At 38.0% G+C, this 144,179-nt stretch overlaps 7 protein-coding genes, 2 long non-coding RNA genes and 2 pseudogenes across 9 annotated transcripts; 3 read left to right on the top strand and 8 right to left on the bottom strand.

Moving 5' to 3' along the window:
• Positions 1-3,241: 3,241 nt before the first annotated feature.
• Positions 3,242-4,174, bottom strand: OR8B1L (olfactory receptor family 8 subfamily B member 1L). The gene is given in 1 exon segment (NM_001388787.1): positions 3,242-4,174. A coding segment is annotated over 1 exon segment (933 nt).
• Positions 4,175-18,914: 14,740 nt separating this feature from the next.
• On the bottom strand, positions 18,915-20,666 carry OR8B3FP (annotated as a pseudogene).
• LOC111095800 lies at positions 19,859-20,375 on the top strand (annotated as a pseudogene).
• Positions 20,667-34,483: 13,817 nt separating the features above from the next.
• Positions 34,484-35,416, bottom strand: OR8B100 (olfactory receptor family 8 subfamily B member 100). Its single transcript, NM_001388878.1, has one exon. It carries the CDS (start codon positions 35,414-35,416, stop codon positions 34,484-34,486), a length of 933 nt encoding a protein of 310 aa, NP_001375807.1.
• Positions 35,417-44,727: 9,311 nt separating this feature from the next.
• OR8B3 (olfactory receptor family 8 subfamily B member 3) lies at positions 44,728-52,963 on the bottom strand. The gene is made up of 2 exons (XM_038535566.1): positions 52,938-52,963; positions 44,728-45,664 (listed from the first exon to the last, which is right to left on the bottom strand). The coding sequence occupies exons 1-2, from the start codon at positions 52,961-52,963 to the stop codon at positions 44,728-44,730; spliced, it is 963 nt and encodes a 320-aa protein (XP_038391494.1).
• Positions 52,964-57,643: 4,680 nt separating this feature from the next.
• Positions 57,644-112,783, bottom strand: LOC119871789. The gene is made up of 3 exons (XR_005359115.1): positions 112,599-112,783; positions 64,237-65,297; positions 57,644-57,837 (listed from the first exon to the last, which is right to left on the bottom strand). It is a non-coding gene; the product is annotated as an uncharacterized LOC119871789 (long non-coding RNA).
• On the top strand, positions 65,483-66,391 carry OR8C7 (olfactory receptor family 8 subfamily C member 7). The gene has a single exon (XM_038535820.1). It carries the CDS (start codon positions 65,486-65,488, stop codon positions 66,389-66,391), a length of 906 nt encoding a protein of 301 aa, XP_038391748.1. The 5' UTR covers positions 65,483-65,485.
• OR8B4 (olfactory receptor family 8 subfamily B member 4) lies at positions 90,425-91,354 on the bottom strand. The gene has a single exon (NM_001388785.1). The coding sequence runs from the start codon at positions 91,352-91,354 to the stop codon at positions 90,425-90,427; it is 930 nt and encodes a 309-aa protein (NP_001375714.1).
• Positions 106,731-107,678, bottom strand: OR8B8 (olfactory receptor family 8 subfamily B member 8). Its single transcript, NM_001388784.1, has one exon. It carries the CDS (start codon positions 107,676-107,678, stop codon positions 106,731-106,733), a length of 948 nt encoding a protein of 315 aa, NP_001375713.1.
• On the top strand, positions 107,925-113,231 carry LOC111095799. Its single transcript, XR_005359114.1, has 3 exons — positions 107,925-107,973; positions 111,820-111,956; positions 112,557-113,231. It is a non-coding gene; the product is annotated as an uncharacterized LOC111095799 (long non-coding RNA).
• A 21,759-nt stretch (positions 113,232-134,990) lies between these two features.
• Positions 134,991-135,926, bottom strand: OR8B9 (olfactory receptor family 8 subfamily B member 9). Its single transcript, NM_001389062.1, has one exon. The coding sequence runs from the start codon at positions 135,924-135,926 to the stop codon at positions 134,991-134,993; it is 936 nt and encodes a 311-aa protein (NP_001375991.1).
• Positions 135,927-144,179: the final 8,253 nt, after the last annotated feature.

The following is a 144,179-nucleotide window of genomic DNA, read 5'->3' as shown; positions in this document are numbered from 1 at the left end:
CTGTGTGCACGTGTGTGTGTGTGTGTGTGTGTGTGTGTGTGTAGGGAGGCAATATAAATATGAGTTTAACAAAGCTGGGGTTCAGGAATTAAAAACACTAGAATTAAAACCCCTTTTATATCTGATTTTTGCCAATTCTTAACCACAGCACAATCTGGTCATGCCCATTCCAAACCTAATCCTGAGTAACAATAGTAGGTCACTTACAGAAAGTTCACATTAAACAACTTTACAGAATCAGGAAATTTTCTTTATGGTTTGTCTAAGAGGACCACTTTTTATTATAGCTGAGAAAATCCAAGCCTTCACACCAAATTACAAAAATCCCCTTCCAAATATACAGGCACAGGTGAATCCTATGGCTTACCTATTTGACTCTCAGCTGTGACAACTTCAGTAGCATTATACTTCCTCTCAAAACTCCTTTTATCACATTTCATATAACAAAAGAATACAAGACTACAAAGGATAATCCTATGCTGTGGATGTAAAACACCTGACTTGTTTCCTTAACATATTCTTCCCTTTGAAAGAAGTTACAAACAGCTTCTTAGTACTTAAATTTATTAACAATAAATAAATAAATAAATAGCCTCTACTAAAACTTTACCACCCTTAAATTTTACAATCTGTCTTTATGTCTGTTTTTCTTATTGTTTCCAAAGTAATCTGAAAGAATGGAACCTAATTTTAAAGAAAGAATTTTTTCTGAAATTGAAAGATTTTATTTGTATTTGAGTGTCATCAAAAAAAAAGATTAATGACTTTTAAATCCACTCTTTGGGCCACCTAAAATAGTAATAAAATACATAAAGAGCGAATGCACCTCTGCAATGTCTACAAACTATCTCAAATACCACAGCTATAAACTCTTTTCCAATATCTCAAACAATTTTATCAAAACATTTAGTAAAAGAAAAGCAAAATGAAAACTCCACCCAAGATCCGCTATTTCATATAAATAGTTAAGTGAAAATCAAGCATATTAATATTGAGGTAGAAGAAGGGGAACAGTAGTCATTTAAAAACCACAAAAGGCCAATAATCTAGCTATGCTAACTTTCAAAATACCTAAACATTTAGTGAAGATTAGAAAACATTAATATAGTAAATGTTATTAAAGTTATCTTAGAACTTGTTTAAATTATCACTTCACACATCATATTAAGGATTTTTGAATAATCATTGTTTTGCCCATTCTCTCAAAAGAAAAACAATCCACATCCCATTATAGAAAAGACATCATCACAATTTCATTTATTCATCAAATAGTTCTTTCAAATTGCCATTGTTCTTCCAGCTTTTGCACTTGAAAATCCATACGGGAGTAGCATATGGAAGCCACAAAAACAAGAGTGATGTTATTGTTTCTAGTTCCATCACTCCTATGAGTTTAACTTTTTAAAATCAAATAACTTCAGCTTTTACTCTATCCAGAGAAATTCTATCATCCACATAATATTCTAGAGCCTTCCCAAAAGTAAGTTACAGAAAGCTTTATTTTCCCATCATTTTACTTTCTTTTCTTTTCTTTTTTCTTTTTTTCATTTTTTTCTTTCTTTTTCATTTTTTTTCATTTTACTTTCTATTCCTTCTTCCCAAATTGAATTTTGATCACCATCCATTATTTTATCTCCTTAATATGCTGTCCTCACTTTACCTGGTTCCCCACAAATGTGGCCGTAGTATTGATATTCATTCCCAAGACCACTATTAATATATGGTCATTGTGTATTATAACTTTTAATGAAAACTTTAGGGACAGTGAAGGATAATGACACTATTCTATGGAACAGGTTACAAATTCAGAATGAAATACAGTTTCTAAAAATCCCATTGTCCATTCGTTACTGATGGAGCTTTTATTTATTGGCCATATATCTCTTTGGGTTATACACCAATGGCATGCTCCTGGGAAAATTTTTCTCCTGTATCTGGTTCTTTGAATTACAAGACCCTGAAAATATTTCACATTCCTTTTTTCTTACAAAAAAAGTCAGCATTCAAAATGGAAACATTTTCTCATATTTCATGTTTACTAAAATAGAAATAAAATTAATTAGAAAGTATACTAGAAATGGGGCACCTAGGTGGCTCTGTCAGTTAAACATCAGACTCTTGGTTTCAGCTCAGGTCATGATATCATGAGATGCAACTCAACATTGGGCTCTGGGCTCAGCAGAGAGTCTACTTGAAGATTCTCTCCCTCTGCCCCTCCTCCCACTCATGCACATGTGTGCTTTCTCTTTCTCTCTCTAAAATAAATAAATCCTTTTTTTAAAAAAAAAGAAAGTATGCTTAAAAAGAGTAGTTGGCTTGAAATCAGGTAGCTAGTAGCTTATTCTAGAATTCTTCATGAAAAGCTGTGTGACTTGAAGTTAACATTAATGTCAATATATAGATGTGTGAGGGTTCCCTTTTCTCCACATCCTCTCCAACATTTGTTGTTTCCTGCCTTGTTAATTTTCCCCATTCTCACTGGTGTGAGGGAAATATCAGAAAGGGAGACAGAACGTAAAGACTCCTAACTCTGGGAAACGAACTAGGGGTGTTGGAAGGGGAGGAGGGCGGGGGGTGGGAGTGAATGGGTGACGGGCACTGGGGGTTATTCTGTATGTTAGTAAATTGAACACCAATAAAAAAAATAAAAAAAATATATAGATGTGTGACTTTAAGTGAAAAGAGGTAAATATGAAATCTTTACTAAAGAATTTTAATGTATAGGGTTTACATCTGCAAAGTGGAGTAAAATTGATAGCTGTCATGGAATCTGTTAGAATTGTGAAACACTGACATTTGAAGAAGTCACATTCCACAGTAGAAAGGAAAAAAAAAAGAGTACAGACAGATTATCTGATTCATGTTTCCAACAGCACATTACAGATGACAGTTAAGAAACCCCACAAGGCACAAAGTCATACTGGTGTTATTTTATGATCTTTGCAGAATCATTCATCTTTTTCCAGGAGAAAAAAAAGTCCATTAATGACAATAAAAATAGAGATGAATTTCTTCTTTACTGTTATTCTTAAATTGGAAAATAAGGGAAAGGAACAAAAGTTGCAAAAATGATGATGAAAGGAAGCAGACCAACCCTAAAAAAATTGGAACCAATTTAAATCAAATTTCCTTTACCACAGTGAGAAAATAATAGGATAAGGCACTATCAGTAAAAGTATTGTAAGTAAACACATGGAATCTCCCTGCCCTGTAACTTCCTGCACAGAGACACTGATTCTGATCAAAACGTTCTTCTACTGAGGGTTTTTTGCAAAGCAATTTTAACATCTTTGTTCCTCAAGCTATAGATTAAAGGGTTCATCATGGGAACCACATTGGTATAAAAGACAGAAGAGATTTTCCCCTCATCCATAGACTCAGTGGATGATGGTTTAAGATACATAAATGCACCTGACCCAAAGAAGAGAGAAACAGCAATTATGTGGGAACTACAGGCACTGAATGCCTTGGACCTGCCCTCAGTGGAGCTTATGCGCAGGATGCTGGAGAGGATGAAACCATAAGACACAAAGACGGTGACACTGGGCACAATGATGTTGATGCCCACCACAATGAAAACCACCAGCTCATTCACATACGTGCTGGTGCAGGAGAGCTGGAGCAGAGGGAGAATGTCACACAAATAATGGTTGATGGTGTTTGCATCACAGAAGATCAGTCTCAGCATGCATCCTGTGTGGGCCATGGCACCTGAGAATGCCATCAAATATGAACCAAGCATAAGGAGGGAACACACATTAGGGGACATGGCAACATTATACAAAAGTGGGTTACAGATGGCCACATAGCGATCATAGGCCATGGATGTCAGCACATAGCATTCAGAAACAACAAAAAAACAGAAAAAGTAAAGCTGGGTCATGCACCCCATGTAGGAGATAATATTCTTCTTGGATGTGAAGTTAATCAACATTTTGGGTGTAAACACAGAAGAATAACAGAGGTCTATGAAGGACAAATTGAAGAGGAAAAAGTACATGGGGGTGTGGAGGTGAGAATTCAGCCTGATAAGAGTGACCAAGCATAAGTTTCCCAGCACAGTGACCACATACATGAGTAGAAACAGGCAGAACAGGGGGAGCTGGAGATATGGTAAGTCTGTGAGCCCCACCAGAATGAATTCAGTCACAAGAGAAGCATTTCCAGGAGGCATTCTTCTCTGAGGAGATCTGTGAACACAGGAGAAAATGGTTGCATTACAGAAAAACTTGCTCTTCTTGAAACAGCTTATCTTGCAGGAGAGTGTGTACACTGGGAATGTCTGAGACTAGCCCAACCAGGACCCATCGAATCTACCTTTTCCATTAGCATAAGACTAAGTGAGGGAACTTTCTCTTACTAGAGTCTTAATAAGGTAAATATAGCAAAGGACATCACAGACTTAACAGCAGAGGGAAAGCCAGGGCTGTCATATGTAAATGTCACTGCTGGAAGGCCAAGGGTCAGTAAGAAGAAGCATGACCCAGGATAGAATCATGCTTCCCTGATCACACTATTTCTTTATTCACTGGAACCATCTTACCAGAAAAATTGGAGGTAGAGACCCTAACAACCTAAAGCTGGTCTCTAATGAGCCAGATTAGACTTGGTGGATTGGAAACCATGAATATTGTTCCTAATCCAACACCAAGGGACCAGAGTCTAGGGGATATTGAGTTACTCTCCAATGTCACAGATAAAAAATCATAAATCCAGAAGACTGAGAGCTCCATCTATGGAAAGGGAACTTACTGAGATACTGCATCAACTGTACCCCCTGATCTCCAAACATTCTCTAATTTCCCTGAAGCATATCCTCCTCCCCATTTCACTTGAGTCTCAGGACTACACAAAATGGGAAAGAAAGGGGCTTATCTTAGATTTTTAGACTTCCATCTCAAAATAAGAAGGACATCGATATAAACAGAATTGAGACACTCACCCTCCTTAGACCAGAAAACATCAGTACTTCCTTATCTTTAGTATTTATCCCCGTGGTCCTCGAAGGGCAATTTCAGGCTCTGAGGCTTTGGTTTCTTTAATTCTAAAAAGATTTAGCCCAAACCTAATTTCAAATATTGCTGGACTTCAAATCATTATGATTTGAAAGATTATAACTTTGAGTTCTCTCAAGCACCAGAGAAAAATAGTCTTTATTATCACATTTGCTACTTGATAAAAGACACGGAAGATTGAATGTGAGTTGAATGATAAAGTGCACTTGGTTATAAAAACAGGGTAGAAGTTTGCTCAGTCTCTTCCCCGAGGAATAGATTCTATATGTAAAAGGGAAACAAGGGGATTGATTGCTTTTACACCCAGGACCACAATCTCTATTTAGTCCCTTAGGGACTCAGTATCTAATCAAGTTTACACTCCACTCTCAGGATTGTACATCCCTCAAGGCAAAAGCAAAAATAAATTCCTTTCTTTCTACCATCTTCATCTATTGCATAGGTTTGTTCTTTCTTTCCATATTCTAAATGAAAAATTTCCATAGGATCTGCCTACAGGCTTCTATATTTCTCTACATGAAATATTTCAAAGATTCCAATAATTCAATTCAGTTGTTGTCTCTCCTGGATTACTTCTATAAAGAAAGGTTAATGCCTTTCTCTCTAATAAAGATTTTTTAATTTCTTATTTCTTTATTCCAGTATAATTAAGGTACAGTTTTATTAGTTTCAAGAGTAGTGATTCAACAATTCTATACATTACAAAGTGTTCATCACAATAAGTGTGCTCTTAATCACCTTCATTTATTTCACCCATCCTTCCATCCACCTTCCCTCTGGCAACCATCAGCTTGTTCTCTATTTAAGCGTCTGATTTTTTTTTTTAATTTATGATAGTCACACAGAGAGAGAGAGAGGGAGAGAGAGGCAGAGACACAGGCAGAGGGAGAAGCAGGCTCCATGCACTGGGAGCCCGCGTGGGACTCGATCCCTGGTCTCCAGGATCGCGCCCTGGGCCAAAGGAAGGCGTTAAACCGCTGCGCCACCCAGGGTTCCCTGATTTTTTTTTTTAATGACTGATTTTTTTTCTTTGTTTTGTTCTGTTTCTTAAAATCCACATATGAGTGAATATGGTAATTTGTCTTTCTCTGGCTGATTTATTCCACTTAGCATTATACTCTCTAAATACATCACTGTTGTGGCAAATGGCAAGATTTCATTCTTTTTTTATGGCTACTATTCTATTGAATTTACATACCATCTCTTCATTCATCCATCAATGGACACTTAGGTTGCTTTCATATTTTAGCTTTTATAAATAATGTGGGTTCATGTAACTTTTAAATTAGTGTTTTCGATTCTTTGGGTAAATATCCAGTAGTGGAATTACTGTATCATAAGTAACTCGATTTTTAACTTCTTGAGGGACCTCAATACTGTATTCACCAGTGACTGCACTAGTTTGCATTCCCACAAACAGTGCATGAAAGTTCGGTGTCCTATGTTGTTGATTTTAGCCATTCTGACAGTTGTGAGATGATATTCCTCACCTCACAGTGAGTGATTTTTTTAAATATTTATTTATTTTTTTATGATAGTCACAGAGAGAGAGAGAGAGAGGCAGAGACACAGGCAGAGAGAGAAGCAGGCTCCATGCACCGGGAGCCCTGATGTGGGATTCGATCCCGGGTCTCCAGGATCACGCCCTGGACCAAAGGCAGGCGCCAAAAGGCTGTGCCACCCAGGGATCCCTAAGTGAGTGATGTTGAGCAAATGTTCATGTGTCTGTGGGCCATCTGTATGTCTTCTCCTGGAGAACTGTCTACTCATGTCTTCTGCCCATTTCTAAATTGAATTACTTTTTGTGTGTTGAATTATATACGTTCTTTATACATTTTGGAATACTTACCTCTTTTTTTTTTATATTTACCCCTTGTTGGATATATCATTTGTAAATGTCTTCTTCTGTTCAGTATTCAGTGGGTTGTCTTTTTGTTTGCTGTTTCCTTTGCTGTGCAGTTTTTTATTTTGATGTAATCCCAATAGTTTATTTTTCTTTTGTTTCCCTTGCTTCAAAGAGACATAACTAGAAAGATGTTGTTTTGGCCAATATCAGAGAAATTATTCCTTGTGCTCTTCTAGAATTTTTATTGTTTCAGGCCTCGCATTAAGGTCTTTAATCCATTTTATGTACATTTTTGTGTAGGCTGTTAAGAAAATTTCTTTTTTTTCTGTAGCTGTCCAGTTTTCCCAATACCACTTGTTGAAGAAACTGTATTTTTCTGTTGTATATTCTTGCATCCTTGGTCTAAGACTAATTGATCATATAATTATAGATCTATTTCTGGAGTCTCTACTCTCTTATACTGATCTATATTTCTATTCTTATGCTAGTATCATACTGTCTTGATTACTACAGATCTGTAGTATAACTTGAAATCTAGTATTGTGATACCTACGGCTTTGTTTTTCTTTTTTTTTAATTTATTTTTTATTGGTGTTCAATTTACTAACATACAGAATAACCCCCAGTGCCCGTCACCCATTCACTCCCACCCCCCGCCCTCTCCCCCCTTCTACCACCCCTAGTTCGTTTCCCAGAGTTAGCAGTCTTTACGTTCTGTCTCCCTTTCTTCAAGATTGTTTTAACTATTTGGGGTCTTTTTGGTCCCACACAAATTTTAGTATTAATTTTTCTAGTTTTGTGAAAAATGCTGTTGATATTTTGATAGAAATTACATTAAATCTGTAGACTTCTTTGGGTAGTATAGAAATTTTAACAGTATTTGTTCTCCCAATCCATGAGCATGAAATATGTTTGCAATTGTTTTTTGTCATCTTCAATTTCAGTCATGTTTTATAGTTCTCAGAGAACAAGTCTTTTATCTTCTTGGTGAAGTTTATTCCTAGGTATTTTATTATTTATGGTGCAATCATGTATGGGATTGTTTGTTTAATTTCTCTTTCTGCTACTTCATTATTAATGTATAGAAACTCAACGGATTATGCATATTGATTTTGTAGCTTGCAACCTTACATTTATCAGTCTAGTAGTTTTTTGGTGGAATCTTTAGGGTTTTCTATATATAGTATCATGTCATCTACAAATAGTAAAAGTTTTACTTCTGCTTTACCAATTTGGATGCTCTGTATTCCTTTTTCTTGTTTGATTGCAATTGCTAGGACTCCCAGTACTATGTGGAATGAAAGTGGCAAGAGTGGACATCTTTGTCTTATTCCTGATTTAGGAGGAAAAGCTCTCAGTTTTTCACTATTGTTTATAATATACTAGCTGATGTCAGCTGTTACTTTATTGAGGCTGTTTATTATGAATGGATGCTGTACTCTGTCAAATGCTTTTTCAGCATATTGAAATGAGGATATGGGTTTTTATCCTTTCTCTTATTGATGGGATATATCATGTTAGATGTTTTGTGAATATTGAACCACCTTGCATCCCAGTTATCCCAGGAATAAATCCCACTTGATTGTGGTGAATGATTTTTTAATGTATTGTTGGATTCAGTTGGCTAATATTTTGTTGAGGATTTCTGTTTCTATGTTCATCAGTGATATTGACCTATAGTTCTCTTTTTTTGTAATGTCTTTACCTGGCTTAGGGATGAGTGTAATGCTGGCCTTGTAGGATGAGTTTGGAAGTGTTTCTTCTATTTTTTGGAAGAGCTTGAGGAAGAATAGGTATTGATTCTTCTTTAAATATTTGGTAGAATCTGCCTGTGAAGCCATCTGGTCCTGGACTTTTGTTTTTTGGGAGTTTTTTGATTATTGATTCTATTTCATTGCTGGTAATCCATCTGTTCATATTTTCTATTCTTCCTGCTTCTGTTTTAAGAGGTTATACATTTCCCAGAATTTTTTCCATTTCTTCTAGTTTGTCCAATTTGTTGGCATATAACTTTTCATAATATTCACTTGTACTCTTTTGTATTTCTGTGGTGTTGGTTGTTATTTCTCCTCTTTTATTTCTGATTTTGAGTTCTCTCTCTCTCTTTCTCTTTCTTCTCTCTCTCTCTCTCTCTCTCTCTCTCTCTCCCTCCCTCCCTCCCTCTCTCCTAGGAGTCTGGCTAAAGGTTTATCAATTTTGTTGATCTTTTCAAAGAATCAGCCCATGGTTTCATTGATCTGTTCCATTATGATTTTTTAGTTTCTATTTCATCTATTTCAGCTTTAATCTTTATACCTCCTTCTTTACTGATTTGGGATTTTGTTTGTTCTTCTTTTTCTAGCTCCTTTAGGTATAAGATTAGGTAGACCTGTATTGCTATAAACTCCACTCGTAGAAAAGCTTTGCTGCATCCCAAAGGTTTTACACCATCGTGTATTTATTTTCATTTGTCGCTATGTATTTCCAATTTCCTCTTTGAGGTCTTGGTTGTCTCATCTTTAGTAGCATGTTATTTAACTTCCATGTATTTGTGGTCTTTCCAAATTTTTTCTTCAAGTTGATTTCTATTTTCATAGTGTTTTGGTCAGAAAAGATGCATGGTATGACTTCAATTCTTTTGAATTTGTTGACACTTGTTTTGTGTCCTAATGTATGATCGATTCTGGAGAATGTTCCATGTGCACTTGAGAAGAATATTTACTCCACTCTTTTCAGACACAATTTCTGAATATATCTGTTAGATCCATATGATACAATATATCACTCGAAGCCGCTGTTTCCTTACTGATTTTCTGTTTAGATTATTTATCCATTGATGTAAGTGGGGTATTAAAGTCCCTTATTATTATTGTATCACTATCAATTATTTCCTTTTTATTAGTAGCTACTTTGTTTATTTGGGTGCTCTCGTGTTGGTTGCATAAATATTTACAATTGTTATACCTTCTTTGTTGGATTATTCCCTTTATTATTATGTATTGTCTGTGTCTCTTATTACAGTTTTTGTTTTCAAGTCTATTTTGTTTGATATAAATATTGCTACCTTTGCTTTCTTTTCACTTGCACTTGCATAATAAATGCTTCTCCATCCCTTTACTTTCAATCTATATGCATCTTTAGGTCCAAAATGAGTCCTTTGTAGGCAGTATATAGACAAGCCTTGTTTTGTTTTTATCCATTCAGTCACCCTACATCTTTTGATTGAAGCGTTTAGTCCATTTATATTCAAGGTAATTATTGACAGGTATGAACTTACTGCCATTTTGTTACTTGTTTTATGGCTGTTTTTATAGTCTTTCTCTTCCTGTCTTTTCTCACAATTTGCTGGATTTCTTTAGTGGTATAATTAGATTCCTTTCTTTTTATTTTTTGCTCATCCATTACTGGGTTTTGATTTGTGGTTACTATCATGTTTGTATATAATACCTTATGCATATAGCAGTCTATATTGAATAAACAGATGTTTAAGTTTGAACCCATTCTAAAAGCACTAAATTTTTACTCCTCTCCCCCACCATGTTTTAGGTAGATGGTGTCGTGCTTGATCTCCTTTTACCTTGTGAACCCCTTGACTGATTTTTATAGATATGTTTATTTTACTATGTTTGTGCTTCCCACTTTTCTTACTCCTGCTTATGGTCTTTCCCATACACTCAATGAGTCCCCTTTTGTATTTCTTGGAGGGCTGGTTTAGTGGTCATGAATTCCTTTAACTGTTATTGTCTGGGAAACTCTTTATCTTTCTTTCTATTCTGAATAAAAGCCTTGTTGGATAGAGTATTCTTGATAGCAAGTTGTTTTCTTTCCATACTTTGAATATGTCATGCCATGCCCTTCTAGCCTTCAATGTTTCTACTGGAAAATCACCTAATCTCCTTATGGGATTTTCCTTGTATACAACTGGTTTTTCTTTTTTTTCTCTTGTTGCTTTTAACATACTCTTCATCATTGCTTTTTTTTTTTTTTTACCATTTTAATTACTATGTATCTTGGTGTGGACCATCTTGAGTTGGTTTTTGAGGGTTTTGTGTGGCACATGGATCTGGATTTGTTCCCTTCCTTAGATTCAGGAATTTTTCAGCTATTATTTATTTAAATAAATTTTCTGCCCCCTTTTCTCTCTCTTCTCCTCCTGGAATCCCTAAAATACAAATGCTATTATGATTAATAATGTCACTGAATTCCCTTAATCTATCCTCACTTTTTGTTATCTTTCTTTCCACTGTTCAGGTTGACTGCTTTTCATTATTCTGTCTTCTAGGTCACAGATCCATTCTTCTGCTTCCTCTAGTCTATTTTAAATTTCAGTTGAATTCTTCACCTCTGACTGGTTCCTTTTTTATTTTTCCTATTGTTTTGTTGAGGGACTCACTGAGACTCTCCATTCTTTCCTCAAGTCTAGTGAATACTTTTCTCAAGTCTAGTGAATACTTTTATTAACATTCTTTTAAATTCTGTATCGGGCTTATTATCTCCATTTCATTTAGCTCTTTTGCTGAAATTTTGTCCTGTTCTTTCATTTGGGACATATTTCTCTATCTATTTATTTTGTCTAACTCTGTCTGTTTCGATGTTTTAGGCAGCTATGTCTCCTGCTCTGGAAAGTAGTGACCTTATGAATAAGAGGTCCTGCAATGTCCCCTATTCACCAGAACTTGGCACTTCAAGAGTGTCTCCTCTTCATGTTACCTGTTATGTGTTACCTGTCTATTACCTGCTATGTGTTACCTCCTCTGTCTATTGCCCTACTGTTGTGGATCAGGCATGTTCGCCTTTGGTCCAGTTGTCTGCAATGGTTCTCCTTGCCTGTTGTGGGCAGGGTTTAGTCCTTCTATTGTTCATGGGCCAATCTGGAGCCACCCTGGGCTTGAATGGGGTAGACTTGGCCTTTGCCAGCAGTCTGATTGCATGGAACTGCAGGCACTCTCTTGGTTCCTTTAAGAAGCTTTCATTGGTGGATACGGCTACCATCATGTCAGATATCTGCCCCCAGCCTACTGCTGGAGCCATAATTGAACTGATGTGTTTATCTTGCCCTCTCTCCAAGGCAGGAGTCATTTGGAGTGGTATTGTTCCATGTCAGGATATTTGTCTCAGGTCAGTACCATACTTCCATGGTTGTGGCACTGATTTGGATGGGCTTCTATCAAGGGTGTGTTGAATAGGGTGGATCAACAAGAGAATGCAAGTGCAGGGCACATTGGCACATTTTTTTCTATCATATTTTGTGAATTACACAGTTACTGATCAGGAATTCTTAATAATTATAGCCATAATTTATTTTACAATCACCATAATTCAAAAATTATGAACATAAAGGTAACACAGAGTCTGAAATCATTTTTTAATTCAAAATTTACAATTGAAATCATTCAAATAATGAAAGCTTTTTTCTTTCATTGAGATTTAATGGTAAAGCAATTTAGAGCCAATTTCATGTTTTCATTTCAAATGCTTCAAAATAACAAAGAAGCCCTAATTTGAAGAAGGCTTGTACATTCTTAGAGCAACCGCACTAGTTTAAATGGTACTAACAGGATACATCAGCTGGAAATTGTCAGGAGTATCTGAAATGAGGAAACAGATGTTGGTCATCTTTCTGAAGCAACTTCAGGATTTCCTGCCTGGCTTCCCACTACCATAGACAGCAGTACCTATGGGTGCTCCTTGGGCACCTAAAACACAAACTTCTCCAGTAGCTCCATGAGTCTCATGTTCCTTGTCCTGGAGACCTCACTGCTGCTAGACCTTCTACTCTACAATCCTGAGGGGTCAAAGTTTCTGACTAGGAAGGAGGCAATATCCATCAGCAGAGCCCTCAGGCTTTGACATTGCTAAAAGAGGTATTCTGGAGAACAGGCCATGATCTCTATTTGAGAATTGCCCAGAAGTCCTCTTAACTTGCAAGGCCAAAAACAATCTTATATGAACTCCAAAACAACCAGTTGACTCAAATGGAAATCTATTCCATGACCTGTAGTTCTGAGAAAATTTATTAGAAGCACAGAAAATTATTCTCTCCCTCATTATTTCCTTCCAAGTTAAATGAGTTCCACTGAGGGTAGAAATTATTGAGCTCGTGTTCATATTCTGTGTCACAGGTTTAGGATTGGATCCTTTGAGACTCAATATTTTGCTCAGGTTATCATTTTACAATAGGAATTCCTAATCCCCAATGCAGAGGAATGAGTGCCTCCCTTTATCATTTCCTTTATCATCTTCTGGAGTCTACACAGTGCTAAGAGGAAAGTCTGGGGCATAGTCACTTGCCATTTCTAGCACTTTCTTAAACTCTTGGGGACTGCATGAGTAAAGTATTAAATCATACCTTTAGCACTATCCAAGCATGGGGATTTCACTTCTGTAAAAGGATGTTCTGCAAAGTGGTTAAGAGAGTAGGAGTGGACACCCAAGTCAGACTGAGTTTAAATCTGGACTTTAAAATCCTCAATTGTGAGGCTGAAGACCATAATATAAATTCTCTGGCCCTTGTATGTATATTTTTATATCTAGATACACCTATGTATATCTATAAAATGAATTTAAAGGATCAATCATCCCATATGGTTGTTGTGGGGATTAAATGAGTTAAATCATATAAAGTGTCAGAAAAAAGACTGACACACAAAAAAGAGCCTGATAAGTGTTGATACCCCTCCCCTGTTCCCAAACCATAGTTATTATATCAAGGTTCTTCATTCCTGGCACTACTGACATTTTGGACTAGATAATTCTTTATTGTGAAGCTGTCCTGTGTATCATAAGATGAAAGCATCCCTGGCCTCTACCCATTAGATTCCAGTAGTAACCCCCTCCACCAGGTGTGACAATCAAGATGTTCTCTAGACATTGGCATGTGTCCCTTTGGTGGCAAAATCACTTATATTGAGAAATGCAGATCCATATATAGATCTGTATCTACATGTATATGGACTTCCATAAATACCCCTCAGAAAGTTCTATATTATGTCTACTTACATGCCTTAAGCCCAAAGTGCCCAAAACTAAAGTCAGCATTTTCTGATGATTCCCACTGCTCCTCCTCCAGGTCATCATTTTCCACATTATTTTCACCATCATCCAGGCAACTAATCTACAAACTAAATTCAAGAAACTTCTTGCTTACCATCTTCATCCAGTCTCCAAATCCCAGAGAATCCAACTCCTTGAAAGATTTGGCCTTCCCTCTTACACAGCTTCTATATTCTCTCTTCATCTCCAATTCAGATTACTCTAATAGTTTTCTAACCTGAACTACTACCAAGATGAGAATTTGTAACTTTTCCAACCTGTACCATCATTGTACAGACATGCACATCCTCTTCTTGCTCTCTATTCCTAATTCCTACTATTGTATGATTATAATAATAAATCAGGTGAATGGGTGCCATTTTAATCCCTTTTCTGTCATGTTAGTGATTTCAAAAAGAAATAGAGACAACTTGCTTACATTAGTCTTTCATCCTTAACCAGAGTCCTCCACTGTACTTTTAGGATGAAACCTAGGAGAACACTAAGTCCACAGGAACCTGAAGCCTGGAATTTAATGTTCTAGGTCTTGAGAGTTCTATTCTACCCAAAGTAGATGGTACATGAGTGCTAAAACTCCATAAATAGACACTCTTTATTTTAGAGGTCTTCCTGGCTCATTTCATTTAATGAACAATTTTTGAGCATTTAGACTGCAAGACAGACTGAACACACACAGAATGAGGTATAGGCCTTGACCTTATGATTTCTCAGTATAATTAGAGAGAAATCTAAGGACATAGATTTATACCACTATTAGTTATTGTTAGCTATTCACAGTGCTAGACTCTTTATCCACCTTCCCTCATATCCTCCTTGATGCCCATCCTCTAAATTAGGCAGGAAGGATTAATTGACTGTTCCATGTTCAAAACAGCAACTGCCAGAACAAGATTCATATTTTAGTATCTATGGATCCAGAATTAATTTCTTTTACTACTACATTATGCAGAATTATGTGGTATATGTGGAATATTTTGTAGATTACATTAAGAATATATGTTCTCATTCATTTGGGGAATATAAATAATAGTGAAAGGGAATATAAGGGAAGGGAGAAGAAATGTGTGGGAAATATCAGAAAGGGAGACAGAACGTAAAGACTGCTAACTCTGGGAAACGAACTAGGGGTGGTGGAAGGGGAGGAGGGCGGGGGGTGGGAGTGAATGGGTGACGGGCACTGGGGGTTATTCTGTATGTTAGTAAATTGAACACCAATAAAAAATTAAAAAAAAAAAGAATCCTTCAAATTAAGTGACAGAAATTCAAAGTGAATCTAACTAAATAAGCCAGCCTATGCCACAAAACTGGTAAATGAAATCAGTAAATTGAGGATGTACATGGCTTCTTGTATGGATGTACAGGACCAAGTCATTCAAGTGTGTGTCTCTCTTCCCACTTTTTGTTCTGCTTAGTTCTACACAGTTTTAATCTCAGAAAGGTTCTCCCAAGGTAGCAAAAAGAACCAACAAAATTCCTAGACTTAATCTTAACAACTCAGTAACTCTAGGGAGAAAAGAAAGGTTAAAAAAATAGTTATGGTAGAAAAGACAAATCAAATGTCTACTATTGACTAATCACTGCCATTGAGGTTTGGAATGTGTTGATTGGACAAGATAATGTCTCCTAAAGTAAGTAAATCCACCTATAAAAATCACATAAAATGTACTACCTGTATCAGACACGGTATAATCAGAAAAACAAATGGCATGATATGTGCTTCCTATAGAGTGTATTTACTTAATATCTTTTTTTTTTTTTTTTTTTTGCTTCAACGTGGATGGAACTGGAGGGTATTATGCTGAGTGAAGTAAGTCAGTCGGAGAAGGACAAACATTATATGTTCTCATTCATTTGGGGAATATAAATAGTAGTGAAAGGGAATATAAGGGAAGGGAGAAGAAATGTGTGGGAAATATCAGAAAGGGAGACAGAACGTAAAGACTGCTAACTCTGGGAAACGAACTAGGGGTGGTAGAAGGGGAGGAGGGCGGGGGGTGGGAGTGAATGGGTGACGGGCACTGGGGGTTATTCTGTATGTTAGTAAATTGAACACCAATAGAGTGTATTTAAAACAAAGAATTGGTTTATACAGATATTGTAAGGGGGGGAGAGAAAAAAGTTGAAAAATATAGACTAACTACAGAAAATAGCTACTGCTCTCACAACTGGTAAAACACATGAAAAGAGGAAGTATAACCAGATTCTAGAATCTCCTCATCTAGAGGAGAAGCTCTATATGCCTGTGCTTGGATGAATGGAGGGTTTCAAGGTGCCCCACATATGGTGCTTGGACCTCTGAAGTAGAGGCTCAACCCAGGGTGGGGCCCAACATGGAAGAAGACCAATGAGCAGGCCTAACAAGTACTTAAACCTCTCAAGTGGCATAGCCCATGCAATGAAGCGAGGGACGACAGTATAGCTGCCAAGAGAGTGTTGTGCAGCTACTGACTACACATCTAAGGAGATGCAGAAGGTTAAACACATTTCCATTGGCTTATCGGCCATTTGCATGCCTTTTGGGGGGATATGTCTTTCAAATCATCTGTCCATTTATGAAATATTATTTTATTGTCAAGGCATCTTTCAGTTTTTAACTTATATATTATGGTTACAATACCTTTATCAGATAAATGTATTTGAAATATTCTTCAAATCTGTGGTTGCCTATGAATCTTTTTGGTAAACAGATGCTCTAATTTTAATGCAGTTTATTTTATATTTGTTTTTTTTCTTTTGAGACTAGTGCTTTCTAGAATATGTTTTAGAAATCTGTCTACACCAACATACTTTTTTATGTTTTCTTCTAGAAGATTTATGTTTAAACTTCATGTGTGCAGTGTGATCCATTTAAAACTAATCATTGTATATGGTGTGATATGGAGATGGTTTTTCTCAAGAACAGCATTTTCAGCATGATTGCTTTAAAAAGTTTCCTATCCCTATGAATTTACTTTGTTGCCTGGTCAAAAATCAATTGACTATATAAGTAAGGGTCTCTTTCTGAACCTTCTATACTGTACCATGACTTATCTATCTTTATAACAAAACCAATCTATCTGCATTATCAGAGGATATACTTAAGTGTTAAAATCAGTTAGTGTGAAGTGTAAATTTTCTGTGTCATGTAGAGTTCCACAAGAAGCAGATGCCAAGAAATAATTACACCTGCAAGACATTTATTGTGAAAGAGTTGTGAAGGATAAAATCAGAGAGAGAGGGAGCCAGTGATAAAGGCCTTCAGACTGAGTTGAAACTCTGACACCTAAGAAAGAAGAGAGAAAGGAAGGACACAGTAGGAAAATCTCGGACTATAGTGCAGTCCTAAAAACTCTCTATTTAGGATGACAAGAAGTCCCTATGAAAAGATTGCCTATCAGAAGACACCTGTGTTATATAGATAATGGCCAGCTCCTGTATGACTCATCATGCTAAGCTACTATCTGGGGACAAACATCTCAGAGTGAGCGTGGACTCTACCTGAACACGATGGTGAATCCAAAGGAGTATCAGCTTTGGACTATCAGTCAACAAAGAGCTGAGCAATACCTCTCTATGATTGCCACAATCCACTCCCAGAAGCAACTTATACCCCAAAGTTCTTTCTGATTTATTTATTACTTTATTATATTTTATTAATTATTATTTTAGCAATAAACATTGTTATTCAAGCAAGATAATCTAATTCTTGTCCTCCCAATATCTGACATTCTAAATATACAAATGAGAAACATTGAGAAATAGGAACATTATGGGAAACAGAATCTACTTTAAATGCTTATTATCTTATTCATGAGACAAAGTGCTATGGTCAAATATTGAAATCCTAACCCCCAAATATATTAGAATGTGGGACCTTTGGGAGATGCGTAGGTCACGACAATGGAATTCTCATGAGTGTGGTTTGTGCCTTATAAAAGAAGCTACATGGAGATCACTAGTCCTTTCACCATGTGAGGACATAATGAGAGGTCTGCAAACTACAAGAGTGCCCTTACCTATTCCACCAGGCACCTCGATCTTGGACTTAATGGCTTTCAGAACTGTGAGAAATAAATTTCTGTTTATAAGCCACCAAGTCTGTGATATTGCTATAACAGCCAAATGGACTAAGACACAGGTGTAAATAAGCTCAAAATGTTGTTAGAAATAAAGTTTATTATCATTAATATATACCCTTTTTTCATGGAAAACTTCATTAAATAAGTAAAACAATGTCTGTTTCTCCCAATATGTGGTATTTTCTTTTAAGTGATAAATAACAGACTACAGTGAGAATTTTATGCTCTTTTTCAAAATATTTGATGTTATTTTAGATAGTAATGAAGACAAGCCTTATAATACATCAGTCATCCCCCCATATTTGGATCCTGAGATATATATTATTCCCTTAATCATACTATGCTAATATGATTGTTGGCAATAAAAGGTGGAGTCATATGTATTCAATTCAATATTAAATGAACTGGACTGATTGAAATTCTCAAAAGCATGTGGTATGTAGTATAGATTTTACCATTTTCAAGGGGAACAAGAAAGAAGAGAATAACAAAAAGAAAAGTTGATAAGAAAATAGAAAAAAAGAAAATAGAACAAAATGCAAACATCAGAGGGATTTGATTACACTTTAAGCTATATACACAGTTTGTAACAATATGGAGAATAAGAATGTTTCTATAGTATTTGGCACTTTTGTGTTTAGGGGAGCAAGCTGTGATTTCAACTTCCTGTGACTTATGAAGCTTACCATATTTCTCCAGATTAGAAATAGCCTAGAGACAGAAACAGTAAGGGCAAAAAAAAAAAAAAAAAAGAGTCAATATATTTATTCTTTTCATACACATGTTATTAGTTACTTAGTTACTGGTATTAGTTAGTTAGTTAGTTAGTAAACTGGTATCAGGTACAGAAATATGGAAGCAAAAAATGAAACAAGGTAGCTATAAGGAAAATGATTAAGTCTATTAAACCACACATGACACAATCCACAGAAACAATATTGGTAATGCTCAAAACACCTTCTTGAAAAACAATAATAAAAATTTTTTAAACTTGAATTTCTTTACATTATAACTTCTAATGAAAACATGTTTCTACTCTGGATTTTAAGCAAGGTTTTCTGCAGTGTAACTTTGATATCCTTGTTCCACAAACTGTAGATCAGGGGATTGAGCATGGGTACCACATTAGTATAAAACACTGAAGAAATTTTTCCCAGGTCCATAGATCCAGAAGAAGAATATTTAAGATACATGAATGCTGCTGATCCAAGAAAAAAGGCAAAGAGCAATGATGTGAAAGCTACAGGTACTGAAGGCTTTTGACCTTCCTTGAGCAGTTTTGATGTGAAAAATGTTAGTGAGAATGAAGACATAAGAAATCAGAATGGTAAAACTGGGTACTGTGATATTAATTCCCACGACTATCAGAACTACTACCTCATTGACATAGGTGCTGGTGCAAGAGAGTTGGAGGAGAGGAAGGATGTCACACAGGTAATGGTTGATGATATTGACATTGCAGAACGTCAGTCTAAGCATGCACCCCGTGTGGGCAGAGGTTCTGGCAAATCCCATCATATATGCAGCAACAGTTAGCAAGGAACAGACCTGATGGGACATGGTGACCTTATACAGCAATGGATTACAGATGGCCACGTAGCGGTCATAGGCCATCGAGGTCAACATGTAGCATTCTGAGATGACAAAAAAGAGAAAGAAGAACAGTTGAGTCATGCACCCAACATAGGAGATGATATTGTCCTTTGATACAAAGTTCATCAGCATCTTGGGGGTGAAAACAGAAGAGTAACAGAGATCAATGAAGGATAGATTGAAGAGGAAATAGTACATGGGGATGTGGAGGTGAGAATTGAGACCGATGAGGATGATCAAGCCAAGGTTGCCCACCATGGTGACGATGTAGATCATCAGAAACAGGAAGAAGAGGGGTTGCTGGAGCACAGGGGATGGAAGAACACAAGGAGGGTGAGGCCCTTATCCAGAAAAAGAGGCCCAAGCCCTGGTTCTCCAAGCAGGATCCAAAATGATGCAAGAGGAGGTGGTGGTCACCATGTACCCAGAACACAAGCAGCAGCAGACTACGTAGCATCTCTTCTGAAACTCAGCCACTGCCATGGCCCAGCTCTACAAAGACCAAGTGTATCAGCAGCCTGAACTTTCTCTCTGGATTGCACTGCCATCACCAGCCTCTACAAAGAAGTATGGATACCCATCAGTGAAATTTTGACATTGACATCAGATTGGTGGTCAGCATAGCAATAAGGATGTATTCATTGGCCTAGGTTATAAAGCTCAAAACTGTTGATAGAGATTTCATCAGCTTCCTGTGTGGAAGAGCTCCCCCACCAAGAAACTCTAGAGACACCCCAAGACTGACTAGTGTCCCCCAACTTAGCTACTTCAACAAAAACTAGCTCATCAGTACAGACTGATTTACGACCCTTCTGGAAGCCCTGGCTCTAAGTGTTAAAACTGTTTAACATATTTCAGTGGAAAAGTGATGAAGAGTGGACCCACTTTCACATTTAGGTTTAGATCCGGGTAGACATTGTCTGGTTTTTGTCTATTATACTATGTGCTCTAGTAATGCTTAAGTAGAATGTAAGCTAAAAACTTATGTGGGTAATTTTTGAGTGTTAGCTAGCCTACCCTAAAAAGAGCAGAAAGTGGTTTAGTTTAAGCTTATTGCTGTCACAAAAACAATTTTGCAACACCGATTAGAATGTATTGCTTTAAAAGAAACAATCCAATCATGAAATGGGCAAAAGACATGAACAGAAATCTCACAGGGGAAGACATAGACATGGCCAACAAGCACATGAGAAAATGCTCCGCATCCCTTGCCATCAGGGAAATACAAATCAAAACCACAATGAGATACCACCTCACACCAGTGAGAATGGGGAAAATTAACAAGGCAGGAAACAACAAATTTTGGAGAGGATGTGGAGAAAGGGGAACCCTCTTGAACCGCTGGTGGGAATGTGAACTGGTGCAGCCACTCTGGAAAACTATGTGGAAGTTCCTCAAAGAGTGAAAAATAGATCTGCCCTATGACCCAGCAATTGCACTGCTGGGGATTTACTCCAAAGATACAGATGCAGTGAAATGCCGGGACACCTGCACCCCTATGTTTATAGCAGCAATGTCCACAGCAGCCAAACTATGGAACGAGCCTTGGTGTCCATTGAAAGATGAAGGGATAAAGAAGATGTGGTCTATGTATACAATGGAATATTACTCAGCCATTAGAAATGACAAATACCCACCATTTGCTTCGACGTGGATGGAACTGGAGGGTATTATGCTGAGTGAAATAAGTCAATCAGAGAAGGACAAACATTATATGGTCTCATTCATTTGAGGAATATAAAAAATAGTGAAAGGGAATAAAGGGGAAAGGAGAAAAAAATGAGTGGGAAATATCAGAAAGGAAGACAGAACATGAGAGACTCCTAACTCTGGGAAAAAAACAAGGGGTAGTGGAAAGGAAGGTGGGCGGGGGGTGGGGGTTACTGGGTGACGGGCACTGAGGGAGGCACTGGGTGTTATGCTATATATGAACTCCAATAAAAAAAATAAAAAATATTAATTCTGCCAATCCATGAGCATGGAATATTTTTCCATCTCTTTGTGTCTTCCTCAATTTCTTTCAGAAGTGTTCTATAGTTTTGAGGGTATAGATCCTTTACATCTTTGGTTAGGTTTATTCCTAGGTATCTTATGCTTTTGTTACCCAGGGCAATATACACGTTTAATGCAATCCCTATCAAAATACCATGGACTTTCTTCAGAGAGTTAGAACAAATTATTTTAAGATTTGTGTGGAATCAGAAAAGACCCCGAATAGCCAGGGGAATTTTAAAAAAGAAAACCATATCTGGGGGCATCACAATGCCAGATTTCAGGTTGTACTACAAAGCTGTGGTCATCAAGACAGTGTGGTACTGGCACAAAAACAGACACATAGATCAGTGGAACAGAATAGAGAACCCAGAAGTGGACCCTGAACTTTATGGTCAACTAATATTCAATAAAGGAGGAAAGACTATCCACTGGAAGAAAGACAGTCTCTTCAATAAATGGTGCTGGGAAAATTGGACATCTACATGCAGAAGAATGAAACTAGACCACTCTCTTTCACCATACACAAAGATAAACTCAAAATGGATGAAAGATCTAAATGTCAGACAAGATTCCATCAAAATCCTAGAGAAGAACACAGGCAACACCCTTTTTGAACTCGGCCATAGTAACTTCTTGCAAGATACATCCACGAAGGCAAAAGAAACAAAAGCAAAAATGAACTATTGGGACTTCATCAAGATAAGAAGCTTTTGCACAGCAAAGGATACAGTCAACAAAACTAAAAGACAACCTACAGAATGGGAGAAGATATTTGCAAATGACATATCAGATAAAGGGCTAGTTTCCAAGATCTATAAAGAACTTATTAAACTCAACACCAAAGAAACAAACAATCCAATCATGAAATGGGCAAAAGACATGAAGAGAAATCTCACAGAGGAAGACATAGACATGGCCAACATGCACATGAGAAAATGCTCTGCATCACTTGCCATCAGGGAAATACAAATCAAAACCACAATGAGATACCACCTCACACCGGTGAGAATGGGGAAAATTAACAAGGCAGGAAACAACAAATGTTGGAGAGGATGCAGAGAAAAGGGAACCCTCTTACACTGTTGGTGGGAATGTGAACTGTGCAGCCACTCTGGAAAACTGTGTGGAGGTTCCTCAAAGAGTTAAAAATATACCTGCCCTACGACCCAGCAATTGCACTGTTGGGGATTTACCCCAAAGATACAAATGCAATGAAACGCCGGGACACCTGCACCCCGATGTTTCTAGCAGCAATGGCCACGATAGCCAAACTGTGGAAGGAGCCTCGGTGTCCAACGAAAGATGAATGGATAAAGAAGATGTGGTTTATGTATACAATGGAATATTACTCAGCTATTAGAAATGACAAATACCCACCATTTGCTTCAACGTGGATGGAACTGGAGGGTATTATGCTGAGTGAAGTAAGTCAGTCGGAGAAGGACAAACATTATATGTTCTCATTCGTTTGGGGAATATAAATAATAGTGAAAGGGAATATAAGGGAAGGGAGAAGAAATGTGTGGGAAATATCAGAAAGGGAGACAGAACGTAAAGACTGCTAACTCCGGGAAACGAACTAGGGGTGGTAGAAGGGAAGAAGGGCGGGGGGTGGGAGTGAATGGGTGACCGGCACTGGGGGTTATTCTGTATGTTAGTAAATTGAACACCAATAAAAATAAATTTAAAAAAAAATAAAAATAAAAAATAAAAGAATTTATTGCTTTCTAATGTACATATTTTCTTACTAATCTGAGTCAATGGGAAGTTCCTACATCTTAGTAATTCTATTACATTTATAATTGCCTGTAGGGCCTGACCAATGACAGGCAAGTAAGGCAGATTAATTGTTGGGTTAATTCTCATGGGAACTCCCTTTGATACTCTACATTATTGAGTGTGCCTATAAAGGGTGAGAGTTGATGGCTCATCTTGGTATGGACAGATGTAAGCATAATTAACTTCCCTTATATCCACTGTCCCTTAGGCCCTTGATTTGATAACCAGGATGGTCAGAGGACAGTCCATCTCCATCTTTTTAGGCCAGATATACCATAAAAAGCCATTCTTCACTAAGAGGTTTAAGTATTACTGGAGAAACCTGGGGTAGGTAGTCAACAAGTCTCTTATTGTTTGTTCTTCTCTAATAAAGATTTCCAAATAGAGCTGGTACTTCTATTGGACAGCATTTAATATTTCTGTAAAAATAAAACAACAAAATAATAATACTTGGTTGAAACCACAATGACTACATTGATGACTAAGGCAGGTGACTAAGAAGATAGATAATTAGTGAGTTAGGTCACGAGTCCTGTTAAAAGTGAACAATTCTGGACTATAGTATAAGTCATCTAAAACTCAGTGTACAGGTTGAAAACACTGGGCTTCTATAACAATGAAGCTTTAATGCTTATGGAGATTCCTATCCTCTTTGGCAGACTTTGGTTCTTTACCTAAAACTCCCAATCATATATAGGATTGGAAAATAGTGTTCTTTTTTCCCTCCTGACAATACGTTTGTTTATGATAAGTTAAAAACACCAAAAAAAAAAAAAAACACTTATAGCAAGGAAGTCCCTGAAGTGTGGATGCAGTAATTAAGATTCTTTCTAATATAGTGCATAGTCATACCACCAGAACTTCCGAAAACTCAGACAAAAAAATATTGAATTGTACCTATTTAATTGTAGGGTCAATATCTTTTATCATTAAGTTTGGAACAAATGACTAGAAGTGTGCAGTATGCCAGGTGACTTTCTCTGCACAGTTGAGCTGGATATAATTGTCTCTCTTTAATCATTCTGATTTTCTTCCTTTATTATCAAGATTTATTCCATATTTCTCTTATTAAGCTATATTTTTTCTGTATTATACCATACTTTAAAAGATAGTTTTAAGACAAAGAAATGCCACTCCTGCTATAAAATCTTAGTTGCATACATTATAAAAGGCGCCAGCCATACCCTCCAATTGTCATTACATTTGCTTAAATTGACTGTTTAACCTGTGATTTATTATTTAACTTTTGGAATTTTAGTAACAATATAGATTTAGGAAGGAACTTTATAGGTTTGACTTATGTTTAGATTATGAGGGTTTGAAAATCTTTAATTATAAAGCTGTATAGACAATTAGTCTTTAACTTTAATAAATTTATTAGGTAGAGCCAACCCTGAAAGAGAAAGAGAGAGAAATGATATCTAACATACATATTAAATTTTGTTTTTAAATCATGAATCTCTCATCAGAAACCATGAAAGTTAGAAGGAAATGGAGTAGCATTTCTCAAGTGCTAAAAGAAAAGAACTGTCACCCATAATCTGATAGTCAGGGAAAATATTCTTTACAAATGAAGGGGAAATCACAACATTTTCAGATAAAGACAAGTGACGGAATCTGTTGTTAGCATCCTTCCCTTAAAGAATGGCTAGAATATAAATAATAGTGAAAGGGAATAGAAGGGAAGGGAGAAGAAATGGGTAGGAAATATCAAAAAGAGAGATAGAACATAAAGACTCCTAACTCTGGGAAACAAACTAGGGGTGGTGGAAGGGGAGGAGAATGGGGGGGTGGGGGTGAATGGGTGACGGGCACTGAGGGGGGCACTTCACCGGATGAGCACTGGGTGTTATTCTGTATGTTGGTAAATTGAACACCAATAAAAAATAAATTTATTATTTAAAAAAGAAATACTAAAAAAAAAGAATAGCTAGAAGAGGTTCCATAAACTAGAGGCAAATGATTTTTTAAAAATTGGAACACCAAGAAGTAAGAAAGTATATGCAAAGCAAAAATAAAGGTTTTCCTTATTGTAGTTGGTTTCATTCTCCTCTTGAATTTTCTAAATTACATTTAACAGTTAAAGCAAAAATTATATCATCATCTCATGTGATTCCAAGTAATACATAGGAGAAATGTTAAAGATAATTACGACCAAGAGAGGGCAAAAGAACATAAACAAGTGTATACTTCACTTAAATTGCTAAACTATGATATGCATACTTAACTCAATATCTAGAAAATTTATTTTTAAATGCTATCCAAAGAGATAAACATAAAAACACTACAGACAAGTCAAAATGGAATTCTAAAACTAGTTCCAGTAACCAACAGAAATGCAGGGGGAAAAAAAAAGAAACAAAACAAAAAGAAGAAAAAACAAACAAAAACCAAAAGATAAAATGGCAAGTGTAATCCCAAATATAACAATAATTATAGTAAATATAAAATGACCTAAACACACCAATTAAAAGTCAGAGATTAGAATCATGAATTTAAAATTTAAGCCGATTAAGAGGCACCTGGGTGGCTCAGTTGGTTGAGTGTGAGACTTAGTTTTGGATCAGGTCATGATCTCAGTCATGGGATGGAGCCCTGCAATGGGCTCTGTGCTCAGTGTAGAGTCGGCTGGAGATTGTTTCCCTTTCCCTTTCCCTCTGTCTCTGATCTTCCCCCTGCTTATGCTCTCTGTCTCTGTCTCTCTCTCTCTTTCCCTAAGGTAGATAAATAAAATCTTTTAAATATATATATTTATATATATATATGTATCCCAAATTAAGTGCTGTCTCCAACATATTAACATATTGACTAAAATAATGACATAAGGAAGTTAAAAATAAAAGAATGAAAATAAGTATATCTGTAAATATCATAAAAAGATGAAAGTAGGAGTGGCTATACTTATCAGATAAAATATACTTCAAAAAAAGAAAATTACCAGAGATAAAGATACACATATTATATAAGGATAAAAATGTTAATCTACCAAGAACACAAAGCAATCATAAATGTGCTTAAACAAGGAACAGAGCTTAAAATATATGTGAAATAAACTTGACACAACTGAAAGGAGAAATAGACATACACACAATTACAGAGATGTCCATTCTTCTCTCAACAACTGATGGACAAACTAGACCAGCAAACCAGTAGGATATAGAAAAACCCAACAAGACCATCAACCTACAGGATCTAAATGACATTTATAGAATATCTACTCAACAACAAAAGAATATATATTATTTTCAAGTGTCTGTGGAGCATATAGTAATATTTCTCATTTCCTAGGTCATAAAATTAACATCAACACATTCTCAAAACATGACATCATATAGGCTGTTCTAGAACTACAATGGAATCAAACAAGAAATCAATGACAGAAGGGCGCCTGGGTGGCTCATTCAGTTAAGCATCTGTCTTTGGCTCAGGTCATGATCCCGGGATCATGGGATGGAGCCCTAAGTCAGGCTCCCTGCTCAGAGGGGAGTCTGCTTCTCCTTCTCCTTCTGCCCTTCACCTCACTCCTCCACCCCCACTCAATGTTCTCTCTCCCTCTATCAAATAAATAAATAATATTTTTTAAAAAATCAATGATAGATAACAGGAAAATCTCCAAAGACCCGGAAACTAAATAACATACTTTTAAATGATCCATGGGTCAAAAAGGAAGTCCCAAGGGAATTTGATAAATATATTGTAAACTGGTTTCAGATTAGATATGTAAAGAGCTTAGAAGATGACATTCCTGTCATTACAACAAGAAAAAGTTAGATAAGCTGAGATCAATTACTTTTCTTGGATCCATCAGAGAACTGAGGTTGAGAGAATATTGTCACTGTGAAGTACGGAGAGATAGGCTCATCTGGAGACACACAGCCAAGATCAGTTTACCTGGAGCAACCACTGATACAATAAACTTGTAGACACATGTAAGTGGTGTTTTTGGTGAGTTTCTATGGGTTGAGTGTGGACTATGGTGACAATGAGGATTTTCTGAGAACCACAATTTTAGGGGCACCTCCACACTTTTTGGACTCATCTCCAGCAACACCACCTGGTTTTCATAATGAAGATCTGAGAAAGAACCATCATGGCTCTTGAAGGAGAGGAAAAGAGTAATAATAATTATGAAATATTCCCTGCACCTTTGCCTTAATGCTCCATGAGAAAAGAACATTATGTATAAGTACTAGGCCCACTTATACACTGAGATTTATTCAAATGATTATGAAATGTTCCCATATACCCTACTACCACACCACAAGGAATCTAGTATAATGATGGCTAATTATAGCTAAGAGACTTGCAAGATGCAGACACTCTCCAAAGAGGCCTACTTATCTAAAACACACAAAAAACAAAGACACTAGAGAAATTTGAAGACTCTGGCCCCTATACTTACTACAAAATTAAACATAGCCAAAATCCTAGCCAGAATGGTCTCACACTAATGGTCATTGACCTGTTGTTAGTACCTGATACAGCATGTCTGTCATGCAACAAAAAATTGTAAGACATGACAAAACACAAGATAAAAATGCAACAGTCTGAAGAGATAATGCAATCCCCAGAACCAGACTCAGATTAAGAAGCAGATGTAGGAATTATTAAATAGGAATTTAAAATATCTATATTGAGAATGTTAGGGCCTTAAGGAAAAATAGATAACATGCAAGAGTAGATGGATAATATGAGCAGAAAGATGGAAACTCTAAGAAAAAATATCAAAAGAAAATGCTAGAAATAAAAGGAACGGTAACATAAATAAAGCTCTTCTGTTGCTCATCAGAACTCAACACAATTTAGAAAGTGAGCTGATGGGCAGCCTGGATGGCTCAGTGGTTTAGCGCCGCCTTCAGCCCAAGGTATGATCCTGGAGACCTGGGATCAAGTCCTGCATTGGGCTCCCTGCATGGAGCCTGCTTTTTCTCCCTCTGTCTGTGTCTCTGCCTCTTTCTCTCTGTGTCTCCCATGAATAAATAAATAGAATAAAAAAAGAAAGAAAGTGAAATAAAAACAAAAGAAATATAACAAAATTTAACAAAATATAACAAATTTTAAATTTAATATAACAAAAAAAAATAAAACAAAAGAAATAAGAAACCCCCATAATATCCAGTAACTTGATGGAGGGAGACAGAATATCCAATAACTTTGGAAAAGTAATTTGGAAAACTAATTTCAAAAAGGAGAAATACACATAATTGGAATATCAGAAGGATAAGAAAGGGTGGAGCAGAAGAAATTTTTGAAATAACAATGGCCAAGAATTTTCCAAAATAAATATAAATTTTCCAAAATAAATAACAGATATGAAACCACAAATCTAGGAAGCTCAGAGAATGCCAAGCAAAATAAATTATACACACACACACACACACACACACACACAAACACACACCCCAAAACACACACAGGCTTATCATATTCCAACTGCAGAAAAATCAAATACAAAGAGAAAAATCTTGCAAGAAGCCAACAGAAAAAAAGTATTTTCCCTGTAGTGAACAGGGATAGGAATTACATAGTGGAACTCTCATCAGAAAGTATTCAATCAAGAAAAGAGTGGAATAAAAAGTTTTAAAATGTTGAAATTAAAAAAAAAACCCACTCCAGAGTTTTGTATCCAATGAAATTATACTTCCAAAGTGAAATAATGACTTTCTCAAACAAAGTATGAGAATGTATTGCCAGCAAATCTGTCTTGCAAGAACTATTAAAGTTCTACAAGCCAAAGGAAAATAATGTAGGTCAGAAGTTTGAATTAACAGAAAGAAAGAGCACTAGCAAAGGAATAAATGGAAGTAAAATAAAATATTTAATTTTCTTCTTCTTAACTTATCTAAAAGATAACTGTATTTTAAATAATAATAGTTAACAACACATTGGTGATTACAGTGAGGATCAGTGAAATGACTAACAGCAATCAATGGCAGGGAGGAAGAAGTAGAAATATTCTGAGGTAACTAATTGTACTATACATGAAGTGGTAGACTGTGTGAAGGTGAACTTAGAGTAATTTAAAATGTGTATTGTAAACTATAGGGAAACCAGTGTAAATATTTTAAAAGAAGTATTTGATAATGCTGAGAGGAAATAAGATGGAATAATATAAAATGTTCCGTTAAATCTGAAGAATAAAAAAAGCAGAAAAGAAGAGAAAAAGAAACGTGTGCACTAGTAGAAAGCAGGTTAGGAACAGATAATAATCCAACTACATTAATAATCACTTTAAATGTGAATGGTCTAGATATACCAATACAAAGACAGAGATTTTCAAAGTCAAAAAACCCCAACTACATGCTGTCTCTAAGAAAGTCATTTTAAACGTAAAGACTTAGGTTAAAAGAAGGAAGAAGAAATATATACCATGCTAACACTCAAAAGAAAGCTGGAGTAGCTATCTTAATTTCAGTAGGGTGATATAAGAACAAGGCAGCTTATCAGGGACACTTAATCTTTATTGAAGAGTTATGAATTCATAAAAATCACCCAGGCTGAAAAGTCAGTAAGGATAATATCACCTGAATGGCAAATCAACTTGATCTCATTTAAATTTACAAATTTAGGAGATGAAATGGCATCCACCACAGCAGTAAACACATTTTTCTCAAACTCATATAGAACAAGGAATGGGTTTCTCTCTTTCTTCCACCAAAGCGCTAATAAAACCAGCATAGTTTGGATGCCTGGGATCAGCTAAAAACAAAAGGAGAAAGCCAGCAGATTGCTTCAGCCCAGAACTGAGACTGGCTTCTATCCCAGAAGGGAGAGGAGTGGAGCATGCCTCCGGTGTCCTTGCCTATAACCTGGGTTCTAGTAAAATTTGCTCAAAAAGCTTTAATTCTGGAAAAACATAAAAATACTTTCTGACATCTCGATGAACACTATTTTTGATAGTCTTGAAATGCAAAGTGAATTAAAGAGATGATTCAATTAATCGACTGATTACTTTCAGTAAAAGTGAGATTGGTAGGTATGCCTTTTTGACCATTAAATTTGATAATAGCTATGTGTAGCAGGGCATTTTTTAAGATTTTTATTTATTTATTCATGAGAGACACAGAGAAAGGCAGAGACATAGGCAGAGGAAGAAGCAGGCTCCCTCCAGGGAGCCTGATGTGGGTCTCAATCCCAGGGCCCTAGGATCACGACCTGAGCCAAAGGCAGATGCTCAACCACTGAGCCACTCAGGCACCCCAGGTGGTATAATATTTATTTATTTGTTAAATAAATAAAATATGTTTAATATTAAATCAAACATTTATACCATGAATCCAACTCTTAAAAAGTATTTCATAGTGTTAAAAAGAAAAACATGGACTCCAAAAGGTGTCACTTAAACCAAACCAGGGCTTATACCAAGCCAGGCGCCCCAAAAACCCTTGCATTTTTAATAACTCTTGGGTACACTCCTCTATTTACTAGATGGGACACTGTCCATTAATTAGTCATTTAATAAAGACAATTAGACCTCTAAAATTTACTCAGTTGAGGGGTGCCTGGTTGGCTCAGTCGGTTAAGTGTCCAACTCTTGATTTCAGCTCAAGTCATGATCTCAGAGTTGTGAGACTGAGCCCAGCAACAGGCTCCCCACTGGGTGTGGAGCCAACTTGGGATTCTCTCTCTCTCTCTCTCTCCCTCTCTCTCTCTCTCTCTCCCTCTACCCCCCCCATGCTCACTCTCTCTCTCCCGGTCTATAAATAAATAAATAAATAATAAATAAATAAATAAATAAATAAATAAATAAAATTTACTCAGCTACATTTTTGCTACTTATACTGTATAGTGTATTTTTATTACTTATAGTACTTAGTAAATACATTCCTGTTTAATAAATTTCATGTTTAGTAAAAATCATATATATATTGTTTTGCTGGGGCTACCATAACAAAATATCACAGACTAGGTGTCTTACAGAGCAGAAATGTATTTTCTCACAGTTCTGGAAGCTTGAAGTCCAAGATCAAGGTGTTAGCAAGTTTGAGTTCTTCTGAGGCAACATCCCTTGGCTTACAGATGGCTATCCTTTGCCTATATCCTCACATGGTTTTTTCTCCATTTGCACACATTCATGCCTTTAATGTCTCTCTGTGTCCAAATTATCTCTTCTAAGACATTAGTCAAGTTGGATTAGGCCCCATCCTTCTGCCCTCATTTTAATCTCCTCTTTAAAGATTTTATTTCCAAATACAGTCACATTCTGAGGTACTGGAGGGTAAGGTATCCACATGAATTTGAGTGACCACAGTTCAGCCCACAACAACCATTATTAACTAAACAAGGTAAAGATAATTTGAGGTTTTACTGAAATTTTAATGTTGCTGTTTGTAAGACATGACATTGGGAGGGGGGGCTTGCATGCTAAGAAAAAAGACTGCCAACTATATAGTGGCATGATAATCACATGCCACTTAGAATTTCCTTTTTATACTTAATAAAAGTATTCTTCTAGCAGTTTCTAGACATTACAAAGAATTCAGCAATCCACCCTGTCTTCAGTTACATTGCTTTTCGTGTTATGATGTTCTTTTGCATGTGTCTCAGTAATGAAATATGATCCAGCTTCATTGACTTGTGGGTATCTTACTTTCTTAGGGCCTATAAAACTCTTTTGCTATTGTTTTACAATAAATAAATAGAAAAGACAGATGGATGAATGGATAAATGAAATTGTGGCCATTCCACCAATGAAGTCTAATTACTTCACTATTTTCTAATTTACACCCACTGCTCCTGTTTCCATATATTTCTGATCCTTCTGCATACATGATAACTTTATACTCAGTACTATATAATAATGATAATGTAACTTAAATTATAGTTATAAACACTATAGAATTAAATTTTTATATAAAATATATATTTAAAACTGAAGAATTTTAAATGGCAATTAACCCCATACATGTGTTACCAATTCTAACACAGTTGCAATGACAACAGCATGAATAGCTGTGATCAAATTTGCACATGCATGAGCAATGACTACTACATCACAACTGCCACAAGCCAACAACAAAGGTAAGACAGTACTGATAAGATGCATACTAATTTCAGGGAAGTTACATAAAAAGATGTGTACATCTTAGATTTATTGGATTATGATTTTTAAAACATGAAAACTATGTAGCATCTTTTAAACATTTCATTTAATCTGCAACAGAGCACTTTGAAATATTAGCCATGAAGAAACTAAGGCTGAGAGAGCTAGAATACAACAAATTACAAATAAGTGGAGCCAAACCTGATTACATGGTTCTAAATTCAACAGTCTTTCTATTTTGGGACGTTTGTATCTAGTCGGTGAAAAGACAAGATCAAGGGTATTTCCATCTAATTCATACTCCTGTTTTAGATGACATCCTGTAGGCTTTGGTTCATCTTCTTTAAGCAAGCAAAATTAGCAGGAGAAAAATCCCTCATGCAGGAAATGGCAATCTGGTGTTATTGAAGGTATACTGCTTCATGGGTTTCACTAGAAATCAGTTAGGGAAACCTGAACTTTTCTACAGGGTTATTTAGAAATAATGGACAGGGCCCCCCAAGAAGAGGAGAAAGCAGACATAAGGTCTTTTGTGTGATTAACATCACATGGATTTTTACAGTGCTTAAGATAATATCCACTTTTTTCAAGGCTTGCACAACCCTGATTCTCTATCCTTATTTCCTAATTCTTTCACTATGTACTACATATACTTCCTAATACTTATACTTCTACCCCTATGTCACAGTCACACTGGCTTGTTTTTCTGTCCCTCAAGCTCACCTGTATGATTACTTGCCAAAATTCCCTTGGCCTGGAATGCTCTACATATGGCTATTCTTCTTGTCAGTGAGATCTCAGCTGAAATGTCACCTCTTCAGAAAAGCCCTTCCACCCAATCTAAAGTAATCACACAGTTACTCTCTGTACCATTACCTTAACTTAAGACTCTGCAAAGCAGGGACGCCTGGCTCAGTTGGTTAGGCATCCAGCTCATCATTTCGGCTCAGGTTATGATCTCAGGGTCATGAGATCAAGCCCAACAGTGTGGAGCTTGCTTGGTATTCTCTCTTCTCCCTCTGCCTCTCTACACTCACACTCTCTCGCTCTTAAAAAAAAAAAAAAAAAAAAAAGACTCTGCAAAGCATTTTTCTGATCTTTTCACATGTGCTCATCTGTCTCCTCTTCCTGTCCATGTGCACCCCAGCTCCACCTTCCTGTAGACTATGAACCCTATGAGAGTGCATACATTGTCTCTCTTATTCACCACTGTATCTTTTAATGTTTAAAAACAGCATCTGGTACAGGATAGGTGTTTCTATTTGTTAATTAAGTAAACCGTATCTTTTGTAGCATAAGAACTTGAGACAAAAGGGATAATGAAAATAATAAAGGGAAGATGCTGAGTGCTAATGAATTAGAGCTGTGAAAGCCCATTTCAGTAAAGAACAAATATTCCTCTGTTAATAATTGGTAAATATTCCTAGTAAAATTCTTCCCACTGAAGACATAGCAAGTCCTATTTCCTGTCTTAAAGTCCCAAAAGGTAAAATCCAGTGTAGATTCCCTTCATTCTTGATGGCTCTAAAAGGTTATCTCAGTTTCCTGTCCTTAGGAACAGGAACCAGACGGAAATCTTGCTTTACCACATTCCCTTGAGACTAAAGTGAAAAGAGACCAGAGACCAGAGTGACAGGAGCATATACCCATTCTTACCTCCTTTGAGGAGATAAAGGAATCTCCTGAAACAAAATATTAACAACACTCAAAAAAACCTCCTTCAGTTCCTCAAACTCAATGGTCTTTCAGGGGAGGTTTATCGAATGAATAAATAAATGGCCAAATCTAAAGTCCACCAAAGTCCATGTAACCATAACAAAATTTCGTAGGAATTCCAGACATGCCTCAGTCAAAAAAATCTCACAATTTGCCATTTCTGGATTTACCTCCGTTCTACCTTTTATACTTAAAACTTTATAACTTCTGAAAATAAGCTGGAGAATGACAAATGAACTCCTTTACCTTCTATGAAAAGATAAAGCACTGATCCTTGATCCTCTTCTTCCTTATATTGTTTGTGTAAAGTGACTTATAAATAATTAATTTACCCTGTTATTTGAATCATTTGCATTTCTATTTTGGCTCCTTACACTATGTGCCCTTGCTAGGATTTGGAATCCATTTATGAGAACACCCTTTTCTTCAAAGTCTTACTCAGTGCAATTTTAACATCTTTGTTCCTTAAACTGTAGATAAAAGGATTCATCATTGGCCCCACGATGGTATAAAAAACTGTGGATACTTTATCTCGATCCAGGGACCCAGCAGGAGAGGGCTTAAGGTACATGAATGCCGATGCTCCAAAGAAGAGAGAAACAGTAACTACGTGAGAGCTGCAGGTACTGAAGGCTTTGGACCTGCCCTCTGTAGAACGGATATGGAATATGTTGGAGAGGATCAAGGTGTAAGAAATGGAGATAGTGAGACTGGGCACTATTACATTGATGCCCACCACAATGAAAACCACCACCTCATTGATGTAGGTGCTCGTGCAAGAGAGCTGGAGAAGAGGAGGTATGTCACACATGTAATGATTGATGATGTTGCCATCACAGAAGCTGAGTCTCAGCATACATCCGGTGTGGGCCATTGCACCCACAAACCCCATCCCATATGTTCCTGCCATGAACATGAGGCAGACCTGATGGGACATGATGGCTTTGTAGAGCAGGGGCTTACAGATGGCCACATACCGGTCATAGGCCATTGATGTCAAAATACAGCACTCACTGATAACAAAGAAAGCGAAGAAACAGAGCTGTGTCATGCACTCTGGATAAGAGATAATGTTTTGTTTTACAAAACTCATCAGCATTCTAGGGATTATGACAGACGAGTAGCAGAAATCAATGAATGAAAGGTTGAAGAGAAAGTAGTACATGGGAGTGTGCAGGTGAGAGTTCAGCCCAATCAGAAGAATCAAGCCCATGTTCCCCACCATGGTGACCACATAGAATCCTAAGAAAATGAAGAAGAGAGGCAGCTGGAGTTCTGGCTGTTGTGTTAAACCCAGCAGGATAAACTCGGTCACTGAAGAGTCATTTCCTATGGCCATTCTTCCCTAGGGCGTATCTGTGAGAACAGGACAAACGGTGACATTAAAATGAGTATCCGGCTGTCTCTCCCTAATTCCTCCATAATGAGACTGAGACCCAGAATGAAAGAATGAACTCACACCCACCCTGCTGTGTGCCTTTGTCACCTCCACTGTATAAAGGCTGCACATCTGTTTAAAGATGTATATCAAAAAGCCATAAAAGGCAATTTCCATAGGGATAAAATTCAGGAACTCTGTTGTAGCATGACTCTGCAGCATCCCTACTGCACTTATGCTTTGACAGTCCACTAGTCCCACCTCAGAGACAACTGCCATCTCAACGGAAGATGTACCATTTCAAGGAGTCTATGGCTCTCATAGAAAATATTTGGAAAAAGAATAGCAGGACAGAAAAAATCCAATACTCACCCTTCTGCATCTGAACTTCAATACTGGACTTTGGCTCTGATGAATTTCAGGGAGTGACAACCCAAAAGAGAGATTTTTTGTTTTCAGTGAGTTTTGGACTAAAGATGCCAGAGCACAGACCTCAGTACCACAGACTCTGAGGAGCCATGAGTTACAGATCATAATTACTGATGGTGATGGTTTGCCCAGTGTCCTCTCCAACTAGAGGGTAGTTGCTGGTGCAACTGCTGGTGCAATATCATCTGCTGGTGCCAGAAGATCCATCTGCTAATATGACCCAAGAGGTTTTCATGAGTGGGGAAATCCTAGGGACCTGATTAAAAGTTGGAAGGCCTATGTTTTCCCCAGAGATCAGGGTTTGCAGTGGAAAACAATTTTTACCTAGTCTGCATTTACAACTCAGTTCATGATAATAACATTGACCACTGGAAATGTATCATTTTATACACATTTTAATTTCCTACCAAGTGGAGTACATTCTCAAATAGAAAAATATGATGATCTTTCCTGCATCCACAATAGTTTCTTTCTAGCCCCTATCACTATATGAAATACTACACATTTATTCATTTATTGTATGTTCCCACCACATATAAACATACACTCATGTACCTGCTTACATTTAAATCTAAGCTCTAAATGTGCCTATTTTCTTCAGTGCTATCCCCATAGCATCTTAGAGCAATACTTGGCAAGGACAGTAATATTCAATAAATATTTGTATAAAGAAGAATAGATGAGGATCCTTTTCCCATCTTGCCTGGAACTTATATTGGATACTACAACAGAATTCCTTTGCCACACAGGCAAAGGCTTATGTAGTGCCAATGTTTTTTCTGTGTAGACCTGAATGTGGGCTGGAAAAAAAAACCTCAGTAACAAATGTAAAGGACACTGCTAAATTCTTAGATACCATCCAGATGAGAGCTACTGAGCTCAAAGAAAGAATGTAATTTTCCTTCTCCCTGAATGTCACATAGAGGACATAGCTTCACAGGCTCTCCAAGAGGTCCCAGTGCCCCCACAGCCCCGACCACCACCACCCCTCTCTGGATTGCAGCATGAAGTCAGATCAAAAGTCAGATTTGGATGAGTATAGGAAGCTTTCAAATGCCAAAATCAAGGTCAGCTTATTATAAGAGGTCATTAAGCCACTTAAGATTTTTATTCCTACTTTGGCTCAGGATAGAAATAATCAAAGTGCAGACTTAGAAGGATGAATATGGTGGAAACCAGCAGGATGCACTGGTATAAAAGAGACTGGAGGCAGGATGAACTATAAGAGGCAATTATAATGCAATGTTATTATAAACAAATATATAATAAATAAATGAATAATAAATATAATGCAAAAGATGTTGTAAGGAAAGATTCATCGGGACTTCTCACAAAGGGGATGAAAACAGACAAGAAATCCCCAAAGATACTAGCATTAGGTATTTGGATAAACTATGGTGTTACTATAAGTAGAGAATTCAGGAAGAGTAGAAATATTCATAAAACATATACATTCAGTGTATATGTGGTGGACTTGAGTTGCCAACTGGACCTTCAAGTAGAATTATACAGCCTACTTAAGGCTAAATAAAGTTTAAATCGAAGACCAGAATATGAAAAAAAAAGATTTGGAGATTATTTCTATAAAGGTTAAAGCCATGACTTTATGTGAACGCAATGAGAGAGAGAGTAAAGAGAAAAAAAGCAGAGGTCAAGAAAAATATTTGGGAAATCCCTCGTATGGGTGTTACACTTAGGATAATTTAAAACCCAACCATTACTAAAATGGGTTCTCATTATCATTCTCAGACTCCTCAAAATTACAAGGGTACTAAACATTCCTCAGAGCAAATTTGAAATATATCCCACAAGATAGACATTCTCTGGGCTGCAGCAGTGATGAGGACCTTGGAGATTCATTAAAACATGTGTTTCCTATGGAAATGTTAAGAACTCTTATTTAGGTGATGTAAGAACCAGAAACACTCCCTCTGAGTTCATATTATATCAAATCATATTGCAGAAAGAGTTTATGCCAAGATTCTAAGCAAGATTTAAAAGTCATTCTTTCACATTTAATACAACCAATATTAATGTCTGCAAATACAGAATGAGTGTAGAGAGACACTGAGCTTATTCTTACATAGCAAAACTATCCCATTCATTTCCTTTGTTCCATCTACATAACAGTCACCTTAGCCTAATTCAATTATATCAAAGTATATGAAATGGTCATCCTTTTCATGATATACCAAACCATCTCTTTTTTTTAATAATAAATTTATTTTTTATTGGTGTTCAATTTACCAACATACAGAATAACACCCAGTGCTCATCCCGTCAAGTGCCCCGCTCAGTGCCCGTCACCCATTCACTCCCACCCCCCGCCCTCCTCCCCTTCCACCACCCCTAGTTTGTTTCCCAGAGTTAGCAGTCTTTACGTTCTGTCTCCCTTTCTGATATTTCCCACACATTTCTTCTCCCTTCCCTTCTATTCCCTTTCACTATTATTTATATTCCCCAAATGAATGAGAACATACAATGTTTGTCCTTCTCCGATTGACTTACTTCACTCAGCATAATACCTTCCAGTTCCATCCACGTTGAAGCAAATGGTGGGTATTTGTCATTTCTAATGGCTGAGTAATATTCCATTGTATACATAAACCACATCTTCTTTATCCATTCATCTTTCGATGGACACCGAGGCTCCTTCCACAGACCAAACCATCTCTTAACTCCTTTGTAAGCAACTCAAGCCCAGCATGTTCTAATAGGTCAAAGTTAGTGATGATAATTTAAGCCGTGGAGTACATTATCATGAAGATGCAGAAAAGGAAAACTTATTTTTAACTAAATAGATTTTTAATTTGTAGGATTATGTCACACTGAGCTAACATGCTATAAACACCCAGAAACATTAGCTAATATCTCTTTAAATGTAAATATATACCTGAGGTAGTAAAAAGAAAATTAAATCTTCAAGTTCTAGGAGGGAAAAGGGAAACCAGAATCTAATTCAATAAATCTGAAGTGGGGTACTAGACTTTGTACTTCTAATAACTTCCCAGCTAATGCAGAAGCTGCTATTCAGATGACCATATCTTGAGGAGAAAAACTTTAGGTCACCCAGTGTTTAGACTGTGGCAGGTGTCTGCAGCTTATCACAGTTTTTTTCACAGGTGAATGCCTATTTCAGTACAGACAGAGCAACATGGTTCTGAGTCTCGATAAAGGTGCATGGGCTTCAAAAAAGGGAATAAAGCAAAAATCCAAGCCAACTTTAAGAAACAAAAGGGCAGTGGAAACAGAGAGAGATTTGGGGGAAAGGTAATCTGAGCAGGTAATCTGAGCAAATACCCCCTACACAGACCCTGACAGCCTGGAATGAAAGCAAATGAACAATTACTATATCTATGAACAAGAATAAATACCAAACATGATTCTGAATTAAAAATTCAAAAGGAAAAAAATCAAAAGGCCAGGCACAGTATGAAAACATAAATTTTTAAATATATAAAACTACTCTGATTGTAAATTATTGGTACATATATAGGTAGTAAAATTATAAAAACTGTATTCTGAAGTGAAAAGTTTTCTCTTCTACCTCGTAAGGTCCTCCAGCTGGGTCTAAGAATTAAACTGTCTTAAGACAGATTAATAGGGAAAAACATACACCTTTTAATTATTTTTTACATGTGCATGGGAGCCGTGATGAGAAAAGTGAAGAGTAAAAAAACTGCTTAGAGCCAAATGCTTATGATGCTAAGTTGGACAAAGAATAGCAAATTATGGAAACATGACAAGGCAAAAAGACTTAAGCAAGGATAGCAAATTGTGGAGAAGCAACTAGAAAAATAAGGTTTAATGAGGTTTATTTGTACAGATTTCTCAGTCTTGACTCTCCCATCACTGGTGATAATTTTTGCCTCATGATAGAGGGAGAACATCTTTTGGATAAAGTTTGTAGTATAATTTTTTTCTGAGGAGAAGCATTGCTGCACCCTCCAACATGTCATGTTTTTAATATTTTTTAGATCTTATTTTTAAAAAGTTTTCTATTTACAGAAAAATCGACACGATAGTACTAAGTTCTCATATATCCTTCTGCACACAGCCCTAATATTAACATTTTACAATCATACAGCACATTCATTATAATAAATGAACCATTTTTATTATTTTTTTATTTATTTCATTAGATTTGGCTTTTGCCTAACGTTTTTCTTTCCAGGATCTCATATTACACTCATTTGTCATGTCTCTTTAGGCTCCTGTTGACTGTGACCATTTCTCACACTTCCCTTGTTTTTGATGACCTTACAGTTTTGAAGAGTAGTTCTCAGGTATATTATAAGGTGTCCCTCTATTGGAATTTGATGACTTTGTAATGACTACAGTGAGGTTATGGGCTTGGGAGAAGCAGGTCACAGAGGTAATGCCATTTTCACCACATTATATCAAGAATCTGTACCATCTTTTTTTTTATATTCTAATTAATTTTTGTTTTTTTTAATTTATTTTTTATTGGTGTTCAATTTACTAACATACAGAATAACCCCCAGTGCCCGTCACCCATTCACTCCCACCCCCCGCCCTCCTCCCCTTCTACCACCCCTAGTTCGTTTCCCAGAGTTAGCAGTCTTTACGTTCTGTCTCCCTTTCTGATATTTCCCACACGTTTCTTCTCCCTTCCCTTATATTCCCTTTCACTATTATTTATATTCCCCAAATGAATGAGAACATATAATGTTTGTCCTTCTCCGACTGACTTACTTCACTCAGCATAACACCCTCCAGTTCCATCCACGTTGAAGCAAATGGTGGGTATTTGTCATTTCTAATAGCTGAGTAATATTCCATTGTATACATAAACCACATCTTCTTTATCCATTCATCTTTCGTTGGACACCGAGGCTCCTTCCACAGAATCTGTACTATCTTTATGATTTACAAATGTTCATTGTGACTTTGATCACTTGCCTGAAGTATTGTCAGGTTTCTCCACCATAAAGTCATGCTCTCCACACCCCAACTACCATACTGTTCCTTTTAGGAAGGAGTTACTATGAGCAGCCCACAGTTAAGGAAGAGGAAGTTATTAATTTACTGAATAATTTATTTACATCAATTTAATCATATGGATATTCACTTCATACACTGAGTTATAATCCAATGCTACTTTGTTTACTCAGATTTTCCAGCTCAAATTTTCCAGTGGAGCTCTTCCAGTTGGCTCCTTTGCCCCTTTGGAATACCCTCATCAAGCATGTGAGCATTTCCTTAATCTGTGGAATTATGAGATGCTCCAATCAGGCTCATCTTGATTATCTCTTGCCTTGGTCATAGAATCAGCCATTTCTCCAGGATATGGCATTAAATTCTTTTTATTAAGGAATGGTACTAGAAACCAAGATTTCAATGCTAGTGTGCTTGTTCTTAAAAGGGTGCCATTTTTTAAGGCCCTTTCAGTTGACAAGACAAAGAAATATGTTTGTATACTAACAAATGTATATACACAAATCTGTGACTATGTCTATATGTAACCATCTTTACCTCTATCAAGCTAAATGCGAGTTCTTACTAATGTCTTCAACTCAATCTATGACCATATCCATCGTTCTAGCCTCCTGTTAATTCTACTGACTTGTAAATTCCCATTCCAACAGCAAGAAATGTGGCTCCCGCCCTTCACCATGCATTTGATTGTTCAATTCCAGTAAACATGTACAGCAACGTCAGAATTCTTAATCCATACCCCCACAGAAACCAAATGCATCAACTAGAGGACAGTGCTTATGTGCAGTTCCTTTGCTTTTATCCTTACAAACTTCACTCATTTCTAGCACCTGTCTCCCTTAACCTCCTTGCTGAGGTTGTTTCATAAGTTAGTAATACACTAAGATTCTCTTTTCATTATCTGTGTTCCTTCCTGGGATTGTGCTGACTCCACAAATGATTTTCCAGACTTTCATACATTAAACTTTATTCTTTATAATATTCTTTTTTTTTTTTTTGGTATGACTTTTTTTTTATTTATTTTTTTATTTTTTAAATTTTTTATTGGTGTTCAATTTACTAACATACAGAATAACCCCCAGTGCCTGTCACCCATTCACTCCCACCCCCCGCCCTCCTCCCCTTCTACCACCCCTAGTTCGTTTCCCGGAGTTAGCAGTCTTTACGTTCTGTCTCCCTTTCTGATATTTCCCACACATTTCTTCTCCCTTCCCTTATATTCCCTTTCACTATTATTTATATTCCCCAAATGAATGAGAACATATAATGTTTGTCCTTCTCCGACTGACTTACTTCACTCAGCATAATACCCTCCAGTTCCATCCACGTTGAAGCAAATGGTGGGTATTTGTCATTTCTAATAGCTGAGTAATATTCCATTGTATACATAAACCACATCTTCTTTATCCATTCATCTTTCGTTGGACACCGAGGCTCCTTCCACAGTTTGGCTATCGTGGCCATTGCTGCTATAAACATCGGGGTGCAGGTGTCCCGGCGTTTCACTACATCTGTATCTTTGGGGTAAATCCCCAATAGTGCAATTGCTGGGTCGTAGGGCAGGTCTATTTTTAACTCTTTGAGGAACCTCCACACAGTTTTCCAGAGTGGCTGCACCAGTTCACATCCCCACCAACAGTGTAAGAGAGTTCCCTTTTCTCTGCATCCCCTCCAACATTTGTTGTTTCCTGCCTTGTTAATTTGCCCATTCTCACCGGTGTGAGGTGGTATCTCATTGTGGTTTTGATTTGTATTTCCCTGATGGCAAGTGATGCAGAGCATTTTCTCATATGCATGTTGGCCATGTCTATGTCTTCCTCTGTGAGATTTCTCTTCATGTCTTTTGCCCATTTCATGATTGGATTGTTTGTTTCTTTGGTGTTGAGTTTAAGAAGTTCTTTATAGATCTTGGAAACTAGCCCTTTATCTGATATGTCATTTGCAAATATCTTCTCCCATTCTGTAGGTTGTCTTTGAGTTTTGTTGACTGTATCCTTTGTTGTGCAAAAGCTTCTTATCTTGATGAAGTCCCAATAGTTCATTTTTGCTTTTGTTTCTTTTGCCTTCGTGGATGTATCTTGCAAGAAGTTACTGTGGCCGAGTTCAAAAAGGGTGTTGCCTGTGTTCTTCTCTAGGATTTTGATGGAATCTTGTCTCACATTTAGATCTTTCATCCATTTTGAGTTTATCTTTGTGTATGGTGAAAGAGAGTGGTCTAGTTTCATTCTTCTGCATGTGGATGTCCAATTTTCCCAGCACCATTTATTGAAGAGACTGTCTTTCTTCCAATGGATAGTCTTTCCTCCTTTATCGAATATTAGTTGACCATAAAGTTCAGGGTCCACTTCTGGGTTCTCTATTCTGTTCCATTGATCTATGTGTCTGTTTTTGTGCCAGTACCACACTGTCTTGATGACCACAGCTTTGTAGTACAACCTGAAATCTGGCATTGTGATGCCCCCAGATATGGTTTTCTTTTTTAAAATTCCCCTGGCTATTCGGGGTCTTTTCTGATTCCACACAGATCTTAAAATAATTTGTTCTAACTCTCTGAAGAAAATCCATGGTATTTTGATAGGGATTGCATTAAACGTGTATATTGCCCTGGGTAACATTGACATTTTCACAATATTAATTCTGCCAATCTTTATAATATTCTATGGGTTTTTGATAAATATACGATCTCACTTATCTATCATTATGGTATCATACAGAATAGTTTCACTGTCCTAAAAATCCCTGATATTTCTTTTATTCATCCCTCCCTGCTCCTTCCAAAAACCTGACAACTACTGATCTTTTTACTATCTCTATAGTTTTGCCTTTCCCATAATATCATACAGCTGTAAACATGCAGTATGTAGCCTTTTCAGACTGACTTTTTCACTTGGAAAAATATCTTCAACACTCCTACGTATTTTTTCATGGCATGATAGCTCATTTCTTTTTATCATTGAAAAATAATCCCCTATACCGGTATACCAGGTTTATCTCTTCACCTTTTTAAAATATTTTTTAAATATTTATTTTATTTGAGAGAGAAAGGGGAGGGGAGGGGCAGAGAGGGAGAGAATCCCAAGCAAAGTCTGTGCTGGGCATGGAGCCTGACGCAGGCATGCTCCCAAGACCCTGAGATTGTTGCCCGAGCAGAAACCAAAAGTCAGATGCTTAACCGACTGAGCCACCCAGGTACCCCTGTCTATTCACCTTTATAACATCTTGTTTGCCTCTTGTTTTTTGGCAATCATAAATAAAGCTGCTGTAAACATTCACATGAAGGTTTTTATGTGCATATGAATTTTCAAATCAATTTAGAAATATCTAGGGGCATGACTCCTAGATTGTATGTGAAGGCTATTTTTGCTTTTATAAGAAATAGTCAAACTGTTTTCCAGAGTAGTTGCACCACTTGGCATTACCTTGGGGAGACCTGATCTTACTTTAAAGTATACACAGTTTGAAATGGGTTTCTTTGAAAGCTGCTGCCTATAATAGCGACAATATTGTTAAAAATGAGAGTTCATGTACTGTTTGTCACTTCTGTGTCTAGATCAGTGACACTTTAATTTTAATTTTATGTAACTGATAAAATTAACCGTATTTGTCCAAGTTAAGAGTAGCCCAGAAACAAAAGTAGTATAAAAATTATTTTAAACAACAGTGCATAGTTCCTATTTATAAAATATATTAGTTATTTAGTAAACTTCCACAAGGCGATGGAGATACAAAAGGAAAAATAAGACATGATCAGCTATCAGGAAAATGATAAATCTATTAAACCACACACAACCTATAGAAGCAACATAGTTATGGACACAGTCACATCTTGAAAAATACCAATAATTATTAAACAAAAACTGAACTTCTTTATATTGTTGCTGCTTCTAGAATCTAATGTTTCTCTTCCATATTCTAATCAGAGCTTTCCGCAGTGCAATTTTGACATCCTTATTCCTCAAACTGTAGATCAGGGGATTGAGCATGGGTCCCACATTAGTATAGAACACTGAAGAAATTTTTCCCTGCTCCATAGATCCAGGAGAAGAATATTTAAGATACATGAATGCTGCTGATCCAAAAAAAAGACACAGAGCAATGACGTGAGAGCTACAAGTACTGAAGGCTTTTGATCTTCCTTGAGCAGATTTGATATGAAGAATGCTAGTGAGGATGAAGACGTAAGAAATCAGGATGGTAAAACTGGGTACTGTGATATTAATTCCCACGACTATCAGAACTACTACCTCATTGACATAGGTGCTGGTGCAAGAGAGTTGGAGGAGAGGAAGGATGTCACACAGGTAATGGTTGATGATATTGACATTGCAGAACGTTAGTCTAAGCATGCACCCCGTGTGGGCAGAGGCTCTGGCAAATCCCATCATATATGCAGCAACAGTTAGCAAGGAACAGACCTGATGGGACATGGTGACCTTATACAACAATGGATTACAGATGGCCACATAGCGGTCATAGGCCATTGAGGTCAACATGTAGCATTCTGAGATGACAAAAAAGAGAAAGAAGAACAGTTGAGTCATGCACCCAACATAGGAGATGATATTGTCCTTTGATACAAAGTTCATCAGCATCTTGGGGGTAAAAACAGAAGAGTAACAGAGATCAATGAAGGATAGATTGAAGAGGAAATAGTACATGGGGGTGTGGAGGTGAGAATTGAGACCGATGAGGATGATCAAGCCAAGGTTGCCCACCATGGTGACGATGTAGATCATCAGAAACAGGAAGAAGAGAGGTTGCTGGAGCTCAGGGCGGTCTGTTAATCCAGCAAGAAGGAATTCAGTCACTAAGGAGTCATTTCTAACCAATATTCTCCTCTTTGGAAATCTGTGAGAACAGAAGAAAATCCCATTAATAGAAAACCCAGCTCCCTCCTTACACGCTGTCATTTATGGGAAGACACAGAATTCAAATAAGTTCTCCTTTGCTTCACAGGGTCAGAATGGACTACCACATGCCCCTCAACATTAAAATCGCTCTGTCTTTTGTTGCATGAGCTGCATGTGACAAACAAATGCTCCTGTTTTTACTAGAAGATACAGGGATGAAGTAGCTAGGATGAAGGATACCTGCTGGTGAGCTTCAGCAGTGGGGAGTATCCCCATCATGCCCTCCCACTCATCTGATCCTTCCCTTTCTAGTTCCTGCTCATGTTTCCATTATCCTACCAGATACCGCAGTTCCCCTGTGATGACTATCATGAAAGAGAGGATTCCTCTTAGGCAGAGACTATATCACAACTGTGCTTCCTAGAAGAGAGTCCCTACCAGTCTGTAGTGTTTTCAGATAACATACTGCAAAAATCCATGAAGTCAGTAGTTGATAACAAGTATTGAGAAGAACCTTTATAGCCTAAGATTTATAATTCATCATATACTCCGCTGTTTCTATACATTCTCCTTCTCTGTTCCACCCTCGCTGGACAGAATGAATAAAGGAAGGTGGATGTGCTTTCCTTGGTTTTGTAGAAGGGCTTGGAAAAGAAACATAATTTGAGTACTGATTAAATTAGTTGTTAAGTTTGTGAAAAATGTATCAAGCTTCATGCTTATAACACATAAACTCTTTTACAAGCCTATTTCAATTAAAAACCTTATCTTAAGAAAGAGATAAATCTCTTCCTTTGATGCTGTTATACTCTGCATGTGTCACTTAGTACTGCTATAACTATGTCACTACCAGACCAAAGATGAAGCCAACACAGAGGAGATACGCTCAGAATAATGCAAGTGGTATAGTCAGAGCTCCATACTTTTGAGTTTCTTATAATTCAATATAACTTTTTTCCTCATTTTCAGGAACAGAGAGTATGAGAGATAAATAGAAACTTGATTAACTCACTCTCCTTCCATTGAAAGAACTGTGCTGACCCTTTATGTGGGTCTCACCTCCACTGGAAGAACTGGCTTTTGAGATATCAAAGCTGAGCAAATTTAGTCACAGTCTTCTTCCTTAATAGGCAGGAGAGTCATTTCAAAGATTCACAGTCTGAGTGTTCCAGGAGTCATTCTTGTCATTATAAATTTACTAAGAAAATATTAAGAGCAACTACACACTTGACACCTGAGTCTGTGTCAGAGACCTCAAGGCATTTGCTTAAGGCTTATATATTTTTTAATCTGATTAGAAATCCAGGTACCCGTAGGTTTCCCTTAGGACCTTCCCATCATGATAAGCTCTGCAGGGAAGAAACTAGGGTCTCTGTTTATACCCTAATTGTGACAGTAAATGTTAATTTCCCATCAGGGATTCTACATTCCCTAGGGAATATAAGAAGGGATCCTATGCTGTCCCTTCTTATTTTCAATGTTATTGAAAATTTCTCTAATTATATTTCTAGGTAACATATTAGTTTTAAGGATTTAAATTAAAAAAGATTTATGAACATTTCAATAAAGTATATTTATTTTGCCTTTTTAAAATATTTGAGTCTTTTTAAATATTCAGTGTGTGAGCAAACTATATAGACACAAACAAAAGGAACTTTTTTTTTCTATAGAGGGTTAGCTTCTTCTTTTTTTTTAATTTTTATTTATTTATGATAGTCACAGAGAGAGAGAGAGAGAGAGAGAGAGGCAGAGACACAGGCAGAGGGAGAAGCAAAGCAGGCTCCATGTACCAGGAGCCCGACGTGGGATTCGATCCCAAGTCTCCAGGATCGGCCCCTGGGCCAAAGGCAGGCGCCAAACCGCTGAGCCACCCAGGGATCGCCAAAAGGAACTTTTTAACTCATTTCAGAGATTATTATTTAATAAAAATCATTTAATATAAAATGATCCATTATTTCATGGAAATTTAATTACCTTGGGTAGTTCTGACTCAATATGTCTTTGCTCTTAATATATTATATCAAATCTATCAGAAAAATACTGTTAAGAAGCTTCTATTTCAAGAAAATATGGCTTTAGAATTCCCAGTTACATATTAATTTATAATCATTCTGGTGAGAAGGCACCTAATTTTTCTTTATTTTGAAATTATGACAGATTCACAGAAAACTGCAAAATAATATATACAGTTCCTTGAAATCAACCCAGCTTCCTACCACAGTAACATCTTTAATAACTGTAGCATAATAGCAAAACAAGAAATTGACATTAGTAAAATAACATTCACAGAATACAGGACTACAATTTTTCTAGTATTTAGCAATTCTACATATACTGTGTGTTTGTGTTATGTGTGTAGATCTATGTGATCTGACCATGTTGTCTGTAGTATGTGAACAAGATCATGATTATGTGATCATGACCACAATCATGAAAGAGGACTGTACCACCACCATACAGGAACTCCCTTATTCTACCTCTTTACAGTCACACTCATCCCCTCCTCCCCCTTTTTCTGTGTCTTCTGGCAACCACTAACCTTTTCTCTACCTCTAGAGTGGAGTTATTTGAAAGCCTCAACAAATAAGATTGCACCATGTATAACCTCTGAAACTGGTTTTGTTCACTAAGCATGATGTCGTTAAGTCCATCCCAATTGTTGCATGCATCAATGCTCCATTTCTTATATTATTGAGTCACACTGAATTTTTTACAACCCATATTCTTTCAACCTTCTATGGTAATTTAAAAATAATGAGGCAGTTGTTGAATACAAAACTAAATCTGTTTTATTGATGGAAAATGTTTCAGGGGCAGAGACAAGAAGATCACAGTTGAGACTGGTTCTTGCAATGTTCTTTTTTTAAATCAATTTTATTGAATTATAACCTGAATGCAACAAAATGCATCCACTTCACAAGTACAGTTCAATGACTTTCAAAAAATAATGCAATCATGTAACTGCCACCATAATCAAGACCTAAAGCATTTCCATCATACTCAAAAGTTCTTTCTACTCTTTTGCAATCCATCTCCTGTCCTGTTTTAATAATGAAAGGATGTTTAAAGTTGTCAAATGCTCTTTCTGCATCTATTGAGAATGATCATATGATTTTATTCTATTAATCTGGGGTGTTCCTTATATTGACTGGTATAAGTTGAACCATTCTTGCAACCCATGGATAAATCCCACTCGATAAAGGTGTACAATCCTCTTAACGTGCTACTGAATATAGTTTACTAGAATTTTGCTTGGATTTTTTACATCAATATTCATCAAAGATAGCAGCCTGTAGTTTTATTATAGTGTCCTTGCCTGGTATTGGTGTGAGGGTAATTCTGGCCTTATACAATGAATTTGAGAGTGTTCTCTCCCTACAATTTTTGGAAGAATCTAAGATTTGGCATTAATTCTTCTTTAAATGTTTGGTAAAAGTCACCCGTGAAACCATCAGGTCCTGGGCTTTTCCTTCTTAGAAGGTTTTTGATTATTTATTTAATGTCTTTATTTGTTATTGGTCTGTTCAGATTTCCTATTTCTTCATGAATCAGTCCTGTGGGCTGTGTGGGGTTTTTTTTTTAAGATTTTATTTATTTATTCATGAGAGAGAGAGGTGCAGAGACACAAGCAGAGGGAGAAGCAGGCTCCACACAGGGAGCTTGATGTGGGACTCGATTCCGGGTCCCCAGGATCATGCCCTGGGCTGAAGGCAGCACTAAACTGCTGAGCCACCCGGGCTGCCCGGTTGTGTGTTTCTAAAACCATATCCATTTCTTCTAGGTTAACTAATTTGCATATAATTGTTCATCATAGTCTCTTATGATCCTTTGTGTTACTGCAGCATCAGTAATAATGTCTTCTCTGAATATCATCATCATGATATCATCATCTTCTTTGTCTATGTGTCCTAAAAGCTGAAGTAAGTTTCTTGTAGGCAAGTTGGGTCTTGTTTTTTGTTTGTTTACCCATTCAGCCACTCTATGCCTTTGGATGGGAAAATTTAAACCATTTACATTTTAAGTAATTATTGACAGGCAGGGACTTATTAATGCCTTCTTAATTATTTTCTGGCTGTTTTGTAGTTCCCTGGTTCCTCTCTTCCTCATTTGCTTTCCTTCTTTGTGACTTGATGACTTTCTATAATGGTATGCTTTCAATTCTTTTTTCTTTATCCTTTTGCATCTACTGTAGGCTTCTGTTTTGTGGTTACTACGAGACTTACATAAAATATCTTGTAGACATTATGGTCTATTTTAAGATAATAACTTCAATCACATGTAAAAATTCTTTTCTTCTCATATTGTTTTTGATGTCACAGTTTACCTTTTTATGTCATATATCCTTTACCAAATTCTTTAGCTATAGTTATTTTTAATCCTTGTGTCCTTTAACCTTCAGTTAAGTAGTTCATCATATTGTAGTACTAGAGTATTTTGAATTTGACTAAATATATTTATATTTACCAGTGTGCTGTTTATTTTCTAATTTTTTCATGTTACTAGTTAGTGTCTTTTTGCTTCAGCTCAGAGAACTCCTTTCAGCATCTCTTATAAAGAAGGTGTAGTGGCAATGAATTACCTCAGCTTTTGTTTGTTGGGAAAGTCTTTATCTCACCTTTATTTCTGAGAAACAACTTTACTAAGTAAAGTATTCTTGGTTGACAGTTTTTTCTTTCAGTATTTTAAATATAACATCCTAGGATGCAAAGTTTCTCCAAAGAAATTTGCTAATAGCCTTATGGCAGTTGCCTGGTATGTAAGGGTTATTTTTATCTGGCTGTTTTGAAAATTCTCTCAATTATCTTTTATTTTAAACAGCTTAATTATGATATGTCTTAAGGAAAATCACTTTGGAAATATTGGAGTGACCTATTAACTTTATGAAGTTAGAAGTCCAAATCTCTCCCCAGATTTAGGAACTTCTCAGCCATTATCCCTTTAACCAAGCTCTCTTGCCCCTTTTTCCATCCTTCTTTTTCTGGAATTCCAAAAATGTCTACAGTGTTTCTCTTAATGGTATCCCAAAGGTCCTGTGGGCTTTCTTTATCCCTCTTCATTATTTTCCTGTATTCTCACTGCATAATTTTAAAAGTCCTGTCTATTACTTCACAGACTCATTCTTTTGCTCCAGCTAGTCTGATACTGATACTCTTTCCTGCATTTGTCATTTCATTCATTGTATTCTTCAGCTCCAGAATTCCTGCTTTCGTTGTTTTAATGTTAAACTTCTCATTTTGTCTGTGTATTGTTTTCATGATTTGATTAAATTGCCTTTACATGTTTTCTTGTAGCTTGCCATGCTTCCTTAGAACAGCTACTCTGAATTCTTTATAAGACAAATCACAGATCTCCATTTCTTTGGGATCTCTTTCTAAAAAATTATTGTGCTCCTTTGGTGTGCCAGGTTACATGATTTTTCATATTCCTTGAAGACTGCTGCTATCTTCATATTTGAAAAAACAGCCACCTCCTCCAGTCTTCCTGACTTGCTTTATGAGAAAATTACCTTCTGTTACCCCTGGTAGTGATTCTGAGGCTTTCTCAGACCTTTTCTATGGTTATTACTGCTCCAAATGTCTTATTTCATCTTATGGCAGAATTATTAGACTTGTATGCCTTCCCTCAATCCTACAAAGCTAGGTTAGTTGCTGAGAACCTCCTTTTTGTTCTCCCTAGGGTACGACTGAATGCTCGAGTGTGTGATCTTTCCCCAGCCTGTAGAATCAGGCCATCTTTCTGCATGTGCTCACTAGCCATCTACAAAGGCTTTCTCTCACTGGAAGCACATGTGGAAAACCATCCACAGGATGGGGGTATGTGTGGGTAAGGTGCACAGAGTGGGCAGGTACCCATGACTACTTGAGGGCACCTCCAGTGGCTCATTAGCAAGCTTCCTGATGGAGTCTATGGCACAATTAGTAGGATTCACATCCCTTTGATGCCCTCCAACAGCCCTACCTGCTACCTTCCCAGACACTCCCACCTTCAGCCACACAATATACCTCAGCAAGCTGAATGGGATGAAAAGTGGATCTCTTTGGTAGTGTGTCTCAGAGCTGAAGAAACCAGGCATTCACTCTCATGCTCTCACTTTGTGCAGTGAGAGGAATCACAGTCACAGGTTATAAGAACACCTCTTTTGGCACTGAGCTACGCCTTAGGGAAGGCAGGACATAGGTAAAGTGAAACTATTCCTCTTACCTTCTTCAAATGCATCCAATCTTAGAATTTTTTGCTCCAAAAACGTGGTCTGCTGGGTACCTGCGGGCAAGGACTGCTCCTACCTCATGGTGTGCCAGGACCCCGTGGAGCAGTGGGCTGGGGCTCAGGCACCACCATACTCTGTCCCCTGCCCTTGCCTATTCAAGAACAAGCAGTTCTTGGGACACCTGGGTGGCTGAGCGGTTGAGTGTCTGCCTTTGGCTCAGGGCATTATCTCGGAGTTCCGGGATCGAGTCCCACAGAGATCGGGCTCTCTGCCTGGAGCCTGCTTCTCCCTCTGCCTATGCCTCTGCCTTTTCTCTGTGTCTCTCATGAATAAATAAATAAAATCTTGAAAGAAAGAAAGAAAGAAAGAAAGAAAGAAGAAAGAAGAAAGAAGAAGAAAGAAAAGAAAGAAAAAGAAAGAAAGAAAGAAAGAAAAACGCAAGAAAAAACTCCAGAAAGAAAGAAATAAAGACATACAGAAACTAAACCAATCCTCCCTACAATACATCAACTCCCCCATCCCCTCCCCCTCCCCCTCCTCCCTCCCTCCCTACCCCCGCCCACCCTCCCTCCTCCCTCCCCGCCTCCCTCCTCCCCCTCACACTCCCCCCTCCCCTCCCTCCGCCTCCCTCCTCCTCCTCCCTCCCTCCCTCCCCCCCCTCCCTCACCCCTCTCCCATCCGCCCTCCCTCCCCATGCCCTCCCTCCCTCCCTCCTCCCCTCCCTCCCAAAACACTAAAGAACTACCATCCCACGAGCCAGAACACAGCAGTTCTCCTCCAACCCCTTTCTGGGTATAGCTAGGGATGGGCCTGTGAACATGCGCCTGTCAGAGGATGCCAGGGATCCTTCATGAAGCTGGAGTAACATCATCCATCCAGACTGAGTTTTACTGTGCTGCAAAGCCTAATGCTCCTACTGCCCACCAGGTGCTAGCTGGAACTTTGGCTAGAGGAGAGAACCAGATCTGTCTCAGCTGGCATCGGCAGGGCAGCCTCTCAGGGATCCTCTGTGCCCTGCCCCCTGGCCTGCACTAACCCTACTGCAATTCTTAAGAGAGGCATCCTTTGGGTCTGGCTCCATCTCTCCCTCAAAAACTACCTGCAACCAGCTCTTGCTTCCCCACCACAAAAGGACAGGCCACCAATAAAAGCTGGCGGGGGGGGGGGGGGTAGCCAAAGAAAAATGAGAACCCAAGCAGGGCAAAAAGCGAGACCTCACCAATTGGAGTGAGGATGGGAGAGAAAAGGCCGTGAGAAGGTGTGAGGTCCTGAGTTAGAGAATGGTGCTGCCAAGAGAATAGTACAGAGGCAGCAGAGTGAAGAAGCAAAGGAGGAGGCTGTGAAGAGAGGGGAACCCTGAGAATGCAGAAGCCCCAAACACGAGGTCCTGAGAGAATGCGGGGCGGAGGCACAAAAAGATGGGCCCCCCTGAAAGATGGAGGACTAAGGCACCAAGAGAGGGTTCCCTGAAGTGAATGGGGACCTAAGGGGGTGGAGGCAGATGCACAAAGAGGTGGCTGAAGGCCCAGAGGCGCTGAGAGAGGACGGGAGTTGACCGGAGCAAGGCGTGGGGCCCTGAGGAGCTGGAGCCCAAGGGCGCAAAGGCATCCCCGGAGCGGTCAGCTGGGCCCCAGACTGCGGCCCCAGGCCCCGGGGCTCTGGCTGACGGTCGGGAGCAGGGATGCGGGCACCACCACCACCACCCCCCCCCCCCCCGGAACTGCTGGGCCAGAAGCCTGAACTGCTTGCTCGCCCCCCGACGTAGCCGGGATCCCGTGACCTTCCCCGCCTCGCCGCCCGGGGCGCCTTCCCTGCCGGGACCCCGGAACGGCTCCTTTACCCCGGCGACCCCAAGGGGCTGCGGCCTCTCCGGGCACCCGAGATGGCCCCGCGCCTGTCCCCGTCGGGGGCTGCACGCCCCGGGTGGGCGGCCTGGCGCAGCGCTGCGTGGCCTCAGGGCGCCGCAGTGCGAGGTCTTGGCCTTGGCGGAGGCCGCAGGTCCCACGGGACGCCTGTCTCCTGCGGCCGCCGTGCCCTGGGCAGCCGCCGGGGCTCCCAGCTGCGGTCCTGCGGGTCGCGGCCCCGTCCTCTGCGCGCCGCGCCTCCTTGGGGTTGCAGCACCGGCCGAGGACCCGCAGGCGCCAGCAGCCGCCTCCCCCACTGCGAGACTCCCCGGAGAAGGTAAGGGACAGGCTGCCGCTGGGCTCGGGCTCGGGGGCCCCGGAGCACCCGCCCCTCCAATGCAGGGGGGCTTGGGGGAAGGGCCCTTTGGCGCCAAGCGGAGGAGGCGCGGGAGCAGGCGCAGAGAGGAGGCTGGGCCCGGGGTGCGGGGTGGCCCCGGCCTGTAGCTCCACCTCCCGGAGCAGCGGGGGGGCCAGTCGCGGGGCCCAGGTCACCAACGACTTCTGCACCGTCGTCGTCGTCTTCTTCTTTCTTCTTTCTTCTCTTTCTCCTTCTCCTTCTCCTTCTCCCTCTCCCTCCTCCCTCTCCCCCTCCTTCTCCCTCTCCTTCTCCTTCTTCTTCTTCTTTCTTCAGATCTTCTCCAGGAAGGCTTCTTCTTCTTCTTCTCTCGCTTCTCGTTCCTTCTTCTTCTTTTCTTCTTTCTCTCTCCTCCTCCTTTTCTTCGGAGGGGCTTTCTTTCTTCTTTTCTGTTCTTCTCTTCGGGCTTCATTCTTCCTTTCTTTTTCCGTTTTCTCCTTCTTCTTCTTCTTTTCGAGGATGAGGATGGGGGAGGAGGGAGGAAGGGGGGAGGAGGGGGAGGGAGGGGGGGGGATTCTTCCTTTTCTTCTTCTTCTCTGTTTTTGTTCTTGCTTTGTTCTTCGAGGAGGAGAGGCATGCAGAGGGGGTTCTTTTGGAAGGATTCGAGAGGGGATTAGGAGGAAGGAGAGGTTAATCGAGATGGGGGATTTCTTTCTGCTTTAACTTTTCTCTTATTCTTCTTCCTTTGTCTATTCTCTTCTTTCTTCTTTTTCTTCTTCTTTCTTCTTCCTTCTTCTTCTTCTTTCTTCTTTCTTCTTTTCTTCTTCTTTTTCTTTCCTTCTTCTTCTTCTTCTTCTTCTTGTATATTTTTTATTGGAGTTCGATATACCAACATATAGCATAACACCCAATGCTCATCCCATCAAGTGACCACAGTCTTCTTCATCATAAGCAGATCGGCCCGGGAGAGACGTTGCAGTATGACAAAATTTCTATTGTTTACGATTTATTTTCATTCAATCAATCCCAGTATGCATGTAACCGAGTTTCAGAGCTGCAAACATACTCCTGTGAAAAACAAATTGAGCAGCAAACATACAATGTTATATACATTGCTTTTTACCATAAACTTACAATATATAATCAAAGAGGTTAAAAATGGTAGATGATGGAGCCATGTTTCTCATTGCCAGAGAAATAAGTTACACATACGCAAAAGAGGAAGACTATAATGAACCCTGTGTTGCTAGACTAGCGTCATTAATTCGGGTTTCTATTATATAGTAAGATATAGGAATAACTAGATATGAAGATACATAGAAAACTTTGAATATATATACATTTTTCCCACCTCTTTTCACTGAAAGTGTTACCTAAACCCAAGTGTGCTGCCTGTCACTCAAAAAAACAATACTCAAGAGTTTTGATTGAAGGGCCACCTGGGTGGTTAAGTGGATTAAGCATGGGCCTTCAGCTCAGGTCCTCACCTCCTGGTCCTAGGATCCAGCCCCCCCGGGGCTTTCTGCTCAGTGGAGAGCCTGCTTCTCCCTCTCCCTTTGCTCCTCCCCCCCTGCTTGTACTCTCTTTCTCTCTCAAATAAATAAAAATTTTCTTTAAAAAGAGTTTTGATTCTAAAGGAATATGAGCCTTATTCAGGAGGCCAGCCACTTGGAATGAAGACAGACTCTTGTTCAAAGGCCAACTCCAAGGTTTCTGCCTGGCCCAGGGGTTTTTCAAAGAGTTTAGGAAAATTAATAAAAGGAGTGCCAGTGGTCCCTAACATTTCTCCATTACATGCCCTTGGTTATGGGGATTGTGCAAGGGGGTCGGGTTTCTGGTTCCTTACCTTACAGAGGCACTCTGTTCTTTCTAGGAAAGAATGCATGATCTAGGGCACCTGGGTGGCTCAGTGGTTGAGCAACTGCCTTTGGCTCAGGTTGTGATCCCTGGGGGGCCTGGGATCAAGTCCCTCATCAGGCTATCTGTGGGGAGCCTGCTTCTCTTTCTGCCTGTGTCTCTGCCTCTCTCTGTATGTCTCTCATGGATAAATATTTTTTTAAAAAAAGAATGCATGATCTATAGATAAACAAATAAAGGTTAGTTAAACACAGGGGCTGAAGGTGCTTGCTAAAGCTTAAAGACTACTAGGCTGGCCGGATGGCTGAGGTAGCTTCAAGAGAGCCTGGAAGTAGTGATACCCTAGTAGCAATGAACACATCCAAGCACCCAGGTCTTACTTCTAAATAACATTCTGTGATAATAAGAACTAGGGCTCTTTGGAGAAGTGATTCACTTTAGAGCTGGAACAAGGAAATTACAAAATGATTCTGAAGCATCTCATAATGTCAGAGAGTAAAAAAAAAAAAAGATCTTTAAAAAGAAGATGGAGTCATAATCAAAAATTTATAGGATTCAACCTGGGAGCTCTTAAGGACCAAAGCTAGAATTATTTGGAAAACAAAATAAATAATGGTAGTATTGGATTATAAACCAAAGGATAAAGTAAATATTCATGAGTCTGTATGACTTTCAAAAATACATATCTAGATAATTCCCCTCCAGGAAGTAGAGCTTAACTCCTCTCTCCTAAACATAGTGACTTGCTTCCAAAGAATTGAGTACGAAATATAGTAATTGGGGAAAATAGTAAATTTACAGTGGAAAGGAAAAACAGTAAATTTACAATGGAGAAAACTGACAGACACTACCTTCACCAGTTAATCAGAGTTAGCATTGTTAGTGGTAAGTCATGTTGATATCATATAGACTTTGTTATGATGCAGTAGTAAAGACTCTTCACTCGACATTATTCTCCAGTCTGAGCATGAGGAAATATTATACAAAACCAAATGGGGGCATTCTACAACATATTTTACCTACAGTCTTTAAAATTGCTATAGTCATTTTAAAAAGACAAAGACTAAGAAACTGTCACAGATCAGAGAAGACTAAGGAGATGTATCATCCAAATGCAACATGGCTTCCTAAGTTGGATCCAAGACAGAAATATGGCATTAGTGGAGAAACTGGTAAAGTCCAAAACAAAATCAGTATTTTCATTAGCAGTGTTGTACTGAAGTTAATTTCTCAGTCTTATGAAATGTACCACAGATATGTACAAAATTTATACTAGGGAGAATTTGCATGAAGAATATACACAGGTATTCTCTGCACTGTCTTTATAACTTTTCTATAAATCTACAATTATTTTTTTAAGAGTTTATCTTTTTATTCATGAGAGACACACAGGGATAGGCAGAGTCATAGACAGAGAAAGAAGCAGGCTTCCTGCAGGGAACCCAATGTGGGACTCAATCCCAGGACCCACGATCATGACCTGAGCCAAAGGCAGATGCTCAACCACTGAGCCACCCAAGTGCCCCTACAATTATTTTTAAATAAAAACTTATCTACAAAAGCACAAATTGCTCATTACCACAAAAAAATGTAGTATTTAATTTTATGTAAACCTCTCTATAGATTTGAAAACATAATTTCTTCTTTTCTATAAATAGGAAAGCATGTTTGCACACATACCTGTCTCCTGGGAAGATGGAAGAGAGTCCCACTTCATGACTTAGATAGAATCCTCATCTTGCATCATCTTGGTGGGATGTAGTAGTGCCCAAACTTCCACTATAGAATCCAAGAGGGAGGAAAAGCCTCGGTAGCAAACAGAGGACAGGCACACTGACCTACCCTCAGTCAATCCCATAACTCTTATCTAAGATTTTGACCTGGAACAAATTACACAAACACAGTGAGACAATTGGGAACCATTCGTGTGGCTGCAGCTGTATCCAAGGGCTGAGTCACTGGTGTGAATAGAGTGGAACTTCTGCAGAATCAAGGCCAATAATGTGGCCAGACTATTCTTCTGAAATACTTCCTGCCCTTCACCCCTGCAGTTGGCTTGGTTTTACCTCTTCTCCAAATTTGGTTTTACAACCTCAAACCAAATCTTTTAATTCCTAATGTCCTTTCTATTAACGTTTTTCTGTTTAAAGGAGCTAGAATCACTTTTTTCCCAGTTTAATTGAAATGTTATTGACAGCACTGTATCAGAGTCCATTTCTATTCTTTCTCTACATAAACCCTTATACGATATATTTTCTCACATGTGTAAGCCAAAATACAGCTACCTGACAAAACATGCATCTGTTAAATGGGTTAAATGATAAATTATAAATATGACTAAACTTTAAAATGTAAGATAGTAGGGTGTTTAAATTAACAATTACTGAAATTTGTGTAATCTTTGTACTTCCCAAAAGACAAGAATCTAGCTTCCTCTTTGGCAAGCAATATCACTATTGACTTTCTCAGTAATAAGTCAGGACTTAAGAAACAAGTTTCATATCATATCAACTCATTTGCTACAATTTTGGATTTTTCCACCAAAAATTATTAGTCACACAATTTACATTTTTTGAAAAAGATGGGTAGTTCAAACTGAAAAGAACCTCAGTGGAACGTCCAGCTACAGCTGAGTGAGAAGATCAGCAAATATAAAGTTGGACAGAATTGGCAAAATGACAATTCCGACACTCTGAAAACCAACCAAACCTGAGAACTGGTGATGCTTCAAGAAGTGTTGAACTTTATGTAAGACAATGGGATTCTGTGATGTTTTGCTTAGAGCTCCTTCCATCAACATCCCCTACTCCCAGCTTTGTAGATGCAGGGGTTCTGCAAGGGTGGACCACACCATGAGGGCTAGAAGCTCCACTGCCACTGACAAAGAATGCTCACTCAATCCTGAACAGTAGGTAACATCAGTACCCACATCATGTAACAAAGTTGTGGGCATGACATTAGTGTGAAGAAAGCAGAGAAAGCCAGTGCCTCCACTAGTCTGAGGTTGTGGTTTGTTGTAGCAAAGGGGTGAAAGGAGTGACTCCAGAGGGCCTCTGCACTTCCTGTGAGATTTTAAACAATTTACATAACCTCTTTCAGCCTTGATATCCACATCTGTAAGATAAGAATAATTTTTGTTTGGGTTTAGAAGCCAAAGAAAATGGCACCTGCTTAGATGTGCACCTGCCATACCTCAGGTAAAAGTAACACAAAACAATAAGAAGAACAAATAAAACTCAATAAAAACAATATAATCACAGTATAATCCAAAGACAGAAAATGCTCAAGCTTCAAAATAACTTTAATATGAAAAGAAGAAACTTCAAGTCCTAAGGAGCAATCTCTGAGTCCTGCTCTGCTTCAAGCTTTTGCAACAAGCAAGGGCAAGTGGGGAAAAAAACAGAAAGAGAGAGGAACACAGTTGTGATGGATCTAATTGAATCTACAACACAGTCAGAAAAAGTAGGTGCACACTAACTATGAGAAAAAAAAAATTTTGCCTTGATAGATCAGAGCAAGATATACAGGAAGGGAATGAGAAGGATATGCAGTTTGAAGTGACACCTCTGGGTACCTTGAGAGAAGAAAAAAAAAGAAAGATCTGTGTTTGGACTGTGGCTCCACCATTAGTTGCTGTGACTTTGGCAAACCCTACCTTTGGCATTTAACCCTACCTTTGGTTTCTTTATATGTGGAACAGAGATGCCTGCCTCAGATAGTTGTGAAGATTGTAAAGGACAAGTTAATAATAAGAATTGAGTATTGTGACTAGCACCAGTTATCTATAAATTGTACAATAGTTGGTTTCTTTTGTTGTTTCCTCTAATCAAACTGAGAAAACCAAGGGGCATCATCTGTGTCTTTTTATTTTTTGTGTTCAGAGTGCCTTGCAACTTAAGTCCTCTAAGAGATGTTTCTTGAATAAAATGAATCAGTAAAACTTCTAAAATAATCAGATAATTTGTTTGTGAAGGATTTTAAACCTTAGGGACAGTATCCTTCTCTAAGCAAGGACAAGGCGCTTTTTGCCAGTGAAATTATTATTTTTATGCTCCCATAAAAATTCACCCTAAAAATTCAGCAATAGGACTTCTGATTAGACATAGCAGATTGAGCCCATGTATTTAACTACTCTTACTTTCTGAAAGCTCATTAGAATGATTATAAAGGCATTGGAAGGACAGTCATCATATTGTTTCACTCATATGTGGAAAATAAGAAATAGTGAAAGGGACCATAAGGGAAGGAGGGGAAACTGGGAAAAAAATAGAGAGGAAGACAAACCATGAGAGACTTTTAAGTCTGGGAAACAAACTGAGGGTTGTTGGAGGGGAGGTCAGTGGGGGGATGGGGTAATTGGGTGATGGGCATTAAGGAGCTCACGTGATTTGATGAGCACTGGGTGTTATCCTATATGTTGGCAAATTGAATTTAAATTTAAAAAATAAATAAATAAACGTATTTTTGTTTTAGAAAAAAAATAAAGGCATTAGAAGTCAGGAGCACAATTATGTTATGTTAACCCACTGGGACAAAGAAAACAATAGGGGGAAGAAGAGTGGGAAGAAATTTGGAACACTAGAAAGCAGAAAAATGGTCAGTAATTGACTCAGTAGTCCCCAGGAAGCTCAATTCTAAGCTATGTGGTAGAAGCAGATATGACACATTTCATCATCTCTTGTATACTCAGTAATTTGGTGGCACAAATCACTTCTGAACATAGAGGTGAAAGAAAAGATAAAAAGAGGAGAGCTCCATGTAAGTCTTAAAAAAAAAAAAATCCCCTAGTGAATGTTTCTCCTGAAACAGAAGACTGGGGGTTGTTCTGTAGAAAGTATAGAATGGAGGTTCTGTGGAAGAAGGGCAAGTGAATATGGTCATACTACACTAAAAAGAAGAGAAATAGTTGGAAGTTCACATATTGAGTGTGATCATTTAAATATGAGTATGAAACAAAGATACTTTCAGACATCAGGATGGGGTTAAGACATGCAAGATATGGATAGGCCCGCTATCCAAAAACTCTTTTTATCTTCTTCTTGGTCACAAGACATTTCCCTGGGAAATGTAGTCTGAAAGGGAATTTCAGTTAAGTACAACCTGGTGACTAAGTTCTAAGGAATGGAATATGAGCAAAAGTTATGTGTGCCAGTTCCAAACCCACAAAACTTCACTTTGAGAATCTCTCATAATGTTTCTTCTTTGGCCAACTCAGTGTAAAAGAGTATGTGTTGAAGGAAGCTATAAGAAGGAAGGATCTTAGGTCCAAGTTTATTGTTTTTAGGAAGCTGGCTATGATTTAGAAACCATATCTTGGGTTTCCCATGAGTAAGATGGAAACTTACTGTATTTTAATTATGTATATTTGATTTCGAATGCTTAAAGTTTTTTAAAGTATTGGAAGATAATTTAAACAACTGAGGGAAAGTGTTGAGGTTAATTATAAGTACATAGAAAATTGAACCAATAAAAGAGGTTTGTGACGGAAAGGTAATCAGCATATTTTACTACTTAGACATGCAGAGCATAGGGGCTTCTGGGTGGCTCAGTCCATTGAGCATCTGCTGGTCATGATCTTGAGGTCCTGGAATTGAACTGAGCAGGGAGCCTGCTCCTCCTTCTCTCTTTGCCCCTCCCCCCAATTGTGTGCATGCTCCCTCTCTCTCTCAAATAAATAAATAAAATCTTTTTTAAAAAAGATATGCGGAGCATGTACATCCTTATAAGTCATGTAAATACTGAATATTGATCTAACTAAAAAAATTACTATTGGGAAAATGAAAACACTGAGAAGTGTATTTGTGATGATGGAAAGTGAAAACTGACTAAATCTCATTTCCCAAACTTAAAGTCAGTTGACAAAGCCTAATACTAACAAGTTGAGAAGCAACTGCGTGTTATTTAGAAATATGGAATTAAAAAATAAAAATAAAAATAAAATAAATAAAATAAATATGGAATTAAAGATGGGAGGAAGAGAGGGAGAAGGAAGGAAAAAGTCTTTTCATAGTAGCTTGGATGAAAATGAGTGGGATTGAATCCTCACCCTCTAGGAGGGTACAGTCTACGTGTAATGAAGATACATGGGTAAGCTTGTTGTGCATAAGTGGGAGCATGCACGAGATACCTCAGCAGCATACAGAGAAAGCACATCTGCTGAGAGTAGGGACAGGGGAAGAGATCAGAAGAGATGTTTTATCAGAAATGAGGACAGGACTGAGTCTTAGAGAATGAGTAAGTTGTATACAAGTGAGGAAGAAGGGAGAAGGCACTTCAGGCAGATGAAACAATAGAAGCCAAAAAATCATCAAAATGTAAGAAAGGAACATCAGTATTACTGGAGAGTACAATTCAAGAAGTGGAGACATGGGAGATAAAGCTATGGATGCAATTAGGAAGGAAACTCTAAAGAGCTTTCAATGACAGGATGAGAGGTTTCACTTGTGTTGGGAAAGAAGTGAAAGGGTTTTAAGCAAGGGAACATTGCATTCTCTACACATAATTCTATATAAAATGTGTGAATAGATTTCCAAAGAAGATGGCTGTGGTCGGTAGAATTCTAAAACATGACTCCCCAATGATTTTTTCCCTTGTATGATCCTCTCTCCTTTGAGTGTGAGGGGAACCTGTAAATATAATGAGATAGCACTCTAGTGCTGTGCTATATGTACAGCTGACCTTAAAATAGGGCGATTATTAGGGTAGGCCTAACCTAATAACGCAAACGTTTTAAAGGCAGAGAGTTTTTTCTCAAGCTAGTGGCAGAAAGGGAAGTCAAAGAGTTAAAGCACAAAAAGGATTCACATGTTGTTTATTGCTCGACTGAAGACAAGGGGGCTACAGAAGGAATGCAGGCAGTGTCTAGAAGCTGAGAGTGACCCCTAGCATAGAGCCAGCAAGGGGATAGAGACCTCAGGGAGCTGAATTCTGCCAATAGCCTGAATGAGCTTGGAAACATTCTTCCCCAGAGCCTCCAGAAGGGAATGTAGTCCTGTAGTCCTGCCTATACCTGATTTCAACCTGGGCAGAGAAACCAGCATCACATTCTCTACCAAACTTCTAACCTACAGAACTATGACTAATAAATGGGTGTTCTTTTAAGTCACTAAGTTTATGGTAATTTACGACACAAGAAAAAGCTAATATAATGGGTGATGGTAGGACCCCAGGTTAAGGAACCTTAGAGTGTTCCAGACTTTGAGGCTCAAAGGCAGTCCAGTGAAGAGGAAGTTAGAAACCAGGGATTTTAAGGAAATGGAAATATGTAAACTTTGAAGATCAGATGCCAATGTAGCGGGAAGGAGGAGTCCAGAATGACAACCCATTTCTAGATTACCTAACTAGGTTAAGGATAGTGCCGTTAACTTAGAAAAGGATAGCAGGAAGATAAACGGTTATGGGACCACAAGGAAATGCTGAATTTGCTGAATTCAATTTAGTGGAGATGTCTAGTAAACACTTGGGTACAGAATTGGGAACTTGGGCAAGAGGTCCATGTATAGATAGAGATGAGGATAAAGAAGAAGGAAAACTAATACTTACTTAGCACTTAACCATATGCCAAGCAGTGTGCTAAATGTGCTAGAGATTATGAGGCATTTAATCCTCAAAGCAATATAACTAGAAACTTTTACTAAACTTACAATGTAGATGAGGTAAAATAAGCTCAGAATGATTAATTAGACCAAGATCACACACATAGTAAGTGGAGGAATTTGAATTCAAGCTTGACTGACTCCAGAGCTCATTCTTTTAAAAAAAAAAAAAAAACATATATATATATATGTTATTTATTTATTTGAGAGAGAGAGAGAACAAGCTGAGGGAAGAGTGGGGGTAGGAAGAAGGAGAGATAATCTCTCAAGCAGACTCTGTACTGAGCATGGAGCCCGCCATGGGGCTCAATTTCACAACCCTGAGATCATGACTTGAGCTGAAACCAAGAGTTACATGCTCAACCAACTGAGCCACCCAGACACCCACACACACAGCTCATTCTTTTAATATTTCTCTATAGGTACAAAAGACACCAAAAGATGGATAATATAAAGTTATGACATAATTCTATACCAATCACAGAACAATGGAAAAAAAAAGTGTTGGGAATGGCAATGGCTCTGCCCCTGAACACTCACTCCTCTTTTATAATTGAGCATGAGCTCTAGGATAACTGGGAACATAAAGGAGGTTACTCCCCCACTGCACAGAGGATCCCAAGTTTTTAATATGAACTGATGCTTGGAGAACATTGAGTCCCAAAGGAACCTATATTAACTTACTGTCAAAGGATTGTAAACACAGGCTCAGTAATTTCTTCCCTCAGGACCCTGATCAAACTTTGATGCTAAATGAGCCTTATTTTCCAAGCTTCTGAATAAGTTGCTGAGATCCAGAGAGAATAAGATAAATCCACAATATTAGCCTGCTGATGGTTTGGAGATACGAGTTGATACATTTGCTTTGCCCTGAAGATATTTTATGCAAATCCACAAACAGAAGGAATATTGGCTTCTCCATTTTCAGAGCCTTTGTCTGAAGGGAAGTGAAAGGAAAAGAACGCTTAGAAGTCTGGCAGTAGTGAGGTCTCCAGGCGGACGGAAGTTGGGCAGCTGAGTCCTTCTGTTCTGATGTTTTCATTCCCATGGCTACAGCAGTGGTGAAGTGTGGGGAAGTCATTTGTCATCCTTAAACAGTTCATTGTGATTTTGAGGTAAGATTGGATAAAGGGGGGGATCCCTGGGTGGCTCAGGGGTTGAGCGCCTGCCTTCAGCCCCGGAGCATGATTCTGAAGTCCTGGGATCGAGTCCCACGTCGGGCTCCCTGTGTGGGGTCTGCTTCTCCCTCTGCCTCTCTCTCTCTCTCTCTCTCTCTCTCATTCTGTGTCTCTCATGAATAAATAACAAATATTTTTAAAAAAAGATTGGATAAAGGGAATGAATAGGAGAAGTTCACAACAATAGTGGAATTCAAATTCCTCCAGTTATTATATGTGTGATCTTGGACAAGTTATGTAATCTCTTTGAGCCTTTTTACCTATTAGCACTTTCACTAAACCAGGTACTAATTTTCTAAAAGATAAGAGGGAGAGAGTGGATTGAGTAGTGGATATTGTGGGTATCACAGTGACTTTGCTGTCTTCAGGTATTTTCATAGGAAGTGGTCCCAAGTACAACTGTTGGCTCCTCTATTCTCTACCTGCATGACCTTGACCAGCCTATTCATCTCTTCAAAATACTGCTTCCTTATCTCTCACATGCGATCATCACTTTTGGTATCCATTCTAAAAGACTTCATCCCGGATTGTGTTAGTCCAGGGGAGGTGAGGAGTTACAGTTGAGATCTGAAAACAGAAGAAAAGGATAAACAAGAAAAGAAAGTTAAAGATGGAGAGTCTGCCCTGGCTCTTCTTTCAGGATGCTGTCCCCACAGCCCCCACAGAACAAGGCCTTACTCGAGAAGCAAAGCATCTGAGTCCCTTCCTGATATGACACTTCTCTCATTTCCTCACAGATCACACCCCTGCAGAATATGGCTATGGAAAATGAGTCTTCAGTGACTGAATTCATCCTGGTAGGATTTACAGATCAATCTCAGCTCCAGTTACCCCTTTTCTTCCTCTTTTTACTGAACTATGTGGTCACTGTGGTAGGAAATTTGAGCTTCATTAATCTAATTTGCCTGAATTCTCACTTGCACACTCCCATATACTTTTTCACCTTCAACTTATCCTTCATAGATCTCTGCCAGTCTTTGGTCATTACACCTAAAATGCTGATGAACTTTGTGTCAGAGAAGAATATCATCTCCTTTACAGAATGCATGACTCAGCTGGTTTTTTTCTGTTTCTTTGCCCATTCTGAGTGCTATGTGTTGACAGCCATGGCCTATGATCGCTATGTGGCCATCTGTCAGCTCCTGGTGTACACGGTCACCATGTCCCCTCAGGTCTGTTCTCTGCTGATGTTTGGTTCTTATGTAATGGGGTACATGGTCAGATTGTCCTTCTGTGATTCCAACATCATCAACCATTACATGTGTGACATCTTCCCCCTCTACCAGCTCTCCTGCAGCAGCACCTATGCCAGTGAGCTGGTGGATTCCATTATTGTGATCACAGTTGTCATAATATCCAGCTCCATTATTTTCATTTCTTATGTTTTGATCCTGTCCAGTGTCCTCCACATCTCATCAGCTCTGGGTTGGTCCAAAACCTTCAGCACCTGTGGCTCCCACATAGTAACTGTTGGTCTATTCTATGGATCTGGGCTGTTCACACATCTCAAGACCTCTCCTTCTGGTTCTATGGGCCAGGGGAAATTCTTCTCAGTATTTTACACAAATATAGTACCCATGTTGAACCCTTTTATCTATAGTCTAAGGAACAAGGATGTCAAATGTGCTCTGAAAAAAACTCTGAAAAGAATTGCAAATTAAGGGATCCCTGGGTGGCGCAGCGGTTTGGCGCCTGCCTTTGGCCCAGGGCACGATCCTGGAGACCCAGGATCGAATCCCACATCAGGCTCCCGGTGCATGGAGCCTGCTTCTCCCTCTGCCTATGTCTCTGCCTCTCTCTCTCTCTCTGTGACTATCATAAATAAATAAAAATTAAAAAAAATAAATAAAAAAAAATAAAGATTTAAAAAAAAAAAAAAGAATTGCAAATTAAGCACAATGAGTGTTGCTGGGTTGTTAGGGAATGTGTGTATGCTGTGTGTGTGTGCATGTCCCCATAATTTTCTTCAGAATGAGATTTTTGCTTTAAGTACTTACTTCTCTGTAAACATGTCAATTAAACCTGCAATCATTATTGAATCTTGTGGTTATTCTCAGTCCAATACTGAACTGAGCTTTATTCTTAACAGCGTGCTCCAGATACGCAGCCTAATTCCTACTTCTTTTTAGACCACCTCCCATTTTGCCTCTTTCCATGGACTTTTCATACATAAACAAACATTACACTAGAAAGCTGTCTGATGAGGTCATCCCTCTTTGTTTTCCCTAAAAACAATCACATATGGCCCTTCTGGTTTTCAGCTTTTGGGGAATTTTTACTGTATAAGTTATAAATTTTCCAGAATTTCAGAGTCCTTTTATTTTTTTTTTTTATTGGTGTTCAATTTACTAACATACAGAATAACACCCAGTGCCCATCACCCATTCACTCCCACCCCCCGCCCTCCTCCCCTTCTACCACCCCTAGTTCGTTTCCCAGAGTTAGCAGTCTTTACGTTCTGTCTCCCTTTCTGATATTTCCCACACATTTCTTCTCCCTTCCCTTATTTTCCCTTTCACTATTATTTATATTCCCCAAATGAATGAGAACATATAATGTTTGTCCTTCTCCGACTGACTTACTTCACTCAGCATAATACCCTCCAGTCAGAGTCCTTTTAGTCTTTGTTTCTATACCGAGATTTCCTAACCCACAAATGAGGAAGATTGAGCCTTTGCTTTCTAAAAATTTTTATTTCTGCGGATGGCAAAGAATGAGTGGGGTTCACCAACCTGCCCGCTTTCAAAACCACCCATGGTGAAAATCACAGGCATTTCTTGAGAATCATGGCTAGGTTTCGTAGTATTGAGCAAATTGTCCGATATACTAGAAAAAAGATTGCTACTGTCCTGTCTTCTGATCACCTTTTTTCTCCCAATGTTTTCATAATTCTCAAAAAATATTTTGAGACATATAAGGAACCAAACAAATTTCACAGCTTTAGTGATTGTTGTTGGCCACAAAATAAAGTGTCAGGTTTAACATGAGGCTTCTCTGTCCACATGCACAGAAAGCATTCCCCCTTTGCAAAGGTTGATAGCCTTTCTTGTTCTGTTCAAGACATACAAACAAGAATGAGAAGACCCTTGTCATGGAGGGCTTCATGCTTTCCATTTGTAATGTTCACTTTGGAGGAGACAGAATGAACATTTGTGGGGTTCTTAATGGGAGTTGTGTCTTTTCAAATGTTATCATAATGCACTTCTGAATACCCTGTTTTAGAGACAGAGAATCCAAGATTCAGAAATTCAGCTCAAGATCACACAATTAGCTCAGAGCAAAAAGCCCAGATATGTACCTGATTCATCTAACAACAAATCCTGTATTCTTTCCATGTTACCATGTTGCTTCTCAGGGTGGAAAGGGGAAAAAATAGGAAATATAAGAGAAGGGAAATAAAAAATCTGGAGAATTATTTTAGAATTCACTGGAAGTGAGGGTACAAATGACACCTTTAGCCTGAAGTCCCTGTAAGTGGAAGAATGGTCCATAAAGGCTTTAATTTATGCTTCTAGAAATGTTTGATATGAATTTTTATAATTATGTAGTATAATACTGATGAGGCATGACTGAAGGAGACAACTAATTTTATTTTACATTTGGAAAAAGAAAAAATGTAGTCTTTTCATAATACAAAATATCGAAAATTGTATTCTACCAAATTTCTTGTTTTGTGTGATTACAGAGATACAACACTAATTTACTTTCCTCAGTGATTCTCAGTGGGGCCAAAGAAAGACACTCCCTTACATGCTGTATCAGGGACTGTGGTAAGCTCAACAAAGCCTCAGTAGTATCTGTGAGATATTTATGCTTAGTCAAAGGGATCGCAAGCATTAGCTTAAAAGTATGGCATATGTTAATACCAGTTGGGAACTGAGAGAAATGAACATAATTAATTTAAATCAAATTAATCTGGGGACTCCTGGGTGACTCAGTGGTTGAGCATCTGCCTTCAGCTCAGCACATGATCCCAGGTCCAAGGATAGAGTCTTACATTGGGCTCCCTGTGAGGAGCCTGCCTCTCCCTGTCTATATCTCTGCTTCTCTCTATGTGTCTCTCATGAGTAAATAAATAAAATATTTAGAAAAAATCAATTTAATCTGACTTCTGTTATAAAAGCATTGGAGATAAAAAAAATCTATATTATACACAGATGTACGTATATATATCAGACTGTCCTTATTTTGTTGACATCTCTGTCTAATCAAATAGAATTTGAAAAAAAAAATAGAATTTGACCACTTAGTCTATCTTTTTTCTCCTATGCATAGTTAGCGTAGAATCTGGAAAAATAAATATTTATGAAATAAGTTTGTGAAATTATTAGATACGAATTTTTCTCTAAGCCAAATTAAAAACTATGTTAATAAAAACAGTAATTTTCTCCCATGAAAATTAGCTTTCTTTAAATGCATGGCTATAACTCTTCAAGACTGAAAAAAGAGTCTAATTGGATACAACAGACAGAAATGCAATTCTTTCTGTTATAATACATGTGTCTTTCAAATTGGCTAATGTTCTAGGTAACCAGCGCTCCCCATTTACAAAATACCTGTTTCTCCTGAAGAACTTGGATTTCCTTTGAAACAAAAAAAGGAACTGTTTGGTTAGGTTACAATATAAATGAGGAAAAACATACAATTTTACTTCAGAAACTAAAATGAAATAGAGTTGTATTGTACTATTTATTATATATGTGCAATTAAAAACCTATCTCCAAAATGCAACCTATGCCTTTGTCAGTAGAAGATAATAAAATCAAGTAAATAAATTAGCTGTGTATGCAAAGTGGCTGTGGAATTTTTATAACATGAAAATTCATCATGGTAAATAAAATTTTGTCTCAGGGTAGCCGCAGAAACAGCACAGACATCTCTGCTATTTTGCATAATCCTCAGGCTTGGCTTGAACCCTGGTAAAAACTGATTGCATTTCAGTTTCCTCATTAGGATTGGCAGTTGCCTTGCCCTAAATCTTAGGCTACTAGAATGCTGGGTATCAGATACCACAACAGGAAAGCACTGTCATTATCGGCTTTGCCAATAATGAGTTCTCTTTCATACAACATGAACATCATTTGCTACAAATTTGACTTTTTACCACCAAAAGCTATTAGAGATAAGTTACAAATTCTGCTTCTATTAAAAACTATGGGGAAGATGGGATCAAAAGAACTTAGTGTACCCAGATTGTCTAGTTTAAGCTATATTCAAAACAAATTTTCAAGATATTTGGTGATCATATAATAGCACTTAGGTGCCTGGCTAAATTCAACATAATATTAATTTCACTCACTATGGACTCTGGAACCTACAACATTTCTTTAAGATTAAAAGTAGAACAAAAGGGAATTAATCCATAAGATAGCATGTGTCAGATAATGTTCATTGTCTCTCAGGCCTATACTCCTCTCCTATGTATATCCAAGGCTAGAAACCGCTGCCTACATATACGGAACACTCTTGAAATCTTGATACAGTGATGAATAATTTGTCTATTGTCTTGTAAGAGCTAAAAGTCTAGAGTAGAGTCTGCCAAGTCAGTGAGGATAATAGGTACAATGGTGCCCAGGAATATAAGATTGGTTTAAGAGATTGTGAGGCTTAACAGAGAAAGTAATGTTAAAAAGAAAACACAGGAAGGAAATCAGTTAATTAAACAAAGGGAGAAATGTGCATTGTCTGATGAGAAGTCAGAAAGAAAACACAGGAAGGAAATCAGTTAATTAAACAAAGGGAGAAGTTTGCATTGTCTGATGAGAAGTCAGGTGGAAGCATGGCAGGGGGAGTGTATTCTAGAAGAACAGTTTGAGGAAAGGGCCAAAGGGGACAGAGCATGATGTATTCCAGGAGAAGCACAAGCATGCAGTGAAGAGAATATGGCAATTACAAATTACGATTGTAAAGAAATACAGCAAAACATTAATAGCAATGAATTCTGGGAGATGTCTACGGTGTGGCCTAGGATTCAGAGTGAGGATTTCGTCAGTCCTAGCAGAGGCTGGAATGCAATCAGATATCCATGACTAAGGCTGGACACCAGTAGAGGAGTTTGGGGGACATTGTAGCAGGTCGAAGAGGATGCATATGCCCACAAAATACTGAGCTGAGGACTTCAGGCTAATGCCCCCGAGGGATGGACATAGGTATCCATATTGTCCATCTCAGTTATTTTCAGCTCAGAAACAAATATGGATAAACCAGTAGAACACAAACCTCAGGACTTGAGACTGTATATAACTGGGAAAACATAGACAGACTCCTTCCTCTCTAAGGTAACCAGCCTGAGAAACTCCTGTGCTCTCCCTCACTCTATTATTCAGAAATAGAGTTAAGTGAATTCACTGCTCTGATCTCTATTGTAGTGAAGACTTTCCTAAGTTGCCTAAAGAAATAGTTCGTGTTTATCCTTTTGATTCGTTCATTCAGTCATTCCACAGATTTTTCTGAACACCCATCATAGTATTTGCTGCACTTGGGATAAAACAGAGAACAAAACTGAGTTCCCTATATTCATGGAACTCACTCGTACTGTGATATAGAATGGTGGCTGTGACCTGGTAAGAAAATGTCCTATTTCCCTGAGTTTTGTGATAAAACATCAAACAGAACAATATGTAAAGAAAAGGAGTAATGTGTGCAGCTGTGCATTTGGATTCACTCAGAGGAAAATGACCCTTTTTCATCTGTGACTGATACTGCTCCTTTTCTTTCTTTCTCCAATTTTTTATTTAAATTCCAATTAATTAACATACACTGTAATATCATTTTCGGGTATAGAATTTAGTGACTCATCACTTTTGCACAACACCTTTTGAAGGCACAGTGCTCATCACAAGTGCTTTCCTTAATCCCTATTGCCCATTTAGCCCAACCCACACCCACCTCCCCTCCAGCAACACTGTTTGTTTCCTATAGTTAAGAATCTATTTCCTGGTTTGCCTCTCTTTTCCCCCTCTGTTTATCTGTTTTGTTTCTTAAATTCCACATATGAGTAAAACATATGGTATTTGTCTTTCTCTGACTTTTTTCACTTAGCATAATACTCTCTAGCTCCATCCACATTGTTGCAAATGGCAAGATTTTATTCTTTTCTGTGACTGAGTAATACTCCCTTGACTATATATACTACCTCTTCTTTATCCATTGATCAGTTGGTAGACATTTGGGCTGTTTACATAATTTGGTTATTGTTGATAATGCTGCTATAAATGTTGGGATGCATGTGCCTCTTCATATCACTATTTTTGTATCCTTTGGATAAATACCCAAAGAGGGTTCCCTTTTCTCTGCATACTTGCCAGCATCTGTTGTTTCCTGTGTTGTTAATTTTAGCCATTCTGACTGGTGTGAGGTGATATCTCATTGTAGTTTTAATACTGTTCCTTTGTTCCTTTTTAATGGAGAGAAAATTTGTTTACCAGATCTTTGCTAAGTATCATCAGGATTACAATTAATCCTGCAAAGATTCTTCTTCTTCCAGCAAAGAAAACCACCAGATGAATGATTTCACTATGAAAGCAGTGATAATGAATGCTTGCACTATGGAGTTTGTGGTGGGATTTACCCTGCCTCCTAGAGTCTCCTCACAACCATTGAAGAAGTAGAGTAAAACTCTTAGCTAAGGTCACCAAGAATATCTTCCTGGAAGAAAATTTTGATCTTCTAGCCCCAGTTTCTAAAACTTTCTCTCCTAAGTAGGATAGACAAAGTTGAAGGTCAAGACAAAAATCTAATAATGTTAAGCTTGTGGGATGCCTGAGTGGCTCAGCAGTTGAGCATCTGCCTTCAGCTCAGCATGTGATCGCAGAGTCCGGGGATGAAGTCTCCCATTGGGCTCCCTGCGGGGAGCCTGCTTCTCCCTCTGCCTGTGTCTCTGCCTCTCTCTGTGTCTCTCATGAATAAATAAAATCTTTTTTTTAAATGTTAAGCTTGTATAGTTGGTTGAAAGAACACAGATTTTGAGAAAATTTTCAGAATCTAGGGCTAGACATAGATGTTTGAGACTTAACACCAAAGAGATGATCCATAAAAGGAAAAACTTGTAAATTTAACCTCACCAAAATTAAATGTTTTATTTCTGTCAAAGACCATATTAAGAGGCTAAAAAAAGAAGCCACAGAGGGGAAAATATTTGCAAGCATTTATCTGACAGAGAAGTAGTATCAAGAATATATAAACAACTCTCAGGACTCAACAGTTAAAAAAAAAAAAAAGTTAGAAAAAGACTTAAACATTTTACTAAAAAGGGCCTGCAGGTGACAAATAATCACATGAAAAGGTATTCTATGTCATTAGGGAAACACAATTAAAACCACAATGAAACAACACTACAAATCTCTCAGAACGGCTAAAATAAAAAATAGTGACACCACCAAATGCTGGCAATGATATAGAAAAACTGAACAGCCCGGGTAGCTCAGCAGTTTAATGCTGCCTTCAGCCCAGGCCCTGATCCTAAAGACCCGGGGTCCTGGAGCCCAGACCCTGATCAAGTCCCACATCAGGCTCCCTGCATGGAGTCTGCTTCTCCCTCTGCCTGTGTCTCTGCCTCTCTCTCTCTCTCTCTCTCTCTCTCTCTCTCTCTCTCTCTTTGTCTCTCATGAATAAATAAATAAAATATTTTTTTAAAAATAAGAAAAACTGAATCACTCATAAATTGCTGGTGGGAATATGAAATGTTACAATCACTCTAGAAAAAGTTTGTTACCGTTTGCAGTTACTCCGCAGTTAAACTCTTGAGCATATATCTCAGAGCAATGAAGATTTATTCTCAGACAAAAACTGTACACAAATGTTCATAGCAGCCCTATTTGTAATAGCCCAAAATTGGAAACAACCCAGGTGTCTTCCAATAGGTGAACAATTAAACTGTGTTTATCTGTCCATATCATGGGATACTATGCATCAGCAAAAAAGGAATGAACTATAGATACATGCAGCAACCTAGATTAACTTCAAGGATATTTTACTGAGTGAAAAGCCAATCTCAAAAAATTTTATGGACTGTATCATTCCATTTATATAAAATGAAAGAATTTTAGTGATAGAGAGCAGATTAGTGGTTCTGTATCTTGACTGTGGTAAGTGAATGCACTAGCCTACACACGTGATGAAACTGTATAGAACTAAACACACACACACACGAGTAAAAGTGAAACTGGGAAAATCTGAACAAAACCAATGGATTATGTCACTATCAATATCCTGGTTGTGATATTATACTAGTCTTAAAATGTTACCTTTGGGGGACACTGAATAAAAGATACAAGGGATTTCTCTGCATTGTTTTTAAAATTTTTATAACTAATTTCTACAATAGAAATTGAAAGCTTAATTTTTTAAAAAAGTTAAAGAATATAGGCTTTTATCTCTGAAACATAAAAACATTTAAAGGAATTTTTTAAATTATATACTTTTTTTAAAGATTTATTTATTTATTCATGAAAGACAGAGAGAGAGAAAGAGAGAGAGAGGCAGAGACATAGGTAGAGGGAGAAGCAGGCTCCCCATAGGGAGCCCAGGGCGGAACTCATCCAGGATCTCAGGATCATGCTCTGAGCCAAAAGCAGAGACGCTCAACTGCTGAGCCACCCAGGCGTCCCAAAATTATATTCTTCTTAAAACTGAAATCTTAAGATATCACCTGTTTAGGTTGATTCTATTATTATCTTGAATTTAATTTGAGATGAGCATTTTCAGTGCTATTAATGTTCTACATACTAGAACAGCTCTCTTAAGTGTTGATGTATCCTTAATACCTTTTTTTATGGAGCATCCTATGTCTGTTATGTTCCTATCTGAATGAATTCCCCCCACCAATAGAGCCACCCAATGTAACAGAGATTCCCAAGATTCAAATGGGTCCAGTAGAAATAAATGTGTTAAAGGCTTATTTTGTCCCACATCAATTTAGATGGATAAAAATAAAGTTACACTCAAGCAACTTAGGTTCAATATTTAGAACCAAAAAAAAATTGATCAAATATCCCTAATCTCTTTGTGTCCATTCTCTTTGGATGTATGGGCCATTCATGCCCAACACAGCCAAAATCCACCCTTCTTCCCAACCCCCTTAATACAATTTCTGTATTCAGATACCATTTTTACTTATTCTGCACCTGAGCATTTCTCCAATTCTCTCCATTCCCAAAAGCATCCACATTGTTCCTTTCCAGGAAGCATTCATTTGATTGAAACTTATACCAGCTTTATAGCAACCAAAGCTTCGTACAATCTTGGGCATAAAGGAAAAAAGGAAGGCCAAGGCTGCAAAACGTTCAGTTTCTGAGTTCACTAAACATTCAGGAACTCAGTAAAGATTGTGTTATTTATTCTAGGTAGTGAAATCAATACTTTTTTAGGATTTTATGTATTTATTCATGACAGACACACAGAGAGAGGCCGAGACACAGGCAGAGGGAGAAGCAGGCTCCCTGCAAGGAGCCCAATGCAGGACTTGATCCCAGGACCCTAGGATCATGACCTGAGGCAAAGGTAGATGCTCAACCACTGAGCCACCCTGGGGTCCCAAAAGTCAATACTTCTTAAACAGGATTCCAGGGCAGCCCGGGTGGCTCGGCGGTTTAGTGCCACCTTCAGCCCAGGGCCTGATCCTGGAGACCCGGGATCGAGTCCCACATCGGGCTCTCTGCATGGAGCCTGCTTCTCCCTCTGCCTGTGTCTCTGCCTCTCTCTGCCTCTCTCTCTCTCTCTGTCCCTCATGGATAAATAAATAAAATCTTAAAAAAAAAAAAAAAAAACAGGATTCCAGATAAGCCTAATGGAAATTCATAATGTTTAATGAAGTGGTAGGCTTCACTAATTAATGGTGAGTTGGCCTATTTTGTGTCCATATTTATTTGTTGGGATGGGTGCTCCAAGAGAACCTGGACCATATCTGTAGAGTTCAGTGCTGTATCCCCAGTACATCATAGATGCTCATTTAAATGTTTCTTACATTGATATGTGAAAAAGAAAAAAGGCAATGGAAGTGGCCACCATCCAGAGCAGCAGATGTGTGTGGGAAGTGGGAAATGAGGGAGAAGGAAGTAGAATTCTGTGTCAGGAGCTGGTAACAGAGCCTCAGGGAATGTGTCTTACTCCCATGGACTGTTCTCTGAGCTCTGGCGCGAGGGGCAACAGACAAATGTGACAGAAACTCAGGAGTCCAAGGAGCTGTTCTTTTCCTCAGAGAAGAACAAAAAGAGCAATATATCCTCTGATTAGGGGAGAAGGTGGTGGCAGGAGAGAGTAGTGTGCTGCCAGGGAGATGTGGTTCCTGAGCACAGCAAGATCCTTCTGAAGACTCCCAGAAATTCTTGAGCAAATTTCATAAGAGTTGAATTCCTACATTAGTTAGGGTAAGTGCAAGCAGTTGAAAATTATGTATTTTAATGTACCATTAATGGTTTTTAAATCTTAGAATTAGAGGTATTCTAGTGCAACCACCCCATCTATGAAATAGCTTTGAAGACACTTCTGGTAATCATTCAGCTTCTCCCCAGACAGTTTTAGCTGTGGTCACTTGAGGGAATGACCACCTCCAGCATGTCAGATTATAGGTATCATGGATCTGACAAAAATATTTTTCCCAAACTGTTAAATGGGCCTCAATCACCTAGAAAGCCCACAAACTTTTTTAAATGTTACCAGTAAGTAAAACAAAAATTGCTTTTAATTCACAAAATGTTAAGTTCCTGTGGGGAATAGGATTATAATTAAACAGTGCATGACATTTTTCTTAACCTCTAAAAATTAATTAACTTTGAGGAGGGACAAATCTTCCAGCCACATTGTTACGAGAGGACCAGTACATGTGGTATTTTGAAATACCTACATTTGTTTAACAAAAAGTTGTGTAATTTGAATAACGGTAGTTATAAAATTCTTATGTCATTTTTAAATATAAAAATAAGTAAATAAAAAAAAAGAAAGAAAAGCCACATCAATACAAGAATGGAGACAACTCACAAGAGAAATTGTAAACATTAAACCAGGCAAGTTCAGCCAAACAGCCACCAGGTTGTGCTGGTGACTCAGTGATGTTGTTTAAACAAGATAAAAAAGAATTTTGCCTAAAATTTATATTTTACATATTTTTAGGCCCCTAAACATATAGTCATGGATTTTACATAACTCCCTGTGTAAAAATATCAACTCATTATTAAAACACATAAACTTCTTAAAAAGATGTTCTTTAGAGAAAAATTTAAACAGGTTGAGTATATTTAATTTGCAAAACTTAACTGGGCACTTACTATATTGTGTGATGAGGAAAGAATGGATAAGACATAGCAGTCACACTATAAATAATACACACAAATATAAACAAAATATTCTAGTAGACTGTTACCTCCAAGTACTTTTTGTTGTTATTTTGTTTATTGCTCATCCCCAATACATAGACTATAAATAGGAGTACAAAAAAATAGTCGTTGAGTAAATGAAAGATTTGATGAATTAACAGTTATATAACTGATGTTTTTAGAAAGTGCTATAGATATAAAAATTAGTGTTATTCTCTAGTTTTAAATGCTTACCAATATAAGATCTAAATTCATTCCTCTAAAACAGCATTTAAATTATCTTAAAACCACTTGATGAAAGTTTAAATTTTACAGATCGTAAGGATACACCTTGAAAGAATACCCTCATTTGCTCTTCTCTGAAATAAATGGTGTCAAGAAGATAAATTCTATCTTTTGTGTAGTCACACCAGAATATTTTATATCACTACATTGCATTACAAAATCATTTGTACTTGTTTTACTCTCAATATACAATTATATGACAATAAATCTTTTTTTAACCAAACATAATGTCCCTGAAGATTCTGACATATTCCTAGAATGAGGTTAGTCTGTACCCCAATCTTGTGAGAGTTGTTGAAAACAAACCAAAGTTAAATATTCCATTGTAGCTGCTTTTTTCATCTGGTTCTGGACACAAACTTTTAAAGGGTATATGCAAGTGACCATTTTGGAATCTAAACCAATGCAGACTATATCTCACTTATAGGATAGGATACCACTGCTGTGTCTACCCTGTCTTCCATGTTAATTTGCAGTCATTTCTCCAGATTGTCACTTTCTCTTCTCCTCTCTTATTTCTATATTTCATATTCCTATTTCTTTCCATTCCTTCCTAGAAAGCAATGCATATTAGTACCAAAAAAGCAGTGGAGTTAGAGCCAAATAAAGTGGGGTTTAAAAATAGGATCTGCCAAAACCATGATTATCTCCTTGGATGCAGAAAAGCATTTGACAAAATACAACATGCATTTATGATTAAAACTTTCAGTAGGTATAGAGGGAATGTATCTCAACATAATAAGGAACATATATGACAAACCCGCAACTAACACCATACTCAATGGTGAAAAGCTGGAAGCTCTTCCTCTAAGATCCGGAAGAGGAAAAGGATGCCCACACTCACCAGTTTTATTCAACATAGAATTGGAAGTCCTAGCCAGATCAATCAGGCAAGAAAAAGAAATGAAAGGCATTCAGATTGGAAAGGAAGAAGTGAAACTGTCACTATTTGCAGGTGACATAATACTATATGGGGGTGCCTTGGTCGCTCAGTCAGTTAAATGTTCAACTCTTGATTTTAGCTCCGATCATGACCTCAGGGTCATGAGATCAAGCCCTGACTTTAGCTTTGCACTGCATGGAGCCTGCTTATGATTCTCTCTCTTCCTCTCCCTCGGCCCCTCACCCCCCATGCTCTTTCTTTCTCTCTCAGTCCCTCTAAAAAGAATAAATAAAAATTTATTTAAAATACTATTTATGGAAAACCCTCCACAAAAAAACTATAAAAATCAATAAATGAATTCTTTAAATGTGTAGGATACATAATATACAGAATTCATTGCCTTTCTATTCCCTTTTTTTAGTATATATGCTGCCGAAGCGAGCACCTTTCTATTCACTAATAACAAACTATCAGAAAGAGAAATTAAGAAATCAATGCCATTTACAATGGAATTAAAGAATAAAAGGCCTAGAAATAAACTCATCGAAGAGGTTAAAGACCTGTACACTGAAAACTATGAGGCAATGACAAAAGAAATTGAAGAAGACACAAATAAATAGATATTCCATGCTTATGGATTAGAAGAATTAATATAGTTAAAATATTCACTTCACTCCCAAATCTATCTAAAGGTTTAATGCATTCCCTGCTGAAATTCAAATGGTATTTTTCACAGAACGAGGACAAATGATTATAAAAGTTGTATGTCACCACAAAAGATCCCAAATAGCCAAAGCAATCTTGAGAAAGATAAATAAGCCAGAGGCCTCATGCTCTGTGAATTTAAATGATATTACAAAGCTATATTAATCAAAACAGTACGGTATTAGATTAAAAGCAGACACATGGATGCCTGGGTGGCTCAGCAGGCAGGCTGAGCATCAGCCTTTGGCTCAGGGCGTGATCCTGCAGTCCTGGGATGGAGTCCCCCATTGGGCTCCCTGCATGGAGCCTGCTTCTCCCTCTGCCTTTGTCTCTGCCTCTCTCTGCATGTCTCTCATGAATAAATAAATAAAATCTTTAAAAAAATAAACATAAATTAAAAAATAAAATAAAAGCAGACACAGAGATCAGTGGAACAGAATAGAGAGCCCAGATAAGCCCACGCATATATGTTCAACTAATTTACAACAAAGAAGCCAATAATATGCAATGGAGAAAGGACACTATCTTCAACAAATGATGTTGGGGGAAACTGGACAGCAACATGCAAAAGAATTCAACTAGACCATGTCTTACCTCATATATAAAAATTAACTCAAAAATATATGATTGGCTTGAAACCATAAACTCCTAGAAGAAAACATAGGCAGTAAGCTCCTTGACATCAGTCTTGGTGATGAGTTTTGGAAGTCAACTTTAAAAGCAAGGGCAACAAAAGCAAAAATGAACAAGTGGGGTTACATCAAACTTAAAAGCTTCTGCACAGCAAAGTAACTGATCAACAAAATGAAAGGAAGGCCTGCTGAATGGCAGAAAATATTAGCAAATTATATATCTGATAAAGGGTCAATATCTAAAATACATAAAGAACTCCTACAACTCAGTAACAACAACAACAAAAAAAAAACTATCAGACTGACAAGAGGGCAGAGGTTCTGATAGACATTTTCCAAAGAAGACATATAGAAAGCCAACAGATACATGAAAAATACTCAACATCACTAATCATGAGGGAAATACAAATCAAAACCATGGTGAAACATCACCTCACGCCTGTTAGAACGGCTACTATCAAAAAGATGAGCTAACAAGTGCTGGCAAGGATATGGAGAAGACAGAACACTTGTGCGCTGTTGCTGGGAATGTAAATTGATGCAGCCACTGTAGAAAACAGTATTGAGGTTCCTCAAAAAATTAAAAATAGAACTATCATATGATCCAGCAATTTCACTTATGGTTATTCATCCAAAGAAAACAAACACACACACACACAAAAAAAAGAAGACAAAAACACTTACTTAAAAATATATATGCACCCCAATGTTCATTGCAGCATTATTTACAATAGCCAAGATATGGAAGCAATCTAAAGTGTCCATCAACAGATGATGTAGTTATGTATATACACACAAAAACAAATTATTTGTATATATATATGTATATATAACATGTAAAATATTTATAAAATGGAATATTATTCAGCCAAAAGGAAGAATGATATCTTGCCATTTCTGACAACATGGATAGATCCTGAGGGCATTATGTTAAATAAGTGAGACAGAGACAAATAGTGTATGACCATACTTATATGTCTGTATATAGCAAAAATGAAAACAAACTCATAGATACAACATATTAGTGGTTGCCAGAGGCAAGGGTGGGAGGTGGGTGAAATGGGTAAAGGGAGCCAAAAGGTACAAACTTCCATTTACAAAATAAATAAGCCATGAAGATGTAATGTACAACATCATGATTGTAATTAATAATATTGTATTGCAGGGCAGCCCGGGTGGCTCAGCAGTTTAGCACTGCCTTCAGCCCAGGGCATGATCCTGGAGTCCCACGTCGGGTCCCTGCATGGAATGGAGGCTGTTTCTCCCTCTGACTGTGTCTCTCTCTGCTTCTCCCTCTCTCTCTCTCTCTCTCTCTCTCTGTCTGTCTCTCATAAATAAATAAATAAAATCTTAAAAAATAGTAATAATATTGTATTGCATATTTGAAAGTTACTGAAAGAGTTCATCCTAAAAGTTTTCATTATAAGAAGGGTGCCTGGGTGGCTCAGTCGGTTAAGACATCTGCCTTTGGTTCAGGTCATGATCCCAGGATCCTGGAACTGAGCCCCCAAGTCAGGCTCTCTGCTCAGCAGGGAGTCTGCTTCCCCCTCTCTCTCCCTCTGTGTGTGCTCTCTCTGTATATATCTATCTCTCAAATAAATAAGTGAAATCTTTAAATAAAAAGTTCTCATTATGAGAAGAAAATTTCTAACTATATATGGTGACAGATGTTAATGAGACATTGTGGTGGTCATTTCACAATATATACAAATCTTGAATCATGTTGTATATCTGAAAATAATGTTATACGTCTGTTAAACTTCAATTTAAAAAAATAGGATCTGCCACATTCTGGTAAGTTTCGGCAGATTCTTTAACTCTGAAATACATTATTCCTCTGTAAAAGATGATAGTCAAGGGATCCCTGGGTGGCGCAGGGGTTTAGCACCTGCCTTTGGCCCAGGGCACGATCCTGGAGACCTGGGATCGAATCCCACGTCGGGCTCCTGGTGCATGGAGCCTGCTTCCCCCTCTGCCTATGTCTCTGCCTTTCTCTCTCTCTCTTTCTCTCTCTGTGTGTGACTATCATAAATAAATAAAAAAATTTTTAAAAAAGAAAGAAAAAAGATGATAGTCAAGAGAATACTCACTATTTCTACCTTCTAAGAGGCTGAAGACAAATGGGAGTCTCATGGAAAGGTGTTCAGTTCACTCCTAGGAAGTTTCTCTGCCATATCTCTTTCCTTTTCCAAAGAGGAATAAAAGATCTTTATATGTGCTAGGGAGCTATATTTGCACAGTTAAGAAAACAAGGAAATTTAATGTTACAGACAGCCCTTTGGTCCTCAGCTAGGGAAAATATGCTGTATTTTTTGCTCTTACAATTAGGAGGCCCAGAATTTTTGTCCAAAACTTGGATAGCTAGAAAATAAAAAGAACATAAATAAAAATGAACAAGAAGTGCCTTGGTGGCTCAGTCTGTCAAGCATCGGCCTTCAACTCAGGTCCTGGGATAGAGCCCTGCATTGATTGGGCTCCCTGCTTGGCGGGGGGGGGGGGGGGGGGGGGCGGGCTTGCTTTTCCCTCTCTCTCTGCCCCTCCTCCTGCTTGTGCTCTCTCTCCATCAAATAAATAAATAAAAATATTTAAATAAATAAATAAAAATGAACAAGATGGCAAAAATGTTACATTTCCCTAATACAGCATGATACTAAGGGCCAGGAAAGAAATTTGACAAATGTAATGTCTCTGTGAATTTTGTCCAAAGAGGGCAGGCAGTTTGATGAGCTTCATACATTGCTAGAAATAGAAGTAAATGAAATAGAACCAACAAGGCTTTAGTTCTAGCTTGAGAGAGAGAGAAAGAAATCCAAACTTAGTATTGGCTCTATCAAGTCCTATTTTATAAGGTGAGTTTAATCAAGATTATATGATAAATTTTAACAAATATCCATTGTGGAGATGATCAAATGATTTTTCTCCTCACTCTGTTAATAAATAAATTATGTTAGATTTCCTAATGTTGAACCATCCATGCAGCCATGAACTAAATCCTCCTTAGATAAATGAGTTAATGATGAGTCACTGTTTTTTTTTCTGCTACTGAAATATCTAAAATTTTATTTAGGATTTTTTTTATTGACTTTCATAATAAGGTTGGTCTGTAGCTTCCTATTTTGTATGCAATCCTGCCAGATTTTGGCATCAATGTTATGCTCATCTCATAAAAATAATTTTGGAGTCTTTCTTCTTTTTCTAGGCTTTGGATCAGTTTAAATAGTATAAGAACTATTTGTTCTTAGGACAAATTCTTCTGTGAAACCATTTGGGTCTGGGAATTTTTGTAACTCTTTGACAACTTTCTCTATTTGTCCTGTGGAATTAGACTGTATTTTCTAGATGTTTCAGCATTTGTTTTATTAAATTGTATTTTCCTCAAAAATTGTCTATTTCATTCAGGCTTCTTAATTCATTTCAATAGAGCTGGAACAAAGTAGTTTATTTTGCAGTTTTTTTATTTCCTCTATTTCTATTTACCCTTTCTTTCTTAATTTTTGTGTTTGTTTGCCCTCCCTTTTTTTCTTAATCAGAATAGATAGGAGTTGATTATTGTATCAGTTTTGCAAAGAATGCACTAAGGAGTTTCAGTATTCATTCTGCTAATGTGTTTTCCAGTTCAATAATTTTTAATTTTAACTTTATTAATCTCTACCCTCTATTCTTATTTAATTTATTATGCTTATTTTCCTGACATATTAAGTGCTTAATACATATATTTTCATTGTTTTGTTTATTGATACAGTATTTAAGGTTGTGAGTTATTTTTCTGCTTTAGCTGTACATATATCCCATAAATTATAAAATGTTGCATTTTCATATTCCTCTTCTAGATAGTTTGCAATTTTTTGAAAGATTTTATTTCTTTATTTGAGAGAGAAAGAGAATGAGAGGGAGAGGGACAGGGAGAGAGAATCTGAAGCAGACTCCGCAATGAGCACAGAGCCGGACATGGGGCTTGATCCCACAAGTGAAAGGTCATGATCTGAACTGAAACCAGGATCATAGGTTTAACCATCTGAGCCATGCAGGCACCCTTAAACAGTTTGCAATTTTGTGTATTTCTGTTCGCCCTCAAGGGACTTCGTAATAGTCAGGTAATTAAGTTTTAGTTTCATTGCACAATGATCAGAAAACATTATCTGTACCAATATAGGAAATGTATTGAGGTTTGCTTTTGTGACCTAATATCCATTTAATTTATGTGGCTGTCTTTTCCTCTTCACAATAAGTTGTATTTCTAATTTCTAGGATACATAACTGCACATACAACACACAAACATATATACATATATTAAATTTGTCTATATCATGGAAATGACATGTAAATTAGATTTATGTAACTGATTATTTTATTTAGACATAGAATTTTCTATCTTTTCTCCTGTATTTCTGTAAACTTGTTTTGTCATAGACTGAGAAAGGTAATTTAAAGTTTTCTTCCACCAGTATAATTTTTCTTTTTACAGCTCCTCATGTTTTACTATTTGGTGCATGGAAAGTCACAACTATTACAAATACATTGTTAATTGTACTCTACAACATTAGAAAGAATTCCTACTTAGCAGTTTTGGCCTGATTTCCATTCTAGCTGATATCCATATTGTTTATTTGTTTATTTGCTAGCATTCACTTAGGACATCATTTCATTCACTTGACCACCATTTTATTTTCAACCTTTTTTGAATCACTTGGTTTGTATGTGTTTCTTGTATGCAGCATGGAGTTGTATTTCTTGTATTTTGCTTATTGATTCAGCCCAAGTATTTTTCTATTAATAGAGATGTTAAGACATTTATATTTATCTCTATAGTATGTATTTGCTTTAATTCTATCATAATATGTCATGGCTTCATATTTTATATTTATATTATTTGAGCCATTTACTATATGGTTTGCTTTCCTTCTTCTTTATTGTGTGAAATTCTGATACTGATGCATGCTTTTATAATTACAACTTTATATAAAACTCTTACTCTATTAGTTCCCCTCTCATTCTTCTCTACCATCCAGTTTTAGTCAATAATATATCATTTCATAGTGTTTACACTGTTAAACATACTTTTTTCATTTTGTTTGTCAGCTTGTAGATACTCTTGTCTTACCTCCAAGGAGATGTCAAATTGTTCTAATTAGGCAAATGTTCTAATTTAGTATTCTCAATTTCAGAAAGCTGTATCAGTTAATATCACTTCTGTTTATCAATTAAGGCACCCGGTTGTACATGTTAATGGAAACATAAGATAGCTTCAGGTCCTAATGATCCCATAAAGTGAAATCTTGAACTTTTTACCTGTAGCTTAGTGAGAATTTAGTGACTATCTGTTGAACCCGTAAATGGTTGGGCAAATTTTATAAGATAAGCAAGTCTTCTTGCTTCTCTGTGATATTATGGATTCTTTAGCCTAATTTTTCTTGTCAAAATACCCTATTAACTTTCAGTGAGCACCTCAGTCCATGGCTCTATTTGGGTTATATTTTGTATATTCTTAGGAACTTTGTTCTTGGTATTGTTTTGAAGGGTAGCAGAATATGCCACTCCAAAACATGCCACTCTTGGCATAAGGATTATTTTGAGCTGAAGACAATTTTAAGAAAAAGTAGATACAAGAAAAACTCTCTTCCTTCCCCCTATTTACCCAAAAGCAAGATATAAATTTGTAAAGGTGTGTCCCCTTCTCTCCTTATGAGGAAGACAGAAGTTAATCACTGGAGACAATTCTAGATACTTCTCAGCCCAGAGACCTCACCAGCAGAATTACATAATAAACCCTACTAATTAGCCCTTACCATCCATTAGTTTCCCCCCATATTTTTACCTTTCCACAGTTTGCCACACACATCACCCCCGCCCCGAGGCTCAAAGTCCTTTTCTTCCGTCTTTCCATTTTCCTACAAATTTATTATTCTTTTGTTAAGATATTACTTAAGCCCAAGTTCTAACTTACCCTTGGAGTTTTTCTTTTTTCTTTTTTTTATAATAAATTTATTTTTTATTGGTGTTCAATTTACCAACATACAGAATAACAACCAGTGCTCATCCCATCAAGTGCTCCCCTCAGTGCCCGTCACCCATTCACCCCCACCCCCCGCCCTCCTCCCCTTCCACCACCCCTAGTTCGTTTCCCAGAATTAGGAGTCTTTATGTTCTGTCTCCCTTTCTGATATTTCCCACACATTACTTCTCCCTTCCCTTCTATTCCCTTTCACTATTATTTATATTCCCCAAATGAATGAGAACATATAATGTTTGTCCTTCTCCAATTGACTTATTTCACTCAGCATAATACCCTCCAGTTCCATCCATGTTGAAGCAAATGGTGGATATTTGTCATTTCTAATGGCTGAGGAATACTCCATTGTGTACATAAACCACATCTTCTTTATCCATCATCTTTCGATGGACACCAAGGCTCCTTCCACAGTTTGGCTATTGTGGACATTGCTGCTAGAAACATCGGGGTGCAGGTGTCCCGGCATTTCATTGCATCTGTATCTTTGGGGTAAATCTCCAACAGTGCAATTGCTGGATCGTAGGGCAGGTCTATTTTTAACTCTTTGAGGAACCTCCACACAGTTTTCCAGAGTGGCTGCACCAGTTCACATTCCCACCAACAGTGTAAGAGGGTTCCCTTTTCTCCGCATCCTCTCCAACATTTGTGGTTTCCTGCCTTGTTAATTTTCCCCATTCTCACTGGTGTGAGGTGGTATCTCATTGTGGTTTTGATTTGTATTTCCCTGATGGCAAGTGATGCAGAGCATTTTCTCATGTGCATGTTGGCCATGTCTATGTCTTCCTCTTTGAGATTTCTCTTCATGTCTTTGGCCCATTTCATGATTCTGACCCTTGGAGTTACTCATCACTGAGTACTCCTGTATGCAAGATACACGTGTTAACATGCACACTTATGTTTTCTCTTTTTAGTCTGTCTTTTGTCCTTCTATTTTTAGGGCCTAAGTGAAGGAATCTAAGATAGAAAGAGGGAATTTTGTTCCTCCTCTAAAGTTTCCAGTAATCCACAGATCAAGGGGAGAAGATCTAAAAGCATAAAAAAAAAAAAAAAAATGAGAGCTTTGGTTCCCAGAAGTCCCTTATGCTAAAAGTTCAAAGATAACCATCATGTGGGAGATTTAGCAGTAGTAATCACTCATTCTTCCTCCCCAGTGAGATCTAACTAGTGAGAAAGTACAAGGAGCCAGTAGGGGATCAAAATATCATTACAGGCTTTATTAATAGCAAAGCTGATTAGGAAAATATGCCAGGACTCAGAGCCCCCTCCCAGAACCTGGACTCTAACTTCACCCAATAAGGGATAGGAGGAGGACTTGGAAATGAAATAGAACAAATCTCGCTTGTCCCTGTCAAGACTTTGCCTTAATTCAGTACCAACAGGTCAGTAAGGGAGAGACATGGGTACAGTTCCATCATCACCAACTTGTCTCTTTTCCCATCTTATCTGTCAGATTAATCTATCTTCCTCTAGTATAATACAGTAAGTAAGAAAGCAAAAATAGGAGTGGAAAGTGCTCAGTTCTTAACTGTTTCCTCCTGGCAAGTGGAACCAAACCTATTCTTTGATAGAGATTGCTAATTGCCTACTCAATAGCCATTTCTTCTTTCTTAATGAGTAACAAAATCCTAATTCTTTCTTCCCAGGATGGCAATGTCCTGAAGTTAAATGCTAAGTTGCCTAGTCTCCCTTGTAGGTAGGGCTGGCTAAAAAGATGTCAGAGGAGGTCACTCATTCAATAGGTAAAGCATCATCTGCCTTTCTTTGTCCTTGTGTCTTCTTGATGCTTAGAATGTGGACATGGAGCTCTAGCAGCCATATGGAACCCATGAAGCATCTGCAAGAATGAAGTCACTACTGAGACAGGAAAGAGGAAAGAGAGAGGATCTGAGTCTTTGCTGACTCACACTGCCGTATCAGCCTTGGACTGCCTACTTCTAGATGCCTTTTATATTAAAGAAAAATAAATCCTCATGATTTTAAGTCACTGCAGTCAGATTCATGTTATTAGCAGCTGAAGCAATTAGTAAATGATTGATTTCATTTGTGGAAGTGTGAGGGACGAGAGGGTAATGTGTTTTTCTATCTAATACATGGGCTGAGGGCCAAGAATGAGCCATAGTGACAGATATCCTCCCATCTGCTCCACAGAATATAGAGAAACACCTAGGCTGTGCCTCTCAAGCTCTATTCAGTTCTCCTTGACTCTCTCTCCTGCTATTTGGTGTCTATCACTTATCTCTGTGCTTCCCCACCTGTTTATACTGTAGGACAATGTGTAGATATCAAGAACAGATTATTCTTTTTTATACTCCAAAACTATTTTACCATATAATCATTACAAAATTGTATTTGGACATCAACATGAATAACATCTTTATATTTCTAATTTAGAATTGATTATAGATCATAATCATAGATCAAGACCAGAGTTATGGATTTAAGAGTCACAATAAAGTAAAGGTTGTTGAAGCCAAAGAGGCTGAAGAGATGCCTCAGGAAAAGTCAAGAATAGAAGTGAACCAAGGACTGGACCCACAGGAATCCCAGCTTTAATAATGGTTCTTAAAGGGGAAAACTTCCTTTGCTGAAAATCAAAATGTCATGGTATGATCGGGTGACAGCATTTTGGTATTGTGGTAGAGGGATTTACTTGAGGATATCTGACACAGAGTATCAAATTAGGTCTCTCAGTTACTATAAAACAGAAGCTCCTAAATGTGTTCCTGTTTGTTGACCACTGAGAACCAACAATTCCTCAACACCAACCTATAAGGACCAAAGGATGACTTATCCTTGTAAGAGGAGTGAAGGTTTTTGGAATTTGCAAAATATTGTCTTTCCTGTGGGAGCAATAAATATCTCTTGTCTAGCTATTGTAAGAATCAGCAAAAGTACCTCTGAGTTTTGTCATTTCACATCTTCAAAGGGACTGCTTTCCAAAAGATCCAAGCCAGTGTCTCAGTTAGTCAAATTTATGCTATCACCCCTACTCACCCCAATGCGAATATGTAATGAATGCAAGGAAGGATATTTGGGAGACGTAATGCATTTATTTCATAATTATTCCTTTTCATTCATATCCTTATAGTTCTGACTTATTCCTTATTCCTACTCATTTATACCAATGGTAATTTTTTCTTTGTCTGTGCCATAGTATACTTGCTCTTATCTTTACTTATTCTTGACTCTTTCCTAATGTCCCCAAGATCCCCACATACCTAGACACAGACAATCCTCTGGAGAGTAGAAATCAACTAGGCCCAGACAATCAGCAGTTGTAATTGCTCTTTGCTACCTAGTTTCTCATACCAATTCACATTGTACAACAATCTAATTTTATGGAAGAGTTAGAGAATATAAGCAAAGCAAAGTACATCAACTCAGTACTTTATATGACTCTCCCCATATCCAAAAGAAAAGTACCAAATACTCTTCACAGGGAGTTTTCTCAAGGACACCCCAAGTTCTAGCCTCTACTCAGCCCCATTCTTCTGGCCATACTGTGTCTCCACCCTCCCATCTCTGCACAAGGGTTGGTCTGGCCCAAGATTCACCTTCCTGCTTACACTAAGGACAGTTTATGAGGTTATATTCCTTGAAAAATGAACTATTTGATATAGAATAGCAGATTCTTCAGCTGAAGAGTACAGAGTGGACTTTGGCGCTCAAGATTTGGATCACTTCCAAATTTCCCTGCAAGTAGAAAATGTAATATGACTCCTCTTTCTTCCTGATTCTCTAATATTTAACTATAACACATACACATATATACACATAAACACACACACACACATATTCTTAGAGACAATAAACTCTAAATCTACTTTAAAGAATAAAAGAATTTTCCTAAACACCCCATAATGTACACAGTATTTCCAGGGCAAGATAGAGATAGCAATTAACATAATCACAGAAATCCATGGAATTTCTCCTTTGTTCTTGCTTTCAGCCTTAGCATACAGAGCCCAAGAAATTGGCCCAATTACAAAACCACCTACGCCATGGTTACCATTCCGAGCCCTAAGAGTTCTGAAACTTGGAAATGAAAGACTTTAGTTTTGCTTTATCCTTACATTTCAAACCATGTAAAGAACTCTTGTGCAAGGCCTTCTCTTGTGTGTATATGTATGTATATGAGATGATTTATGACATCCCTAGACAAGCAACCTCTCAAGAAGCTGGGAGACTATCTTACCTATGGCACCAAGGTATCTACATTTGGTCTTTGGTAAAGCTGCTCCCATAACTGAAGAAAACAAATTCACTCTCCTGGACCCTCATACCATTACTTGCTCCATCTTGCAACCAGAGATGTTGCTTGGACAGGGGCACCTTGGTGACTCAGTCAATTGGGCATCCAACTCTTGATTTTGACGCAGGTCACTATTCCAGAGTCATGAGATGGAGCCCTACATCAGGGTCCATGCACAGTGGGGACTCTGCTTGAGATTTTCTCTCTCCATCTCCCTCTGCCTCTCTCCGCACCCACATGCTCCACCCCCCCTCTCTCTCTCAAGTAAATAAATAAATCTTTCAAATAAAAAGAAGAAATATTGCTTGGACAAACCCATTTATCCTACCAAGAAAAGGATGAAAGGCCTAGAGCTTCATCTTATTCATCTCTTGGATGTAGTATAGAGTCTAGTAAATAGTAGACAATTAATAGATGCTAAATTGCAAGCAATGAACCAATTTACATGGTACAAAGTAGTATAATCTTCAAGAAGAGTATAAGCAAGAAACTTCCAATTTTGTAAAGTGGAGAAAAGACCCTACTTGAAAAGAAAAGATGGAAGGTTCTGTACTTGTAAGTAAAAAGATACTTGAGTGTGAGCTTACCAGTAATTAAGTGATACAAACAGAACCATCAGAGAAGCACTCTTCTCAGGGTTTTACCCAGGGCAAGTTTCACATCCTTATTCCTCAAACTGTAGATAAAAGGGTTAAGCATGGGAACCACATTGGTATAAAAGACTGAGGCAAATTTACCCTGGTCCATAGATCCAGGAAAAGAGGTTGTTAAATAGGTGAATGCCCCTGACCCAAAAAACAAAGCAACAGCAATAATGTGGGAGCCACATGTGCTAAAGGCTTTGGACCTGCCCTCAGCAGAAGGAATACGGAGGATATTAGAGAGAATCAATGCATAAGAGATGAAGATGCTGATGCTGGATATTGTGATGACCACTCCCACAATAATAAAAAACACCAACTCATTGACATGGGTGCTGGTGCAAGAGAGCTGCAAGAGAGGAAGAACTTCACACAGATAATGGTGGATGATGTTGGAATTACAGAACGTCAGTCTCAATATGCTTCCAGTGTGGGCCATAGCTCCAGCAAACCCTATCACGTATGAACCAAACATCAGCAGAGAACAAACCTGTGGGGACATGTTGACCGTGTACAGCAGAGGGTTGCAGATAGCCACATAGCGATCATAGGCCATTGATACCAACACATAGCATTCAGAATTGATAAAGAAACAGAAGAAGAATAGCTGAGTCATGCATCCCACATAAGAGATGATATTTTCTGACACAAAACCATTCAGCATTTTAGGGGTAAACACACTGGCATAACAGAGATCTATAAAAGACAAGTTGAAGAGGAAAAAGTACATTGGAGTATGAAGGCTAGAATTCAGCCCAATTAAGGTGATCAAGCCCATGTTGCCCACCACAGTAAACACATATATCCCTAAGAACAAGAGGAAGAGGGGTAGCTGGAGCTCTGGGTGTTCTGATAATCCCACTAGGATAAACTCAGTTGCTGAGGAGCTGTTTCTCAGAGTCATTCTCTTCCAGGGAGCTGTCTGTGGAAACAAGTGATAAAATACATAGATTGATGATAGTCACAAACATCACTGATGGAAGAAGGCTCTAGAAGATGAGCCCATATATGGATGTCCTACCTTTTTACTTTCTTTACTCATCTATGCCTCCTCCCTCAGCCAGGTTGTTGACAATATGCCCATGACTATATCTCAGCTCCCCTGGCAGGAGCTCTCCTGTCCCCCATTGTCTCCACCCATTCTCTGCCTCCCTCTCCTACCATAAAAGGAAAGCCAAGAGTGCCCCCTACTGTCTCTACACATACTACCTTCTTCCTCTAAACCCCTTCACTCCATCTTACATTAAAATAAGTGTTGAAAGCAGGGAAGGGATCGATATACTCTAGATGTCTGGGTTTAAAAGAAAATCATCAGGAATGATGAGATTCAGACATTCACCTTCCTTCTCCCTGGTCCCACTCAGTGCTGGGCCTTATGCAATCTTTTTTCCCATTAGCTCAAAGGAGAAAATGGTGTTCCTGCATAAAACAAGCAGCCTCAAGTGTTAACTCCTCTGAGTCCCCCAGTGCTGAGAATTAGACCTTTTACAGACCCCAATCACCAAGGTACTCTGGGAATAGAATAAGATTTCTGTTTGTGGATTTTCCCAGATGGTCTACACCAACTTCAGGAGAAAATATAAAATAGCAACTTTCATTTTTACCAGAACCCCAGCTGGCATATCACAGAGAAGTTTATGCTACTTGATCTCAGGGGCCTGCTTAGACACAATTTCCCCTGGGAATTTCTCAGAGACTTGTTTCTGTGAGGAAGGAATTGCACTGTCTTTGTTTACAGCCTGGATTATGCTGCTTCCCTAGCATCTTGGGACTCAGGTATTCTACTCAAACTTCCCTGTTACTCCAGGGATTTCACGCCATTCACTACTGAGTGAGAGAGGTTTATTTTTCCTCTCCATTAACTCTTAGCACTTAAGCTTGACTTTAAAGGAAAATAACCTCAAACTTATTTTAGCCACCATTTCCAAATATTCAAAGGGAATTTGGTAATAGACAACAATTTAAATCAGAGTTGTAGATGCTACAGAGAGCACCTCAGACAAAATGTTTCAAACAGCCTGAGCTGCTCAGAACAGTGGAAACACCACACTATCACCACCACAAGCACCACCTACCCTCAGATCTATTAAGGGCCACAGACAGGCCTTTGCTATATATGGAGATTAAAATATAACAACACATATGCAAGGAAGCACACATACACCTGCATAAAGTTACTCCATAGATACGTGCAGGCCAAGATGTAACAGGAGATGTACCTAAATGTTTTAATCCTGTCATTCTCCAGATGACAAAGCTGCTCTCCATATGATCTGCTACATGAATATTCTAAGAAACATTCAAAGGCATGTCAGCAACTGCATTTGTAAGTTAACTGAGACTGCCTAAAATAATCCCAGTTTTCCTGGAATAGTTCTGATTTACATCTATTATCCCTGTAATTATTAATAGCACACTGTCTCACTCTTAAAAGTGTTTGGATTTGGCTAAGAAATTATATGGTCACCCTACTAAAAAGAGCATAAGCAGCTATTCAGGTCCTCTGGCCCCCACTGCCTCCTAGACCCACTGACCTCCATCCTCATTCTAAGGGAGTATCTTTTACCCTCCTTGCCCTCAAAGTTCTCCTTAACTGAACTTATTCCTCCTGACCAACCAATACTATATCTTCAGTAGATTTATGTTCAAAAATGGGAAGAGCCCTTGCTGCAAGCTGTTTTAGGGTTTCCAAAAACCCTAAAGCAAAGAAATACAAACCCTAGCTACCTTCCTAAAATAGGTAGAAGGGGAATAGAGGGAGAAGAATTATGTAGGTACAAGGATTAAGCATTGGTACAGTTTTACATTATAATCATTGTGATCATAATATGAGTGATACAACATTGTTGAGTATCATTGTTTATGGAACAATAGATTGATTAGTAATATTTAACAAATTTGGACATACACATATATATTGAACAGTCGATTCTACTCCTAGGTGCATACCCAATAAAAATAAATACACATGTTATCTAATGACATGTCAAGTTTCATAGCACCATTATTCATAATAACCAAGAACTGAAAGTAACCCATATTTCAATCAGCTATATGCTGGATAATAAATTGATATTAATAAAAAAGAATTCCGAATAGCCATGAAAGTTAATAAAGATTTTATTTATTTATTCATGAGAGACACAGAGAGAGAGAGAGGCAGAGACACAGGCAGAGGGAGAAGCAGGCTCCATGCAGGGAGCCTGATGTAGGATTTGATCCCAGGTCTCCAGGATCATGCCCTGGGCTTAAGGTGATGCTAAACCGCTGAGCCACCCAGGCTTCCCAGCCATGAAAGTTAATAGCATAGATAAAGGTCACAAACTTATTATGAAGCAAAAGAAGCCAAGCATAAAGAGTACACACTTTATGATTCCATTCATATGAATTTCAAAAATAAGGAAACTAATCTGTGGTGTTATAAGTCAGATAGCTGTTATTTGGGATCCCTGGGTGGCTCAGCAGTTTAGCTCCTGCCTTGGGCCAAAAGCGTGATCCTGGAGTCCCAGGATGGAGTCCCACATTGGCTCCCTTTATAGAGTCTGCTTCTTCCTCTGCCTGTGTCTCTGCCTCTCTCTCTCTCTCTGTCTCTCATGAATAAATAAATAAATAAATAAATAAATAAATAAATAAATAGTCTTTAAAAAAGAAAGATAACCATTATTTATGCTTGGTCTTGCAGAGTCTAGTGACTGGAAAAGGATATACTTCAAGGTTGTTGACAATATTCTATTTCTGATAGGGGTACTGATAACATGGATGTGTTCAGTTTGTAAAAATTCATCAAGCTATTTCCCTTTATAAAAAGATTTTATTTATTTATTTGAGAAAGAGATAGTGTGAGAAAGCAAGAAAGACCACAAGTGGGAGGGAGAAGCAGACTCCCTACTGAGCAGGGAGCAGGATGCTGGTCTCCATCGCAGGACCCTGGGATCAGGACCTGAGACGATGGCAGACACTTAACTGAGCCACCCAGGCACCCCCATCAAGCTATATCCTTGTGTTATACTTAAGTGTTAACGTAAGTCGAGAACAAAAATAAATTAATATTTTAATAAATCATCCTGACAAACTACTTCAACACTAAAATTACAGAGCATCTTTGAGCCATTAATTCCCTAATTTGTAAAATGAGAATTTACTGATCTAACAATTCAGTATCATAGCATGTACAAAAAAGACAAAAACAAGGGCACCTGGGTAGCTCAGTGGTTAAGCATCTGCCTTAGGCTCGGGTCATGATACTGGAGTCTTGGGATCGAGTCCTGCCTCAGACTCCCCACAGGGAGCCTGCTTCTCCCTCTTCCTATGTCTCTGCCTCTCTCTGTGTGTCTCTTTTGAATTTAAAAAAAAAAAATCATTTTTATTTTTCAGCCATTTTGTATCTCTGAAAACTCCCTTTATTTCTTATTTAAAGGGAGGAAATCAAAGGGCAAAAGAATTTATGGATATGAAACAACTACAGAGTGCCTGGTATTATGCCATTATGTTGGATGTTTTCTAATGTAATATTTATAACTGTACAATGTGCATATGTATAGAAGATTGTTTTGTTTTTTCCAAAGATGACCATAGCAGCACATACCCATATACACACATATACACACATCTGTATCCTACATGTTCTTGGTACAATAGGACTGACACTCCTTAAATAAAGAGATAGGATCTATATTCCCTACCCTTGCATCTAAGCAAGGACTTGGGATTTCTCCAACCAAAAGAGAATAGCAGAAGTGATGTTATCTGACTTCTAAAGTTCAGCCCTACAAGGGTACAGCTTTTACCTCTCTCCCACTCTTTCTTTTTCTCTCTTTACCTCTCTCTCACTCTTTCTTTTTCTCTCTTTCTCTCTCCCTCTCCTGACCCCTTCCACTCTTATTTCTCTTTTATCATCCTCTAGACTTAAGGACAATCATATTGGAACCCTCTGGCCTTGTCTCCAGATATGCCACAGGCCAGCAAGTTTATGGTCATTTACCCAATATTAAGAAGATGCAGAAGCCCTCTAGGACCTGTATGCTAGTTGGTAGACATCAAGGAAAAATACTCAAGGGAAATGGCCCAGGGACTTTTCAGTACAAATTTGAATTACTTAGTCCAGTTCCCCCTTATTACTCAGAATATCTCCTACGGTTCCATATTTAGATGTTTTTAGGCTTACTTTTATGTAGAAAATAGGCATTTCCTTTTAGTACACATAATTTTTCTAGTACACATAATTTCATATCTTCTATATTTCCCCCTTTAAACAACAATTTATCAGATGTGCAGCAATGGCCCAGCAATGAAAGACTGAGAATTAATTATCTCTGTTCATTAGAGTAGAAATCTACTTATTAACTTATTCATCATCCAATATGTATTATTAAGCCCAGCTATTTCCAGTACTCTTGAAAACTTTATACAAAGAAAAATCTCTCCTGAAAGAACAAAACTAAGAATTCTGAATAGAACAAAACTAAGAATTCTGGGTAAAATACAAAAATCATCTATCTGCTAATGTTTGAGGTGGCAGAGACTCAATGAATTCCCATGAGAGCAAAAGACAAAAGATAAAGTAATAATTCAGAGGGGTACACAAGCACTGGACCTGGAATTTGCCTTGGGGGAACTAGCAGATTCCCAACGGCCCAGAGTTGGGTTTTAATTCAGTTGCCTATGCAGGACATAAAGGATAAATCCTGGGATAGGTCCATTCATGACTAAACCTTAGCAGCCTGAGAGTTTGGAATCATTACTAACTTGTAATCCTGGATCCCCAAAGAAACATTTTCCATGGCTAAATTAGAGAAATAAAAAAAACCCACACAGGAAGAAGGCAAGATATGTGTCTGATATGGCCTTGGCTCTAGGGAAGAGAAAGAGATAAAATATCTCCTGAGAACTTCTAACAACCTCTTCATTCCAGGTTAAAAAAAAGTCATATTACAAATGTAACCAAATATATATATATTTCCTCTCTGGAAAATATAGATTAGCTCCAGATATCAAAGAATTTCCCCAGATAACTAACTGGGGATCATGAACTTTTAATGAAAAGCCCTAAACAAACACAAAATAAGCCACCAGAAATGAAAATAATCATTAATGATAAACCACAAGCTACAGGACCAGGCCTGCAAAATTATCAGGCTTATCAGGGACAGAATACAAAATAGTTTATTTAATATGTTCAGAAAAAAAGAGCAAAGTGTAATGAAGGCTCCATCAAAACTTGACAGGACAGATTTTTTTAAACAATCAACTAGCACTTTTAGAAATGAAAACATGATAGTTGAAATGAGGAAGTCTATGAATGTGATAGCCTATTAGACACAAGTGAAGAGTTAATAGGTAAAATGGAGGAGGATAGATCTAAAGGTATTAACCAAAGTCAGCATCAGCCACAGGGAAAGACTATGAATTAGAGACATAACTTAAGAAATGTAGAAAGAGAGAAGGTCCAATAGGCATATAGAGAGCATTTACCACATTCTAGAGCCTGTGTTTTGCTCTAAGAATATAGCAACAATCAAAAGAGATACAAAATCCCTGCCCTTTCAAATATATATAATCTAGTTATATACCTAGTACCTAGAATAAACAGATACTTATACATAACTAACTAGAAGTATTGACTGCAACATTAGTCCTCCTTCCATGTTTAGGAATCTGCCTTTATGTGAGCCTTGATTGGAACCAGACTCAGCCTTCTGTGAAGCTTCCCCAAAGAAAGTAAGACTGAACTCAGTCAGTCAGATGTTTCTATGCAGGACTCTAAGTCTGGGGCAAGTGACACAAAGAAACAGGAACAATTTATATTTCATTTTGGCAAAGACAAAGACAGAAAAATTACCAGTGATAATGAGTATTGGGTATTGGTGGTACCAATACAAGGAACCAATGCAGCCTAACCAGATGGTTCTGTGGTATAACTTGGCTGTGATTCCACCACCTGATTTCCCCTAGATCCTGCTGGATTCCAAAAGCTAATTCTCTGGCCTGCTCTATGGGTTTGTTAATAAACCCCAATTAATTCCATCTTTTGCCAAAGTTAACCCAAATCAATTTCTGCTGTTTGCAGTCAATAATCCTGGCTAGTATGATAGGAACTGGACATTCAGGAAGCTGTAGACAAGAGAGTAGAGACAGAAAATCATTTAGGCCATGAGACAAATTTCTCTTATTCCTAGGATGAAGGCAGACACATCTATCAAAATTACCTTCTTAGAGGGATATAACAAACTCTCCTTCAAAGTTTTGCTCTATTTTGAATGATATTCCCCTTTCATGGAAATGTTTGGATATGATTTGGAGGATAAATGAACAAACATTTCCAATTCCACAGATAATTCTTCATATTCCTACACAGTTTTGAAAACTTTCAATTCTTCAGTGACTCATCTTTTCTAATAAACTTCATTACACTGTTTACTGAATGAATAACTTTGCTGGCTAAACAGAAAGGTATTCAATGAATTATCTGGCCATATTTTTTATGCAATATGGGTCATAGCAAAAAATAATGATAATAATAATAATAAAAGGGATGATATTTAACATCAAAGGAAGCTTATGGCACAATAATTATTTTTATTAATGATTAAATAGCTAGTGTTTGTTTAAATTGGGCAGTGTTATGATAGATTTCTGTTTTTCATGGACTCTATATTCACTTTATTGCCTTTGATGTTTCATATGAAATCAATACATAGAATAGCTTTTTGTACACTTTTTAAAACTCGGGAAATAATTTTCCCCGAAAAAGTCATTATAAAGTATTCCAAAAAGTATATATTTGATTTTTAGCAGGTTATTTTATGCTAGTTCTTTATTCAAAAACATTCTCCAATTATTACATTGTTACTATGGAAATATACAATCTGTTTTATGATATGGTTTTAGAAATGCATTGGTATTAGGCTTAAATATAAGTAGAAGGTTACCAGCAGAGAAAATTAGGAGAACATTCTGAGCAAAGAGAATCACAAAAAATAATTTAAAAGGCCATCAGAGGAAAAAAGCACTGCAAATTTGGGGAATGGCAAATGATATTGAGACTTGAATTGCTGTATACATGGCAGGGAGGGGTGGGAGATAGTTGGGAAAGGTTAATGATGATAATAAATAATATCTCTCATCCATTTCTGATTCCAGAATCAATTGAGAAATTAGAAATTAGTCTAATTTCTCACTCATAGTACAGTAGTTCAGCAGGTCCCACACATATTTATATCAGTTTTGATGCTGATAGAGTTGACTGAGAGACCCAGCTTGGATGTACAAGTAAGACCTTGTAATTTCCTATGGCACTTCACAGACTAAATTAGTGAATATAGGTCTAAACCAAGCTGCACAACAATTGGTATTCTCTTATAACGAAGAAGGATTACAGATGGAAGAGATGAATGGGAGCACTGAGAATGTGCCTGTCCTAACCAGAAATGGGGCGAGAGGCCATAAGAAGGGGACTAGGACACACTGAGCCACATAAGCTCATTCACCCAATTTCTCATCAGTCCTGTAAACTATCCTTTGAGTTAGAGCAGGAAAGATAAAGGGGAAGAGAAATGGTTGCTTCTTTATTTACCTGCCTGGGATGTAAACATTTCTTCACTAGGGAAAGAGAAGTTTAAAGCATAAACAAGGCTAGAATGTCTAGACTTGCCTTTGACTTCTGATAAAAGATGAAAGAGAAGGATAGAGACCAGAAAAACTGAACTAAGGTAGTGGGAGGAATATGCAGAATTGACACTAAGAATAAATCAAAGACAGAGCTACTCTTAGAATTTAGAAAAGAAATATAGGATCATCAGATGAACATATCACTGTTAAAAAACTCTTTGGAAAGAAGGAAGCAATGTCTTTCTGTGCAGCAAACAGAAATATTTTGTATCATTCCATAGACCTTTTAGCTTTAAATACAATGAATATCATTGAAAATAATGATTTTGATAAAAATTTAATCACATGGAAGGCTGTTTACCATGTGTTACAGAATGAAAAATAAAGTTACAAAATTGTACTTAATATGATCACATCTGTCTCTGTTGTATATATATATATATATGCATATATATATATACATATGTGTGTGTATGTGTATACACACAGGTGTATAGATATATATAGTGTTTGCAAAATGGTCTAAGCCATCACAACTGCACATAGAGAAAAATATTCTGAAAGAGTATACATTAAAATACTAAAAGTAGTTTTCTCTAGGTCATAGAATCATGGTTTTTTTTTTTAGAATCATGGATTTTTTTTATCTTTTGCTTTTCTCTACTTTCAATATTCCTATAGTATTCCTATAGTACTTGAGCATTACTTTTGCAAATTTAAGAATTATTATTTTTAAAAAATAAATTTAAAACAAAACACTGTAGCGGCACCTGGGTGGCTCAGTTGGTTAGTGCCCCTCTCACTCATATTACAGTTCAGCAGGTCCCACACATACTTATATTACTGACCCTATTAGTTCAATGCAATAAATAAGTAGAAAAATCTTTAGGATCTTTCTCTTGACATATATTTTGAGCAAATTTTTCTAAATGAGAGTGAATGTATGAATTTACTTAGCTCAAAGGCAGCAGGAACTTGGACATTACACATGATGAATATATGTGCTATTTCTTACACATACAGATTGAACCTCTGGAAGGCAGCAAATGTTGAGAATATGGGCTCTAGAATCAGGCAGTCTAAATTTAATTGTTTACTCCACCACTTGCTATTGTACAATCTAAGCAAATTCTTTAACTTGTAGAGAAGATTAAATGAGAACTTGTACGTAAAGTCCAAAGGACCTAAAGTTTCCAAAATGACATTATTGGAGTTTGAAGAACATGAGTTTCTTGAGTGTGAAAGTCTTGTCCACCTTCATTCTCAGCTGTAATTCTGGAAATTTAGAATGAAAGGAGAAGGGTAGTCACTGCAAGCAAGGTACAATATGAAGGAAGGAAGCAAATGGGACAAGGAGTCCTATGTTTAAGGAAGCTAGACTGAGTGGCATCAAAACCCAATTGTGTGGACAAGAGTCTCAGGACTTGTTTCCCCTCTCAATCCAGGCCTACTTATTCCTTCTATGTGGTCTCACTGATCACTGATGGGAACCTGATGATATTATCACATGAGTTGGTAAAAGATAGTGAGAAGAAGACCACCTATGACACTCAGGGCTAATGGACTTTGAGACACAGAGTGTTGGCCCATTCACAGAGACCAGGTCTATCACCTGTACACAGACAGGCATCCTCAAGGGAAAAAAACATATAAAAGAATATTTTATAAACATGAATATTCTCTCATTAGATACTTACTTGCAGAATTACATTATATACAGCTCATTTCACCTACCATTCATATTTTGGTTTAAACACAATTTATCTCTAAATAGAACCAATGCTGGGGCAGGAAAGTTACAAAATAAGCCTGAAACATACTGCTTTGCTATAAAGCAACAAAGGCTCAAAATCTAATAGAGATATATTAAAAGAATATAGGAACTAGTTTGAAGAGGCTCCCACTGGATAAATCAGGAACAAACTTAGCAACGACTTAAGCAATGACAATAATGAATCATAACCCATTGGATAAAATTGAAATGCATGAGCCTACAATCATATGAATGAATAAACAGATGAATGAGTGAATGGATAAGTAAATAAGTACAGAAGGAAAGATTTTTTTCTGACAAAGTACCAACTAACAATAATGAAAGCTTGATGGAGTTAGAAAATCTCCACTTTTCAACCATCAGAGTAATACTGATTGAGGCAAGAATTATCAATGGATGCTAAAACTGTTATGTGAAAAATTGAAAAGGAACAAGACATTTCATAGTTCTAAAATATCTCTCCCTAACTTTAATTACAAAGGGAAAAGTAGGGATCCCTGGGTGGCGCAGCGATTTGGCACCTGCCTTTGACCCAGGGCGAGATCCTGGAGACCCTGGATCGAATCCCACGTCGGGCTCCCGGTGCATGGGGCCGGCTTCTCCCTCTGCCTGTGTCTCTGCCTCTCTCTCTGTGTGTGTGACTATAATAAATAAAAATTTTTTTAAAAATTATAAAAAAAAAAAACAAAGGGAAAAGTAGTAATTTTCCCCAATAAAACTACAAGGAACTTGCAAAGTTCCAAAAACTGTATTATCAAATGTCCCCAGAAGCAATTTTGACAGGATATAGAATATATTAATTTGTGACAGTAAAGAAAAAGGAAAGCAGTACTGTGCCCTGCAAAATCAACAAGGAAGAATCGGATTATGGTCTTGGTGACTTTTTTCTAGTTTATCTTTTGAACACAATCTTTCAGGCTTAGTCTGTTATTCTGGGGGAAATGGGAGCTTCGTACATGAATGATTCTTTTTTTTTTTTTTTCATCATACAAGTTGTTCTTTTAATTTGTTGTTTCTCAGATATGAGCGAAAATGGACAGTACAGAGGGAATGCACGATTGTTGGTATTTTATAAAACTGCTTTCAGAGCCAATGTTCAATCAGAGAGTGATTTAGAATTTGCCAGAAAAAGTTAACCATTTTATACAGCACTATGCTTGACTATAAAAAGGAGTGGAAAGTTGGGTTTACAAATCCTAGAGTCTGGCTCAGCTACAGCCACTAGATGTGGAGGATATATCAAAATGGACAACAAGGACCCTGCTCACACAGAACTTACAGTCTGATTTGTTGTGAGGATGTATATAGAAAAGCAAATGAGCAGTGGCCCTGCATTTGGACCAACACTTAACAGGTGAAGTGCAGTGTGCTCTGAGAATACAGGGTAGGGACACTGAAAGAGACAGAGATGTGGGAGAAAGATAATCCAGAAGGATACTTCATAATAAATTATCACAAAGGGAAAGTTCTAGACTATCTTTCCTTCCTTGGACCAAAAAGATTACCAGAGTTATGATGAAGCCAAGAAAAAGCCATTTAAGAAATAAAGGGATGAGGTAAAGCAGAATTTGCCACCTCAAAATGTCTTTTTGGCCTAAGAATGATCTTGATCTGATTCTTTTTAAGAAAACAAAGACAGAAGAAGCTCTGACAGCTGGATAGAAGTTGCTCCCTTTGTGAGGGAAATTTATAAGAGAAATCTCCATTTTTAAGAGTTTCTCCCCCTCTCTACCAAGAAGAGGGAGATGACTAAATCTCTACAAACTGTTATCAATGGAGAAGGTAGCAACTTAAATCTGCGTAACAACCATACCATCATTTACTGGGCTTTGCCTGATAACCTTTTCTGTAAGTGACAACCCTCCCCCGCAACATCTTTTTTTGCCTTTAGCTGGAGATGGTATTTAAGTTGGTGGCTTGGGTTGTTTTTCCTGAGTATCTCCTATATATACAGGATGTATACATGTTATTAAACTTCTCTTTGTTTTTCTCCTGCTAATCAGTCTCTCATCACAGGGGAGTTTCAGTCAAAAACTTAGAAGGAAAATAATTTTCCCTCCTCTACAGGGAATATATAATAAAGAAAAAGAAGACAGAAAAAAACATTCTCAGTTTTGCTCCCACTTTTCTTTATCCATTCAGATACCACAAGTGGTAGTTCATGAAGTAGAAAGGAATAAAAGCTGTAAAAGGAGAAGACAGTAATACAAACACCACCACTGTCAAAATTAAAGGTAATCAGTTTTTAATGAGTGACACCCTTACTGGTACAGGATCTGGCCAAGAGTAGACCATCTGAGTATGTTTATACTGCTTGTGAGAGTATAAATTGAGATGAACTTTAAAGAAGGAATTTTGGAATAATATTCAACAATCTTATGTCACTCCGTAATTCTGTGTCTAAAAACATATCCTAATTAGAGGAAAACTCAAAGAGTTATTGAATAAGTCTGCTAACCATTGTTTATAATTTGGAAAAACAAAAGTAATATACAGTAGTAAAAAATTGTTAATGAGATATAATGCATGCATATACAAGAGTTTTATGTGATCATAAAAATCAAGTTGGAAACAAGAGACCAGCAAAAACAAATTCTGTGAACTGTGTCTTGGGAAACACACTTATATAACCAGAGCTGACACTCCCTTGTTTTCACAGTGTGCTTTTCTCTCTGCCTCTTTTTGGTTATCCACAATCCTTCATATACATCTTTCCTGCTTTTTTATTCACTTATTTTTCCAATAACAACCCTTTATTCCCTCCCCTGCATATTAGTTTTCATTGGTAGATAACATGTTAAAGCAGCTGCTCATAGACTTTGAAAACAAGGACAAGGTTGTGTGTATGTATGTGCAGGTGTAACCAAACTCAAGAGGTTTGCCATTGGGGTACACTGAATTGAACACAACTCAAGGAAGTGTTGAAAGCAAAGCACTTTTTTTTGTTTAGAGATTTTATTTATTTCTTCATGAGAGACACAGAGAGAGAGAGACAAAAAGAAATGCAGAGGGAGAAGCAGGTTCCCTGCAGGGAGCCCCATGTGGGACTCAATCCCAGGACCCAGGATCAAGGCCTGAGCCAAAGGCAGACCCTCAACTACTGAGCCACCCAGGTGCCCCAAAAGCAAAGCACTTTTTATTACTTGTTACAAATAAGAAGATAGAAACACGATCTGCCTGTGGGGTTAGTACAGGAAGCTTTTATTTAGCGTATTAGGAGCAGCGACAGGGTCTTGCACATACAGTAAGGAACTTAATACATATTCTCTTACCTAGGTATTTTAGTTCAACTGCATATATCTGGTATGTCAGCATGCTAGTGCATACATTGAATGTTCAAAATACAGTGGAAAACTCTACCCATAAGAGAAAATCTTATTAAAATTAGTTAAAGGTAACTTCAGGACAACTTGGGGGGGGGGGGAGGGCTTCTGCACAGGTCCTCAGCTCCAAATCAGCTCAGACTGGCCTATACAAAGAGCTATCAGGGGAAACACCTAACCTGGCATTTCCTTGGCAGGAACTGCTGGTTCCAGCAACAAAACATATTCCATCCCTGCTTTTTTCCCTTCTCCTCCTCCCTTCTATTGATAGTTTTCAGCCCTCTGATCTGAGTAACTCCCTGTTGCATCTTGGCTAACACAAGCAGCATGCATAGAAAGACTGTCTTAAAACATACAACCAATAAGCAACATTGACCGACCCTGGAGAGGGTACAGAAGGACCAGAAAATTGAGTAAAGAGAGACTTCCTTTCACTGAGTATTTTTTGGTAATAATTATAAATACCATGAACATGTACTGCCCAGTCAATGTATGAATAAATACATATTGTAAATGGGATGTAGAAAGAATACACAAATTCAGAAAGAAATAATTCTCTTAATAATCCTGTGGAAATGACTTCAAAGAGAAAGAGACATCAGGTAACTTGCATGAGGTCACATAGTTGCTGAGTAAAAACTAGGCTCAAATCTGACTCTACCTCTCAATTTCCTACTCTGCTTTTTCTGAGTCTCTATGCTGTTCTTCCCTCCCTTGTCCCAGTCATCCCAATTCTACGCTGGTCCTGTGTTCTGTGCCATCTAAACACAGTTCCCTGGTTCCATTTTTATTCTTTTGAATTCACCCTTACTGATCTGTACCTTCCCAAAGGATGTAACTATATACGCATCCAGACTTCATTTTTACAAATAGAAGAGAATTTTCCTGAAGAGAATCTCATAAATCGAAAGTATTTTCAGAGTCTTTCATATATTGTTGTTTCTCAAAGACATATTTACCACTTATAATTTTCTTTTAAACCAAGAAGTAACTCTGCCTCCCTTTACACAGTACCATTAGGCTGTGGATTTACAAACCTAAACTGTATAATCCTTGCACCCTATACTGGAAGGGTGTGTCAGAGTCCCAGCAGAAAAAAGATGACTCCCGGAAAAATGTAACAAGGGCACTATTTGCATAGGTGTAGGCAAAAGGGTGGTTACGAGAAACCAGAGGATGGTAGAAGCCAGCAGCAGCAGCATTACCATCCCTTTGCATAAAGAGACGAAGGAGCAGTTACTGACAATGGCTTAGAAATGGGCAGTTACTATAGCCCACTGGAAGTCAGGGAAATAAATATCACAATATCATGTTCCACTTGTCCTCTGATTTCTTCTGCTGATGCTGCCATTGGCTTAACCCAGCCAGAAACCAGAGGGTCAGGGAGCCCATTGACAAGATCCATTAGGAAATGCCTCCCAGGACTTGAAGTAAGGTACAAAGGAATAGAAAGTTGATCTAGAGAGGCACACAGAGAACACCTCACTCATCTCTATCACATACAGTACCATAACAGTCCGTGGTCGTTTCCTCTGTTGACTGGCTGCTATGTGGTGCTAACCTAATTACTGGCTTGTAACACAAAGTTTCCATGGTTCTGAAATATTCTCCTGATTTTTAGCTGACCACCGTGAGCTTCAGACTTCTCCACCCAGGTTTCAAAAGCACAATTTGAAACAAGGAAATTATTGTGTGCAAAAAATTCCCAAATCCTGTACTTCATGACCTTGATATTTTCTATATGGTTGTCCAGCCAGCATGACCAAATCCCCTAAAGTCCAAGTCCCTGAAGCTCCACACCACTGTCTTAGGAGTAACCATGCTTCCTGCTGTCTGGGTCCCAGCATACTTCCCCCAAGTACTGTGCAAAATTCTTCAAGAATTTGGTCATTTAGCCAAGACCATCTCAACAAAGTTTTATACCTCCTACCTTCTTTGCAAAAATGTGGTATTTAAAATTAGCCCTTGAAAAGTTGCATGAAATTTCTGTAGATAGAACCAGATCTTAACATCCTAGATCAGTTCACATTTGAAATGAAATCTTCCAGTGTTGATGGAGGAAGAAAGTGAGCCATAGTGGAAAACAACTAGTATTAGAAATCAAAAGCCTATATCCTAGTCACAGTCCTGCTGCTGGGTAACTGAGTGACCTTGGAGAAGGTATATAAACTTGTATCTATTCTCAGAAATATGAGGGAACTGAATTAAAGGAACTTTAAGGTCCACTAAATATGAGTACCCTAGATTAAAGAATCTTCTTAAATTAAAGGATGCATAGGGGATCCCTGGGTGGCGCAGCGGTTTAGCGCCTGCCTTTGGCCCAGGGCGCGATCCTGGAGACCCGGGATCGAATCCCACATCGGGCTCCCGGTGCATGGAGCCTGCTTCTCCCTCTGCCTATGTCTCTGCCTCTCTCTCTCTCTCTGTGACTATTATAAATAAATAAAAATTTAAAAAAAATAAATAAAGGATGCATAAAGTGGAAAGGAGGAAGTTAAAATTTCCTCCATGTAACCAGTGGAACCTGAATCATATAAGGAAGGAAGAAAGGCCCTTTCCTAAGTATTACTCCTTTCTCAAGAGAATGGTTTCTTGCTCAGTGTTTTCTTCAGAGCAATTTTGACATCCTTATTCCTCAAGCTGTAGATTAGTGGGTTGAGCATGGGCACAACGATGGTGTAGAACAAAGAGGACACTTTCCCCTGATTCATAGGTAAAAGAGAGGATGGTTTGAGGTACATAAATGCCCCTGATCCAAAGAAGAGGGAAACAGCAATTATGTGGGAGCTGCAGGTGCTGAAGGCTTTGGACCTGCCCTTGGTAGAATGAATACGGAGAATGCTGGAGAGGATGAGGGCATAAGAAATGAAGATGGTAACTGTGGGCACACCAATATCAATGCCCACAACAATAAAAACTACCAGCTCATTGACATAGGTGCTGGTGCAAGAACGCTCAAGAAGGGGAAGGATGTCGCACATGTAGTGGTCAACCAGATTGTTGGCACAGAAGGTCAGTCTTACCATGCACACTGTGTGGGCCATGGCTCCAGCAAACCCCATCACATAGACACCCAACAGAAGGAGGAAGCAGACCTGAGGAGACATGGTGGCAGTGTATACCAGTGGGTTACAGATGGCGGCATAGCGGTCATATGCCATTGCTGACAGGATGAAGGACTCAGATACAACAAAGAAGAGAAAGAAGAAGAGCTGAGTCATACACCCTGCGTAGGAGATGACGTTCTTCCTCAAGACAAAATTCATCAGCATCTTGGGAGTGATAACAGTGGAATAGCAGAAATCTATGAAGGACAAGTTGAAGAGGAAAAAGTACATGGGGGTGTGCAGGTGAGAATTCAGCCCAATCAGGGTTATCAGGCCCAGGTTCCCTACCACCGTGACCACATAGAAACCTAGAAACAGGAAGAAGAGAGGAATCTGGAGTCCTGGCTGGTTGGTTAAGCCTGAGAGGATAAACTCTGTCACAGAGGAATTCTCAGCTGCCATTCTTACTAAAGGCATTCTGTGAGAACAAGGGGAAAGAGTCAATTTGAGGGGGGGAGAGAGAGAAAGAGAGAGAGAAAAAGAAACAGAGACACTCCCTCTCCTCCTAGTCACCTCCTATTTGTAAGAACTGAATCCACACAGAGATTTTGAACTTCAGCAGAAAGGCCTCTCAGGATGCCTGTAGGTCTGATCTCAAGGCTCCCTAAGGACTCTGCCACTAAAGCACCCTCTGGAGAATGGACCTTTCTCCATGGTGAGGACAGATGCTGCTGGGAAGAGGGTCTCAAAGATGAGCTGAGGAGTCTCCCAGGTCTTTACTTTGGTCCATTTATTGTGTCCTTCCAACTCCAGCTTCTGCTCAAGGTCGCAAAATCTGGGGCCAGTATCTGGGGAGAGTCCTCTCAGAGGTTGAAGGCAGCCCACCTGTGCCTGGAGTTTCCACCCTGTGGTCACCAAGGACAAAGCAGAAAAGGGAGGTGGTCCTTCCCAAAGCCTTTCTTATGTGAGGCTGGGGACTTAAGTTCTGTCCAGATTCAGTCACTCACCCTCCTTCAGCCTAGAGCCTCCACAATGTACCCTTCAGTCCAAATCTTATCCATGATTGTTCAGACAGATAAATGACTATGGTGCTAACACAGAAAAAGGAACTAAGCACAGACCATTTTAACTCCCGTTCTGTTTAAAGGATCAGAATCTGGACTGCCTTAGAATTTGCTCTGAGCTTAAGAAGATGATGTCTGATGGAGGCTTTACCCCAACGCTATTTTCCAGTTTGTAGAAGGGAGACAGCATCTTAGCCTATAATCATTGCCAGCTGGTGATGGGAGACTAAGGGGTTTTATTCTGGATTTGGGGATCTGGGGACCTGATTAGAAGTAGAAAGCCAAAGGATCCCCCAGGATCACAGCCCTAGAAACTAACTGTTAAAAAAGTAATATTGGCTTATACCCTTGATAATATATGAATGGGCTTTTAGAAACATTATTTAGTTGCCCAATTAATATCTACTCAATAAAATGCAAAGTATTGTACAAAAAATAATAACTTAACCATTTATTGAGGGCTTACGATATGTACCAAGCATTCTTTCTGTCCTAGCACTTGTGTACTGACTCCAGCAGGCCAGAATCCAATATCATTTCACATGTAATATTTCTTTTTAATTCTCTTCCCAAATCCTATGAACTAGGTTTTATCACTCCCATTTTCTTTTTTTTCTTTTTTCTTTTTTAAATTTTATTTATTTATGATAGTCACAGAGAGAGAGAGAGAGAGACATAGGCAGAGGGAGAAGCAGGCTCCATGCACTGGGAGCCCAACGTGGGATTCGATCCTGGGTCTCTAGGATCGCACCCTAGGCCAAAGGCAGGCCCTAAACCGCTGCACCACCCAGGGATCCCTATCACTCCCATTTTAGAGATGCAATAATTCACCAGATGTTAAATTACGAAGGCCATATGAAATCTAGATCCATCTTGCTTCAAATCTGGTGTTCTTAATGATTGTGTTTAGCCTCTCCCTGTGGGAGATAATGAAATATATAAGCAGAGTCCTTGCCCTCAGGGGTCTGACAATCTCCTGGAAAAATTAAGCTAGAACACACTGAACTTAATATGCTGAAAAAAAATGTGCTAAGATCCAGAAAAGTTAAAAATAAAATGCTATTCAAGTTCAGAGAAGGGCATTCCATACACCACTTAAATTTCAGTTCATCACAGAAATTGCATAATATCTAGTCCAAGGAGAAACAGACCTTCTCTGTGATCTCTTGGAACTTGAGTTTGGCAGTAAAAAAAAAAAAAAAAAAAAAAATCCCTGTCAATTAAGAGCATTCTTTTCCAAAATTGCTAAATTGTTGGAATCCTTGACAGGAGGCACCTGTCCTCCATCCTGTCAGATCTCTTTTAGGAGGCTCCCAGTGCCCTCATATTGACTGTCATGGCCTTGTAGCTTGACCCCTCTTCCCACCAGACCCACCAACATTTGTTTCCCCATTTTGCTTCCTTTGTTCCTTTTCTAACCCTCCCTCATGACAAAAGTTATCCCACTGTGCCCCAATCTCTCAGTCTTGCTTGAGCTCAGTGACAGCTAATTCACAAATTTGGGGCCTCATAGATTTGAGGCAATATTAAAAGTAATCTAGTCCTGAGGTTCACATTGAGTTAGAGTTATCTATGCATTTTAAAAGTACGTATTCTGTTATTCCAATCTAAACATAATAAATCAGAATTTTCAGACATAAGACTTTATAATCAGTTTTTTTCTTCTAAATCTATTCCTCGTGATTGGGATATTTAGCCAGGTTCAGAATTCACTGATCTAACCCTCCTACCCTACATGTTCCAGACAGAAAAACTGAGACCAAATCAATCACACAGCTGGTTGGTGGTAGAGTCCGAATAAAACATGAATCTCTAACTTCTCCAGTTGGAGGAGGTTTCCAGCTTATCCAGAAGAAGCCTACCTGGTCTTTGATTTGGTTGAATACAATGCAGAGTACAAGTAAAGGACATAATTTGACATCAAACTTAGAATAGCACCCGAGGGTTGTATTGGGGAGAAACTTAAATGCCATGACAAGAAATGTATAAATCCATGGAACATTTTGAACAGAGGAATGGCATGACCAGAGGAATGACATGATCAGATGTGCTGAGGAAGACCTACCAGTCTTGCGGGTTATTGGGTGTTAATGACTTGATTCAATAGTCCCTCCAGGCAACGTTCTATCTTATAATTCAGGCAAGTTGCTTTAACTCCAGCAGACAACAAGATAAGGGACAAAGGATAAACTTTCAGAATGAGAAAGAGGTAAATGGAGCAAAAGGCCTTTCTAGAACTTTTTAGCACATTACAAATCCCTGCCTTTTATAGCCAAGGTGTCATCTCCCCTCCACTCTGAACATTTTTACATATCCCATCACCAAGATCTCTGTGTTGGACACTGTCTCTGCCTCATTTCAGCCCATCTTTTTGGCTTCTGCTGTTGCTGTGGCAGCTGGCTGCATGTAGCTGCAGTCAGAGAGCACAATCCACCAGTTGCACCACTTTTACCTGCTTTCTGCTCTAAGATCCCAGTCTCTGCCTCACACCCAGACTGTCTGTTGGAATGCACCCACCCGCTCTGGTGCATGTGCAAACCTAGAAGTATGAAGGAGGTAATACTCCTTGGGGGTCAAAAGATAAATGCTCTGCTCTTCTGTGTCTCTGGTACTTCATTCTTGATTCTTAAAGGGGCCTCAAAGGAATTAATTGTGAATTTCCCATTAAGGTAAACACCTTGGCAGCCCACCTTGGATTAGCTTCCCATCCTTCCCTGCTTCACTCTTCCTCTTCCATGAGATCACTTCCAAAAATAAGCTATGTGTACACAGTCCTTGTCCCCAGCACAGCTTTTTATGGAAACCCCAGCTAAGGTGCTCCTAAGATAGTATCTGGAGCAAGTCTGACCAAAATGTTCCTTACTCCACCTGGGAGGAAGCAGCCTCACCCAAACCTATTTGATTCCAGGTCAGGAAACTAAATATATGAGTCACTAAATTTATCAAGTACTAGAAATTCCATATTTCAGAGAATTTATGTCTTGAGTATGTCCTAGTAAAATGACAGACAAAATAGGATCTCAGATCATTACCAGCTCATACCCTTGTGCAAATTAACCAGAAAGTCCTATAGTACCTTGAGCCACTCTCCTCACGATGTTTTGCTGTCTCTGTGATCTCCCGTTTACGTCCATGAGCTTTGATGGTTTGGAACTAGGTTTATTCATGTTTATTTTGAAAATTAAATACCAAACCTGGCTTGCAGCAGCTCACAAAACTGTTATTAATCTCAGATGCCCAACCTTCCTCATCTGTAAAATGAGCATAATGATAATAATCTATAAGGTTTTATGAGGATTAAATTAAATCATAAAATGCAAGAGCCAAGCAAAGAGGCTGACACATGGAGGAGCCTCGATAAATGTTATGGGAAATATACATGAAATATACATAAAATATATATCATTTTAGGAGCAAATGAAGGGGAAAAAAGCTTCTAAGAGTAGAGGAGCCTAAAAAGGGCAAGAGAGAAGCTAATATAGGGAGGAAGAAGAGAGCTGATTGAGATAAGAGAAATTCAGAAATAATCTTTTTTCTTCAAAACTTTATCTAAGGCCCAACTCTCCAGCATAACTTAATCCATGGACAGCATCAGGATCCTTGAGTATTGCAGCAGTTCCTATTTCCTGTCCCACCACGGACACCCTATTTTTCAAATAATCACATCACAAAGGCCAAATTATAAAGTCAGGTAAGGTTTCCTTCACAGCCCCCAAACTTCTCTTTCTGTACCCATTTCTAGTTTTGGTAAACATTCCTCTTCCCCAAACATCACAGTCCTAATGTTTGCTCTACCTTTGATTTTCAAAAGCAGTTCTCAGGAAAGATGTCGCAGATTGATCAACACAGTCTATTAAGAACTCGTTGGGGGTCATCCACATTCTACACCCTCTTCCAGGACTTATTTTTTTTTTCATGAAGACAAATTCTATAACCAAATAATAGATCTCTATGAAATTTGAAACAGCACTCAATTGATTGTACATTTTAGTAGGGATGGGGCAGCTGGAGTCATCATGTGGTGGGTGTATAATCAGAATCACTTTGGCAGCTGTCTGTCCTCCACTTGGCAAGCTAGTTACAACTCCTATATCAGTCCTGTGTACGTGCGTATGTCTTTTGTGTGTGAGTGTTGGATGACATTTGTGCATTCCCACTGCTTGCCTATACTTCACACGAGGGATATATATTTAATCTCTTAAGGCCTCAAGCACAAATCTTACACTTAGAAATTTGCCACTGCTGTGGTGGTGATTACAATAAATCCCAATCTCTCCTCTCATTCCTACAGTTATCAACTCACAATTAAAGAAAATAAATCATTACTACAAACCTGAAATAAGACCCACAGGAAAAGGACTCCATGAGCACAGACAGCAAAGAAGACCCAAGCTTCATTAAAAGTTGACTTTTCTTTAGGAGCCTTAGAGGATTCTTGTTTGGATGACAGAGAACCAAGAAAAGTTCCTTTGGATTTATGTCACCTCAGAGCCTGTTGCCATGGGAACTACATTTCAAAATCTTCTCAACTGGGGCTTCACTAAAGTCATGTTCCTTGAAGAGCAGATGAAGCCCAAGCAGGAAGCAGTGTAGGAAGAACTATTCTTAACTGTATTCTTTTGTTGCAAAGTTGCCCTCTTTCCAAAACTTGAATCTCTATATAGTGCTTCTTTATTTATTTATTTCTATTTTTTCCACCTTTTTTTTTTTCATTATAATCTATTTGTGTCATTCCATGCGTGGTACCTGTAAATGCAATACAATGTCTCTCATGCATTAACCCTTAGACTTCTTGTGCCACAAGGCTTGTCCCAAGTGCATTGACCATCACCACATACCAGAGGAGTCCAAGCACAAATGGCACTTCCAGAAGAAGAGATACATACAGAACCTCATTGAAGAGAAGAGATGGCAACAGAAAGAGCTTTATTGGAAATAGCCACAGTTAACTTCTGAGAAAGCAAATATCAAGAGTTATATGGTTCTGCATATATTTATTTTTTTATTATTTTATTTTTTATAATAAATTTATTTTTTATTCAATTTGCCAACATACAGAATAACAACCAGTGCTCATCCCATCAAGTGCCCCCCTCAGTGCCTGCCACCCAGTCACCCCCACCCCCCGCCCTCCTCCCCTTCCACCACCCCTAGTTCGTTTCCCAGAGTTAGGAGTCTTCATGTTCTGTCTCCCTTTCTGATATTTCCTACCCATTTCTTCTCCCTTCCCCTCTATTCCCTTTCACTATTATTTATATTCCCCAAATGAATGAGACCGTATAAGTTTGTCCTTCTCTGATTGACTTATTTCACTCAGCATAATACCCTCCAGTTCTGTCCACGTCGAAGCAAATGGTGGGTATTTGTCGTTTCTAATGGCTGAGTAATATTCCATTGTATACATAAACCACATCTTCTTTATCCATTCATCTTTCGATGGACACCGAGGCTCTTTCCACAGTTTGGCTATTGTGGACATTGCTGCTAGAAACATCGGGGTGCAGGTGTCATTACACCTGTATCTTTGGGGTAAATCCCCAGCAGTGCAATTACTGGCTCGTAGGGCAGATCTATTTTTAACTCTTTGAGGAACCTCCACACAGTTTTCCAGAGTGGCTGCACCAGTTCACATTCCCACTAACAGTGCAAGAGGGTTCCCTTTTCTCCGCATCCTCTCCAACATTTCTTGTTTCTTGTGTTGTTAATTTTCCCCATTCTCACTGGTGTGAGGTGGTATCTCATTGTGGTTTTGATTTGTATTTCCCTGATGGCAAGTGATGGTTCTGCATATATTTAATCTCAATTTATTTTATTAAGCATCTTTGCCTCCTTAACATACAAATATCTACATAAATAATAAACATATTTAACATAGAATCCTAGAATCTAGACCTCAGAGGTCTATATGGAGGGGCAATAATTAACACATATTGAACACTATGCACCAAGCTAGCGGGTTTTACATACATTATGTCATTTATAGGAAATGTATAATCTTCAGAAAGTACAGACTTGGCATGCTTAAAAATATCATCCCATGGATTCAAGAATATTAATGCTAGTACTAATATTTTACATTTTTAAGTGCTTACTATGTCCCAGGAACTATGCAAAGTGCTTTACACAATTAATTCAGTTAGTTTTTACAAAAATCCTGTGAACAGGTATTATTATTATCCTGCTGCACACAGGAACGTTTCCTTGAGTCAAAGGAATCAGACATGCTTATGTCCTAGTTAGACAGCCTGGTCTCTCTGAGCCTTCAGGCCTTTGTAGCAGTGGAGGAATTAGCAGGATTTGCTAAATTAATGATCATGAGGGGAAGAATAGAGATGAAAGTTCCAGTATCAAAGGTGACTAAGATTTCAATTCCAGAACACAGAAAAAGGGAAATAAAGAGGGAAAATAAAGAGCTAGAATTTAAACCTGCATGTATTATGCTAGAAGTATGTCTAGGAGGGATGATCAGTAAGGAGCTGTTCCTATGAGAGGGGAGCTTGGAAGATCATGGAGACTTGTATTGGAAAATCATGTAAGTAGAAGATCCCAGAAACCACAAGTCAAGGGTAAAGGATGGAACCTTTCAACACAAGCTAGGAGAAAGTCATTAGTAAATGTGTCAGTGAAGACAAATGTGATGGTTCTGAGCAAGCTTTGTAGCCAGATAATCTGGGTTCTGATCACATCACTCACTGGCCAAGTACGCTTATGGTATTTGGTATTTGTGTGTTGGCAACTCCATCTATAAGCTTAGATATTAATACCTAACATATAGGATTGTTCTAAGGATCAACTGTCATAATGTTTAATAAGTACAGTTGACCCTTAACCAACATGGATTTGAACTGTGCAGGCCCCAGAGATTTTTTTCAATACATACAGTACTGAACTATAAATGTACTTTCTTTTCATTCTGATTTTCTTAATAACACTTTATTTTCTCTAGCTTACTTTATTGTAAGAATACAGTATATAGTACATATAACTAACATACAAGATATGTGTTAGTCAACTGTTTATATTATTGGGAAAGGCTTCTGGTTAGCAGTAGGCTCTGAGTAGTTGAGTTTTGGGGGAGTCAAAAGTTACACACAGATTTTTTACTTCATGGGAGTTAGTGCCCATAACTCCTGCATTGTTCAGGAGTCAATTATAATTTTGAATTAATGAAGTTTCACAGACCCTTATTCTTCTATTTCTTTTTTTATCCACTTGATTAAATTCTGCCTTTTATCCACTGCTTCAGGAGTGAATTTCCGGAGCCCCAACTATATTACAAGCACAATCATATGTTGAAATACTGTCTAATTTACACACCCAGTATTGAACACAATGATGAACACACATAATGTTCCTTAATATTTACTAAGTTCAGTATAAAGAAATATAAATATGGTTCAATAAAAGCCCAGATGTGAAAAACTGATATATTCAGGGATACATTTATTTTCCAAATACTGAAGGAATTTGTTAGAAGTGTCCTATCAATAGTTATGTAAACTCTTTTGTGAAAAAATAAATAATGTAGGTTCTATATAACTGGTTTCACTGTAAATATTTTTGACATATTAAATATACTAATGTTGACACTGACAGTCATGCTAGGTGACGTGTGCCTATTGGGTGTGACTTCCAGGATCAAGATATTTACAGAATAGAGGAAAGCTTCCAATATTTTGAGGACTGGCAAAGAAAAGTTACTCAGTGACAGAAAGAGCTTCTGAGCCTTCCCAAGTCCAGAGCTGCCCAGAGCTTAGTTTCATCATAGCCCACAGTTTGTTGCTCTTAAAATAGGAATCCATTTTTAAGTGACATTTAACTCAGCAATATATGTGCTATAAAAAGCAAATTACACTAACACTAGCAATGTAAAATATATGATTTCAAGGTGTGTTAAGGGCATGCCATGTTCCAATATCATGTTCTCCCCAGAGGGGGCAAATACAAGGAGATAACACAGCCTATTTAAAGGCAGTTTGATGGAAGGGGGGTTATTCTTGGCATTAGTGGAGATGTCTCAATTGATTTAAAAAAATAAATCCTAAAAATGAAGATTCACCAATCCTGTAGGAAGCAACAGACTTAACTTGTTGGACAGAGATGTCTCAGAAATCCTAATTGTAGGATGCTAAAGACTCTCTGTTTTTTAACTTGTCTGAGCAGGAAAGCCACAAAACCACTGTAACGTTTTCTTGCACTTTTCAAAGGTTTCTCTAGTGAACTTCTCTAAAGACTAGTTTTAATCAAGGAGCAACATTTATTTACCTTGTGATATTACCTATAGTACACCAGATGCCTTTCCCTGCCTAGCATTAAATGTTGAAGTACCTCGAATTTCCAACCTCATCTTTCTTTTCTCCTCAAACTGTAATTCCACTCATTCCTCAGGTTTCAATACCATCCATTAATATGTTAATTAACTTTAATTGCCTTAAGTATTCAACTGCTAAAAGAACTCACGAGATTCAAACCCTTTTCCTCTAGTAACAGCATTATCTCAAGTAAAGGAGAATGCAGTAGCCAATCAAAGGGGTCCAGGTATTTCTGGCGCAGGCTTCCTTGCTCTCCCACCACTGGGTTACACAACTTTGTTTTCAGGTCTTGAACCATCACTAACTATATGGGAAATTTCTTGGTACCTAGAAGTACAAAGTCTGCTACTCTTAGAGCAAGAGGCCTTGTAGGTATCATCAACCTCTGTTGAAAACCCTCAGGTTCTGCTGAAACCAGATGCAATTATTATTGTGGTGGTGGTGGTGGTGGAGGTTGTTACTGAATTATTATAATCTGCTTGTTATTACTAGACAATGTTGGCAAGCTGTCATATACTGCCCCAAACAGGATGTGACCCATAGTTATAAAACACCATATATCTTCAGGAAATACATTCCATAGGATTAGCTAACAGTGAGGACACTGCCCTAGGGAGCTCTGGAAGATAATCAGGCAGTCAGTCACTCATACTGGCTAAGATTAACCCATTCTATACAATTGATAGCTGCCAAATATATTTGTCTAGTTTATACTTGCATCCTGTACTGTCAATAGACTATCAGGCTTCTCCACTTAAATGTCTTGAATAGACATCTAAAACTCAGCCATGTGAAATTTATTTATCCTCTTTCTAAAACGTTCTCTATCTCCTAGGTTCTTTAATGAAGGCAAAATACAAAATTAACAACCCAAATTAGCACAACCTTCTTATTCTTGTATGACGTCTCCACCTAGCCCCAAATCAGAAGTAAATTGATTATTAAGCTGAAATTTCTCAGCTGTGCTTTTTGGGGAAGGAAAAATTATCCTCTATTCCTCAAGGTCTTCCGGCTGGTCAAAGAATTAAATGGACATGAGACAGATTAACAGGAGAAAATTTAATTTTGTATGCACAGAGGCCAATAATAAAATTGAGACGCAAAGAAATGACCAAGCCATGCAGCTTTTTTATATATTTTAGACAAAGTAACACAAAGCTATGAGAAATTCAAAGGACAAAGAAAACTTATGTATGGAAGTTTCAATTAGTAAGAAATTCTAAACAGAATTTGGGCTGAGGTAGTTAATTAATAAAAACAACAAGATTTGTTTACATAGACTTCTTTGGCACTGAATTCTGTGTCTCTGATAATGAGGATGTCTCTACCTCCTGGTACGGGGAAGGTACTGTTCACATGGGAGATTTATTTCCTGCTTTCAAGGGGACAAAGGAGGGTCAGATTGTCCATGTTGCCCTGGATATTTCTCTTTTTTTAGGATTTTATTTATTTATTCATGAGACAGAGAGAGAAAGAGAGGCAGAGACAGAGGGAGAAGCAGGACTTAGGGAGCCTGATGCAGGACTCAATCCCAGCACCCCAAGATCATGACCTGAGCAGAAGACAGACGCCCAACCACTGAGCCACACCCAAGTGCCCTGCCCTGGCTATTTCTTAAATAACTTGAATTTAAAACAATCAGTATGCCAAAGTGGCATATTTTGGGGAGGCCTTCCCCTAAACCCCGTCAAATTAAAAAGCCTCTCACTCATTAGTTCGTTACCCTATGCAAAGCAAAACTAGCTATTCAGCATGGATGATCAGAGAGCTACATCTTTCTCTTCTTGATCACTTAATTTCATATATAATATACCCACATATATATGCATAGCTTTGCATTAGTGCATAAATGCAAACATGTGTGATTTTTTGTAAATGTGTGTGTGTGGGACAAGACCTAAAAATAAGGCCCAACATTATGTGTTACCTCAACATCTGAGGGAAACCAGAACAGCCTCGAGTGGCATGACCATGAATTCTCCTCCTGACTCTGGTCCCACTGATGAGGTCTCCCACCTACACAATCCTCCTTATTATGGGGTCCAAGGGATGATCCCTGCCAATCCCTGAGTGTCCTAGAGTTTCAGCATCCCATCAGCTTCAGAAACTATTCAAAGAAGTCAATGAATAAGCCACTGAATAAACTATTCAAAGAAAGCCAAGGAAGTTCTCCCATTGGAACAAATGGGTACTTAGTCCTCTCAGTACTAGAAAGCCCGCCTGTCACAGCCCCTGGTTGGTCACGCTGTTCTTGAGTGTAACCCCTCATGGACCTGCATGACCTGCCATGTCTTCCATTCCTGGGTTGTGAGTGTATGTGACTAGTAAACTTCTGTTAACCTGTCTGTCCATCACTGAGTGTTGTGTGTTCAGTCAACCCCATAATCATAGGGTGGGGAGGCCTCCCTCAACAAAGTGAATAGGATATGATAGAGCATATAGAGCAACCCTTTTGAAAAGTTTTTGAGAAAAAAAAAAAAAAAAAAGAAAAGTTTTTGAGAACAGCCTGGCCACGCTGCAGTTATTATAGATGTGGTATATAAAACAAGGAAATTTTCCTATTATCCCCTTACTCCATTAAAGCTGATAACTTCAGATTCAACTAAAATGGGGCTTAGGTGTTAGCAAACAATGCTTGTTTCACCCCAATTTTTGCTCCCTATTTCAGTTGTTAATAATTTCTCCGTAAACTCACAGAAGCCCCTGCCATGGTGGACCAAAAACCTTTAAGCCCAGGGAATAATTAAAAATAAATCCAAGGGCAGCCCTGGTGGCTCAGCGGTTTAGCGCCCCTTCAGCCTGGGGAGTGATCCTGGAGACCCGGGATCGAGTCCCATATCAGGCTCCCTGCATGGAACCTGCTTCTCCCTCAGCCTGTGTCTCTGCCTCTCTCTCTCTCTGTCGCTCATGAAAAAATAAATAAAATATTTTTTTTAAATAAATAAGTAAATAAATCCAAGGGGAGCCCCGGTGGCTCAGCGGTTTAGCACCACCTTCAGCCTGGGGTGTGATCCTGGAGGCCCGGGATCGATTCCCACATGGGGCTCCCTGCATGGAGCCTGCTTCTCCCTCTGCCTGTGTCTGCCTCTCTCTCTGTGTCTCATAAATAAATAAATAAATCTTAAAAAAAAAAAAAAAAAAAAAAAAGCAAGAGCAGACACTTGTACCTCACTGTAGAGTTTGAAACTCGCTTTTCGCCATGTCTTAATCAATCCTTTCAATTCTGGGAGAATGGACTATGTTCTTACTTTTACAGAAAAGAAAACTAGGGCACAGATAACCTTTATATATAACCCCAGTGGGGATTTTTTGCCTTCGAATTTCAAAGTTCGTGATCTAGTATTTTCTTTTCTTTTCTTTTCTTTTCTTTTCTTTTCTTTTCTTTTCTTTTCTTTTTTCTTTTATTTTCTTTTCTTTTCTTTTTTTCTTTTCTTTTCTTAGTTCTGCCCTAACTTTTCCAGGACTCCGAGTCCAAAAGAAAACTGTAACAATGAGAGTGAAACGTTTTGGAAAAAGATCAAAGTCAAAGAGATAAAACGTGTACCAAATGCAAAGCAGTTTGGGGAAATAAATCTAGGGCCCAGAGCCAAACATCTCTGGGACAAAGTATACTATAAGTGGAAGCAATCCTAGCTGAGTTTTGGATCTCTGTTCCCACCCCAAACAACAAAATGCAGGCCTTTGATGCATTTTTTTTTAAAATCAAACCAAATTCCACACCAATTAAATGGGTGGCCTGGCCCCACAGCACTCTCTCTCCCCACACACCTCATTAATGAGAGAGCAGCATAAAACCACAGGACTCCACCTACTTAGAGACAGCAAACTGGCACCACTCCCAGGTAAAATCCCAATCTCTGCATCCTCTACCAGCAAGGACATATTCAAGGTCAAGTCTCCCTATAATTACCAGTGTTCTGGCCCATGGCCTCCCATGTTATTTACAGAATCATCTCCTGTTCCTAGCACAGATACTCCCAAGACTGGAACTGCACACACTTTGTGCTCAGAGCCAGCTGCCTGAACCCATTGTGTTCTCACTCTGCCTATCCTGGGATTCCATCTGGACAGCTATGCATGCCCTCACTCAACAATATCATATCACTTGCACACACAACTGCAGAGCACATGCTCACAGGTTCCCCACTGCTTCCTCAGGGGTCCTACCCAAACCTGGTACATTCCTGGTATCTGATGATCATGTTCTGAGCTGTGGGCTTCCCTCCATTCCTGATGGCCCTGACATTTTCCCAAGAGTTTTGGACCACAGTGTTGTTGTCATGGGCCACTTCTAAATTGTAGCCCAATTTGAAAAGCACTTGTCTGAAGATTACAGTTTGGAGACTGAAAAAGCAGGGGGCAAAAGAAAAGTAAGAGAGTTCAGTTTAAACCATAAACATTTCCATAATTTTTCAATCAAAAATCTAGAACAAGCTTTTTTATCTTCAGATCAATTTTTATTAACTTGAAAAATAAAGTTTTAAATCATGTAAGTCTCATGGGGGGGGCATGATAATCGTTTCCAAGATTAGAACCTCAGAAGAAGTTCTTCAGCAAGAGAATTACTGTTTCTGAGCCGTTTCATTTCGCACCTCCAAAGCTATAGATATGATACTGTTAGTGCCTAACACTGCCTGATACATAAAATGTGCTGGGTAAATGTTGCTTCTATTGCTTCTCTACTTTTCTTTCCATCTCATTGTGAGCCCATCCAAACCATGTGTTGTTTGGAGCTCTCAATTTATTCAATAACTTCACAATCCCTGTTAAAAAGAATATGGAACTGCTGGGAGGTGAGACCTGGCCCCATATTTTTTGTGATGCTATTTGCTTACTAAACTGTCCACCAAGAGAGCTTCAACCCCACATTACCTGTTTATTTACCATTAAGTGGGGAAAAGCACCAGTTTCTCTATTTCTCTTTCTAGGGAGTGATGATGGGAAAATCAATGCCAAATGCTTTCCACTGTATTCACTTCTTTCCTCCAAAACTTCCAACCTATACCACTCCCCTACATCTAAACTCAACTTGAGACATGCTTGGGTGGCTCAGTAGACTGAGTGTTTGATTCTTGATTTCAGCTCAGGTCATGATCTCAGGGTCATGGGATTGAGCCTTGCATCGGGCTTCATGCTCAGCATGGAGTCTGCTTGTCCCTCTCCCTCTGCTCCTCCTCCTCCTCTCTCTCTCTCTCTCTCAAATGAATAAACAAATCAAATATTTAAACTTAACTTGAAATAGTAAATCCTATAAAACATGTCACCTACCCGAGGAAGTAGACATCAACATGAAACTGCATGAGTGCTGGTGCCAGCATGCACGTTAGCAGACACAGGCCACTGCTGGCCTGTCTGGATCCAACAGCTGTTTGGAAAGAGAACTCCAAGACAAGAAACCTGAGTCAGTGCATATATCTGGAATGAGTGCAGTTCCTTTTTTCTACCATGACACAAAAAGGCTCAACCACAAAACTGGGGCAGAGTGCTTGCCAAATCAAAAATTTGGAAGGAGGCAAGAAGTAGCCCCCAAGACTTGCTGATAGACTCTGTCTCAGCTCCCAATCTCCATTCCAGCAGACGGCTGCCTTGAGAGAGCCCTCCAGTCCCATGCTTCCTATAAGTTTCTTTTCCATTAACGTCATAACCAGCAGGATGACTTTGTGGTGAACCCATGTGGAAATCACCCAGCTCACTACAAGCATGATGGGACTGGCCAATACAAGAAGATGCGTTCCATTTTCCTGCATTAGATTCCTTCCTGTCTATCTGCCTCTAGATACCTTCTACCATGTAAGACAACTGTAGCATGACATTCTCTGTTTCATCTGAGTTCCTTTTATTCATGTCATAATCCTTCTGCAAATGCTCAGTGATCTTTGGCTATTCTCTTGAAACTGAGTGCCCTAAGTTGAGAGGACACTCGGCAGGCTTAGGCCACACTCTTAGACTTCACTCTTCAGTGATCTATGTAGGAACCCCCAACATCATTATCTATAGATCTTTCCTCATATGCTGGACAGTTTCCCCAGAAAGGAGATCCTGATCTAATTTAAGAGGTGGAAGGAAAGTGGCCTTACTAATGATGCTGCCAACATTCAGAGAGTTTGGTGATTAACTCCAAGAATGTTGCCTAATCCCTGTCTTTTCAGTTCAGTCCCTTGCCCATAGCTGTGCCTGGTGTCTGGAATCCAGGGGTCCCTGTGGTTCAAATTCTTCAGACAGTAAACCTTAAAATTTCTGCCAGGCTAGAAAGGGCAGAAAAATTGCAAATTATACCTGTGAGTGGGGAAGAAAAAGAACATATAATGATGTCTCAACAATTTTTCTGGCAAATTAGCTATAAGCAGCAAATTACTTAAACTCTCTAAGCCTCATTTACCTCATCTGTTAAGTGGGGTAGCAGGACCCACCTGCCCTATTGTTCAAGTCAGAAAATGGGTTCATTTTTTTTGTCCTTACACATCATATAGATTTTCAAAAGAAAATTTTGATAAGTTGTAAGTTGAATATGAAACCTCATATTTCCTTTAGGGAAAAGAGGAAGTTTCTGGCATTATGCAAAGTACTTTCTAAAAACTATGTACATTATTCTTAATGGCAGCCATATGATGCGTTATTTCCTCTTACAGGTTACTAAGCTGGGTTTAACAAAGTGAAATAACTAGCTCAAGTTCACATGGTTAGCCAAAGAGAAGAACTTTAAACTCATGCCTACCTTACCTCAAAAGATTATGTTCTTACCAATGCACTGGGCTGCAATATAACCAAAGCTTTATACTATAACTCTGATTAGAAATTTGTGGTTACAAATGGGGAGCAGCATCCTTCTGAGGCCTGCATGCTGTTGGATGGCCCCTGCCTGATGTTGACATCAATTAGAAGGCACAAGGGTAAAAAAAAAAAAAAAAAATAGAAGGCACAAGGGTGAGGGGAAGAGGAGTCCTCAGGAAGGAACCTGTGTCACATGGTCTAATAACTATTCTCTACCCAGAGGATCTCTTTCCAGCTTCGGTGTAGAATGTTCTAAAGTTTACTGTTGGGGTGCCTGAGTGTCTCAGTGATTGAGTCTTTGGCTCAGATCATGATCCCAGGATCCTGGGATCGAGTCCCACATCAGGCTCCCTGCAGGAAGCCTGCTTCTCCCTCTGCCTATGTCCCTGCCTTTCTCTGTGTGTCTCTCATGAATAAATAAATAAAATCCTAAAAAATAAATAAATAAGTGAAGTTTACTGTTAAAACAATACTATTCCCTTTTAGCACAAAGGCTCTTCTACTCCATGTTTTTTTCACTCTCTTATGAGATTCAGCAAATGTAAAGCAATAGCCAAGTCACTACAGTATAAAATAAAACTTTCATTCATTCATTTACTATCACTCATTTATTCATTCATTTATAAAATTTAAAATTATGTAAAGAGGCAGGCATTTGGGGCCATATAGCAGTTTGAAATTCAGAAAAACTCCTTCTAGTTGAGAATGCATTAAAATGCTGGGTTAAAGAAAAATGCATAATTTTGGTGCATGACTGAGCTGCCAGGAAAGTAAAGAGGTTCCTGGGTGGGAAGAAGAGACAAGAAGGCAGGAATCACATGAGGCAGGTGAAGGCTGGAACCTACATTTGTTCTGGGGAAGCTGCCAAGACAGAGTCATTGTATATGAGGGACTGGAGACAAAGCCTGAGCCCAGGCAGGCTCCATTCCCAGTGAGTGAAGTAGAAAAAAGTGGCCCCGCATACAGTCTCTTCTTAGCATTGGCTCTGGAGGAAGCAGATAGGTTCTCTGGGAATTCCTAACTGCAAGCCCACATTTAGATGTGTTTGGGACTGGAATCCACCTTACATGTGTGCCCTGAAAGCCCCAAACCAAAAGTTTCCCAAAAATGAAGGCTTTTAATAGGATAAATCAGACTGAATTTCTTCAAGAAGAAAGTGAAATTCGGGCAGAAGCTTGAAGAATAAAGTATGTCACTATCTGTCCTATTTGACGAGTCAGTCTTCTCTTACATGAGTCTTAGTTGAATCTCCACACTACGGGAGAAACCAGGACACCTACTCTTAACACACGCCAACAGCAATGTCACCCAACTTTAGGCACTTGGACACTCCTGCTCAGGTCTACACTCCTGAAGCAACTTAGAGTTCATAATGCCAAAGATAGAGAAGACACTTGACAGCTTCCTGCTCTGGAAGGTGGTGATATTAGGGGGTGTCACTGTCAGTGCTCAGTTGCCTGAGGACGAGATCTTAATAGTTTCTGTCAACGTTCCAACCAGACAGTTTCTGCAGTGTGGCCTGGCCGAGTTTCCAGCCGCCTGCCTTCTCCTAACTCTATCTGGTTCTTGGAAAGAACTCTGTGAGGTTAGCCAGAATCAGATACAGTTCTTGCACCTAAGAACCCTGGCTGGCCATAGTGAAAGTTAGCCAGATGGACAGTGGGATGAAGAAATGGGGAGGAAGAAAACGGGCAGGCCGTGGTTGGGTCTCTCACACCTCCGTTTCTGCTCATAAAACTCTTCTACCACCATCTTGGTAATGGGATAACAGAGCCTCCTCTTGCTTCCCACAAAGAATTATGCTCTGCGGAGATTCATTTGTCCCCTTCCAGTGTACTCAGGATAGTGACGAGTACAACCCTACAAATGAGGCCCAAATGCATAGAGAGAATAAAATGATAAAAATGTAAGCTACCAAAATATCCGGTGTATCAGTCAGACAGACTGGGAGCAGCAAGAAGACATCTCCATTCTCCAGAAGGATGAGGTCCATTGAAAACTGTTAGTTTTTGTCAGAATTGGAATAGAGCCAAGGTAAATGAGAAGGAATCAAGTGTTTCCAGCTCTGAATGTCTGGGGAAAAGCAAAGCTAGCAGAAGAAAAACCAGGGTACCTACCATGAACAGCAAACCAAAATAGCAACCAAGCTGCCTTTCACTGCCAAGGGAGTAATTGATTCCAATGAGCAAAACAAAACTTGACCCAACCTATAGAACCTAGAAACATAAGCTAAGTATACCAGAAAGAGGAAATGCTCCACAAAGAGGAAATAGAGATTTCAGATGTAATGTGTTTTGTTGTTGTTGTTGTTGTTTCTCACTAACATCACACCAGTGACATAAAAATCTCTTTATCCGTTGGGAAGCCATACATTGACAGTACTTCATGATTCTCCCTCAGGTCTCTTTGTCAAATTTTTATGCACTCCAGCTTGAAGTAAATTTTCATAAAATTCCAACAACTGTCACCTGTCCCTGCTTCTCTTTGCCTAAGAGCTTGCCTCAGAATGCTGAAGACTGGTTTGTCTTCACAGGAGACACAGAAGTACCTGAGAATGCGCACTCCTTTGAAGGCAACCTAGAGCAAATGACTGATTGCGTGAAGGCACAAATACTCCAGGTCCCTTACCATTAATGAAGTCAACTCCATGGCGGCGTGTGAGACAAACTCAAAGATTATGGTGGTGAGAGTTGACAAAAACATTGAAGTAGAATCTCTGTTTTTTTCAAATGCCACTCTAACAAGGCCAGTTCCTGATGGTGTACACTGTATGTCCTACTTGGGCCTGAGTCACGGTAGGTAGATGGAGGAGATGGAGGAGGCTGAGGGAAGCCTGTACCTGGGATGAAGCAGTAGGAACAGATAACAATCACAGTGGGGAAAATGCACCATTCACTTCTGTTTTGACATGCTGTATGTTCTCTTCAAATGTGTCTAAAATCATAGGCCTGGAAGTCAGATATGGCCCTTTAAAAAATAATCTTCTCAAGCTCCTGGACTCTTCATTCTTTCCTGCACTAAGTAGTTATTAAGCATCAAGTGTATGCCAGTTACTCTCCTGGCATAACTCTCAAGCAGTTTTTAGATAACCAGACAAACACTAAAGACCCTGACCTTGGGACGCCTGGGTGGCTCAGAGGTTTAGCACCTGCCTTCAGCCCAGGGCATGATCCTGGAGTCCCGGGATCAAGTCCCACATCAGGCTCCCTGCATGGAGCCTGCTTTTCCCTCTGCCTGTGTCTCTGCCTCTCTCTCTCTCTCTCTCTCATGAATAAATAAATAAAATCATTAAAAAAAAAAAAAAAGCAAAGATCCTGACCTCGCCGAATTTATATTCTTTTTTTTTTTTCGAATTTATATTCTTGTGTGAGGGTGAGCCACACATAAATAGGCAGTTGGTACATGTTCTAATAGGTTAAGTGAAGGGTGCTATGAAGGAACATAGTGGAAGCACCTAACCTAAAACAAAGAAATGAGTATTTAAGTTACACATCTCTAAACAGCAAAATGTCTTACCTGCTTCACAAAGCCCCATATTTCTCTTTTCGTCCGAATTCAAGGGTGCTCAAACTGGTAAAATTGATGAGACCAAGACTTACTGAAAACACTTTATGTATCCAGAGGCAAAAGCAGGGAAAAAAGATGTGCAATGGCCTTTCACTGCCATTCCTTTAGAGAGGCATGCAAAGAGAAATAATCAAGGTGATTACTTCTTCCGAGCTAAACCCTTTCTAGTACAGCATGTCTCACAAAGAGTAGACATTTCATAAAGGTATTTATCTACTATTGGGAGTGCAAATTGTAATAAATTCACTGAAAAATAAATGACAAATCCAAAACATCATGCCATTTGATACCATCCTTGTGGAGAATATATCCTGAGGAAATTGACATAAATTCAGGCCAAGATTTTTACACTGAAGTTATAGTATTATTTGTTCTGATAAAGCATTGAAGGATCTGAAACAAGAGGACATGAGTCACTAAATTCTGGTCCAGAAAATAATATTATACTGTATGTTAACTAAATGGAATTTTTAAAACTGGAAGCAAAGAGAGAGAGAGAAACAAACAAAAGGACAGGGACAAAATTTTACAAAAAATGATAATCCATATGATGAAATAATATATAGAGAAACTATAATCTAAAGAATAAGGAGAAACAAGGGGAAAAAACTCATAGCACAATAAAAAACAAAAACATTTTGAAACACAAAGTATAGAGTATAATCCTACTAAAAGAAAATGCCTCAAAATGAAATCATACTTTCCTGACCTTTACTCAGTAATCTTAGGGGTAAATTCTTTTCTTCACACTTTCTTACTGTCATACATACATGCTGCATGTTCTCTTCAAATGTTCTCTTAATAAGTTTGTAATACAAACTTATTTAGGGAATTTGGACAGTAAGAAAGTGTAAAGCAAGGAATTTAAGACTCAGAAAAGAAAATGATCAGAACTCTTATTTTTTTTAATCGATAGACTTTATTTTTTAGAACAGATTTAGGCAGACAGAAAATTGAACAGATGATACAGAGAGATCCCATATATCCCTTCTTCCACACTCAGGGGTTCCTCTATTATTAATATCTTGCCTTAGTGAGATACATTCATTATAATATATGAACCAATACAGATACACTATTATTAAACTGGACTTTATGTTAGTTATTGCTCTTTCTGTTCTACGGGACTTGATAAATGCAAAATGTTATATACCCACTGTTACAGTGTCATCAAAGTACTTTTACTGCCCTAAAAATACCTGTGTTCCATCTACTCATGGAACTGAGCCACTGATTTTTTTTTTTTTTTTTTTTTTACTGTTTATATAGTTTTTCCTTTTCCAGAATGATTTTTGGTTGGAATCACTCAGTATATAGCCTGTTCAGAAGGGCTTCTTCCACTAAGCTATATGTATTAAAGAGTCTCCCTTGTCTTTTCATGACTTGATGCCAATTAGATAATTTGATTGATAATGTTGTTCAGTTTGACTGTGTCCTTACTGATTTTCAGTCTGCTAAAGTCTTCAGCAATAATAATGGATTCATCCATTTCCCTTTTCAGTTCTGTCAGTTTTTACTTTGTGTATTTTGATGCTCTCTTTTCTGGCGTGTGAACTTAAAAATTGTTATGTCTGCTTGGGGTTTGACCCTTTTATCATTATATAATTCTTTTTCCCTGATAAGTTTCCTTTTACTAAAATCTGTTGTCTGAAATTAATATAGATATTCTAGCTTTCCTTTGCTTACTGTTAGCATGGTACATGTTATTTATGCTTTATAGTATTTATAAACTGTAATATATAAGTATATAATAAATAAGCATAATATGTAAGTGTATTATACAAATATAAGTATTTTTATAGATAGTATATATTTATAATATATTGTTCATATTTTATATTATTTATAATAATCATTTACATTATATTTTAAATGGATTGCTTTGTAGATCCCACATCACTAAGTTTTACTTTTTTAATCCACTCTCTCTGTCTTTTAATTGGCATGCTTAGACTGTTTATATTTAAAGTGATTACTGATATAGTTGAACTAATATCTATAATATTTGAATCTATTTTCTATTTGTTGCACTTGTTCTTTGTTTCTTTTTTAATCTTCCATTCTCTACCTTTTCCAGTTTTAACTGAGCATTTATATGATTCCAGGTTTTTTCTCCTCTCTTAATATCAACTATACTTTTTTTCTTTCAAGATTTTATTTAAATTCAAGTTTCTGGTTTCTGAAGTCTGTTGTAATTCTTTTCCATGGTTTTTTGTTGGTTAAGTAGGTATTTGTCCCCTGGCTTCTTTAGAGATTTTTTTAAATCTAGTTTTCTACTGTTTGAATGGGATATGGCTAGCTGTTGATTTTTTTGGGTATTTATCCTGCTCAACTGCTATTATTTCAGATTTTTCTTCTGTTTCTTTCTCTCTTTTTTTCTGGTATTATTATGTTTATATTACACCTTTTATAATTGTCCTATGATCCTTGGGCATTCCGCTCCATATTTTTTGTTTTTTTTTTCTCTCTTCATTTCAGTTTAGGGAAATTTTGTCAATATGAGTCTTCAGGATCACTGATTCTTTCTTCTGCTGTGCTTAGTCTGCTGGTGAGCCCATCAAAGGCATTTTCATTTTTGTCACAGTGTTTTGATTTCTATAATTTCCTTTTGATTTTTTTCATACAGTTTCCCTCTCTCTGCTTACATTGCCCACTATTTGTGCTTACTGTCCACTATTTCCATTAAAATTCTTAGCACAGAATTGTAATTGTTTTAAATTCCTGACTGGAGAATTCCAACATCTCTGCTATATCTGGGTCTGATACTGTGGTTTGCATTGTCTTTTCAGACTTTCATGTTGCCTTTCAGTGTGCTTTGTTATTTTTTGGTGAAAACGAAACATGATGTCTTAAGTAATAGGATCTGGGGTACATAGGACTTTAGTGTGAGGTTTTATGTTTATCTGGCTAGGAGTTATGCTGTATTTACTACTTGCTGTAGCTATAGGTGTCTGAGGCTTCAATTTCCTCTAGTGGCATTTTTGTTTCCTCTGCTGTCTTTGGATGTCCCTGGACACTCTTAATTAGAGTCTGAGCTTTGTCATTCTTTCCACTCTGTGCCTATTATTGTAAAGATTTGTTGGGTCAGGAAGATGAGATGGGATAGTAGGACCAGGAGTTGGGTATTTCCCTTGCTTTCTCCAACCTTCACCATGAGAACCTGATGGTGCTCCCAGAGGTAAAATTCACAAAAGTGTGGAGACTTTAAGACTGAGTCCTAAAAAAAAAAAAAAAAAAAAAAAAAGACTGAGTCCTTAAGAGTTTTAATGTTTCAAGCCAGTCCATACTCAGCCTCCAGCAGTTCATCAATTATTAGTGAAGTATTACTACCCATATATGTATATAGGGTCCAGCAGCTTCAGCTCCAAATATGCTGTGATTCTGTATTTTCACTTCTTTCTCCAGTTTTCAGAGACAGAGTTCACTCTGTGATGTCAGTTTTCCTTTAGATCTAAGAAGAGCTGTTGGTTTTCAGTTTGCTTAGTCTTTTTCTTAATGTAAGAATGAGTGTGACAACTACCAAGCTCTCACCTCTTGGAGCTAACACCAACTCTTTTTCTTTAATAGATAAATAAACAGATAAATAAACATCTGAATGTTTGTCAAATTGAAAATGCTTGCCATTCTGGCACCTTAAACATTTGATGATGCTGCCCTTCATAGCAATAAGCAAAGTCTTAGGCAGTCATGGGAACAGGATATATGGGGAACAGAAGATTGGGAGAAACCAAAATGTTGCCAGAGCTGAAGCTGCCATGGGTTTTCTATGTTTCCTCTTCTTTTCTACTTACACATCTTTTCACATATCTTGATTTCTCTTCTTCTTGCCCAGCAATGTCCTCTGCTCACTCCTCTTTATCTTCCATATCTATTCACGATACATCTTTAAGTGCCCTTTTACAGAATTTTAAAATGACAAAAAGGGGAGTCCCTAGATATATAGATAAGTAAATACATAGAAATAAATGTATGCCTATCTGTGATTATTTCTATTTCTGGGACTAGTTACATCTGGGGGAGAATTGAAACAAAGGGAAGGCTTATTATTACTGTATACTTTTTTATACTATTGAATTTTTTTTGCTATCCATATGTATTTTCTAGAAAAAAAACATTACTTTCTAACTGGAAGTAATCACCCACTCTTAATCTGATCATGCTCTCTATAAAAAATAAAATAAAATAAAGCTACAGCAAACACCATATTCAGTAGTAAAAGCCTGAATGCTTTTACCATAAGATCAGAAACAAGACAGGATGTACACTATTTTCACCTCTACTCATCATTGTATTGGAGGTTTTAGAGCATAGAAGAAAATGAAGGATAATTAAGGAGGAATCAAACCTGTCTTTATTTGCAGATGACATGATTATAAATATAGAAATTTTTTAAAAAGATTTCCTATTTCCTCTTTTGTTAATTAAACCAATATGTGAAATATTTAATAATGGAAATTAGCAAAGTAGCTGGTTACAAAATTGATGCTGTTGACCCTTGAACAACACAGGGGTTAAGGCATCAATTTCCACATGATTGAAAATCCATATATAACTTTGACTCCCCCAAAACTTAAATACAAAGAGCCTACTATTGGCTAAAAGCCATACTGATAACATAAAAAATCAATTAATTCATATTTTGTCTATGTCTTATATGCTTGTTTTGTATTCTTACAATAAAGTAAGCTAGAGAAAAGAAAGTGTTCTTAAGAAAGAGAAAATACATTTACAGTACTATAAAATCTACATATAAATGGACCCACACAGTTCAAACCCATGTAGTATAAGTGTCATCTCTATATAAAAAGAAAATGTATTTCTATATAATAGTAATAAACAAAAATTAAAATTTTAAAAACTCATTTAAAACAGGCTAAAAGGGACACCTGGGTGGCTTAGTGGTTGAGCATCTGTCTTCGGCTCAGGGCATGATTGCAGGGTCCTAGGATGGAGTCCTGCATTGGGTTCCCCTCGGGGGAGCCTCCTTTCCCTCTGCCTAAATCTCTGCCTCTCTCCGTGTCTCTCATGAATAAATAAATAAAATCTTTTAAAAAACAGCATAAAAGATATCAAATTCCTAGAATAAACATAATATCCACTTCAAAACAAGACAAGAATCTTTGTTCTTACCACTTTTCTTCAATGTTGTGCTAGCAGAATACAGAACTTTGGCTCCAAGCCTACTTCTCTCAAACTACTCACATAAGAATATTGTCACATGGTCTTCAAATAGATCTATATAAATACAGCTAATACAATTTAAAGAGAAGATATGGCTTTTCTTTAAATGATTCTAAAGCAATTGAATATATTCATGAAAAAAATAAACTAACTACCTCACACCATACATGATAACTAATTTAAATTGATCAAAAATATAAACATGAAAGGAAAAACAGTAAAGCTTTCAAAAGAAAACATGAGAATATATTTATAACTTTGTAATAGGTAAAGATTAAATAGGACACAGCGCTAACAGTAAAGGAAAAAGTTGATAGATGGGAGTTTCATTAAAATTAAAACATCTGTTACCAAAAAGACATCATTAGGAATGGCCATCTGAAAAGGCAAGCCACAGACTGAGCAAAAATAACTGCAATGTATATGTCTGAAAAAGGATTAATATCCGGAATATACTTTTCTAAAACTCAAATTAATAAGAAAAAGACCTAAGGTACTATTTTTGGGTAGGCAAAACACTTGAACAGACACTTCACAAAGGATGATATCCAAATATATACCACTTATAAATCAACATCATTACTTATGAGGGAAGTATAAGAAAAAGACTAAAGTGATATTGCACTACATATCCAAAAGAGCAATTAAAATGAAAAGAATTGAAAACAATGATAGTTCAGAAGGATGAGGAGCATCCTTAAACTGGAAACTGTTGGCAATGCAAATCAGTTTAAAATATTTGGAAGAGGGATCCCTGGGTGGCGCAGCGGTTTGGCGCCTGCCTTTGGCCCAGGGCGCGATCCTGGAGACCCGGGATCGGATCCCACGTCGGGCTCCCGGTGCATGGAGCCTGCTTCTCCCTCTGCCTGTGTCTCTGCCTCTCTCTCTCTCTCTCTCTCTGTGACTATCATGAATAAATAAATAAAATCTTTAAAAAATAAATAAATAAATAAAAATAAAATATTTGGAAGATTGTCTGATAGTATTTGAGAAGCCTAGAAGTATATCTATTCTATAACCCATATATCCACATCTAGATATAGACCCAACATAAATAAATATATTTCAAAGAAACTATACGCTCAAAAATGTTCAGAGTATCTTTATTAACAATAATATTCAGAAACTGAAAACAAGCCAAATATCCATTAAGGCAATAGTTGATATATAAATTGTTCTATATTTATACAGTGGAATATTAAACAGCAATAACCAAGAACAAATATTTATACATATAATGTTATTAGCGAAACTCACACTACACTTTGTATTGAGAGAAAGAAGCCAGACATAAAAAAAGTAAATGTAATATTTACATGAAGTTCAAGAATGAACAAAATGAATCTGATAAAACTAAAAATAGTAGCTATTTCCAGAAAGAGAATTGGGAGTAATATTTCCTGGAAGGGTCAGGGAGTAATATTCTGAAATGATGCAAATCTATTTCTTGGTCTAGGTGATAGTTACATAGCCTTACATATGTGAAAAAATTCATTGACACCTCAGATTTGTGTACTTTGCTGTACATAACTTATACTTCAACTTAAAGGGAGGTGAGGTTTTTTTTTAATTACCAGCATTGTACTGCTTTTCCATCAACCTTTTGACACCCTCAACTCATAAGTAACTCAATGATATTTCCCTCTATAATATTATCTAAAGCACAGTCGTCTCTACACTTGCATTTCTTTTATTACATCCTCATTGAACAGAACCATCATAAAGGATAAAACTAAACATTTATCCTAACTTTATTTTTTCTAATAGAAGAGAACTATCCTTAGAAAAGTTAATAAGTCAAGGTATCTTGCAAACAGTTCACGTTCCATTGCTTCTAAAAGAGCTGTTACCACTAATAATGTATTCAGGCCCCAAAATTGTTCTGATTCTTTACATAAGCTGTGCTTCCATTTAACTAATACTGTGAATATATGACCTGTCCTGACTCCAACATCTCTTTGCCTTACCCTGCACCCTACCATTAAAATATCACAACTATTTGCAATGTCTTAAAATACAATGGCAACTACCTTCTTGATGACTAGTTGGTTGATGCTGCTCTAACGACTCACATCTACCCAAAACTATTACTCAGTTATATCATTCAGACACTTGAAGTAAGCCTCCAAATTCTACCTTTTTAATCTGTAAATAATGAGTGAAGCTTTTATCCAACATTTTTAACTCCCTTAAATCTGTATATCTCTCCATTAGAAGATCTAATAACTAAGCCTGCATCCTTACAGCACTGCATACCACTTCAACAGATACCACACTTGATTCTATAGGGAAATTCAGTCTCCACCAAAAAACCTTAAACCTTAGCATTTTGCAAGATCAAATTACCACATTTTTCACCACTATCATTGTTGCAAAAATAGCATTCCAAAGATTAACTCTTAAAAAGTTGCATATCACTATAAATAAATAAGATTTCTTTAAATGCAAAAATAAAAATAAAAGCTTTCAAATGAAATCTGTCAGGAAATAAGGTACATCACAATAGCATGGCTAAAGGAAATAAGAGCAAAGTGTTTTCAAGGGCCTAGATTTGAGCCCCAGCTCTGGCACGAGGTAAATATGTGCCCATGGACAACCTACAAAGTATTTCTGAGTCTCCAGTGTGTAATGCATAACATGAAGGACTAGGTTAAAGTATATCTTAGGCCTATTCAAGACTAACTCTCTATGACTGTGAAACTATTTTCATAAAACAAAAATGATTAGAATATTTAGGGTAGAATAAAGAGCAGAGGGAACACTTATGCTTAAGAACAAGTTAAAATTTTTCCTCTAGGTATATAAGAAAAATACTAGTGTTTGTTTCCTTCACTGAAAAAAAAAAAAAGAAATACTCTGATAAATACAGCTTTGGATCTCCTTTCACAATCATTTCAAGAGAAGAGTTTTCTGCCTAATGTTTTCTTCAGGGCAATTTTGACATCCTTATTCCTCAGACTATAAATCAGCGGGTTGAACATGGGTACCACAGCAGTATAGAATATGGAAGACACTTTCCCCTGGTCAAGGGGTAAAATAGAAGGTGGTTTGAGATACATAAAAGCTCCTGATCCAAAGAAAAGAGATACCACAATTATATGGGAACTGCAGGTACTGAAGGCTTTGGATCTGCCCTCAGTTGAACTAATGTGGAGAATACTAGAAAGAATGAAACCATAAGAGATGAAAATGGTCACAATAGGCACCCCAATGCCAATGGTCACAACAATGAAGACCACCAGCAAATTTATGTAAGAGCTGTTGCAGGAGAGCTCAAGGAGGGGAATGATATCACACATATAGTGATTGACAAGGTTGTCAGCACAAAAGGTTATAAACATGATGTTTCCCATATGGGTCACAGCCCCAAACACCCCCATCCCATAAACACCCAACATGAGGAGTAAACACACCTGAGGAGACATGGTGACCGTGTACAGCAGTGGTTTACAGATGGCGACATAGCGGTCATATGCCATCGCTGACAAGATATAGGATTCAGAAAAGACAAAGAAACAGAAGAAAAAAAACTGAGTCACACACCCCGCATAGGAAATGATGTTTCTCTTTGAGACAAAACCCATTAACATTTTAGGAGTGAGAGTAGTGGAATAACTAAAATCAATGAAAGACAAGTTGAGGAGGAAGAAGTACATGGGAATATGAAGGTGAGAATTCAGCCCAATCAGGGTTATGAGGCCCAGGTTCCCCACCACGGTGACCACATAAAAACCTAGGAACAGGAAGAAGAGGGGCATCTGGAGTTCCGGCTCATCTGTTAAGCCTGCCAGGATAAACTCTGTCACAGAGGAGGCGTTATCTGCAGCCATTGTCCTCTAGGAGGGTCTGTAAAGGAAAAAGAAACAAATCACTGAGACAGAAAGAGGCTACACGCCATGCAAGTGCAGGGGGGCGGATGTGGAGAAGACACAGATGGGAAGGTTCACTGAGTACTAACTATGGGATGGACACTGTCCTAAGTGCCATGTGGCATTATGATTATCCCCAGTTCACAGAGGAAGACACTGAACCTGAGGGACTTGCACAAGTCCCGATGCTGCTGAGTGACAATAGAAGGTGAACTTGGGTGATCTTGCTCCTGGGCTTGAGCTTTTACCCCCTCTGCTATAGGACAGACCAGGTCAGACAGACACTAACCCTGCTTCTGCTTGCAGTCACAGAGCTCTTCTCCATTGGCTCTCATCTAACTCTTTCATGGACACTCAGATGGCCCCAGTGAACAGAAAGTGACAACTCAGAGCTCAGACCCTCTGCTGCTACTTCTACTCTCAGATCCTCTGCTTGGAGGATCAAAACCTCTAATTGTTTTGCTGAGCTCAAGAACTTGATCTCTGAGTGTGGCTTTGTCCCAAGTCTCTTGTCCAAATTCCAGGCATGAGACAGCATCCTTTCCTAATGCCCATGGATAACAGGAGATGAAAGAGTTTTATTCTGGGATTAGAGATCTCCGTGACGTAGTTGTAGGGACTCCCTCAGGATCACTGCTCCAGAGACTCACTTCCCTAAGGAAGAAGAAATGTTTGTTTATGCATTTGATAATGCTTGATGTGGCTTTCAATGACCTAACCTTTCATTCTGGTTACATCTTTGTAAGCACAATTCAAAACAAAGTCTCATGGGAAAAATAGTACTTGCTCCTTGTATTGAGTGCTTACTATGTACCAAACACAGTATAGATCCAGCATCCTTGTACTAAAACCAAGTTTCTAAAGCAATGCACAAAAAATTAATACCTTTTTATTTCTCACAACAGCCCTATAGATTAGATCTATCAATCTCTCCTTTAAAGTAAGGAGCACACATGCTAGTAGGTTCCAGAATCTTGAGTCAAACTCTACTCCGTCCAATTTTAACTTCTTAGTTTTAATCACTAAGCACGCTACCTTCTTCTAAGTGACAATGAAATCTCTGAAGCAGCCATTTTTACTTACTAGGATCTCATGAGAGTCTTTATAGATAAAAACAAGTACTTATATAACTTTAAGGGAATGTAGGAAGTGCTAAAACCAAGAAAGGTAAAATTAAGGGAATCAGACTTTAGAGAAGGATATTCATTATTTCTCAGTCACATCCAATATATACCAAGAATTATTTTTTTAAGATTTTTACTTATTTTTTCATGAGAGACACACAGGCAGAGACACAGGAGAGGGAGAAGCAGGCTCCACTCAAGGAGCCCGACGTGGGATTCGATCCTGGGACTCCCTGGGCCGAAGGCAGGTGCCAAACCACTGAGCCACCCAGGGATCCCCCCAATAATTATTTGATCCTTCTCCACGCTTAAAAATAAACTTTCTCTGAATTTTCTCCACTACTTAACCCTTCATTTTAAGCTTGACTATTAAAAACAAATATTTGTCAGATAACTAAGAACAACTTCTATCAATACCTAAAGGCAGAGAACAGAGTCTTCAATCAATATGTCAGATTATGGGGAGTTGATGAAAGACTTTGAACAAGGATGGCCTTCTTTTATCACCTATCAATTGAATATCTATCCCATTCCTAAAACTTTTCTAAGTCTTGGTGAAAAAACACAAAGTGGTTCCTGCCCTCGTGGGGCTTTTAATCAAGTGAGAAAAGACAAAATACATGAAAGAAAGAAAGAAAGAAAGAAAGAAAGAAAGAAAGAAAGAAAGAAGAAAGAAAGAAAGAAAGAAAGAAAGAAAGAAAGAAAGAAAGAAGAAAGAAAAGAAAGAAGAAAGAAAGAAAGAAAGAAAGAAAGAAAGAAAGAAAGAAAGAAAGAAGAAAGAAAAGAAAGAAAGAAGAAAGAAAGAAAGAAAGAAAGAAAGAAAGAAAGAAAGAAAGAAAGAAAGAAGAAAGAGAAAAAGGTAAAATATGTAACTTGAAAAGTTATATGAAGAAAAGGAATACAAGGAATAAGGATAGCAAAGGCAAAGTTTACAGAATTCAGTTTTAAAATAGAATAATCTGACATTCAAGTGATAACTTTGACTTTGAAAGAGACCTAAAAAGTGTTTGCTTGGTACGATTAGTTACTCTAATAAAACACTGGACATTCATGACTCAATCCAGCACCTTTCTACAGCATCACATTTTTATACTGCACTGTAAATGCAATATGTTAACCCAGATTACTTGATCTGAGGGAGGAAATTCTGATGGTAGTAACAAGATAGAGGGCCAAGAGATCTTGCTGAGGTTTTAGACAATCACAAGTCATGCAATATAAATTATTAACTAAGACTGATATAAAGACTAATAAAACTTTGTGCAGCAATTTTTCCAGGGGCTTTATATATAAGTATAGCAAATTTTCCATCCAAAAATGTCTCTTTTGGATAAATTCAAGTGTTAGCAGATGAGTTCCGTTTTTGCTCATAGTTAAGGGATGAAGTCCTCTTGGAGAAGTTAAGAAATCAAAACACAAAGGCAGAGAAGTCCATCTTCCTCAGGCAGAGCCAACTAAAACCACTATACACACCCTCTGTGTGTTTATGTGAGAACACGCATCAGTGAGGACTTGCTTCCCCTCAGCTAAGACTCAATAATAATGGTCCCTCATCTGTGTGTTTACGTGAGAAATTTCCGTGGCCTAGAGCAACTCTAATGAATCCCAATCCCTTTTCTCAATCCCACTACACATTCAAGAAACAGAAAAAGCAATCTATTATCAAAAAATTAAAATAAGCACTACAGTTAAACTCTCCTTAGACCTAAAGGCAATGAAGACCTTAGGGGTTAATTAAATGTTCACTTTCCTCTAGAAATCTTAGAGGGTTCTTGAATGCATGATGCAACACCAGGAAAACTTCTGAGATTTTTGTCACCTCAAAGGTGGTTTCCATGGGAATTTCATTTCAAATGCATCTAGATTTTATTTCAAGTGAACTGGGGCTGCTACAAAGTCATTTCTACTAGTGACTTGTTCTAATACAAGCAGAAAGAAACATAGAAATAAATATTCTTTTTTTTAAGATTTTATTTATTTGACAGAGAGAGCACAAGCAGGGGGAGCAGGAAAGGGAGAAGCAGGCTTCCTGCTCAGCAGGGAGCCCAACAGGGGCTGGATCCCAGGACCGAGGGATAATGACCTGAACTGAAATCAGTCAGTTGCTTAACTGGGTCACCCAGGCACCCCAGAAATAAATATTCTTGATTAAGTTACTTTTGTTGCAGAACTATCTTCCCAAAATTTGAATCTCTGTATAATGGATTTCTTGTTCTATTTATTGCTATCACTAAAATATATGTGAGACATGGATTATAACATACTAATGTGGAAAATATGTATAATACAGTGTCTTTGTATATATACCTCATGCACATGCATTAGCCCTCATATGTCTGGTAAACCTTCAGGCAGCACCAGAGTAGTGTGAGGTCAGTACCCTTCACTCCACACAAGAGAACTACAAGAATAAGCCACAATTCCAACCAAAAAAGTTAGAGAGCCTGCCCAGAGAGAAAAGATGGTAGCTGAAATGTCTTCATTTAATGTGTCTTCAGTTAGGCTCTCAAGATGCTCATAAAATTAAATTCATCTCTCAGAAGTCCTATGATATAGGGGCACCTGGGTAGCTCTGTCAGTTAAGCATCTGACTCTTTTTTGACTTGGGTCATGATCTCAGGGTTTGTGTGATCAAGTTCCGCATTGCGCTCTGCATTGGGCATGGAGCCTGCTTAAGATTCTCTTTCTCCTTCTCCTTATGCTCCTCCCTCCCCCTAAAAAAGAAGTCATATGATCTATATTATACTTAATGTTGAATTAGTTCTTACTCTGTGTGTTTGGCATATTAAATACTATGTACAGGGATTCAAAAGAAATGGTTCTTGCTGTAAAGAAATTTATAGTTTAGTAGAGGCATCTCCTATTCTATCACCTTATTGCCCTCATGTTTCAAATTTTCTAGGGTTCACTTCTCAAGTCTCTGGACCTCTTCTTTCTTAAATGTTTGGTGAGCTCATTCATGACTTCAACAACGTCGTCGGTATGGTTAGCTCTCACATTTAGTTTTCACATTGCTGTGAATTCCCTGTCTTATGTATACAAATTCTTTATTAAAATGCCATCCTGTTGTCACCCTGAACTCAACAAATATAAAATTTAGCACATCTTTTTTGGCCCCAAAACAGACATCTGCCTAGCCTTCCCATTCCTTTATTGGAGAGGAAGTAGAGGGTGATATTAATGGGGTATCATAAGTCCTAGTTCATTTGGATTGGTCCTAATTTACATATGTTTTCCCAGAAAATTTAGTAGAAGCAGATTCTTTCACTATGAAATATATTCTAGTTAAATGAGATATTCTATACAGAATCAAACCAACCTCTACAATTCCTAGCTACCTACTAGCGGTGTAGCCTTGGAAACTTAGTTTAGCCTCTCCTAAGCTTCAAATTATTTATTTTAAAATGGGGATAATAATCATAAATGGTGCCATTTCCATTACTGAAACATAAAAGGCATAATAATTATTATGTTGTTGCTATCATCATCATCATTCAAATCTACACCCTGGCATGAAAAAGATATTTTAGACTGCCCTACTATTCAGGATTATCTAAAACAGGGAGAGAATAAAAACAGGAACATCAGTTAAACTTTTTAAAGTAAAAATAGTGTCAAGAGATAAGATCGGGATTTAATATCTCTGTGGTTTGAGAGAGAAGGAAAGAAAGAACCACAAATCAAATTTGACTAAAATTTTGGTTTCCTATGGAACCATGAGTAAGAAGGCAGGAATAACTAAAGAATGGGGAGCATCAGGAGTTAGATTTTAGTCTAGATGACAAAATGCCAGAGGACACAAGGGTCCCCAAAAAACTCTAAGTTATGGCTGCCTCCAGGGCACTGAGGACTCCTCATGCCTGCAACCAGCAGACAAGTGGATTCACCATCCTGGCAAAAATAATTGATCCTAATCAGCAAGAGAAGTAGGGCTGCCTTCACTCATGGGGGCATAAAGGACCATGTGTAGAACCCAGATATTCCATTTGGATGCTCTCTGGTGTTTTTGCGCCATTGTAACTGTAAGTGGATATGGACAGCAAGTCCCAGATGCAAAGAATATAATTGACAAAGATTCAAACCCTTTCATAGTGAAGGGATCCTCTATTTTAGACATTTATTCATGGATCAGTAAATAATGGGGCCTAGCTTTATAATAGTTATCAATAAATATTTGTGGAATTTATTATTTTCACTTAAAATATATGTGGATTCTTCTCTAACACTCTCCCACCCCAGTTCGTGCTCATGTCCATTCAGTTACATTATAATTTTTCATTCTCAATACTTAATGTCCACATTATGAGAACTATGCAAATAACCATCACTATATAAATAATCAGCCAAATACTATATTTTAATTATGTTTCCTATTTGTACTATCTGAAATTTTTCCTGGAATTGATAACGTCCCAATGCCATGTATCTCTCCTTCATATTTTCACATGCTGCATAGTATCTATCAAATACCCATCAATATTAATTTCCAAATGTTCAAACATATGGGACTATCTGTCAATTTCCTTTTTTCCCTGGAGGTTTGCACCCTCTATATGTATCTGGAATGATTGCCTTTTAGACCCAGTGTATGGCCATCAGCCTGGAATTCCCTATGCTGCTCTCTTGTGTTAGATCCCCTCTTTCCTAGATCCCAGCATCAGTGTCTGTGACAAGTCCAGTAGCATTCTCATTTCTGTTCTTTTATATATTATGTGATTCTCTCTCTATCTCTATCTTGTCCACCTCCCTATCCCACCCCATCCTGCCACCACGTCTCTCTCTCTTTCTTTCTCTCTCTCTCTCAAAACTCTTAAGACCTTCATCCACAATGTTCTCAAATCCACAATAATATTCATGGTATGTTTATTTTCTTTCAGAGTGTTCCTTTGATCTAGCAATACAAATCTTCTAGTTCTGGAAATATTTCTCATACTCTTTATTGATAATTGTCTTCCCACACAATTTTTTTTGTTATTTCTTTCTAGAATTATTATTATTCAGATATTGGAGTTATCCTCCTCTTTTTTCCTTTAGCATTTTTCAAACTTTGAGACAATTCATCAACTTTAATATCTGCCACACCTATTTTAATATTTTATTATTGGTCTACATAATAAAGTTCACCCATTTTAAGCCTAAAGTTCAATGAATTTTAGTAAATATATACAGTTGTGTAAACAATAACACAATGAAGATATATAATGTTTCTATCACTCCAAAAAAGCTCTCTCCTGCCTCTTTGAAGACAAACTCCTCACCCCATTTTCTAGGCCCAGACAATCATTTCATCTGCTATCACTATATTTTTGCCTATTCTACAATTCCATGTCAATGTAATTATGAACTATGAAGTCTTTTATATCTACTTCATATTCTTCTAGTGGCTCCTTCTCCATTCTTCAAACTGACTAGGCCTACACTTAAAGCAAGAACTGTCATTTATACTGCATTCTATAGTTTACAAAACCCCTTCACACACATTATGTCTTCATTAATCCTCACAAACCTTGTATCATTTTCACACACTACAGAAAATAAAATTGGAATATATATATATATATATATATATATATATGACCTGCACATAGTAGGAAATTAGCATATCAGTGCACTGATGGAAGTCTTTTACCTTCTGATTTCAAAGTTTATGATCTTTCCACTGCTTTACCATTTCATGCACTTTCCAACTTTTCTAGAGGATTCTGGGAGTTTCAAAAGTAATTGTAATGTAATTGAAGCATTTCAGAAAAAGACGTGGTGGAGAGCAAAATTTAACAACAAATGCAGAGAATTTTAGAGGAATAAATCAGGAATGAGAATTGGATCTATCATGGAGATAAAGACTGTGCTGTAACAATCCTAGTCAAGTCTTGAGCCTCCAATCCCGCCCAAACAACAAAATGAAGATATTCGATACATTTAAATAAACTGAAACTGAATTCAATACTGATTAAATGAAAGCCTCTCTCTCTCCCTCCTTAGTCCCTCCCGCCTCTATACACACTCCTCATTAATATAAGGACAGTGTAAAGCCACAGGGTTCCACCTACTTAGGGAAAGCAGCTTGACATGATCACCATTTGAGTCACATCCACAGTCAAAGGCAAGCATCCCTGTAATTGCCAGTACCCTGGCATGTTATTTACAAAATCATCTCTTGCTCCTAGCACAGATACTCCAAAGGCTGGAACTGCAAACACTCCCGGCTCAGAGCCAGCTGTCTGAATCCATTGTGTCCTCACTCTGCTTATCCTGGGACTCCATTGGGACAGCTATGCATGCCCACACAACAATATCATTATCACTTGCACACACAACTGCAGAGCACATGCTCACAGGTTCCCCACTGCTTCCACAGGGGTCCTACCTCAAGAGATTGTGTCCAGTACATTCCCGGGATCTGATGGTCAAGTCCAAAACTTTGTATTTCCCACTGTTGTTGATGTCCATGACATTTACCAAAGAGTTTCCATGCCAGTGAGTTGCTGCCATGGTCCACTTCTGAATTGTAGTCCGCATTTTGAAAAGCTGTTGTCTGGAGCTGTACTTTGGAGACCAACCAGGAAAGGACCCCAAAAATGTGAGAAAGATCAGCTTAAACTATTATCATTTCCATAAGTTTTCAATAAAAAATATAGAAACAAGCTTTTTCTTAGTATATATATTAATTAGAAGGACCCACAAAAAACAGAATCATGTGGTACAGCAATTGCATCATGACTTTCTCTAACTCATATAAATCTGTTTTAATGTTGCAATGTTATTTTACTGCCCAGTGATCCTTGACCCTCTTCTTGAAACTAGAAGTGTCCTTAACTGATAGAATATGAGTGTACTTTGACCAGACAGATCCGCAAAGGGGATTTCACTCTAGTGGTTGATGTGGGCTGTATTGTTAAGTAACTTCTATTCTTTAGGTCTCATTCTTTCCTCTTGAAATGATCAGTTTCACAAGAAGGGACTCTAGCTTCTTAAGAGGTCAGGTAAGGGTGACCATAATGATCTTAATGAACTCCATTTTATAATGTTTTTCTTACTCTTTTTTTTTTTTTTACATTCAGGAAATTTTTGCCTAACTTGCTATGAGAAA

This window comes from Canis lupus, chromosome 5 (genome assembly GCF_011100685.1).
Source record: "Canis lupus familiaris isolate Mischka breed German Shepherd chromosome 5, alternate assembly UU_Cfam_GSD_1.0, whole genome shotgun sequence".
Lineage (NCBI taxonomy): Eukaryota > Metazoa > Chordata > Mammalia > Carnivora > Canidae > Canis > Canis lupus.
This window is presented reverse-complemented; position numbering and strand designations above follow the sequence as displayed.

What these genes read in the sequence shown, in the direction of transcription:
- OR8B3 (XM_038535566.1), bottom strand. Translation starts at nt 52,963, where the DNA reads ATGCCTCTCTTAAGAATTGCAGTAGG. An exon ending in CTCTTAAGAATTGCAGTAGG is followed by an intron (nt 45,665 to 52,937) that starts GTTAGTGCAGGC and finishes AATATTGGTTAG; the next exon opens with AAATGACTCCTTAGTGACTG.
- OR8C7 (XM_038535820.1), top strand. Translation starts at nt 65,486, where the DNA reads ATGGCTATGGAAAATGAGTCTTCAGTGACTGAATTCATCCTGGTAGGA.
- OR8B9 (NM_001389062.1), bottom strand. Translation starts at nt 135,926, where the DNA reads ATGGCTGCAGATAACGCCTCCTCTGTGACAGAGTTTATCCTGGCAGGC.
- OR8B8 (NM_001388784.1), bottom strand. Translation starts at nt 107,678, where the DNA reads ATGCCTTTAGTAAGAATGGCAGCTGAGAATTCCTCTGTGACAGAGTTT.
- OR8B4 (NM_001388785.1), bottom strand. Translation starts at nt 91,354, where the DNA reads ATGACTCTGAGAAACAGCTCCTCAGCAACTGAGTTTATCCTAGTGGGA.
- OR8B100 (NM_001388878.1), bottom strand. Translation starts at nt 35,416, where the DNA reads ATGGCCATAGGAAATGACTCTTCAGTGACCGAGTTTATCCTGCTGGGT.